This window comes from Ambystoma mexicanum, chromosome 9 (assembly GCF_040938575.1).
Source record: "Ambystoma mexicanum isolate Mex_15411 chromosome 9, UKY_AmexF1_1, whole genome shotgun sequence".
NCBI lineage: Eukaryota > Metazoa > Chordata > Amphibia > Caudata > Ambystomatidae > Ambystoma > Ambystoma mexicanum.
The window spans coordinates 1,157,184,739-1,157,328,917 of record NC_090931.1 but is presented as its reverse complement, the minus strand read 5'-3'; positions in this window follow the sequence as shown (position 1 = coordinate 1,157,328,917).

The following is a 144,179-nucleotide window of genomic DNA, read 5'->3' as shown; positions in this document are numbered from 1 at the left end:
ATTGTTAATAACGAATACCGTGGGAATTCTTTAGTTGTAGTTACCTCATAATTACACGCTCAATATATTGTTTACAGGACAGTACCGCCATCTTTTCCCGGAATACAGGAATTGACCGATAATTCATCATTGACCCATAGAGTGTGACAACTATCACATATTATTTAGGTAAGCAAGAAACTTTTCTGTAATCAGCATATGACTTCTTTAATCTTGTGTGACTACAGGGGGACCCAGCGCTATGCTATGGTGCTTGCTCCCCCTGAGCCACACCATTTATTTCACATGATTGATATTGATTCCAATACATACATTTTTTAGGGATTACCCAATTGTTTTGAAAACAAACATCTGGATTATATTTCAAGTCCAACATTACAGGTTAGTGCTACATAGTACCTAAATGTTCTTTAGTAATTGAATACATTGACATGATTCTCTAAACACTTATGTAGTTTTCTTTATACTTAATTGCAGGTGAAATAGAAAGGACAATCACCCAATATTCAAAACCTGAAGAAGGGCGTTAAACGCCCGAAACGTGTAGTTGAGAAGAGGGCACTACAATCATATTAACATTCAATAACTGGTGTCCAATAGTGGGACTTATTTAGGAACTTTGACAACATTATATGTCTATTGAAAGTGCTGTATACACAAATGTATATGTTGACTATGTATTATGTTTGAAAGAAATTATTTTTGTCATAAGAATTGACCTAATGTGAATAACTAATTGAACTTGTGTATGATGCTCAACAAGACACAGATATGGTTTATTGAAAAATTGAAAGTCTACATTTTTGTGAATCATTGAATAGAACAGAAAAAGTCCTTAAAGTGAAAGAAGTTATTGCAATATATTTGCCTGTTGCTGTGCCCCAGTTTATTCACCGTGTTTGTGCGGTGAATCTTCCCAATACAATACTGGACAATATTGCAGGCCTATGACAGAAGGTCCAGCACCATCCTGAGTGTGCAGTAACCTGGCCTTTGGAAAAAATAAACCCCAACCCCCACCCACTTCTGCCTTTCTTTCTATATTTCTTTAGCTCCCTCCCCTCTTTATTTAAATATAGTTCCTCCGTATTCCCGTTTGTGTTTGTGATTATTTTGCTCTAGTTTACCCCCTTTACTAAATGATTTCCGCTATGCCACAGTATTTTTTCAATCTCCCCATGCCTTCCTCACTCCCCTCTCCTCTTCCCACCCTGTGATTGGCTGCCTCCACCGAGAACTAGTCATCTTTACAGAGGGCCCTAAGGCAGCCTTGCCCGGGCCGCTGGTCAAGGGTGACGCCAAAGGATAATTCTCTTAAAGGATAACTCCCTTTCTGGGCAGGTTCCATTCCTGTTTGCCCCTGTTCGCTCATGGACACCTGACATAACACCCTACAGCAACAAATAAGGTAAGATGGTACGAGCGGTGAGCACAGCCATTACTGTACTCAGGTAAAACCGTGCCACTTCTTCATTACTACCTTCAAATCCTAACAATGTGTAGATTACCTGCTGCACTCCTTGGGCAGCCTCATAGATTTATTTTGGAGGTCAGAAGTTGTGTTGACTTGAGGCATTTTGGGGGCGGGTTGTGGGTTGCACTTACATTTATTTGTGGGGTAGGAAATGTGTTGGACTTCGATGTGTTTTGGTGGCAGGAAATGTGTTGGAATTAGATGCATTTTAGGGGCAGGAAAGGTGTTGCACTTAGATATATTTCTGTGCCAGGAAATGTGTTGGACGTTGACATATTTTTGGGGGCAGGAAATATATTTCAATTAGATACATGTTGATCCAGGAAATGCATTCGACTTAGATATATTTGGGGGGCATTACAGGTTTTGAATGCAGATATATTTGGGGGAAGAAAATGTGTTGCACTTAGATGTATTTTGGAGGCAGGAAATGTGTTGCACTTAGATGTATTTAGGGAAACTGGCCTATCTGTCAGGTTCACCGTCCATGGACTCTCTTTTCCTTTTGGTGACTAGCTTCCCATGGAGTACGATATGCAAGCCTTCCCAAGATGGCTTCCACCAGTACCTATTGGCACTAAAGTGTTTTTAAGTCCTCCATTTTTTCTTCCCGTACTTCCCGTATGTCCGGGATATAGGTCCTGCTCATATTTCCAGCGTGACGTCTCAATGCTAGGAAAAACGGATCCTAGTTCAGCTCTCTGTTTTCTTTTTCCTGGTTATTCTACCAGTCCTTTTTCCTCGCCTTCCTTGATCCCTTCATTTGCCTCCTCCTACTGTTTACCTTCCAGTGACTATTCCTTCCATGTTATCTTACCTTTGGATTTTTGCTGGCTCTGTTGTACTCCTTTTGGATTTGCCTGAATTTACACACGGCCATCCTTCAATGCTTCTGGGCTGCATTATCTATCTTTAAAAAGCAGTTTTTTTCTTCTCTTGCGGAGGGCTCTTTTTCCCTGTCATTGGCAGTCACTCCCTGGGTAATTTTGCTTACTGTTTTAGCCATCAGACGTTCTAGATTTCGGAGAGGCTCTACCATATTTTTGAGACTCCTGGACTCGGAAATCATCTCAGAGTACCTCTACATCAACTACCAGTGTGCACTGCAAGACCCAGGTGAGCAAAACTATTGACGTTTCTGACACTATAAGGCTTAGAAGATAGTGTCAGAAACACTATGACAGCTTGTTCATGACATATTATGGCAATCCAGTTAGTACACCTAGAGGACTCTCTCACACGGACAACCTGATCAAATGGTAGAATAATTAACACAATTCCATATGAGCCTCAAGGCTATGAATGCACCACTTTGGTGAACATCTGCCACAGGCATGGCTACCCACAAGTATGCATCAGAATCTAGCAAGGACCCATGACAAATCTGGTCTAGCTGGTCACATAACGCTTTTGCTTCCTTACACCAGATTAAGTCTCAACACCTCTGCCATCAGAATGCAGTGATGTCCTTCGACATACACTTTATCTAGATGAACATATAAAGAGTATATTGCACTCGCACACTCTACTGACCTCCCTCAGCACCCATCCACATGCCTGATCTCTTGGGCTGCTTGCTGGAGCCTGGCCAGCCCAACTAATTCCCTATCTTTGCCAAATGCACACACACATTCTAATCCCTTTCTGAGAATGTTCCCATACTCTGGACTGTGCTCCCGAGGGTGTTCCCACCACAAACGTGTTGGGGCCATATTAATTAGAAAAGATGCTATATAAATGACTACTACTACTATTAGTAATGCTAGGTTAACCAAGTGGGCACTCTGATGTGGGAAGCCAACACCCAATGAGTTCAACAAGAGATTTATTGTTGATAAACCAAATGTCTACTTCCATGTCCTTGTGTTATACTAGTCTGAGGTTTCCAGTAACCACTTCATTTGTGAATAGACTTGGCAATTTGTGGGTTGAGGAGGGCCACTTTAACATTGGTCGCCTGACTTTATTTTGGCAGTATCTACTGGGGTTAATATTTGAAGGTCTTCAATGGCCATGCACGTGTGGGTGCGTGTGGACATGAGATATCTGATGAGAGAGGCTTGGGAGGCATTTAGAAGGTCCCTTCCTTACTCCATCGTTTACTCAATCTTGCCCACTTCCAGTAAATCTCATCTGCCTATGAAGGGGAAACATAAAGGGAGTATTTTATGTGTGTATCTGTTTGTCTAAGGTCCTTCAGAATGTGTGAGTTCGAAGAACGCATTAGGGACTCCAACCCCATATGAATTTGTATGCACTTCCCTTTAACCCTCAGTTCCATAAATTGATGGGTAGGATAATTGAATCCATGATTGGTGTCTAGAGGAAATTAGGCGGGAATTAGTAATGTGCTAATTTTTGAATTTCTCTTTCCCCATAAAGCTAACTAGAAACTATGCTGAAAAACTGTACTTAATCTCACTAAGCCTTGTGAGGCCACGGAGTCTAGATTGTGATGGAGATCTCTAAGATAGTGCAAACATGTCATTGAGCCACCCTGAGAAGAGAAATAGTGAGATGTGTGTGCATCTGACACAGCAAACATTTGCATATGTTATTATCTCAATGAGCAGCATTGGTGCGTCCCACTGTGTGTCTCCATTGGAGGAGATTGTGCATCCTGCTGATTGAAGCCTGCACCTTTCAGAGGGACGGAATGTGTATGCCACTGTTTTGAGCATGTGCATCACATTAGGGTACAATGTGAAGCTGGCACTGGGCAATTCTGTTTTGCAATGTGAAACTGGCAATTTCAGGGCGCACTCTTCAGGTGGCATGGAACGATTTCATGGGGTTAATGTTAAACCAGCGCACCATTTTCATGGATGAAATCTAAAAGTGCCATTCTGATATTCTCTGGAATCAATGGTATGGCCTTTTCCCAAAGGAAATGTTAGCCATACACAGTAATTGTCTGGGCTAGGTATACACTGTCAAGACATGTGCATGGATGCTAGAAAATGCTAATGGGTCTGTCATAATAATAGTATGGAGGCATTGTGAAACTGACTTGATTATTTTCCGTGCAAGAAGTAGAAAGAGGTATGATCATGTGCTTAACTGTGTCAATATGAGTACGGCATTTTGACATGAAAAATGTGTAGCTGACATGTACAGCTAAAGTGTATCATATTTCATTGAACCAAGGGGTGTTTGTGAAGCACCCTGCCAGATTGGAAAACTGATTATTACATAATTGGGAACACCCTGACATTTCTGATTCAGATACAGAAGCGTTGGAAATAAATCTGCATTTATTTTGTGCATTTATTTTCTGCAGTTTGGTTTATAATTGCAAGTACAATGGTAATGCATATTCTACTATTATGAATGCATTTTCGTAGCCAGCACAGAAAGACAGAAGCGCAATGTATCTTCTAGCACAGTGTTGAAACTGGTGTATGTACAGACCTTCAGACAGTATTTAATTGGATGAAATACGATTTAGATTCTAAAGCACTGCATGAACTCCCATCAGCACTTGCAATACTGGAACCCACTGAAAAATGCAACATCTTCAAAAACTTCTTCACAGACAAGGCAACACAAGATGAAGCAACAGATTGACATCTCCAAACACTGAACAGATGTTCCAATGATACCAGCCTTCAACACATCAACATGAAACACATTAAGGACAATTACAGCATGATAATTAACCAACACTCTGTAGGTGTATCAATCCCACCACCTACAAAGGTGACATCCCCTCCTCCTCCAAGGTGAAGTTTATCAGGTTACATTTATCACAGTTTCAACAGCCACAGCCCTTTTCAATATCATGAGTGCACCCATCACAAAATGAAAATGGTGATGGACAAACCCAATGAAGAAACCCACACACTCAACCCAGATATCATTCGATATTCAGATACATGAAAGAATCTTTCAGCACACTCTACATATTAATATCAATTGCGTTTCTGACCACTATGCAAGGCAGTGATTGCTACCATCCAGGTTATCAATGACACTATGTGCAACATTTACAAAAAGGTCCAATGCTTATGCATCCCACGTGACCTCTATGCTGCCTTTCGATACCATTGACCATGAAGCCCTCCCTAGCATTCACTAAACACACAGGGCCTTTGATGGAACAGTTCCTCATCCAAGCCTGGATGTAAAGTGACTACCTAAAAATAAACCTCTCCTGGAAAAACCCACCAAGAATTACCAATAACAGAATTGGTTGACTGAAATGAAGCTCAATGGGTTCACACCTCAACTCTTATGCACTGCAAAATATTTCAACTTTACTCTCATTAAAATACACATGACCAAGTACAGCCAAGTAACATGCATGGTACCACAGTATGTTCCTCCACAAAAAGTAAAAAATGTCATTCCAAACCGATTTGTTTCTTGTTGGTCTGTCCTTGTGAGCGCCCTGAGACCTTTGGGTGAGTGTTGCACTATATAAAAATCTATTTAGTTAGTAATTCCGCTCTCAATTGTTCGAGCTGTTGTTCAAGGACTGTGCATATTCCATCTGGATGTTGGCAACAATCGACATAGTGGCATTTGTGAAGGCATTTTAGAGTAAGACACAGACAACAGATTCTGAATGAACAATAAAAGTTTATTAACTGAAAAAGCCAGGATGGAAAAACGCCTATCTTGCCCTATTCTATGGTGGGATTTCTCTACAAAATCAAGACTAAGGAAAGCCAAAGTCCAAGAGTTCAATTTAAGAATCTGTGTCCAAAACCTATACTTGCCCTCACAACTAATCTATAAAATGTGAATGGATATCAGCAACCAATAAAACAATGTTCAACATAAAGTTCTGAGATGTGTCCAGCTCACAACTTTCCTTCAGCTCCCTTCCCCAAGTGTAAAGCAGTTTGAATAAAAGTCTCATGATAACCTTCAAATCAAATGTAAAGTTCACAAGAACCTGAGTTTCCCTTCCCCAGGTTTCAAAATATAGTTCCAACCACAAAAGTAAGTTAAACCTCAGAGTTCCCTTCACCAAAATTGTCTTCCAATATGTAAGGGTGTTTTTCAGCTTTCTTAAAGGTCTGTGCCACACTTGCAACCTCTGAATGTGGTTGTTCTTCACAGAAAAATATCTTTGGTAGAAACATATAGTTCATTTATAGAAGTGCATCTTCAAAGTTCCATTCACTTTGAAGCCAAAGTGTAGTTGAATCATTCACATTTATTTTCCTCGTATTGTTTTGCCATTCCCGTAGAGAGGATCTCTCATCCTTTGGTCCTCTACTTCAGGACTTCTTCTTCTGCTCTGATTCACTCTTGGTCCGGCTTCTGACCCCAGGAGAATGAGCAATTAAAACACCACAAAAATGGGGAGCCTCTAGGCACGGCTCCCCTCTTGATGCTCGCCTGGTTCCACAGAGCCCCATCACTCGGGCCGCACTCTTGTGAACCATTAATGTCCTGCATACATGCAACTCCCAGTTACTTTCTTAGGCCTCTTCGCTGCTGCTCTCTCAAAGCCATGGCTTCTCCTGGTTCACCCTCTCCTGCTCCGCCACTTCCCACACCTAGATTGGGCCTTGTATACACCTTCAGCCTTCTAACAGGCTGCAGGTGTGGTTTTACAATTAGCCCTGCCTGACCTTCATTAAAGGGACATGCCTGACCTCCAGTGGTGAAAGCACCTAATCCTTATTGCTCCTAGTCACCTCTCCTTCATCCCAGTACTTCTGACAGTCCTACATGACAAAGTCAGGGGATTGAGTCACAATACCCCATAAAGGCGGGGGAAGAGGTGGGTTTACCAGCAGTAGGAAAAGAGGGATACCATATCTGTCATAAAGGCATCCCACTCCCAGTCCTCACAGACCCTCGACCCAGGTTATCCTCCCTCACTTGTCCAACCCTAGGGTCAGGATTCAAAGGCAATGGTCTTTCCCTGCCCATCTGTGCAGAGGACCCATGAGGAATAGGAGTGAGAATGCCCTCACATTTCACACACATTCCAGATGTCATATTGGTTCTCCGACATCCGACGAGCGTGCTGAAGCACCCCTTATACCAGGGCAAAGACAATCTAACCATCCACCATCATCATCAAGGAGCTGCACTGGCTTTCAACTTAAGCATTCATCATGTTCACGACAACCTGAACTACCAACAAATAAGTCACAAGCAAAGCACATCTCTACATGTCTGATGGAGTCACATTTGTGTTGATAATTTGACCTACACTTTAAAGGACATCTCTCCAAGCAGCAATTACTCCAATCAGCCCTACTTCTCCACCTCTGGAGGTCCCTACTCCCACTATCCATCACCCATGTGTGCTTCCCTAGTCTATATGTATTGCTACTTTACTTACCATGTGGGCATGTGCTTTATACTTCTCAAACATCTATGTTTGCACTCAATTTTAGTATTTACATTTTTTACAGTAAAGCATTGAAATGATATCAGGTGCCATATCTGTGAACCGGAATAAATATGTGCACATTGTGTACCTTGCATTTTTCCTTAAGTAGCACAGAAACACAATTTTATTCATGGGCACATACATGATTTGCTGCTGCAAAGAAACACTCCAGGGCTGGCTTTAAATGCATTGCAATACCACGCACCTTCTCTTTTAGAAATGCCTGAAAATCCTGCTGAGTTTAGGCTACTTATTCTGGCTTTTGAGGGCCACTGTTAAGCAAAACTTTGGATTGGAAAACAGCTAGGGGAGAGATGACATGTGAGGAGAGACTCAGGGTGAGGGTATTTTGTTATCTGTGTTTACATTGACTCACCCTTTGACTGCCCATAGCCATGCTAATCCATATTGCCATTCACACTCACTATATGACCCTTCCTGCCCAAACACATTCTCTTCGGATCACTTTAAGTTAGCTCTGTCAAGCAGTAATATCAAACATAGGCCTGCCTTTGTTATTTCTGTACAGTTTACTGAGACTTATTGGCTTAATTAATTCCCTACTAACATAATATTAATGGTTCCTTGCACCGACGTCCTGTTAAAAGCAAGAACTGACAATACCAAACGTTGTGGTTTGTGTATAGGTATTAGATAGGCATTTGCCCAGCATGGGAATCATATGGCCAGGTAATGAAACCATATTCCACCTGTAGCCATCTTTTGGCCAGGTTATATCATTTTGGCAGTGTCTGGCAAATGTCACCTCAATCCTATGCAAACGCCCGATTTTCACTGCGTCTTTTTAAGTCAATTTCTTTTTTAAACGATGTTATGAATTTCACATTTCTGCCCAATTATTTTAAAACATTTAGTGGTTGGAAGAATGCCAATTCTACTACTGTAGCTTGTTAGCTCCCATGGATGACAGGCATCACACTCTATGGGCCTGACCTACACAATTGTTTTTAATGGAAAAAATCCCATTGAAAATGCTTTGCAAATCAGGCCCTATGCATTTGTAAGTTCTTCTTCCGCACTGCACACTTTTAAAAAGGGTACCAGTAAAGTCTGGCCATTTTTCCTGCCTGCGCGTGGGTGTTCCTGTATTACTGTGCAGTTTATAGAATGGCACTATGCCAGCTGCGATCCATTTTTTTCTTTTCAAGCGCACAGTCTGAGGCTTTGCCAAGTGGGCACTCAAAACCACTGCATCACTGTGCTGTCAGATAATTTATGTAGAATTATGTTTGACATTTCGGTAAAAACCTTAAGTGCAATAAAGCAAATATAGATGACCTGAAGCGCATTAAAACGCTATATTAAAAAAGCAGCAACTGTGCTCACAGTAGCTTCGCTCGTGTGCAGCGCCTCTGCCAAGTGTGTGAGGCAGCATTTAAAATGAGCAACAGCGTTGTTTCCACAAGGGAATACATGCAAGTAACTCGTTTAAGAGGATATAGTAATGCGTTGCTTAACAAAATAGATTAAAAGCTTCATAATAGTACAACATGCACGAAATAATTTCATCGTGGCACACATATTTTGTACAAATGTAAATGTATTTCCTATAACCAGCCCAGAAGAAGACGTTCGAATGAAGAACACTAAGCATAGGTCTTTCATTAAAACGTGCCAAGTCTATTTTCCCATAGTTCAAGGCTTTGGGAATTGGTCTAGTGTAGTCTCTCCGTGTTGTGTCTGTTATAGAGGACAGTTATTATAGCAAAATAAACCCTGTTGTGTAACCGAAAGTGTCTTTCACAGGCAACGCCTGGTCAGGGTTGTAGAATGTACTGGGTTTGCTTTTCTGTATTTTCGGCTGTGCATGTCTCTTTGCAGAGGCACTAATTAGAAATGCGTTTTCCCAAACATAAGACGTACATGATTCGGGAAGACTTTCGGGAGACACTCTGCCTTCAGAAGGGTTCTGTAAAGATCATTTGATTCTGGGATGGTTTTGATCTACCAATTGTCTGATTTGTCTCGTTTGTTGTTTTTTCCAAGCATCCTATTCATGGTGAATCCGGTACTTTCCTACAATTCTCAAAATAGCACTTTCATTCTTGGCGTCACCCTGCATGCTGCACCGTAATTTATTATGCAGTTCCTCTCACCACTTGTGCATTACTTCCATCTATTAATGGCTTTACAGAGCATTTATGAGCCCATTAAGTCGCCGCACGAGAATTTTAGCAGCCTGGGGAATTGTTCAGCAATCACACAATGTGGCCTATACGGGTGAATATCCACTCACACACCCACAAAACACGAATCGGATCATGCAGGATTGTTCGGTTTTCTGCTGTCACTCAAAGTCGTTAAGCCCAGCCTTGAGGCAAAACATTATCTATACATGACTACCAATGTAACGAGCCATGATGCCCGCCACAACAGAAAACACTGGGCCCGATTCATGGAAGCGTTTTATAACGGCGCAATCCCATAGGAAAAAGTTCTGTGAATCAGGCCCACTCACTGCAAGAGCTTGGCAAAGAGAGAAGCGGGCTAACGACCAAATAAGCCACTGGAAGAAAAGGCAAAGCAAGCGAAAAAATATTTAGCACCGTGCTTCATTACGAGTACAACGGTGCGGGAAAAAATGTGATAATGTGGCAGTAATTCTGTGATCTCTGCAATACCACACTACCGTACCATAGGTTTGGTGGCACGGGGAGGATTTTCCTCCAGCAAAATGCTGGAGGAAAATCTTCCACCTTACTGCCAGAAAATGGATAAATGAGCAGAAGTACTGCCACCGGTAATTCCAACGAAATCCCCACGGAGTCCAATGGACTCCAAAAATGGGGATTTAGACCACACTACCACCAACTGTAATTCCACTCTAAATCGACGGGTCCAAGTTTCAGTAATGCTAATCGAGTTTAATGGCATTTGGGTGGATGTATTGATGAAATACCGCCAAACCTGTAATGAGGCCCTCTGTTGGCAAAAACATGGCTATTTACCAATAAAGTCAGAGTCCAAAGGAAGATCTACTTTGCTTAATCACATGCTTGTGGCAGGAATTCATACTGCTGCGTGGTTCTGCAAAGTTAGCAAGTGTCTCTAGGACATAGGAATCCTCTTCCACTGCATCCCATTAAAATACAGATGAGTTGGACAGCCACATATTCCGTAAAAAAGCAGTTAACATATGTGGAGGGGACACTCTGTAACGGTCTATTGAGAACGCATACTCAACACGGGGAGTTCCTTCCCTCCCCACTCAAGTGGTGCCATAACAAACTGTTTCAAATTTCACTTCACAAAATAATTACACTAATGAATAAAAAAGGCTCTTATGTGATGTTGTGTGATTTTGATTTTCCTGCAGGCTTAAAAGGGTAGCAGTAGGATTTTACGATTAGTAAAAATACATAAGGCAATTATAATTTCGCCCACACTGTTGGTTTAAAATAAACACAGGGTGATGTATCGCTTTGTTTTTCAGACCCCCCCATCCCTTGCATTGGTCTATGTTGGGAAGTCAGTTGGAGAAATTGGAATGCTTTGGGGAGTTTTGGATTTCAGACACACCTTACTGAAAGGCCTGTGTTGTGGAAGCTGGATGAAAAGATTGGACTGATTTAAGAACAAAGACACCCCTCTTCCTTAGAGAATTCAGGGTCAGCTGGGCAACAAGGATTAGCCAATTAAATTATGGGCTATAGTTTTCAGCGCACACTGGGAAGTGAGCTTTGTTATTTCAAATTTTAACAAAATTCACCCGGTAGTGTTCTGCCAAATGGGAAATTAATTAAATTAATATGTTTGGTTACATAGGTCAAGGATCTACACAGTTTCCCTCCCACCCACCCACTATAAAAGGAAAGGAATGAAGGCAAGTAGACTCCCCCAAATTCTGGAATCCCAGGGCTCAGTTCTACTTACATACCAAGACTTTGTTTAAGGTTTAGGAAAGCCAGCTGCATCTCAGGAAGCTCTGGGAAGATAGGGAATGTATCTGGTCACTCCACTCTCAAAGATGGCATCCTGCCCTCTGCCATATGACCTAGTCAGCTTTGAGGCCTTCCTCTGGTGTCTCCTTACTGCCTTCCTGATGATCTGTCCCTTCTCTCTGTCCTCCTGGCGTTCTCCTTTTTCTAGCTGTCCCTCTCTGTGTGTTCAGTCCCACTTATGTAGCAGCAATAACACCACCAATTTTACAATCTTAGGGAGGTACCCTGTAATAATTACTGCCACTAGGATTGGACAGTTACCCTTCTCTCTCCTCCCAAACCCAGCCTCTATTTCAGGATTGGTTTAGGGGTCTGGAGAAACATATGGCAATTCCCATTCATCATCATACTTTGTTATCCTTTCAACTTTTTGGAAACAACTAATTATGTATCACAACTTTATAATTTTACTAGCAACTGCCAAACCTGTATCATGTAGCACGGACATGTGGCACCTTTATGCCATTTCCATAAAAAACACAACAGTCATGAATATGTAAGTTATTAAGCATATCCCTAATTTCAGTTTCCCCCCACTCACCAACTCCCATTTGGAACATGTTCTGATCCGCCAGAAACCTAGTTTAACTGGCCCTTACAGTTCCCAGAGTCACAGGTAGATGAATTTTATATCCCCTTAATGGCCTAGAAATTACATGAAAAATGGCACATAGATGAAATCCATCCGCCTTATGATGGCTGATACAAAGGCCTAAATGATAATAGTCCTTTTAAATAAATTGTGAATCTTCATGTGGGACAAACGGTCCTGCTCCTCTTCCAGCCATTTGTTTTAACTGGGTCATGCGGTGCCTTTTTCAGTCTCCTTTGTGTTGGAATCTTGCTCTTTGAAAAGTGTGCCACCATGTTCACAAATATTAGTTGTGCTCCAGCCAAGGGTCACTTTTCTTGAAGTCTATGCTTTCAGAGTCAGCAGGTCTGGAGAACACTGAATTTCAACACCTTTAGCAGGATATTTGTTGTTGGTCATTAGATGTGAGATGTGACATTCAGGCTGGAAGTGGAGTTGTCCTTGTGAAGTTTTGCCCACAGTCTGCAAAAGGGTCTGCCTTGGGCTGATCTTTTCCATGATGAAAAAGTGGCTTTTCAAATGTCACTGGAGATTTGGTAGGTGAAACATAATATACATTGCTATTGATTAACCCGCACATCATATTTTGTTTTCCTGAAATTTTTCTGTGAGCAGTGATATTTTTCTTAATTTTACTTTTTTTAAATCGCTTTTACTTGCACACACATTTGCAGGCTGTTTTTGTTTTCAATGTTTAAAAATCCTGTTTTCCATGTGACAGGGATCTTTGATTCCTCCTTATGTCAATTAAAATGCTGTTTATCCATTGGTAATGAGAGGTAGGTCCCTTTCCATATGGCTCTTTTAATTTTACTTGAAAAACAAAAACTAAGGCCAGGCCGTTTTTGTTTCAGTGTTTAAAATCCTGCCATTCATGTGCAGGGGACTTCTGTTTGGGGCCTTTAAATGCACCCAACATGCCCCCCCATGTTCTTTCATGACTCTTTGTTAGGGAAGAGCAGGGCAGAGTGGGGTTTCAGTAGGTGTAATTTGCTTATTCAGGGAGTGGTCACTCCAGTGTCCCCTTCCATCTCTGGGTTGGCGGTAGGGCATGGCACCCCCTTTCTTCTGTCTTTACAGGTCCCTGGGGTTCTTACCGGACTCCACTCTCACCTCCAGGCTGGAAGTTAAGGAGGTTAGTTCTCTAATAAAAGATAGAAAAAGAGTTTCAGTACTTTTTACACACATTTTCCCCCAAAAACAACAACATACAGTTATAACATGACATTTCCATTTTACTAAACACATTTGATTTACTTTCTTCATTTGTACAATAACACCAAATAAATTACTCTCTGTATGTATATATATATATATATATATACACATATATATATATATATATATATATATATATATCTGCATCCAATATTTCATCCTTCCTTTTCATTCTTCCAATGGTTCCTCTGCCCGACTTTCATTTGACTCATCAATCAGTCATAAAGCATGACTGGGATGCCAGCTTTTCAACTGGTTGATGTGGACCCATTTTTCTTTCTGCTGATCTTGTAAGAAACACGTGATATTTTATCTATAACTCCAAAGGCACCACTCCAAGATGGGAGGAATTTCCACTCCTTGGCCTGATTCCTTTGAAAATTGGTAGTCAAACATTGTCACCTATTGCATACTCTTACTTGGTGGTCTTTAGTTCATAGTAAGTCTTTATTCCTTGAGCCAACTTTTCTAAATTACGCTAAGCATAAGCAAAAGCATGCTGGATGTGCTTCCTTAAATGTTCATTGCACTCATGAGTAGTGGCCACATTTATCAGTATCTGCTCCTGGGTTTTACAGAGCAGATGCTGTGGTAACACCATTTTCTGTCCAGTCATGAGCTCAAATGGATACATATTTGTTGCAGAAGATGGTGTAGACCTAATAGCCATCAGGACAAGCAGCAATCGATGTCCCAACTAGATCCAGAGTCTGCCATGAATGTCTTTAAGATACTCACAATTGTTTTGTTGTATCTATCCACCCCCCACATGAGGCCAGGCGGTAGGCAATGTGGAGTTTTCTTTTTAAACCCAATAATCTCCAACATCTTTGCCTTCACCTCACTGGTAAAATTGCTTCCTCGGTCTGATTCAATCCTTTGTGGGAGTCCAAAACGAGAGAAGATGTGGTTGATCATTAGTGCAGCAGCTGTCTCCGCCTTACAAGTCAGGCTGGAAGACCTTCTACCTACTTTGTGAACAAGCATGTTACAGTAAACTTGTGTTTCCTCTAGAGGAGCGAATCACTGGTCCCATGAAATCGATTTACAAATCTGACCAAGGCAGTGCTATTCCCCTTTTTTGTAGGGGAGCTCTGTGTGTAAGTGAGCTGGATTGGAATTGAGCACACACAAGACACTAAGTGTCAAGGACCTGACCCATGTGTGTGCAGTAGGCAATGTCGCACAAGATGTCCAATGTCGTATGAAACCCCCTATGACCAGCAGTGGCCCGTCATGGGCGTAGTTCAACATCAGGCTTCAGAATGAGGTAGGTAACACCCACTGGTCACAGCCAGATAGGGCTCACCTTACTAATAAACCATCTTGGATCCAGAACATCTTGGAAAACTTCACCAACACCCAGAGATCCTCTTTACCAGCATAATCCGACTCTGTTAGAGGAAAATGTATGTGGTCTCCAATGTGTCGATAACATTTCTCAATGAACGCGTCCTCTTTCTGTGAAGTGATCAAATCTGCATCTGGGGTATCTTTATTCCACTGGGATGTTGAGAATTCACTGTTAGCCCAAGTTTGTGACCTGGTGACAGCTCCCATTTGGATTTCACCCAGCAGGGATTCTGTTTCTATGAAATCCTCCTGCAAAGGTCTGGTTTTAGCCAGCTAATAAGTCAGGCCATTCCCAGTGTTATCTGGCCCCTCTATCTGGAATGACCTCTTATCCTCTTCCAATAGATGGTCATCTCATTGGAGGTAACCAGATCGTCGATTGACTCGATCAGTTTGGCATGCTTTAACCCTTTAAGTGCCATGTGTATTTCTCCCCAGTGCCAGGGCCTTTTTTGGTGATTTCGGTATGTGGCCATTCAATACCTTGTAACTTTTTTTGTTAGATGAGCTATATCGGCCAAATTTGGCTTCTTTTTTTCCCACATGTAGGCGGTTGTAACGTCACCCAGGAATCCTAGGTTGCTGTAGGGGGGGGTGAAAGAAAATAAGCAAAAAGAGCGAACATTTTGGATTTTTCTAAAAAATGCCAATAAAATGATGTACCAAGAAGCCTGTGTTTTTTTCCTTGTAAGAGGTAGGAACAAATGGTTCGCTGTGCTGAGTTCCCCAATTTCCTGGCTTTCAAGAACAGGTTTAGTGGAAACTGTTTTGTGAGAGGTAGGCGATTTTGGCCATTTTTACCAATTGGACATGCATGGACGGAATGGAAGAAAAGTGTAGGAAAGCCGAATTGGAGGACAGAAAGGCATATATTTCTAGAAAGTAGACAAAATTCCAAGTTTAGGAAGGGGTGATTTGCGTAGGTCAGGCAACAACTAGGTAGGGGGAAAATGCCATAGATTGGGAGAAAACCGGGAAAATGACAGAAAAAAAAGGCATGTGTTGGACATGGTTGGCTTGGTACGGCAATGGCTTCTATGAATTTTGAGAAAAGCAATGCTCCGCTACATTTCCCTGACTCTTGCAGTTAGGAAAGCACACATTTTTTGTAGCGTTTTACAAAACAAGCATACCACAAGCCAAACACTGAGCCATGGTACACAGGAGTTTCATGCTCACGGCCTGAACAGACGCACTTAGCATGTGTAAATCGGGAAAACCAATGTGGTGAGGAACGGCAAGCATCCATTTTTTGAAAGAGCACAGGCAGATCTTTTCAAGGGTAGGTGACTTGTGCAGGTTACAAAAGTGTATGGTGCCTAAAGCAGCGACTAAATGTAGGTCACATTTGGGAATTGAAAGGGTTGTGTGACAAAAGGCACCAGCAAATGGGTCAAAACGTTATGAAAACCACACAAACACAACAAATGTTATACCTTCCTGCGTTCCCACAGGTGTCCCGATGAAAATGGTACCTCACATGTGTGGATGCACCTACCTGGGCGCCAAGGGGAAAGCCTAAAACACTGTTTCGACACCTGAATTTGACACTTTCTCCAGACAAGATATGTGCCTCGGGTGTCCAAGCCTCCAAGGAAAACATGCAACCCCATGCATTTCTGAAAAGAGGACACCCGTGGGAATCCGCAGAGGTTTGATTTGCACAAATTGGCCCAGAATGTATTACCCAGAAGCCCTGGAAAATGAAATGTGCCAAAAAAACCCAAATTTTTCACATTGTCGGGGGTTCTGGGTAAAACATTCTGGTCCGCTTCGTGCAAGTTGGACCTCTGTGGATTCCTACTGGTGCCCTCTTTTCAGAAATGCATGGGGTTTCCAGTTTTCCTTGGTGGCTTTGACACCCTATGCCCAAATCTGTAGGTTATCTCCCCAAACCCTTTTGTGGTTACCAGTGGGTTAGCTGTTTCCCTTTGCGGTTAGATTGGTGCAGCCACACATGTGAGGTACCTTTTACGTCGAGACACCTGTACGAACACGAGATGGTATGACATCTGTTGGCGACGTGTTTCGGTGAGTGGACACAGGGAAATGTCTCTGAAATTGCTGGAAATGAAGACAATTCTCAGACATTTCGCTCTGGCAACCCACCGAAACACAACGCCAACAACACATGGCCTACCTTCCCGAGTCCCCACACGTGTCCCGATGAAAACAGTACCTCACATGTGTGGGTGCACCTACCGGGGGCGCAAAAGGAAACTGGTAACCCGCTGGTAACCCCAAGCCTTTCGCCACTGCCCATTTTGTTCATGTGGGCAACCTACAGATTTGGGCCTAGGGTGTCAAAGCCAGCAAGGAAAACAGGGAACCCCATGCATTTCCCAAAAGAGGACACCGTGGGAATCCAAAGAGGTCTGCCTTGCGCAAATTGCCCCAGTTTTTATTAGCTACAATCCCTGACAAAGTGTGATATTTGGTGGGGAAAAAACACAATGTTCACTTTGTCTGGGGTTCTGGGTAATAAATGGCTGCTGCAGTGATTTTACTTTGTTTCACGCCGACGTGCTGTACGCACGCCGACGTGAAACTGAAGGTAATTCAGCCTCCTGGCAGTGAGGGGAGACCTCCCCCTCACATAGCCCGGGGGTTGGATTACAGTTTTGAGCGATCCCTGCTTTTCCCTGGCCTCTTCCCTCACTAAACACCCTTCCCAGGTGCAACTGGGACCTTTCTCCTTCACCACTTCCGGCTCTCTACTTCTGTCATCCCCCAAGGCTCTATCCTATCGCCATGGCTCTTCAATATCTACCTCACCCCTCTTGCTCACCTGATCTCCTCCTTCTCTCATTTCCACTGTTAGGCCGATGACACACAGCATTCATTCAAATTTCCCTTGAATTGCCCTCTTCTTTTTCCTCTCTCATCCCTGACTGTCTGTCCACCACTCTGCTCTTCTGTAACTCTTTCCCTTCCATGCCAATCACCCCAATGCCACTGTGACCGGTGGTCTGCTCCTCATGAATCCCACAGGGTGGCAGGTCTTTCCTCCCAGTCTATACTAGCACTGCCCTTCCGTCCTCCCACCCTTGAGAGTCATCTGCACTAGCACTTAGTCTGAGGTTCTCCTACTTGGCTGCCGTTTGGAAGCCCCCTTCCAGCACTTGCCCACTCCACTGCCCCTCCTTCCATCCCACATCCCCTGCACTTCTACCTCAATACACTTGCACGTCCGAATGCCACACTTTTATATTTATTGTTTCTGCCATTGTTATTATTCCGCCCTGTTCCCTTTACATTTAGCCTTCTTGCGCTTTGAAACACAATTATGTTCTATAAAGCGCCTTACAAATGCTCAACAAAATAAAACAAATAAAATAAAGAAGCTACAGGCAGGAATGCAGATTTTCCTAAAGGTCAATATTTCTCTACAGATTGATTTGTTACCCACAACAATAATTCCATGTCATGAAAACTGGCTCTCATAATTGCATTTTGTTTGTAATCATTTAAGAAGGAGAAAGACATATATTATAAAAATGCATTCCTCATAAACCAGTGGGAAAAGGAGACAGTTCTCACCAAAGTGGGCCATTGCCTCAGACCTGATTTCTTCTTTCAATGCTCCAAGCAATAACACTTCTTAGTTGCTCTTTAAAGTTGCCTTTCCTCCTGTGTTGCATGCTTGGAGACTAAAGGGATAATGTACAATGCTGGATTTCTTTTTGCTCCACCTGAACGTTTGTGTGGGTGTTTATCTACCCATCTATTCTGGGTTCTATTCTTGCCATTTTACCTTCCCTTTCATTTTCTTTGCACAAGTAAGGAGACAGAAGAGCGATGCAGGGCATACGATAAACAGGGCAGTGCAGTGCTGCCGCACAAATCCAAAACAGCAGCACTTGTTCCTGCACCGTTCAGTGTCCTTCCAGAGGCCTCCATTGGTCTATCCCCATGTAGGCAGAAAGTGGGTGGTTTGATCTCACTGACCACCAGCAATAGCAGACAGGGACGTGGCTCAGCGGGAAGTGGTGTGGTTTGAGGGCGTGCACATGAATAGAACACAGAGGACTTAGCTGTTTTGCTTGGGTTTTCGGTATGGGCATGAATGCCACTTGTGTGTGCACTCAATGAGTAAAAGAAGCACACTGCCCGTGCACCATTAGAATCTTCCTTGGCACAGTCCTATGAAAGAGCAATCTCTAAACAATCAGCAGAATGGTTAAGTGACTCTGGGCATTTCTGGTAGCACCTTCTTGTAGATGCAGGCAGAAGACAGGAGTAGCCATTTGCATGTACAGCGGTCATAGTTCTCTTGGGTATCACTGCTATCAAACATAGGAGAGAGGCATTCAAGATCCCAGGATTGGTGTTATCTAAATAGACCACAGAAGTTTAGCTGCAGGGGCTGTTGCCTTTTGACGAGTAGCATAATGATGTATGGGGCTTCAATCCCTTTCACGCCAAGACACCAAAAGTACTAAATGGGACAGAGGTCCTTTACATATTCTGTCAACTGCCTCACCATTCAAGTGAATATCGAACGCAATGACATTGGCATTTTCTCCTCAAAGAAAGAACAGGAACAATCTAACTCTGCATCAGAACGTCTCAGCTAACTGCAGTGTTTCAGAGGAAAAATGGCTTTGACAGCAGAGATTAGCACAGACCGATCTTGCCGCCCTAGTATGCATTGAGCGGCATTGACAATGCATGAAATTCACGCCAGTTTAAATTCATAGTGTCTCAGAAACTGATCAATCCGTAGATCCAGTGTGCCTCCCAGGAAATGCAAACTGTGTCTAAACCGCCAAAAGCAGGAAACACTCCCTGACTAATGCTGCACCCACATAGGGGAATTTTGCTCTCGTTTTTCAAGCTTTGCAGTCTTTTTTAAGGACCATGATTTCTCCCGAGAAAGCCAAAACATCCATGTGAAGCGTGTCCTTATGGAATCCCTCTGCAGACGTTTATGCATCACACCACTTCTTGAGACATTGATAAGAAAGGTATGGAAGCTCATTTCAAGCACAGCTCATATACAAGAATTCTTGCTTTCGTTGACCAACAATATCAAAGACACTAACCCAATACACCAGTATGTGATTTCCCCACTTCTCTTCCAAAGTTTGGAGGGCAAGTGGGACACTAACTGATCAAAATTAAATGAATCATACATATGCATTAGGCACCACTCAGAAGCACCATATGGAATGTTATTGTCGATTTTATCCATGTTCTTTAGATCTATGCATGGTGTTCTCTGAAGCGGACAGAAGAGTGAAGGATTTGGATGAGAAATTGCAATTTGCCAGACTTAACTCATTCCAGGGTGGAGCTTGTGTGAGCAACGTTTTCTTCATCTAAATACAAGAACTAGCTCCACCCATTTATAAACATGTGCCATTTAAATTCTTGAGTGCATTGCACACACACACACATATACACATCCAATTGAAAGTATTATCATACTTTGAAAATCCATGCATCCAGTTGACATTATTCTTAGATGAAGGAACTGCTGAATTGTTTTTAAGTCCAAACATATGAGTTTAGTGGGTTGAAATGATGTGGGTTGGAATGTGGATAAGTCGAAAGGATTACCATTGATGAGAACTGCTTATTTTCCCAATGTTTGTGAAAATGCAGCATGATTTCTTGGTGCCTTTAGCAGAATCAACTAATTCTATTACATTACGTAAGAAAACCTTCATTAAAGTCACAATAATATATATTCGCTTTTTTATGTTTGTTTTCCCCTGGAATTGATATATCTAGAAAATGTGGTTCTATAGACATTTCTTATTCAATTTGTGATGCCACATAAACTGCTATATACATGTAGGATTTGTGAAAAAGCACACACTTGCAACCGTTTTTTTTTTTAATAGCATCCATATCCATAGAAATATTTACATGTCTTCTGATAACAGCCTGCTCACTGTCCTCCAGTAGAAGTGTTCGTATTTTTCTCATGTGTCAAGCTTCAGACAAATCTGCACACTCTCCGTTACTAAGGTCAACACCCTGGGGCTGGGTGACCATATACATTCATATCTAAAAACAATGTTTTCCTTTTAGCCATGTCTTGCATTGCAAAGCTCAAGACATGTATCCTTGTTGCTTGGATTGTTTCTGTTCTCAAGGAGAGAATGCGCATACAGGAGACACGGGTGGGGTGTGCATGTGTTTGTCTGGGAGAGGGGCAGCAAAACATATATTTTGTTCAATCTCAGTAATTTCTTATTAGAAACACTCTACGGGCACAACTAATTTGATATTGATCTGAATGGAGAGAACACAGACATCATATGTATGTTATTTATTGCTATTTCACTGCTAACAACTCTATTTACTGGTGGCACGGAATGGATATGAAACCATGCATTAGAAGGTACAATGAATTTTGAAACTTGACATTTTCAGCTTTCAGTCAAGAAAAAGAAGACACACATACATCCACACGGAATTCCAAGTAATATTATTAAATGTGAAGGGGACATCTTTGTTAGATCAAAAACAAGTTGAAATAAATAATTCCACAAATGTGAGAGAGTTGACAACTACAAATTACATTATGGTCAAATGATATCGATAATAATAATAATAATAATAATAATAATAATAATAATATTGATAATAATAATACTACTTTAAAAACTCAATTATGCTGTCCAATGATTCTGGATAATCACATATGCCAGATAACCAAGTGTTGATTATCTGGGAAGGAGAGAGAGAGAGACAGAAAACAGCTAAATGTTTCCGAGATTCTGCTGTGTGTATTGCCTTTCTGTCATTTGGAACCTCAGTTATTCGACTTCCAAACTTTGTTTTCTAGCACCAGTAATGTTACCAGCAATGGAAGATGGCAGTTAACAGAATATTCTGGTTGATACGGTGCCAGAGAATAAAGATTATTCCATAATAAGATGAAGAACATCAATACTATCATTGTTTTAAATAATGCTAATTGACAGAGTATTCTCATTATAAATGCTCCTAGTGCCCTTTAATCGGTATTTAATTTACAGGTCCTTGCCTGCTCTGATGGATTTCAACCTGTAATTGAGTTGAGCACAAAACACATTGTTGGTTTATTTCGCTCATCCACGAGCCAGGATGTGGTGGTAATGCATTCAAAAAGTGGCATTTTTTAAAAGAAAGGCAGAGGAGGATATAATAAAAATTATTGGCTTCAATCCTCCAGAAACGCACAGATACACTCTGCATATCTCAGTTACTATCAAGGAACGCTTTTCTGATTTTATGAATTCTCAGCAGGATATTCTTAAATTTTATCTCGGTAAATGCCATGCATTTTATTTTTAGGTGATTTTAGCACTAGGATCTTAAAACCACCAGAATATTGGGAAGATTACCTCATGGGCAAGGAGGCATGGGGTCCACAAATTCACCATAATAAATACCTTCAACTCTCTCTTCCTAAATATCTTCCTTCCCGATCCCTTCGCTCATCCGTCTCCAACTCCCTCAGGGTGAGCCGCTTCACGAAGCAAAGAGCTGGGGGTAGATCTCTCTCCGCGGCAGGGGCCTCCCTCTGGAACAGCCTTCCTGCCTCCCTGAAACTTGAGGAGAACCATCTCCGGTTCCGGAAGCACCTCAAAACTTTCCTCTTTGCCTCTGCTTTCTCTCTCCCTCTCCCCTGCTAAATCCTTCACTGAAACTGCACTTAATCTGCAACTGGGCCACTCTCACCGACCTCGGTCTGGGCCCAGCCACTCTCCACCAGCCTCCCTGGCAACCTCTGCACTGCAGGACTGTCTCTGTATCCCTACAGCCCCCCCCCCTTCCCAGCACTTGTCTGCACTTACTTTGCACTTGCCACCAGCTGGCCCTATTTATTTATTTTATTCTACTTACTTGTACTGCACTTCCCCCCCTCCCCTTTCCCCTTGCACTTTTCCCTTCCCCCTACCCCTGCACTTGCGCGATCTGAATGACGCCTGGCCTAGTAGGATCGTTGTCTGTCTTCCCCTTGTTTCCCCCCTCCCTGCCTCGTCGCGCCTTGAAACACTTGTGTATAGGCGCGTTACAAATGCCATATCATATCACATCATATCACATCATAACTCAGATAAGAGTGATTGGAGCCTTTTGGAGCTTCTTGGTGTGTCTAATCTGAGTTTTCGAAATGGCAGAAGCACATTGGACACCTATGAGACACCTATCTTTGTTATTAGGGCAGCATCCTTCCTTTATTGATTATTATAGGGTGGCAATACCTGCCCTCTAGTTAAGGTTAGTGGGAGAAACCCCTTAAAATTCTATTTCTAATAACCTTTGATTCAAGTAATGGATTTGGCAGAAATTTCGAAAGTGTTTAATAGTCTGCACCCCCCCCCCAGACTGCAAAGTTTCATAAAGATCTGTTAAAAAATAAAAATGTTATTAAGCATCAAAAACATTTTTTCCAAAGATGCAGCCTACTACGCATTTATTTTCCCATGGACAAAAAAGGAAAAGGCAAGTTTTTGCCAAAGCGCACAACCCAAACGGCTGGACAGATTGGGACCAGGTCTGAAACAACTTGAGCACAAAGTGTTGACTTGCATGCCATGCATGGTTTGGGGTTATTCCATGCTGTGGTTATATGAAAATTTGAGGGAGAAGTGGCTGCCCTTTCACCAAAAATTATAGTTATATCTCCCATGGTGCATTGCAGGATCATGGTTTTCAGAAATGAATAGACTGCCATCTTGTTTTCTCTCAATGCAAGAGATATTCGAGGCTATAGCCGAGGTTATGGGAAAATGAAAAACAGTAAAAAGCTATTTGCAGTTCAAAAAACATACAAATGCCAGTATGGTAGAGGTGGGGTGATAGTTAGAAAGCACTGAGTGAAATTTGGAAGTTGGAAGGGGTCCAGGGACCAAGTATGCAAAACAAAACTTTCAGTAGCCTCGGCTATACCCGCAGTATGACATTGTGTGCTATGCTTATGTTTGCCAAAATAATTTTTGCAAATAAAAGTTGTTTCTTAGAGACATTGGAAGGTGTGATATTAATGAGGGTGCATAAGAAATCCTAGTGTGAACCAAGCAGTATAACTGTACTCTTGACAACTTTTGTGGCTGTGTGTGTGCTTTGTATTTGGATATTAATCTGTCTTTTGTGACCCTATATTGGTAATTAGTTTTATCATTAAAACAATTATGGTTTCGAGCACAGATTTGTTAGAAGTTTGCAAAGTTAATGGCCAGTTGCACCTCTGTTTCCTTTCAGAGCACATGACAGTCATGACTACCTCTTTAGTGGTGGAGAGAATTTTAGTGGTTTAATGTTTTATATTTGGCATTGCAGGTAGACCAAACGGTTGCTTTCCAAACATCTGTTGTGTCAGGTTATCTATATCCTGTTTTTTTCTAAATCCGTTTTTTTTCTGTTATGACATCTATTGGGTTTTTATACATCACACCTTTTTTTGGATGTGGTGTGATGTTGAATTGTTATGGTATCTAAGAAATGGGTAATGTGTACAAGATGTCAAATTAATGGGGTTGCATAGTGGGTTGGGGGAAAAGTCATATTGATTGTTAAGAACGTTTTCTGGGGCTAGTTAGGACATATGGCCATTGAAACCTTAGTACAGTGGGTATGGACAGTGAAGGGAGGACATAGATGCTGATATATTTTTGTTGTTATTCGTTTGTAGGGAAAACGCAGTATAGTGCATTAGGCTACTGTGTTATGCGGAGATGGGTGGAATCAGGTGAGGTAGTTAATTGTGTATGTTTTTTATTGAGGATGGTTAAGGAGGAGTAATTAAATGGGTGCAACGAGAAGGAAGACTGTGGTAGGCCCTAATATGTTTTGCAAACAAAAAGTTCTTTATACTGAATTTGTTAATGTGGAACATGAGTGCATACTATGGGCATAGAGGTTTTAACCATAAATGTTATCCTAAAGTTTTCTTGTTTAATGTACACTTGCTAATCACAGGCATCTAAGCAGACTATCCTGAAAAATGGATGTCTTTCCATGGCTGGTATTATTGATGGATTGAACTTCTTTGGTGGCTGCCCTCTGAGGTGTCTACTTGAGCATATTTGGTGTTTTTGCTTCTGGTAAGAACATTATTGGAAGCAATGATACATTACTGGTTTTCTGAAATGCAATTGTGTTGTTTTTTTACATGCAGTTATTGCTACTACTGCATGTGTGGCAGCAAAGGTGTAATCATCCAGTACGGCTCTCTTTACCACATATGGTATTAGTATTTACCAGATTGAATTTCTGCAGAGATGTTACCACCATTATGCTTGAGTAAAACACTGAGTACACTGTTTTCACCTCTTCTCATGGTGTCTTGATGTTTTACTCTCTTTGTTCTTCTCCTTACTTGCAGGATCATGTGTTGCATGAATGTTATTATGCCTTTAATCAGTTGGGACAGGTGCACAAGATACAGGAGGAGGGTAACACCAGGTTGTATGGTACTCTGAGTCTTCTCTGAGGTGCAGGTAGGCTTGTTATATCCACAGTGGGTGAAGTGGATGCATCTTTGGTTCCTTTCAGAGAATGTGGCATTCATGCCCACCTTCTTAATGATGGAGGTTATTTTGGTGATTTAATATGCAACATTTATCATTGCAGGTAGAGCAAATGGCTGATTTTCCAGCATCTGTTTTGTCAGGTTATCTACTTACTGTTTTCTAAATACTGTTTTCTCTGTTATGGTATGTATTAGTTTTCGACATATTACACCCTTTTTTCTGAATGCTGTGTGGATGTCAAATTGTTATGGTATGTAAAACATTGCTAATGTGTTGTATAAGATGTCAACATAATGGTGTTGCATAGTGGGTTGGGAAGCAGTACTATTGATGGGGTTTGATAAGAAAGTTTTCTGGAGCTGGTTAGGGCATATGGCTATTGAAACTTTAGAAGAGTGGGGATGGACAGTGAAGGGAGGACTTAGAGGACTTAGATTCTGAAATGATTTTATTGATTAGCAGTAGTACTTACTAGTTGGTAGGCGAAAGGCAGGGTAGTGCATTATGCTATTTTGTTATTATGCTGAAATGGGTGGAATCAGGAGACAGTTAATTGTGCATATTTTTTTTTTAGGGTGGCTAGGAAGAAGTAATTCATTGGGTGCTAGGGGAAGCAAGGGTGTGGTAGGCTAATATACTTATTGCTGTGTACTTGGAGTTGTCGTTTAGCTGTTAAGTAGAGGTTTGTGAGGTGTTTTATGGCGCAACTAGGGGACTTAGCCATTGAAACTGTAGTGATATTGGGGATGGGTAGTGGAAGGAGGGTGGACATGCTGATATGTTCTGTAGAGTAGTAGCAGTCATTTTATTTTAAAGGTTCCTTTTTTAATTACGGTGGCCAATTTGGAACAGTTGTCTGCTGTCATCTGAAAACAAGAGTCTTTTTGATTTAAACCATGGTGGTATATTTTTTTCTGGTGGGAGGTGTATTCACTTTAGTATATATCTTGGCAACAATAAAAAAAGAACATTATTTGCATGAAGGAAAATTCCCAGGGTGCAAATAATTAGTATACTTGTGCTGATGGGCAGAAACAGGCTTTTCTGTTCTGCAGCTTTGAGCGAGTGTCTTGTTTCGCTTGACCTTAGAAAATCCTCAGCTGACGAGCTATAAGAAAGGGGTGTCTGCACAGAAGTAGAGTTAAACAGTGTCATTTAGTGTTTTCAAATCATAGTAGATACAAAACCTGTAGATAATGCAACAATGTCCAGTGTTGAGGATAGTTTTAGAAATGTTGAAGTTGAAATAAGATATATTCCAAAATGAAGTTTTGCTGGAGCCAATAATGTTTTTATTGAAATTAAAAAAAAAGAAAAACATGTTTCAAATGTGTTATCAGCTAGTAAAAAAAATAAAGTATTTTAGAAAAAGAAGGTATTGTGTGTGCTATGAATTTGAAACAGAGGAATAAGCATATTTATAGGAGAATGTATCACTCCTGAGTTTTTACCAATATTTGGAGAAGCGTGAAACCAAAATCTAGATATGAGGTAAAACGTTTTTTGCAAAAGAAAAAAGTAGAAGTAATCATTAACAAAGCTTTTGATATGAAAAGAAAATTGTTAATGTTCATATTAAATAGACTAAAGAAATTGCTTAAGGTGACTACACTGTTCTATACAAATATACACACAGTTTATGTGCTTACTCGTGACAACTTTTGTGACATCTTTGGTGGAGAGTGGAAACACACTTTTCATACGGAAAGTTTTTTTTATTGAGGATAGTTACATTCATGGAATTAATGGTCCCCTATATGGGAGGCCGTTCAAGTCAAAATTACACCTTTGTGAATGTGACATATTGAAGTGAATACAACATGTAGTGAAATGAGTAAGGCATACACTGAGATGACTATAATACGTATCGAAATGAGTATAACATGTATTGAAATGAGTATGACATGTATTGAAATTAATATGACATACACTGAAATTCAATGAATAAGACATGCATTGAAATGAATAGGACACACATTGAAATGAATATGACACCTATTGAAGTGAATATGACACACGTTGAAGTGAATATGACATGCAATGGAATGAATATGGCACCCATTGAAATGAATATGACACGTTGAAATAAATATGACACCCACTGAAGTGAATATGACACGCATTGAAATAAATATGACACACGTTGAAATAAATATGACACCCATTGAAATGAATATGACATGCATTCAAATAAATATGACACGTTGAAATAGATATGACACACGTTGAAATAGATATGATACCCATTGAAATGAATATGACACGCATTGAAATAAATATCACACACGTTGAAATAGATATGACACACGTTGAAATAGATATGATACCCATTGAAATGAATATGACACGCATTGAAATAAATATGACACACGTTGAAATAGATATGACACACGTTGAAATAAATATGACACACGTTGAAATAAATATAACACCCATTGAAATGAATATAAAACACGTTGAAGTGAATAGGACACGCATTGGAATGAATATGACACCCACTGAAATGAATATGACACGTTGAAGTGAATAGGACACGCATTGGAATGAATATGACACCCATTGAAATGAATATGACACGTTGAAGTGAATAGGGCATGTAATGGAATGAACATAACACCCATTGAAATGAATATGACACACATTGAAGTGAATATAACATTCATTGGAATAAATATGACACCCACTGAAATGAATATGACACACATTGAAATGAATAGGACATGCATTGAGATAATTATGAAATCTATTGAAATTAATATGACTCACTTTGAAATGAATAGAACATGCAATGGAATGAATATGACACCCATTGAAATGAATATGACACACAAAGTAAATATAACATGCATTTGAATGAATATACCATGCATTGGAATGAATAAAACATGCGTTAAAATGAATAGGACATGCATTGAAATAAATATGACACCCATTGAAATTAATATGACGCATGTTGAAGGGAATAGGACATGCAATGGAATGAATATGAAACCCATTGAAATGAATATTGCACACATTGAAGTGATTGTAATATGTATTAAAATAAATTTAACATCCATTTGAATGAATAAGTCATTACCTCCATGTCCCCATTCCTATTCCCAGTACTTACCTTTGAGTTTGTTCCGTGCTCACTGGAACTCTTTTCTTTTCAAGCTGCCCGCCTCCAATTGGAAGGAGTCTTCAGGTCTTCTATCTAGTGGAATGATGTTATGGTTCGGAAAGACAACACCTTGGCTCTTGCTTCCATCAACCATCAGGGGGCTACAGGGTCCCGCTCCCTGGAGGATATGGCTTTGTCCATTTGGACCTGGAGCACGGCACACCTGGTCTCCTTGAGAGCGGTCCATATCCGGGGGGTGGACACTGTGACTGTGGACCAGGTCAGCAGGGTGTTTCCGGTCTCAGCAGAGATGTCTCTTTGTCCCAAGGTTTTTCAGGATGTGTGTCAGTGGTTCGGCATCCCTGGATGGACCTCTTTGCCTCCCCCTGCAACTCTCAACTTTCCTGGTTTTGCTTGAGGCTTCTGCCCCCAGGGGTTTGTGGGGGGTGGATGCTCTTCCCTTGACTTGGCCCCTCAGAGCTTCTTTATGCCTTTCCTCCAAATCCCCTGATTCTGCAGGTCATCAGCACAATCAGATCATCTCCACGTGTGTTTATCCTGGTGGTCCCTTACTGGCCTCAGAGGGGGTGGTTCCCGGGCCTTCTGGAGATGCAGTTAGCTTCTCCTTGGGAGTTTCTCAGGTGGCCGTCTGCATTGCGGGTGGTCAATGTCCCCCTTCTCCTCTCTCATCCGTTGTGGGTTCTGGAAACGGAGAGGAGGGATCGCCTGGCGTTAGGCCTTTCAGCTGCAGTGGGCTGGGATGCTTCAGAGGGTGCGTCAGTCCTTTACACTTAAGTTCTGACCGTCATTGGGCTAATTTTCTGGCTTGGTGTCACCTGAAGTGTGTCCTGGCGCTGGAGTGTGGCATCCCAGACATTTTGCAATTTCTTCATGAAGGGGCGGAGAAGGGGTTGGTGGTCTCTACTTTCTGTTCTCAGTGGTCTGCCATTCAGGCTTTCCAGGTCCTCTCCGGTAGGGGGCGAGGCTCTGGTCTCAATGCTCTTGAAAGGGGTAGCAGGTACTCATTCTTTGGGCCCAGTTGGGGTTCCCTGTGGGACCTTCCTTTGGTCATGTCCATATTGCAGAAGCCTCCATTTTAGCCCCAGGAGGAGGTGGAGATGAAATAGTTATTGCTGAAGACTACCTTCCTGATTGCCATTGCTTTGGCTCAGCATTTGGGGGAAATCAGGGGCCTCTTGCATAGGCCACTGTTTCTAGAGGTCGAGGAGGAGGCTTTGGTGCTGGCCTGTGACCCCTCGTTTGTGCCCAAGGTCGCCTCTTGGTTCCATCGGTCTCAGGAAGTGGTTATCTCAGCTTTCTTTCTTGCTCCATCCTCTCCTAGGGGGGAGGCTTGGCATTGTCTGGATGCCAAGCAGGCGGTTTTACATTATCTGTCCCAGAGAGAGTCCTTTTGTCTCACTGATCAGGGGGCAGGGGACTGTGGTTGCCAGGCTTCCATTCCAACGATTAGCCGGTGGACTGATCTTTGATTCTATGAGTCTGTGGGCCTCTGTACTGCAGCTTGGGTCCAGGGTCGGTCCACAAGAGGGGTGACCGTCTCCTGGGCAGGCCTGCAGTGCTACCTTTGTTGGATATTTGCTGAGCTGCCACATGAGCTACACCTAATACATTCATTCTGCATTACCAACTCAACATGGAGGGGCTCCAGTCTACGTCCTTTGGTGTGGGTGTCGGGAGGCTGTGACTGGTTGAGGTGGTGATAGGAGTCATGGTCAGCATGCCTTTGGCTTTTTGCTGTATCTTAAATCAATTAGGGTTGGGTGGGTTTCGCATTACCGTTGGTGTCTGTGTCTTTTGTGATGGGCCTCCTCCTCCTCCTCCTCCTCCTCCTCCTCCTCCTCCTCCTCCTCCTCCTCCTCCTCCTCCTCCTCCTCCTCCTCCTCCTCCTCCTCCTCCTCCTCCTCCTCCTCCTCCTCCTCCTCCTCCTCCTCCTCCTCCTCCTCCTCCTCCTCCTCCTCCTCCTCCTCCTCCTCCTCCTCCTCCTCCTCCTCCTCCTCCTCCTCCTCCTCCTCCTCCTCCTCCTCCTCCTCCTCCTCCTCCTCCTCCTCCTCCTCCTCCTCCTCCTCCTCCTCCTCCTCCTCCTCCTCCTCCTCCTCCTCCTCCTCCTCCTCCTCCTCCTCCTCCTCCTCCTCCTCCTCCTCCTCCTCCTCCTCCTCCTCCTCCTCCTCCTCCTCCTCCTCCTCCTCCTCCTCCTCCTCCTCCTCCTCCTCCTCCTCCTCCTCCTCCTCCTCCTCCTCCTCCTCCTCCTCCTCCTCCTCCTCCTCCTCCTCCTCCTCCTCCTCCTCCTCCTCCTCCTCCTCCTCCTCCTCCTCCTCCTCCTCCTCCTCCTCCTCCTCCTCCTCCTCCTCCTCCTCCTCCTCCTCCTCCTCCTCCTCCTCCTCCTCCTCCTCCTCCTCCTCCTCCTCTCTTCTCTCAATCCCATTACACCTGATGAGGTCACCAGACAAGTCCGATCTATGAAGGCCTCATCCAAACAGGTGGACCCCCGCCCCTCCAAAACCATTAAGTACAACATTGACTCTCTTTCTCCAGCCTTGGCTGATCACTGCAATCTCTCTTTTGCCACTAGAGTTTTCTCATCTTCTCTTAAGCACTCCATTGTGCACCCTCTGCTTAAGAAACCCTCTGCCGACCCCTCCATTCCAGCAAACTACCGCCTATCTCTATCAACCCCTTCCTGGACAAACTCTTAGAGAATCTGGCTATCTCTCAGCTCACCCTCAACACTGAATCTGCTGGTTGCCTCCACGACCATCAGTCTGGCTAGAAAGCATCCAGAGGAATGGAAAACGCTCTTCTGAATACCTGTGAAGACCTGCTCTTAAATCTTGACACTAACACCCCTCTGTCCTCTTTCCTCTTGACCTCTTCTCTGCCTTTGACATGGTAAACCACAACATCCTGATTGCACATCTCTGTGACACCCTGGGAATCACAGGTCTGGCTCTGGCGTGGGTAACCTCATTCTTTTCCGGCCGTCCATCCCAGGTGGAACTTGGTCTTTTCTTTCTACTCTCACTCTTTCAACCTGTGGTGTTTCCCAGGGTTCTAACTTAGCCACCTGGTTCTTCAAGGTCTACATGGCTGCGCTGGCATGTGTGATTGTCACTTTCATCTCTAACTTCCAGTGTTACGCTGATGACATGCAACTCTCCTTCATGCTACCCTGAGCAACCTCTTATATCTTTCTTATATCTGACTGTCTGTCAGCAATTCAGCCATGGTGTGCTGCAAACTACCTCTGCCTCAGTGCCAGTAAGACTGAGAACTTTCACATCAGGACTCCTGCTCCCACATTCCCACTCTCTTTCTGGTCAGCCTCCCTTGGTCCTGCACCTGCACCCACCTGTGAGACAAAACACCTTGGGGTCATCTTTGACTGCACTCTATCCTTCACTCACATTTCGCACATCTCTAAAAAGTCCAACTACCAGCTGCACCTCCTCAGTGATACTTTTCCTTTTCTCACCTTCCCCCAGCGACTCACTGTCTCCATAGCCCTGGTTCTCTCAAGGCTGGACTACTGCAATAGCCTCTTTCTCAACCTCCCTGCCTCTGCTCTACACCCTCTGCAACTCATCCAGAACATAAACGCAAGACTTATCCTTGGCCTCAAGCCCACAGACCGCATCTCTCTGGCACTGAAATTCCTCCACTGGCTCCCTGTGTCTGCAAGGACCAAGACCCTCTGCATTGTCCACAAGGCTTACTGGGGCATGGGACCTACCTATCTGCAATGATGCCTACCTAAATACTGTCCTTCCTGAGCCCTCCACTCATCTACCTCCAACCTTCTGCGAGTGAGCCAGTTCTCCAAGCAGAGATTTGGAGGGAGATCTTTATCCTCAGCAGCGGCCTCCCTATGGAATAGCCTCCCTGCTGCCCTCCGTCTTGAGCCTGATCTCCTTAAGTTCCAGAAACTCCTTAAGACATTCCTCTTCTCCTCTTCCTTCTCTATCCCTCTACCCTGCTAACCTCTTTCTCCGCTCTATCCCTCTCTCCCTCCTTTTCCGCATAGTTTGCTGACTGGCCGCCAGGTGTACCTCAGAGTCTCACAGGTCCTGGGCACCCTCGCCAGTCCTCCCGTACTTGCCTCTGGGCCTTACACTTGCCTTATCGTTACTGCACTTGGTCAATGACCCATGAGAGTGCCATCTCTCAGCACTTAGCTCAGGTTCTTACTGACTGGGTGCACTTGTCCTCCCCCACCCACCTCCCCTATCCTGTACTGTCTTGCACTTGCATGATCTGAATGTACCATGCCTTGAAGATTCATCTATCTATCTTCCCTTGTCCCCCATGTGTTTCAAAGCACTCAAGGAGGGAGGGGACAAGGGGAAAAAGCCACAGTACTTCAGAGATGTTGAATTTCTGAACGATACAAATCTGCACAGGCAGAGTAAATGCATATAATACAATTAACAGTGTAGATGACAGCAAATAGGTCTGACAATGATTCTGCAGTTTTTCCAAGTGCATTGAGGCGCCACCATGCAAGGAGGGGACAAGGGAAGATAGATAGAAGAATTTTCAAGGCATGGTACGTTCAAATCATGCAAGTGCAAGACAGTACAGGAGAGGGGAGGTGGGTGGGGAGGACAAGTGCTGGGGGCAGGGGGAGTCCAAGTGCACCTAGTCAGTAAGAAGCTGAGGTAAGTGCTGAGAGATTGCACTCTCATGGGTCATTGACCAAGTGCAGTAACGAGGAGGCAAGTGTAAGGCCCAGAGGCAAGTGCGAGAGGACTGGCGAGGTTGCCCGGGACCTGTGAGACTCTGAGGTACACCTGGCGGCCAGTCAGCAAACTGTGCGGAAAAGGAGGCAGAGAGGGATAGAGTGGAGAAAGAGGTTAGCAGGGTAGAGGGATAGAGATGGAAGAGGAGAAGAGGAATGTCTTAAGGAGTTTCTGGAACTTAAGGAGATCAGGCTCAAGACGGAGGGCAGCAGGGAGGCTATTCCATAGGGAGGCTGCTGCTGAGGATAAAGATCTCCCTCCAAATCTCTGCTTGGAGAACCGGCTCACTCGCAGAAGGTTGGAGGTAGATGAGCGGAGAGCTCGGGAAGGACAGTAATTAGGTAGGCGTTGTTGCAGATAGGTAGGTCCCATGCTCCAGAAAGCCTTGTGGACAATGCAGAGGGTCTTGAACTTGATCCTTGCAGACACAGGAAGCCAGTGGAGAAATTTCAGCGCTGGAGAGATGCGGTCTGTGGGCTTGAGGCCAAGGATAAGTCTTGCGTTTATGTTCTGGATGAGTTGCAGAGGGCGCAGAGCAAAGGCAGGGAGGTTGAGAAAGAAGCTATTGCAGTAGTCCAGCCTTGAGAGAACCAGGGCTATGGAGACAGTGAGTTGCTGGGGGGACGGTGAGAAAAGGAAAAGTATCACTGAGGAGGTGCAGCTGGTAGTTGGACTTTTTAGAGATGTCCGAAATGTGAGTGAATAAGGAGAGAGTGCAGTCGAAGATGACCCCAAAGTGTTTTGTCTCACAGCTGGGTGCAGGTGCAGGGCCAATGGAGGCTGACCAGAAAGAGAGTGGGAGCAGGAGTCCTGATGTGAAAGTTCTCAGTCTTACTGGCACTGAGGCAGAGGTAGTTTGCAGCACACCATGGCTGAATTGCAGACAGACAGTCAGATATAAGAAAGGTATAAGAGGTTGCTTAGGGTAGCCTGAAGGAGAGTTGCATGTCATCAGCATAACACTGGAAGTTAGAGATGAAACTGACAATCACACATGCCAGCGCAGCCATGTAGACCTTGAAGAACCAGGGGGCTAAGTTAGAACTCTGGGAAACACCACAGGTTGAAAGAGTGAGAGTAGAAAGAAAAGACCCAAGTTCCACCTGGGATGGACGGCCGGAAAAGAATGAGGTTACCCATGCCAGAGCCTGACCTGTGATTCCCAGGGTGTCACGGAGACGTGCAATCAGGATGTTGTGGTTTACCATGTCAAAGGCAGAGAAGAGGTCAAGAGGAATGAGGACAGAGGGGTGTTAGTGTCAAGATTTAAGAGCAGGTCTTCACTGGTATTCAGAAGAGCGTTTTCCGTTCCTCTGGATGCTCGCTAGCCAGACTGATGGTCGTGGAGGCAACCAGCAGATTCAGTGTTGAGGGTGAGCTGAGAGATAGCCAGCTTCTCTAAGTGTTTGTCCAGGAAGGGGTTGATAGAGATAGGGCGGTAGTTTTCTGGAATGGAGGGGTGGGCAGAGGGTTTCTTAAGCAGAGGGTGCACAATGGAGTGCTTAAGAGAAGATGGGAAAACTCTAGTGGCAAAAGAGAGATTGCAGTGATCAGCCAAGGCTGGAGAAAGAGAGTCAATGTTGTACTTAATGGTTTTGGAGAGGCAGGGGTCCACCTGTTTGGATGAGGCCTTCATAGATCGGACTTGTCTGGCGACCTCATCAGGTGTAATGGGATTGAGAGAAGAGAGGAGAAGTGGTAGAGTGGCAAAGGGAGGCTGCAGAAGTGTTGGTGGATGATGTGGTGTGGAAGTGAGAGAGAAAAGTATGTCTTGGGTTTTTTCAGTGAAGTGTGAAGCCAGGGCTGAGCAAAGGTCCTGGGTGGGTGTGACAGAGGAGGAGGAGGAGAAGGGGGAATATTCAAGATTACCAGTAAGTAATCTGAGTATTACCTCCACATCCCTCTTTCTCGTCCAGGTACTTACCTTTGAGTTGTACCAAAGCAGAAACAGGAAGGCCGCCCATGCCCACCACAAAAGACACAGACACCAATGGTAATGCGAAACCCACCCAACCCCAATTTATTCAAGATACAGCAAAAAGCCAAAGGCATGCTGACCATGACTCCTATCATCACCTCAACCAGACACAGCCTCCAGAACACCCACACCAAAGCAAGTAGACTGGAGCCCCTCCATGTTGAGTTGGTAATGCAGAATGAATGTATTAGGTGTAGCTCATGTGGCAGCTCGGCAAATATCCAACAAAGGTAGCCCTCGCAGGCCTGCCCAGGAGACCGTCACCCCTCTTGTGGACCGACCCTGGACCCAAGCTGCAATACAGAGGCCCACAGACTCATAGAATCAAAGATTAGTCCACCGGCTAATCGTTTGAATGGAAGCCTGGCAACCACAGTCCCCGGCCCCCTGATCAGTGAGACAAAAGGACTCTCTCTGGGACAGATTATGTAAGACCGCCTGCTTAGCATCCAGACAATGCCAAGCCTCCCCCTAGGAGAGGACGGAGCAAGAAAGAAAGCCGAGATAACCACTTCCTGAGACCGATGGAACCAAGAGGTGACCTTGGGCACAAACGAGGGGTCACAGCCCAGCACCAAAGCCTCCTCCTCGACCACTAGAAACAGTGGCCGACGCAAGAGGGCCCTGATTTCCCCCAAATGCTGAAGCAAAGTAATGGCAATCAGGAAGGTAGTCTTCAGCAACAACTATTTCATCTCCACCTCCTCCTGGGGCTAAAATGGAGGCTTCTACAATATGGACATGACCAAAGGAAGGTCCCACGGGGAACCCCAACTGGGCCCAAAGGATGAGTACCTGCTACCCCTTTCAAGAGTGTTGAGACCAGAGCCTCGCCCCCTACCGGAGAGGACTAGGAAACCTGGAAAGCCCGAATGGCAGACCACTGAGAACAGAAAGTAGAGACCACCAACCCCTTCTCTGCCCCTTCATGAAGAAATTGCAAAATGTCTGGGATGCCACACTCCAGTGCCAGGACACACTTCAGGTGACACCAAGCCAGAAAATTAGCCCAATGACGGTCAGAACTTAAGTGTAAAGGACTGACGCGCCCTCTGAACCATCCCAGCCACTGCAGCTGAAAGGCTTAATGCCAGGAGATCCCTCCTCTCCGTTTCCAGAACCCACAACGGATGAGAGAGGAGAAGGGGGACATTGACCACCCGCAATGCAGACGGCCACCTGAGCAACACCGAAGGAGAAGTTAACTGCATCCCCAGAAGGCACGGGAACCACCCACTCTGTGGCCAGTAAGGGACCACCAGGATAAACACACGTGGAGATGATCTGATTGTGCTGATGACCTGCAGAATCAGGGGATTTGGAGGAAAGGCATAAAGAAGCTCTGAGGGGCCAAGTCAAGGGAAGAGCGTCCACTCCCCCACAAACCCCTGGGGGCAGAGTCCTCAAGCAAAACCAGGAAAGTTGAGAGTTGCAGGGGGAGGCAAAGAGGTCCATCCAGGGATGCTGCACCACCGACACACATCCTGAAAAACCTTGGGACTAAGAGACATCTCTGCTGAGACCAGAAACCCCCTGCTGAGCCGGTCCACAGTCACATTGTCCACCCCCCGGATATGGACTGCTCTCAAGGAGACCAGGTGTGCCATGCTTCAGGTCCAAATGGACAAAGCCAGATCCTCCAGGGAGCGGGTCTCCGTAGCCCCCTGATGGTTGATGGAAGCAAGAGCCAAGGTGTTGTCTTTCCAAACCATAACATCATTCCACTAGATCGAAGACCTGAAGACCACCAAAGCCCTAGAACACCTGATAACTCCTTCCAATTGGAGGAGGGCAGCTTGAAAATAAAAGATTTCCAGGAGCACGGAACATACTAAAAAGGTAAGCACTGGGAAGAGGAATGGGGACATGGAGGTAATGACTTATTCATTCAAATGGATATTAAATTAATTTTAATACATATTACATTCACTTCAATGTGTGCAATATTCATTTCAATGGGTGTCATATTTATTTCAATGCATGTCCTATTCATTTTAACGCATGTCTTATTCATTCCAATGCATGGTATATTCATTCAAATGCATGTTATATTCATTCAAATGCATGTTATATTCACTTCAACGTGTGTCATATTCATTTCAATGTGTGTCATATTCATTCCATTGCATGTTCTATTCACTTCAAAGTGTGTCATATTCATTTCAATGGGTGTCATACTTATTCCAATGAATGTTATATTCACTTCAACCTGTTTCATATTCTCATTTCAATGGGTGTCATACTTATTCCAATGAATGTTATATTCACTTCAACCTGTTTCATATTCACTTCAATGGGTGTTATGTTCATTCCATTACATGTCCTATTCACTTCAACGTGTGTCATATTCATTCCATTGCATGTCCTATTCACTTCAACATGCGTCATATTCATTTCAATGGGTGTCATATTTATTTCAATGCATGTCCTATTCATTTTAACGCATGTCTTATTCATTCCAATGTATGGTATATTCATTCAAATGCATGTTATATTCACTTCAACGTGCGTCATATTCATTTCAATGGGCGTCATATTCATTCCATTGCATGTTCTATTCACTTCAAAGTGTGTCATATTCATTTCAATGGGTGTCATACTTATTCCAATGAATGTTATATTCACTTCAACCTGTTTCATATTCACTTCAATGGGTGTTATGTTCATTCCATTACATGTCCTATTCACTTCAACGTGTCATATTCATTTCAATGGGTGTCATATTCATTCCATTGCATGTTCTATTCACTTCAAAGTGTGTCATATTCATTTCAATGGATGTCATAATTATCTCAATGCATGTCCTATTCATTTCAATGTGTATCTTATTCATGCCAATACATGTTATATTCACTTCAATGTGTGTCATATTCATTTCAATGGGTATCATATTTATTTCAACGTGTGTCATATCTATTTCAACGTGTGTCATATTCATTCCATTGCATATCCTATTCACTTCAACATGTGTCATATTCATTTCAGTGGGTGTCATTTTCATTCCAATGCGTGTCCTATTCACTTCAACATGTTTTATATTCATTTCAATGGGTGTTATATTTATTTCAACATGTGTCATATTCATTTCAACGGGTGCCATATTCATTTCAACGGGTGCCATATTCATGTCAATGGGTGCCATATTCATTTCAATGGGTGCCATATTCACTTCAACGTGTGTCATATTCACTTCAGTAGGTGTCATATTCATTTCAATGTGTGTCCTTTTCATTTCAATGCATGTCTTATTCATTGAATTTCAATATGTGTCATACTCAATTCAATACATGTTGTACTCATTTCGATACATATTATAGTCATCTCAGTGTATGCCTTACTCATTTCACTGCATGTTGTATTCACTTCAATATGTCACATTCACAAAGGTGTAATTTTGACGTGAACGGCCTCCCATACCCCTAGCCATTGATGAGTGGACATAGCTGTGATGTCCAAAATGGTGTGATTTCTAAAGAAATCATACAGTGTAATAATACGGAAATGGAAACTGTAGGTCAGTCAAACATGAAACGAAAGAAGGATTGTGAGGTATGGACTTGCAATTTTTTGTACATTTTCTTATAAAGTTTTAAAGAGATTTTTGCAAGTATTGCACAAAAATGATAATGTTCAAAGACCAGCCAAGATGCTACAATGAATAGATGACTGAAGTTTGCGAAAAGACAGGACTTTATGGTCACTCTGTAGCTTGTCTTGATAAAAGTAGTCAGTTTCATCATACACGGATGCTGGCTGCACATCATACCAAAATGAGATACCTTCTAGTTAAACTGTATGAGTGCAAAATACCAAGTATGTCTCTTGCCGTTTTTAATCAAATACTTTTGATTGGAACTGTAGAAAGTTTCGTTTCTGCAATGCAAATGATAAACACGATACGTTCAAAAGAGTATGTAGATGTAGATGGAACACTTACAGGAAGTGGAAATGATGATCATATGCTTTTAAAGGATCCGATTTTTTAACAGTATAAAAGACGTATTGCAATGTTTGAGTTGTCTTCTACTTCAAGACCTAACATTGTTTGTGTATCTTGTCAATGTACATTTTATAAGTCTCAAGTCCACATAATATATGTTGAGAACAAAATTAAACACACTGTAGAAGATGTTTGAAAATAACATTATCTGTATTTGTTTGTAGAAAAAACAATTTGACACAAGTGAGGCACTTCATGTTTGTAAACACTGTGTTGGATTTTACAATTTGTATTCTGCCAATAAGTATTTTAAACCATATGAAAGTGCCTGCTGTTCCTCTCGTGCTTCAAAAATTTAACATGTTTGGAGTGATTGCATTGCAAACTTTTCATCATGTTCAAGTTATTGTTAGACTGCAAACACAGATGTCAAATCTGCCTAAGAAGTCATTAGGGCAAAGATGTGTATTTATCCCTGAATTTGGAAGAAAATGTTATTACTCCAGGAATGAAGCGTGACATTGCAGATTGTTTGTTTTAGTAAAAGGTGTTGCCACTAAAGATAAGAGGATTCGGCAACAGCTTATCAATATTGTAAAAGTGAAAAACGCATTGATTTTTCTATTGGAGCACACCGATTTATACAAAGGCAGATTGACTGTACCAGACTTGTCTATACTTGATGTTGAGTCAACAAACAAGAGCAGTGAAGGTCAGTTTCAGTTTGTATCTGTTGCAGTAAGCAATAGTTTGTAGGAACATTACACCATTTATCCACTACATTCACGTGAAGTGATGGTTGACAGTTTAGAATTGTATCAAATGAAAGCAACGAAAGATGCACCAATAAGTATTTGGGAAAATACATTTGAAGCCTGTTTCCCTATGCTTTATTCTACCGGTACTGGAGGGAGATCAGATGATTAGAAGGTGAGAATAACTGCTTCAGAATATTGTTGTAAAAGAATGTTTTCAGAAGATTCACGATTCCACGCCAATGTTGAACATATTTTTCACTTATTGTATGAAAGTGAATTTTCAACATTATGCTATGCTGTTGTTGCTCATACACTTCAGACCAGAACTAGATTTAGAAATCTTTCTGAGATGCTGCAACAGGTGAAGGAAAACAATGTTTTAGAGGGCAAACTTATGAGTATTCTTGCTACAATGAGAGGAACTAAAGAATATTGGTATAGGAGACACTGCAAGGTTCAGAAACTCAGGATCTCCTGGTTTGTAACTATAAGTTGCACTGAGTAATGTTGGGATGATCTTGCAGAGTGGATTCAAAAAGGTAATGCAGAGAAAGACAACATCGAACACATGACACCGGGTAAATTGAGTTCTATGGACCAAGTAAATGTATTGTGTTTAAAATGGTTCACTAGGCCCTGTACATTTCTTTTGGAGGAAAGAGTACCAGGCATGTGGGGCTCAACATATGCTCTTGTGGATTAAATATGCTCCTCAGTTTGGTAAGGAAAGTGATGGCTGTATGATGGAGTTCATTGAAAAATATGTTATTTGCTCTTTTCAAGCTCAGCACATGAATGCTGATCTACGGAACAAGGTGGAAAGGTTTCAAAGGCATTCATGTGGAAAGTACTGTCAAAGAAAATCCAAACGTAATGACAAGTACTACACTCAGTGCAGATTTGGCTTACCAAGGCTTGTGACACCAGTTGCTCGAGTGAATATTTGAATGTCATCTGTTACTGGTAAGTCTCCAAGAAATACCTCTCATTAAAAAAGTTATAAGGAATGCCAATTTATTAATGATTACAATGCTGTCATTTCTCAGCTATGGAATGCAAATACTGATGTACAGTTCATTGCTGATAATTCAACAGCTGCTACTCGTTATGTTACAGCATACATGACAAAAGCTGAAAGGAGCAATGCAGCTGAAGTATGGGCATATTTATCATCAGATAAAAGTCTCAGTCAGAAGCTTGTAAGTTTTGGTTTGAAGATGCTATCCCATAAAGAGTGTGGTAGCTATGAAGCTGCCGATCAGTTAACTAGTTTGTCTCTGTATGGACATAGCATTAATGTAGCTTGGTTAAGTTTTGGACTACCTAGTGACAGGAATCAGGTATTGAAGCCTTGGCTGAAATTGAACAGTTAGCTGAATCAGCACCTGACAGTACAGAGATTTTGAAAACCACCTAGATTGATACATATAATGCAAATTGATCTGAATTGTTGGAGGATCTCTGTTTATATGAAGTAGCACAAAACTACTGATATTGAAATATTGACTCAAACAGTGACAGAGGATGGTTTAAATTACATGGATGGAGTGGTTTTCTAGTGAGACATGAAAAGGCCACATGAAACTGTCTTGCCAAAGTGCAGAGAAAAAAGGAATTATTTTGTTTTGGTATTTTGCAGTTGTTCTTCCCATGGGGTGCAGAGAGTGATTTACTTGGAAGTTTTGAAACTTTTGAAAAATCATGGCTTGCTAAAAAAAAAATGCTTAATTGCATATCCAAAATGTCAGCAGTATATGGACTTACTACAGAAACAACTACACCAAGAAGAACTTTTGGCAGCTAAACTGGCAAAAAAGGCTACTGAGGGCAGTCAAAAATCTGCAGCAGGAAGTCAACATGTTCTTTGTGAGACAATTATTCAAATTGATGTTGAGCTTGATATGGAGGAAGTAGAAATTGCAACAAAACAAAGTAAAGTTGAACATCTGAATTGTAATGAAATTGTTAGTAAACTTAATATAGAACAAAAAGAAGTTTATAATACAATTAAAGATAGGTTTACTGCATGACAAGCGTGAATGCACATGTGTTCAACACAAACCTCTTTTGTTGTATGTTAGTTGACAAGCAGGAACAGGTACATCTTTTTAATTAATTCAATTAGTGCTATGATACAAAATGTAAAATATTCTTCTGTGTCATTTATTGTAACTGCTCCAACAGGTTTAGCAGCATTTAATGTAGGAGGTGTTCCTTTACATCGCCCGTTAATGTTACCAGTGGAGCATGACAACAAACTAGAATATCAGAAACTTGTATAAAGTGCAGCGCAAAAAGTAGGAAAACCTCTTAGAAAATTAAATACCTTGATTGCAGATGAAGTAAGTGTGGTGTCTAAGTTTGTTTGTTTGTTTTATTTATTTGTATAGCGCTCCGGACCCATAGGTAGAAGGGCGCTTGAGGAAGCGGTTACAGGCATGAGATATACATTTACATAGTACAACAATTTACATAAATTACATGGTACAACAATTTACATATAATACAGGCAAGTTGATGCTAGCTTATATTCACTTGCAAATGCAAGAGGTTTTGAAGACTGACTACAACATTTTTTTAGAGGTAAACAAGTTCTTGTTTTTGGAGACTTGTTACAATCAACTCCTGTGAAAGGTCCACCAGATTTTAGAATGCTGCAATCTAAGGATGTTCAAAAAAGTGTAGGAAGTGTTGGTAATTTTACACTTTGTAATTGTTTTGAATTCCAGGAACTTACCATTAATATGAGGCAATCTGGAGATGTATAGTATGCAGAAATGCTTAATAAGATTTGCAAAGGTGTTCTTGAGGAAACATCGAAAGCATTCTTAAAGGTAAGACTGATTCCTAACATGGTTCATGTAGATTGCAGTCTGTCTGATGTCATATTGACTCTTAAGGAAATAATCGTTGTTTGTGTTGCTTTGATGTGCACACTTGCAGAGGGTAACACATTTAACTCTACAATGGTACTGTTAGAGAAGCAAAATATTGTAGAGATAAAATCATGTGATGTTTAATATGGTCATGTTATGCCTTTAGAGTTGGATTAGAGAGCAAAAGCTTGATTAGGTCAACAAGAGTATTACATTTTTAAAACTGTATGTCTTAAAGGGGTTTTAAAACTGTGCATCAATGCACAAGTTATGTTGAAGAGGAATTTGAATGTAGAAATTGTTTTAGTGAATGGAGCAATGGGAAGACTGATTGCATTTCACACTTTTTGTCACTGTATAAGTATTTTGAAGTTAAGTTTGATCATGTTGAAGGAACTCACTGATTTCTTGTAGCGCTGCACATTTCATGCTTTTTAAGGAAACCTTGTTTGAAAAAAAACACATTTTCCATTGTGCTCTTCTTATGCAATAACTATTCATAAATCAAGGGTTGACTTGCACTTATTGACATTGGTCATGCAGTGTTTAAAGAAGGAATGTCATATGTAGCTTTGCCATGTTAAAATGTAGACAGCAAAGTGACAGCTGACATTTCTTGCATTGAAGAATATAATAGATTGCGTGTACTGTATCCTCCTTACCTGAACCTTATATCTGTACCTGTGAAGCAGTCATCCAGGAAATGTAAGGAGTCAGTGAACGCACATTCAAATTAAATCAGCCCTTATAAGAATGAAAAACAATGGAATTTAATTGAGTTGAAGAGTCGTTCAATTGTAACATACTGCCATTGCAGCTTTACTAATGAAACATGAGTTGAATGCTATTGTAATGCAGCTTTGTGTATGTTGATTCAAATGACTCCATTGATACAAGAAATAGCTTCAACAGCAGAGAAGCAGCTATGTGTTGAACTTTCTTTTCTTAAAATCTCTGTAGATGATAATCCACACAGTTTACATCCTGCAATGTCAATCCAAAATGTAAAGTGGAAATTAACAATTTTCTCAAAGTACACAGGAGGATAGTCAACATTTTTTAATGAACGTCTTTGAGATATTAGTGAAAGAAACTATTAATGTAGAGAAGTGTGTTGGAATTGGTCATGAGTGGAAGCATATGTGTCCAAAATGTAAGAAAGGGTATTCTATTCCAGATCTTTGTGAAAGATGTGTATCTGCTTGTGCCTGATCAGAAAAGTGTAACATTTTCTGATCTTGTAACTAAATCAATCCATGACATGCAATGCAGTGACTTTGTAATTTACAATCAACACTGCAAAATCTAGTTTTTAATAAGTATGTATTAATTATGTTTCAAAGACACAATATAGATGGTGGGAAAATTAACATCATGAAGTTGGCTCCACACCAATCTCTTTCATCTTATGGTGCGCGGAAATGAGCCTAGTTGAAAATTATTTCCACTTTAATGGTGAATTATTCCAACAAATACACGGTACGGCTGTGGGAGCTACTCTAGCCCCGAGTGTAGCAAATCTATGTATGGAAGCTTTCGAAATCAGCAAAATTATGCATACATCCAATCCTTTTTACAAATATATACGCATCTGGCGTAGGTATATTGATGATATTCTCATTATATGGCATGGCCTGAAAACAGCTCTTGAAGAGTTCCTTGTCTGGGTTAATTCCAAAGACAGATCCCTGAAATTTACATCGAATTACAGCACCATCAAACTGGAATTTCTAGACATTTCATGCATGGTAGACCCCATGAAGAAATGCATTTTTGTCAAGCCATACAATAAACCGACAGACAGAAACTTGCTGCTACATTATAGCAGCTCACACCCTAAACATGTATGGGATAATCTCCCTTTGGGCCAATTCCTGAGGCTGAAAAGGAACAGCTCCAAGAAAGACGATTTTAATGAAGAATGAGGCAAGATGCAGACCAAACTACTCCAAAGAGGCTACCCGAGAAAGGTAATTAGAAAAGCTCTCAAACGAGCTAACAACAATCGGGAGTCTCTACTGGACTACAAAGAACATTCCAAAACTAAGGAGGATCCTAAAATAATGTTCGTTAATACTTTCAGTAACATGTCAAATGACATCAAGAAAATTATTTTGAAAAACTGGGCAATCTTGGAAAAAGGAGAAACACCAGTGCCCAGACCAGTTGTCGCCTTTAAACGCAGCAAAAATCTAAAAGAACAAGTGACTAGGAATGACGTGATGCTAAGATCTCGTCCTACAAAGAGCCTGACCCAGATATGGGGCCTTCCTAAAATTGTGGGACACCACCCATGTGGACAATGCATATATTGTAAATATACAACTAAGAGCACTGAAGTTGACATGGGTTTGAAATTTAAATGGCAACAAAAACTATATACTAATTGTAACTCTGCCATGGTAATCTATGCAATCTGGTGCCCATGTGGGAAAGTGTATATTGGTAAAACAGATCGTAAAGCGAAACTCCGCATTGGAGAACACAAGATCTGCCTCAAAAATCATACTAAAAATGCTCCTATGGTTGAACATTGGGTGGAACATCAGCACACATTGGAAGATTTAAAATGGACAAAATTGTACAAATTGACACCTAGTTTGGACATCAATAGGGATAGAACGATTCTTTTAAGAAAAGAACAACAATTCATTTTCCTAACCAACAGTTCTAGGACGGGCCTTAATGAGAAATTGGATTGGAATTCTTAACCTTACAATTCCACACGACGTGCAAAACAATATTATAATGCTTCAAATAACAGACTCACTAGCTTTGCGCGCTGACCGTACTTGATTGGTGGTTTCCAGTGAGATTTGTTTTTGAATCACGGTAATGGTGTGGAGGAGCAGGGATAGGAGAAACAAATAAAGTACAATACTTTCCTACGAACAGTCAGCTGACGGTATGTGTGTCCGTTTGATGGACGTTCCAAGTAAAGGTCACGTGCTACGTCCAATCAAACACACAGTACCATTTAAAAGTCAAGTGACTTAGAGTACCTTTCAGCTACGGCACTGTGAGCACAGACAGAGGTTGCAATAGGACACGAACACCACGGTAAGATTCAGCTTCGTTGAGTTAACTGCAATGCCATTACTACAATCCCGAATCGTCTCTCGGATATTTTTTTCTCCACTTCTGGCACAGAATTAGATGAGCCATAATAGCCGATAGATTCCAGTTTGTTTACATGCTGTGACTTTGACGCCGTTTATTTTCGAGCGTTTTTTATTCACACACGTTCCCAGCAGTGCATGTAAACACATAACCTGGTACTTTCCTGTTGGTGCTGGGGACTTTTTTAACTGCATAACATTCCAACGTAGCCGTGTCTTTTATTTTTCACAGGCGTTGAATCAACAATTATATGATTCCTGCAGCCACTTAAAGGCAAAAGAACACCGTGGGGTATTAATCCAGAGTCCGGTCCATTGCTAACTGAATAAGAGGCAAGGACACCAGTACGGCACTAAACAGAAGTGCACTGCTCCATCCACAATGTGTTTTTGAATGCATGAGGAATGGTAAGCAGACCTTTTTTCAATGAATGTCTTTAACCTGAACTACACGAGATATGCTTATAACTAGAGGCATTATGCCGTGTTCCTGCATTTCTGCATTTTCTCTTAGCAGAATGCCCAGTGGTGCTTTGTTCAATGCTGGATGTCAGACACACAGACCTAAAAGCCTGAGCTGTTCGGAAGATTGTATTTCGTTATTCCTCATGAACTCCCTCTAACGACGTAAGTGGCGAATTGTACACTCAGCTGCAATTTACTGTTGCAACCAGGTCTTCCAGCTAGCCTGTCTGCTCTACTCTGACCTTTCTAAGTTAGCATTTTGGGCAGTTTTATTTATCCTGCACAGCCCTATCACCAACGTGACTGTTTGGGCTTTTAGTCTACTCTTTCCCTTTTTCCTTTCTGAATGCAATCACCTTTAAGGAATGTCACCGCTATCTTTCAGTCCACACATAGTGATGTACCAACCAGTAAGGGTAGGTGCATTACTTGCTCGACCGGTATTAGTAAAATAAGGTCGACTTTCAAATGTTTATTCTACTCGATTTGTAAAGGATGAATAAATAGGGTATTCTTGATTTTTACCCTGAGTTGTTCCCTTTTGTAGGTATGGAGTCCCATTCCTGAGGTTGAGTCTCAAACGAATCTTGGACCATTCACAGGACCAGAAAAGTTTTGGACATTCAATCCGCATGTAAATGTGCATGTAGCCTTTGTATTTGCTATTTGGTTCTCCGGCTAATTTTTCTTGTTTCACCTTGCAATAATCAAATTGTGGTGGTTACTAGAAGAACTATACCCTAATCAATATCATTTTTTAGGCTATTACAATCTTTTGGGTTGGTAGACGGCAGACTACGCCTGATGAATTTCTGTTCAATTTACCAATACACACGTCCAGAAAGAAACATGTTGGGAAGGGTGAAGAAAGAATGAATTTGAAGTAGAATGAATGTAGTGCATGATTAAGTTTATTCGGTTACATCCAAACAACGCTACCTCGGAGTGACTCCAATTGTGTTTCACTCCCAGTTTTCACACAATCTGCCATTGTTTGGTATTAGTTGGGAATTGTTTGCGTTTTTCTGTTTTTTCTGTTTACTCTGCTGTTTTACCTCCTAATTTGTAGGGATAAATGCTATTAGCATTTGCACTTTATACCATTTGTTTGGTGAATTAAGTTTTTACTAAATTGTTTTGATATTGATTATTGATTATACTTAAGATGAGATATTAAATAAATAAATGTTATATATTTTTGCAAAATGGTTTGGCATCTGATTTGTAATTGTTGATTGACGCCTATGGTATTGGGACCCCAATTGAAAAGGGAACACAAATAGCCCCTTGGCACTGGTTTGTTTGCTGCTCTAGGCTTCGCCTACAATTATTGAGGATGTGCTAAGTAGAGGGCTAATAATCCTCTTACCTCTCCTAAGTTGTTCTTGGGAAAATTAACATGTCAATAATGGATTTTGTAAATGGTCAATTTTATGTTACTAAGAAAACTTTTCAAATCCATGAAATTATTTTTCATGAGGGGGCATCCATTGAATATGGACATTTCATGACATGGGTACATACATGAGTAGATTGGCTTGTTTGTAATGACTCTATAGTCACACACAAAGCAGGATTGCCAAACAGGTTAAAGAATGCTTAATTAATGTTGTTAGAAGCAGTTTTGAAATATATGTGTCATATTTATTGTGAATATAAATATGCAAAATACAAACTTGAAACAGAAAAATAAGCTAATAAGTGGTTTATGTACAGTAGGACATGTTTTGCTAGTAGGGTGTTTTAAAAAAATACTAAATACATGCAGACATAGTATTGTGAAGATGATATAATTCAAAAGAGAAAATAGCATTCTGCAATCTTCTACTTCTTTTTCATTGTGTAAAACACTGTGTATGTTAATATGTACAAGTGTTCCCTATAAGCGTGAGGTTACATAAATGGTTCCATGTACGTTATTTTGGATGCAAGGGAGTGTAGAAGCTGATGACTGTTTACATATGAAACAAGTAAACAATAGGTTGTAGATAGATAAACAGAGCGTGCAATTGAAATACAAAATTTAAGAAACATACTGAAAAGGTTACTTTGTGAATTGTATAAATATGTTTTATGTGCAGTGTGGAGTTATTAGAAAATTCAGACAGTCTATTCAGTCATTATTTCATTTTGCATGGTAGGTTTAAGATAATTGTGATTAGCTTATAAGGTGTGCAGGTGGCCAGAAAAAGAGCACATACCAAATTTTGAAAGCCATTATGAAGTTGCAATGTAGATATAATTTGTATAATGTAGAAATCATTTCATATAGAAAACATAGCAGCAGTATCAGTGGTAACAGAAGTTTAGGTAATAATATATAGTTTTATGGTTTTTTTTTTTTTAATATGATGTGCATGATATCATATGTCATTATGAACTTCTCGTGTGTGTAGGTGGCCAAACAAAGAATGCACGTATATTTTATAAGAAGTATGGAAATAACATTTGCTATGTTATTAATGTAGTTTTTGATGAGAGTTAATATGTTTATTCACAACATTGTTTATTGTCTACATATTATTTATAGTATAGGTATGACAATAGTCTAAACATATTAATACTCAAAATAATGTTACAGTGTTGGCATGTCTTCTTTTATTTATTTCCAAAACTGAACACATAGTTATGTCATATGTCTTGGTTTCCTGGTGAAGGTTGAATAAAGTCATTTGTAAATTAGTCATCATTTAGCATAAAGTAATATTTGTATATTATTTTAATAACTGTGCATTGTATTGAAATGCATGTATTGGTGTACAAGCTATGGATGTTGTTGGCAATTATTTTTCAAATGTTCTGATGCAAAAGTTAGTTTGTAATAACTTAAATGTGAAGTATTTTAAATAATGGAACAGATGGATTTTTCTCCACTGAGAAGTTTTGTTTCCCTCTATAGCATGATTAATGAACACAACTTGGTAATGGTTATATACTTGAATACAATCAGTATTCCTTTAGTATCATTATAAGAAAAACAAATGTGGCATTAGTGATGTGATTTGTAAGGTCATCAGTGTTCTCATACAACATGTAATTAGTGCTGTCATCGGTGATGTGATCTGCGATTTCATCATTGTGGACATAGGCTGCGCAACAGGTGGTGCAATGTTAAGGTGGCTTTAGCTACATTCCAGGGGTTTTGTTGCATTACGTTCTCACCTTGAATATATTGATAAATATGCAATCATGGTATAGGTTGACCAATTTTCAAGTACTGGTATGGGTCAAAAGTGACCATAGTCCCGTAAGGCCAAACATAAAATTTGCTTTTACAGCAGAATGCATTTCTTTTAAAACTGAAGCAGAATGGGTGGGCCCTATCGAGATATGGGTAATAAGAAATGAATCAAATGGAAGGTGGCCATTCCTACATGTTTGAGTGAGGAAATTATCCAAGCTGCCCTTTCCGAGATTGAGAAAACCCAAAGCCTTGCATCTCATGAGCAAGATGTAATAGATCAATATATGCAATTAATGGAGACACCAGCTAGAAAATGTTCTAATGCACTGTAACCATCTGCTCCCGTTAGTAGGATGGTTTGATAAAGACTGCGTAGTATTCCAAAAATACCTCCTGATGGCACTGAAAAACTCCTGTCAAGCGAAGAAGAACATCATAAAATGATAAGTGAGTCCTACAAAAGAAGGATTGATTCAAAAGAAATCTCTGTTCCAAACGCTAGAATGGAATATCCTCATGAAAGTAGCAGTCACAAGAGGCCAAAATATTTTCTGGAAAGTGTTTGCCTGTTGTGAAGAGGATTTATGTGTGTCTTTGCATCACAGTGGGTAGTTTAATGAAGGCATGGTATTAACAGTAAGACAGACACAAGTGGTCACAGTTCAAGGGTGTTTATTGAACCGCAACAAGGGTGTGATAAATGTCTATCTAATCCTAAATCTACAGATTTACCATCAAATAATAATAATGCAGTCCTAGTGGAGTCTCCTCAAAATAAAAGGGCCTATACTAAAATAATATATTTCCAATCCTTACCGCTAAATACAAATAGTGTAGGGTAGTGTTCATGAAAAAGAAAGAAATGTTCACAAAATGATATGTCAGGACGTCCAGGGCGTTGGCCTCCCTTCTCCACATTTTCAGGATAGGCAAGGCGGTTCACTTGAGCAAAGCACACATTATTCCAATCTTTTAAAAAAGCAGTAACGTTTCTTCAGACTGTTATCAACCAATCTTGTTAATCAACAGTCATGCAAATCTATTCTGTAGTGTGATAGCCAAAAGCATGATGACATGGTCTAAGGCACAGACAATTATCAGCCTATAATGCTCAGAAAACATGGGCAGACATATGCTGGTTCTGAGGGGATGTTTTCTCATTCAAGTATTTGTTTTTGTCGTCACCAAGATAAACACATGCCCTATGTGTTGTGTCTGTCCAATATGTGTAATATCATTTTTCAATTAAAAGGGTTAGATTATGTTCCTAGCAATGTGAGGAATATATAATGATTTTCTTACTCTTTTTGTTGAAATAAGTTGTGCTTTATTTTATTTTCTTCTTCTCAGAAAAATATTTTTGTATACAAAGTGATTCAAGGGATTCATCAGAAATGTGTTTATTAGTTCTACATTTTTAATTCGTAGTTTAGGATAATCCTTATTCAAATATATATCTTAATTTGTGGATAGATATCAGCTCAATTATATCTCTAAGTCAAGGAATTAGTCTCAAATCCTTTCCTCTCAGTTGCTTTCCTCCTCTCAATTACTTTCCTCTATACATGTTTAACAACATTGAAAATACTGAGGATCATCAGGAGGTTTTTAGCTGAATCTAATGTAAACTGAAAAGGAGGAGGGAAGAGAAAAATATAGCTATTTAGAGCTGATATTGTTTTATTTCGTTATCTTTGGTATTTATGAACAATATTTAGTGTGGTTGCTTTCACATAATCACTTACCATAGTTATACAGCTTATATTGCATCAGGTTATTGGCACTTGTATCTCCCATGTTTTCCTGGATTTTGTCAATTAAATTCCATATTTCAATAATGCCTGGAATATGAACAGAAAACGTAAAATGTCTTCATATTATTGTGGCAATTTCAATGTTATGTTTAAAAACTGCACAAAAGAGGCAATAATAGAGGACGTAAAACCCACAAACGAAAGAGAAATACGAGTAACAAGATTGAGAAAGAACAGAGAATGGAACAAAGTAATCTCATTCTAATCTTATCTAATGCAGAGGTGAATCCGCACATAATAACATCATTAAGCAAAGGCCTATTGTAAAGAAGAGGCAAGATTTCTTTAAGTTTAATTAATGCAAGCCCGCCGGCACAACCACCTCTTCTCCCTCTCACTCCAACTGTCACAACTCCCACGTGAACTCCAGTCACAGAATGTTGACATAAGCATGGGTGAGCGTGATAGCACGCGCAACACAGCTCAACAGAACAATGCTAAATCTCTACATATCTTCCCGCTTAGAAAGGAAAAAGAACATATCACATAACAATATTGTACTTAATAGAGAGAATTTTCTGCATAAATAAATATTAAAAGTTTAGAGAAAACATTTTTTTTTCCAAAACATTGAATAACCAGAACCAAAATAAGTTCACGATACATAGTCTTTCAACCAGGTAGGTTAAGTCCTTAACCTACCAGGATTGCCTAACTTATCCTCACTCCTCACTCCTTCCTTTTCACTCCCATTTTTCACATCGTTCTCTGCATTCCCTCCTTTCACATTCGCCCCATGCACTTTCGCAATCCTTCCTTTTGACAACACTTCCCCTCCATCCAATATAACTACAGACCTCTTGAGAGCAGAAATCTTTTTAGGCCCTAAATACTTGCTCTCTAAACATTTATTTACTAGCCTGGGGTTCTTCACATACACCTCCTCTCCCACTTTCCATTCACGTTCCTTCACTTTCTCATGAACATTGAAATTTGCTACATTCTTTTCTTGGCTAGCTTTTAAGAGCTTCATTATGTGAGCTCTATCCACTTGAAGTAACTTAGCTACACCTAACCAACCTGGTCACAATCTGGTTCCCGGTTCCCTCCCTTTGAGGGACACAAACGGAGAAACCTTTGTCACCGAATGTGGTGAAGTAACATAACTCCACGTCATTACATTCAAAACTTCTCTCCAAGGTTGCTTCCCTCTCATTGCCAATTGTAAACCTTCTTTTAACCATCAATTTACCCTCTCAAATAGACCATTCGCTCTGGGATGATACAACGTTGTCTTGATGTGTTTTATGCTGTAACTACTCAAAAATGTCTTCATCGCCTCAGATACAAATTGAACACCATTGTCCGATACCAATTCAGTCGGCACTCCTTCTTTAAGGAATACTTTTTCCAAAAATGTTATTACCTCTCCTGCAGTGACTTCTTTGACCGCTTCCCACTCAACCCATTTAGAATGGTAATCAAAAAGCACAAACAAAAATTTTAGACCTCCTCCCAACCCTTTTATGGGCCCCATGATATCCACTGCTACTTTGGACCAAGGTTGCATTGGAACAGAATTTGGAACTAATGGGGTCTCCCGCACCACCTTGAACTTGTCACAAGCTTGGCATATTACACAATCCTTGACCCATCTCTCAGACATCCTGTCCATTTTTGGCCACCAATAACTTTTCTGCAGTTTCCTTTTCATGGCATTTTCACCCGGGTGGCCCTCATGAGCCAACTCCAGAAGATTGAACCTAATCGACTCAGGGGGAACAAAACATCTGCCTCTCCTCAGTTTATTCTCAAAAATGTTCAATTCGTCTTTAAGCTCCCACCAATCATCAAATTTGCTTTCTAAAGTTTTCTTTTGAGACCATCCCTTCACAGTCCACTCTTTGACCAATTTAAGTTCCAAATCAGAATCTTCTCCCTCTGACCACTTTTCCTCATTAATTGCTCCTAAAACCTTAGCTACAACTGATTCCTCCATTTCACTTTCACTCACGTTAACTGTTTTGTTCTCCATGGGTAACCTGGACAGGCAGTCTGCTACCACATTTTTCTTTCCTGGAAGAAAACTAATTTCAAAATTATATGCATGTAATCCTAGTCCCCACTTGCTTATCCTGGGAGAACCCAAAGCCAACCTTCCACTCTCAAATAATTGCACCAGTGGCTTATGGTCAGATCTCACAACAAAGCGTCTGCCCCACAAAAAGTATTTAAAATGCGTGATGGCCCAGAACATGGCCAACCCCTCCCTTTCAATAACGGAGTATTTACTCTCTGCTCCTCTCAGTGCCCTAGACGCAAAAGCAATCACCCTTTCCTCATTTTCCACATCATATTGCACCAAAGTCGCTCCTAACCCCAACACACTAGCATCCACCGCCAACACCGTTTTATCTGATGAATCGAACTTTCCAATTGGGGGAGCTTTGCTAATGGCATCTTTGATGCTCTCAAATGCTGCACTACACTCTGAGGACCATACAAATTTGGTACCCTTTTTTAGCAACAATCTTAATGGGCTGGAGACCATCGCGAAATCCTTGACGAATTTATGATAATATTCGGCAAGGCCCAAAAAGGACCTCACTTGATCCTTATTAGAAGGTACAGTCGCACTTTTAACTGCCTCCACCAAGCATTTCTTTGGTCTCACCCCACTCTTATCAATTTCATGCCCAAGATATTCCACTCTATCAACCCCTATTTTGCACTTGTCTCTCCTTACTGTCAAACCAACATCAGACAGTCTGCTCAACACTTTTGACAAAACTTCATCATGTTCAGTTACACTGTTTGCATATATAAGTACATCATCTTGAAATTTCACAATGTTCTCTATTCCTTCCAGTATGGTGTCCATCACTCTCTGAAACACTGAAGCTGCCGAAGCCAGCCCAAATGGCATTCTACAATATTTGAAAGTTCCAAAGGGTGTTATAAACGCTGTTAAATGCTGGCAATCTTCTTTCAATGGAATTTGGTGATATGCTTGAGAGAGATCAATCAACAAAAAGACCATAGCTCCTTTAAGTGTTGATAACGTATCCCCAATTATTGGTAGAGGATGCTTGTCTACAAGTATGTTCCTATTTATATCTCTCATGTCCACACAAAGTCTTATTTGTCCATTTGGTTTCATTGCCACTACTATAGGAGATAACCACTCCGAACTCTCGCTTTGTTCTACAATTCCTTCTTGCATCAAGGTCTCTATCGCAACCTTCAATTTTTCTCTCAAGTCATGAGGTACAGGTCTCACCTTGTGCACCCGAGGTACTGCATCAGCCTTCACTCGAATTTCATGCTCAAATCCTTTGGCATCCCCAACCCTGTTTGGAACACCACCGGAAATTTATTTTCCCATTTGTCATTAACTTCTGCAATGGTAATTGGTTCCTCCGCATTCGCTTGTATTCGTATGCCCAGTTTATTTTGTTCACTCCACCCTAACAGGGAGGATCCTTCCTGTGTCACATATACATCCGATTCACATCTTCTTCCTCTGTACTCCACTGTTGCTTGAAATGTTCCCAAAATCTCAATCCTCACGTTGCCATAGGCATATGGTGTGCTGCTCAAGATCATTGATTGAACCTTGTAGACAGTTCTCATAAGTCTTTTTGGATACTAAAGTCCAAGGCGAGCAACTATCCACCTTAAGGGTTACAACTCTACCATTTATCATGAAAACATCTAGTGGAGTTCCCTTTGTTTGACACTTCCGCTATCTCCAAGACATGTTTTGTTTGTAAGTTCTGGAATATACTCTCTCTTTCTTCTTGTTCTGGCATTCTTGTCCCAGGTTCAATATTGTGTACCTGATTTGATCCTCTACAGACTCTTGCAAAATGGCCATTTTTTTTGCATTTTAAACAAGATTTATTCCTCGCAGGACAAAATGCACTAGTGGAGATATGCCTATTGCTACCACACTTGTAGCACTTAGTTTCTCTATTCACATTCGATTTTCTGACTCCTCCTACAGCTGCCACTTCACCTTCTTGCTTTTCACCTTTCATGGTCGTCATGTACTTATGGGTCTGTTCCATACTTCTCGCAGTCTCCACCGCCACTTCCAGAGATGCATCTTTTGTCAACAAACTTTCTTGTATCTTCAAGTTGCTTGTGCACCTTACTAATTGATCTCTTATTAGCGAATCTGTTAATTGACCAAATTCACATGTGTGACTCAAAGATGCAATGAAATTCTCCACTGGTTCACTGGGATCTTGTGTTCTCTGGAAAAACTTGTGTCCCGAAGGTTATGTTTTTCTTCACCTCAAAATGAATTTCCAGTTTTTTCTCAGCTAGGGTGTACTGATCTACTTCTCCTTGTCCTTCATGAGGAGGCTGTGGAAGACCGTCATATACGCTACGACCTTCCGTGCCTAGATTGTGCAGAAGTATTGCTTCTTTTCTCGCTGCAACAAATTTATCCCCTCCAATTGCCACTAAATAAGTGTCCAACTGTTTCTTCTACCTGTCCCACCTTATTGGTGGGACACCCGGTTCCATTAGAAAAGGTGGGGGTTGAGCCATGCTTGCTGCTGCCATTTTTCAAAGACGTGCAATCCTATCTTCTTTTTTTTAGTTTAATATTGTACTGGATTTGCACTTGTACACATAGGAGTAGTAAATGTGTAATATGTTAGCCTCTCCTTACAGTGTCTCCAGTATACTCCACAACTTTGACTTTACAAACTGTTCATGAGTTCACCCTGATTTGTAAACTCTCTATCCCCCATATAAACGTGGAGCGGGAGGAATGTCTATTTACTTTTCCATTCCTTCCAGGCAATAGGGCTTGTTTTTTCAATTCGACAGGGGCAAGGCCTGTGGAGTGCGTAGAAATTAGCAGCGTCGCTATTGAGGCTCACGATCGCAGCTCCTGCACGCTCGATCGCGGCTCCTGCCCGCTCTCCTCCCCGCTCCCCAAGCGCCCCTTCTCACCTTGCAGCCGTCGAAAGACGGGTAGCGGGGACAGAGTTCTTGAAGCTGGTACCACTGGTGAGGGAGCCGTCCGCAGGCTCTGCCGGCACCTCACACTGTGCTCCGTGTCCACTAAGGATACGCAGGAGGTGCCGGAGCTCACCAGCGTGTCTCTCGTCGGGGTTCGTGCTCCTTCACGGGCTCGCCGTGGGGTCTGTTTTCCTCATCGCCAATTGTAAAGAAGAGGCGGAGACGATGAGAGGTAAGATTTCTTTAAGTTTAATTAATGCGAGCTCGCTGGCACAACCACCTCTTCTCCCTCTCACTCCAACTGTCACAACTCCCAGTCACAGAATGTTGACATAAGCATGGGTGCGCGTGATAGCATGCACAACACAGCTCAACAGAACAATGCTAAATCTCTACACCTATCTTTTAGCCCTTCAAATAGCTAGGATTACTTCTAGACCAACATTGATATTTACAAATACTGCAGATGATTAAAACTGTAAAAACAAATTGAATTAACAACTGCGAAAACCATACATGAATTGCCACAATCAACACCATCAAAAATGTCAATAAACCTAACAAGAGGACACTCTTACCCTTCTGCACTTAGAAGGCACAGAGGAAGATTATATTTTACAACAATATATAGCAGTACCAGACTTACATATATATCTATCCAAGGAAAGCAGTCTATAACCCCAATCAAACTTTGTATCTAACTTGCCTGCAGATAATTCCCTTCTCCTTTTCAGTTTACAATGATCAGACTATGCCTGCTTGGATGCCACGAAAAAAAAGGTGTAGCAGGTCAGTTTCTCTCATTACACCTTTCATTTGCAAAATCAAAGAAGCTAAAAAGAAATTCTGCCCTTTTTTATATTTATCCACTGTTAAAATGGATTTCCAAATTCAACCCTGATGAGAATATTTTAGGAGGCCACATTAGTTAAGGTGAAAAGGGATACTCTGAGGGCCCGATTCATGGAATATTTGCCTGGTTTAAAGTGAATTTGCACTGCTGAAAAGTGACATTGCAGTGCTGACACAAACCCTGATTCATGGAACTGTGCAAAGGGTATTTTTACTGTGCAAAGTCCGGGCTAAATCATTTTGAACTGCAAAAGTTACTATGCACAGACTTTCATATTCCATCAATGGGGCTTTGAGAGTTTAGCCAACACTCAAAAAAAAGGGTCTAGGGCCTCAAGGAGTCCACACAGAATAACACACAATAATTCAGCTTAGACAATCAATATATAACAATACAAATATGTATGATGTCTTAAACAACAAACTAAGAAAATGCAACTTATATCCATTGTCACTCAAAACCATGTATCACAAATATATACATACATGTACAATGCATCAATCAATAATTAACCAGGCAAGTCATCAGATGCAGATACAAATATTAGGACCAATAGTATCCCAATTCCTTTTTACTTAAGAGGCCAGTGCTAAAATATATGGGTCTGTTTGCCCAAATGTCACAGGTTCCAGTACCGATTTCTCCAGGGATGGTATTTTAAAAAGGATGCAATGGGCATCTAGTGGTCATTTAAACCAGTTCAAACGGTTTCAAAGTTAAATAAGTATTTGTCCAAAGACAGGTAAGTGCTTCTCTCTATATCAGTCCCAAGGCTAGCCCAGGGGTAAGATACTTGACCTATGTTGGATGACCAAAGGTAAGCACAATTGGAGTTAGGGGACAAGGGACTTTACACCAAATGTTAATCTATGCAGGATGGAGGCGGGCGGCATGAACAATTATGTTTACTTACCCACTGACTCTGATTCTCCCAGTTCACACTGTGGATCTTATGTCCTTTGATTGAGTGAGGGATGCCCAAGTGATGCAGGTTTCAGTTCTTCTTCTAGTCGCTCCAACTTCAAGATGCAAGCCGACAACAATGAACAAAGCAGACTGTGACAGTGAAAACCCCTTCAGAACACTTCACAGAATGAAGGTGACTTATGACACAAGCTGGCGTACACCAAAGACCTGAGATTTACCGCAGAATGGCGATGGCTGCAGTGAGGGAACTCTTCAGTCCACCAGACAGTCCAGGGAACTTCCAAAGGCTCTGGGGGCATGCAACCTCAAGCACAGGTTGAGACTAGTTTGTCTGACTAATCAGATTGATGAAGCACCAACAAGGGTCTTCAGAGATAAGGCAGAGGAGCAGGGCTTCACCTGGGCAAATACTGGCGTGTATGCTGGTTGGCTGCAGAAGTCGCCCTTGGGACATCAGCAGGCTGCTCTTCTTTGTAGGAATCTTGGCTCGAAAGTAGGTCTAAAGAATGGCTGCAAGGGTCCTCTTCGTATCCAAATCTGGAACGGGAAGCAGATTTGAGCCCACCATAGGTAAGGAACTGCACCGCTCAAACAACCAGCAGTTGTCCAATTAGGGACAACTACAGGTTTCACATCTGCCCAGCAGCAGACTTTCTGGCACCAGGGGATGTGGACTTTGACCTGACAGTCCCAGCCACCTCTACTTGGCACTCACTCACTATGGCTCATAAACCTGCTAATTTGGCAGCTTTCCCAGGCAAGTGCATTACCTTCTATGGGATTCCCTGTCCTGGAAGGCCAAGCTACAATATAGCCTAAGAACATATGAAGGGCCTTGTGGCATGGCCATATTTGGGTGCTAGCCACCTTTCTTAACCATTTGAGGTAAACGTGAAAGAAAAATAATACAAGCATTGTAAAAATGTTATTGCTACTACCAGCTTGTCTTAGGCAAATACACAAGTAACCACAAATATCAAAAGCTATTGCATTGCAATGGAAGGTGCTGTGACAAAGTATAGGATTGCAAAAGAGATACATGGAACCTGATTTACAAATCTGTTTTTCGATGAGAAAACACTGTTGAAAAACACTATGTAAATCAGGCCCATAGTTTCTCCGTGCTGACAGTCTTGGGTACTAGTTGGTTTCCCCATAACAATGAGCACAGGTAATGACTGTGAAGCCAAGGGCTTTGTTTCCCTTTCAAGGGTCAGGTCAGGTTAAAAAATAAGCAAAACGAAATGTGACCCATTAAAGCCAATGGAGGGAAATGTGCAAAAGATAGAACCTTTCATAACATTCACAGCCTTTGATCTTGTCAACCAAACTACACTTTGGCAAATCTTAGCTAATTTGAAGATCCTATTATATCTTTTAGCTTGGATTGTTACATGTTTGAAATAATGAGGGTAGTGTGAGGTTCAGCAGAAATAACCAAAATACAAAATCCTTGGACATCGGTAGGGGAGAGTAAGAAAGTGTTTTGTTCCTGCTTCTGTATTTGTTACTCTTTATATAAAAGCAAGATATTTACCCATAAGAATCGTAACACATGGGCTCTCTAAAATTGAGAATCAACCTTCCCCTTTACTCCTCTAAATGAATGACACAGTGATAACGGCAAAAACAGAGATAGCCCTGTTGAAATTGCTTGCTGTATTTGAAACCTTTTGAAAAGCTTTAGATCTGCGAATAAATACCTCCAAATCAAAAGATCACCAGAAGAGAAAAGAAAACAGATGAATTTCCAATAAAATAGCTTAAAATTTGAGAGAGTACAATGCTTTTGATTTTTGGCAGCTCTTTTGCCGACAATAATAAAGAAACAGCTCCTGAAAAAAAGTCCTAAAAATCATGCAAAAAACAACAGGAAGCATATTGAAATTGCTGTGGTTCATCAGTGAGGTCAAGTCCAATGAGGAATCATGGCAAATCTATTTCTTATGTATTATATGGATGAACAGTATGCTGTCTCTCTGGTACAGCTGATTTAACATGGACCAAAACTCTGTTATCCCCACTTTATATTTCACATATTAAAATATTTTGAATCATCTATACTGTAAATGCAATTATTGTACTCCTGTCACATTCATGGAATAATTTATATTTTATACTTGGAAGGTCGATCTGACCAATATGGTGAGCACACTGCACCCTGGGACTCTCTCTCAGTGATTTAAATGTATATAGGAAGCTCAAATTTGTCCAAAATATAATCATGCTAGCCAGAGATCTCGGACTGTCTCACATAAGTCTTAGTGTATTAACATCAGTGGTAGGATGATTAAAAGTGTTCTCTTTGGCACACTAGCCTGACATCTTAAAATAACTCTCCCACTCAGCTGCAGAAACTATGAGATGACTTTTGCAAATCACTTCAAAAACAAAATTGTAAACACCCATTAGGTCATTAACACCATGCCCAAAAACCCAAACAACATCTTTTCCAGAAACCCAACTCCAAATGCAACTACAAGACTAAACTTCTTCAAACAAATTTCGACAGAAGACTTCACTGAAATAGTGAAGGAAAGCAACAAAGCTGGTTTGCCAGCAGATACTTGCCAACCAGACATCTACATGATCATTCTAAGATATACTGGCAGAATTTTCCACAACCTCATTAACCACTCACTGTTAAGAGCAACTGTACCGAGTAGTTTCGAAGTGGCACACATTATACTACTTCTCAAAGACCCTTTTGGAAACAAAGATAACCTGACCAACTACCAGCCTATTTCACACATCTGGTACCCCGCAAAACTCCTAAAAACCTACATGTATGGATACATCTTGGCACATGTAGAAATTACCCATTTACTGGATCAGGAAAAAGTCAGCTTCAGACCCATGACAAGAATGGAATCAGTACTACTCTCTATATGGGGCAACCTAATAATTATCTCTGACTGCAACATTACTTCAGCACGAATGCTACTAAACCTTTCAGTGGCCTTCAAAACTGTCAACCGTCATAAAGAGTATCCACGAAATAGAGAACAGTAAAACTGCACTGCTAGGAATTGTTTCATTCATGGCAGAAAGAACAACAAAAAGATGCTTACTTCCCTTTAGCTCAGCACCACAAGCACCAACTGGTGGGGTTTAACATGGCTCATACCACTCCCAACTACTATTCAACATTTATATGACCCCCTCCCTCACTAAACTCATCAATAGACATGCACTCACTTGCTACAACTATGCAAATGACCTGCACATCATCTATCAAATGAACACAACCGGAGAATTAGAACAAACCCTCACCAACTGCCTTACACACATACATTGATGGATGAGCAAGAACAGCCTAAAACTCAACCCAGACAGAACAGAAATCCTGATCATGCCCAACAACCGCTCGACTCAACAACACACACCATGGCCTACCTAAATGAAAAACAGGCAGGGATCTTCCAAAGTATTTAGACATCTCAGAATATTAATGGACAATGACCTAACACTAGAACCCACAAGTCAATGAAGTTGTGAAGAAACGTTTCTTCCATCAATGCACAATCAATTGGATGTATCACCTTCCCAGACAGAACACCTGCCACCATCTCCCTTGTCATGCCAAAAATAAACTATGTCAAAAGCATCTACCTTGGAATGCTGACTACCTTACTGGAAATCTGCAATGGATACAGAATGCAGCAGCAAGACTACTCCTCAGAAATGTTGAGAGAGAGCATATCACACAAGCATGATGATCCCTACACTGGCTACCAGTCAAAACAATGATTTATTAGAAAACACTCTGCATAACCTACAATGCAATCCATGGCCAAGGTGCAGAATTCCTGAAATAGAAAATCTATATTTGCAGAAAGAAACAAACCCTGAGATCCAGTAATGACATAAATCTTGACCCAAAAAAATACCCCAAAAGACAAATGGGCAGTCAGCCTTCTCATGCAGCTCAACAAAACTCTGAAACTCACTCCCCAAGGAAATACAGAAAATAGAAGAACATCTGACCTCAGGAAATCAGGAAATACCTGGATCTTTAATTTGCCAACCTAAAACACAAATCACAATCTAAGAAAAACATCCAACCTAAAGACAAATAGATAGACTATAAATTATGAAATCATCTTTTGATAACCTGGATCAACAAAACCAAATGGGGCAGGTATAGCAAAAGAAAACAAACTATTGGTAACCACTGCATAAGGAATCCCATTCTACACCAAACAATCTATGCAATATTGGCATGAGGATATCCCCAATCATAGCACTAACTCTACTGAAACTCTCCATTGCCCAGCAAACATACAGCACAAAAAGCAAATAGAAGACCTGCACACAACTACCAAAGCCCCAACTCCAAAGTCATACCGAACGATGCACACCTCCTCCAAGAACCCACTCACTCACAGGAAGCTCAAATTCCATCACTGTGCCACAAGCACACAAATCAACCAATGCAGACTAAAACACAAGAACACACACCAACCCTTACCACCTAGAAGCAAACCCGCCACAAAGTGACCATTTCTTCCAACTGAAATAACCAAAAGAACAGCAAAAACACTCTTCCACATAACAAAACCTCCCTTCCCCTTCTTTCTTTTCAGATCCACTAGAGAACCTAGGTTTCAAAGCAAAAGCCCAATAACTGAAACTGCTTCTACACATGTCCCCAAATGTTCTACATTGCTCATGAATAACACCTCTCCTGTATTAACATTCTTCTTGATCTTTCTGCTGCTTTTAACAGTGTGGATCATCCATCCATCCTTTAAACTCTCTCCTCCCTAGGTTTCAAGGGCACTTTTGGGATAGGTTGTAAGTGATCTCCTCGTTTGTAAGTCCACACATGTTTTTTTCCTACTCCATCTTCATTTTGTAGTTCTCCAAAAATCCTTCTGCCCCAGCTTTCAACAGGGGTACGAATAAAGGTTCAGTCCAGCAACACATTCTCTTCAAATGGTTAAACTTGTGCAATCCTTTGGCTTCCATTGCCACCTTTTTGCCGATAAAACCTACATCTAGTTCTCTTTCTGTTCCTTCTCTCCTGACATTTTCTGCTGCCTATTCCTCAACTTATCTATGATGAAATGAATCCCCCACCTACTCTCTAATGCCAATCCCACTGTCCCATCCCCTCTCTCCTTTCCTACATATGTCATCACTCCATAACTCAGCACTATCAAACTTATGATCTCCCTGACAGTGAACTTCAACTAAAGCACTGCATTACTGCCACTTTTATTGTGTCAAAGAATGAACTTTCCAAAAATCTGCCAGATCCACCATATCTCACCCACTACTTTGCCAATATGCCAAACTCCAGCCTCGTCTTTGGTAAATTGAGTACTGCTAAAGCCTGCTCCTGGGACTCCGCCACTACTCTTCATCTCTCCTCATCAAAGTACTCAAGATTACCCAAGGCATGCTGTAGAACCTACTTAGATCCTCTCTCAATGTATCCTATTGCATTTACGCTGAAGTCTTGCAATGCAAAATCGCTCTCTCTTTAAATTTCTACTTCTTGTCTTTGAATCTGTCAATCATTATTATGCTATTTCATCATATTTACAAGGGTATTTATTCAGCATGGACCTAGATCAGGAAGCAAAAATGTGGTTTACAAGTCAAGGCTTAGGCCCAAAATACCAATCAAAATGGATCTCATTCTACTCTTGGACTTGTGCTCTCTGCTCCTCAACATCCTATTTGCCCTACTGCCCCATTGTGCTGCTTCCTTCTTGGTACTATCCTTTACTGACATGTCACCACTACATGGTTCTCCCTCCTGGCAACAAAGTAATTCATTCAGTGCATCTATTTAAGACCCGGTTTAAGCTCCACCTCTTGCTAGTAAAGGAGTATCCTCTATCCTCTTCATCCTCCCCTCAACCACCATACTCACAATACCCTGATGCTAAGTAACTGCACATTTGTACATTGCAAACATGTAAATATTGCACTATTGCCAAAACGTTCACTATGGTTATGAATGTCTTACTATCACTAAATACCCCCTTCCTTATCTATATAAAATTAATAGCCATCAATTAATTTCCCCTTCTGCGCCGGTCCTTCCTGCACCAAAATAATCATTGAAACTTTATAAAAGCACTCTGACACGGGACTGCTTCCACTATTTGTATGTGTGCTTTCTGTCCAGCACTTCTCGTAGAAGTGTCTGACCAGTCACATAAATTGCTACAAATACATATGTAATCACATTTCTTTTTGTAGTTCTATTTCCATGGGATTGCTGGAGATTTTCTGCAGACCCTTCCAAAGGGAACCCACTTGTCACTGTTGCCATCAATGCAAACAATTTGCCAGCCCTCGGTATTGTAGGGCAGACCTCCAGACAACTGGATGAGAAAAAATGCCAGCAGCGGAATTCAAACCGTACTGACATGGAGTGAACTGGTTAGTTCAAAGCAAACAAGACATTATGAAGGGCAGCAGCATCACTCGTGACACATACAATCTGCAATATCATCTTATCACCCTCATTGGTGGTCCCCTATATACATATTGTCCGCTCCTTAGCGGATACCAAGTGATTGGTTACAGTTCCTTGTGTCAATCTATTTTCACCTGGTCCTCTGAGTTTCTGACACAATTGGTTCATTAGTTGAAAAGGCTCTTCTCCACACATCTCAACCATGTGATGTGCACCTAGTAATTAGACATGAGCTCAGTGAATACTCTCGAGGTCAAGATAGCTCTGTGAAATGCAAGGAGCTTTGATCAAACCCAGACACACTGGCGCCCCTTCTATGCCTCCCCATCGGCCTAAATGTGTTACTCTCACCCTGTGCACCTCGCAGTACAAATCACAGGGCATCTTGCTTGTGCTTCCCCCTTGCCATCTGCCCCCTTCCTGGGCCGCCCCCTGAAAACACACTAATCAATTGAACACTGAGGGATTTAGGGGTTTCAATAGTGGGCATCTGGTAGTTTAAATAGTATGACTGTGGGTGTGGGGGCACTGGTGCTCTAAATTTGGGATGGGTGTTTTGACAGCTCCAGACCTCTGCCCTGCCTCCCACGAGATTGTCCTTCAGCTATAGGCACAACCCTACACTTCGATGTTCACAATCCTTTCAAATAATGTGGGCCTGCAGTGTGAAACAGTGAAGGGCTTGGTCTACTACCTAAGATGAGAACGTTAATGGGAATGTGCACTACTGCTGAGCCCTACATCTATTATTCCCTGTTTCTGGGTCCTGACCATTCTAGGCCAAGCTTCCAAAATATCAGCGTTTCAGTATATTTTGCTGCTCTAAATACCTAACTGGCACAACCTCTACACTTACTACAAGCTCCAATATCCCCACCCCCTGCCACCTCATGTCATCATCTACAAGCGCTCCTAGCGTATGGTTCTCAATTTAAACCGTTTACTGGTACAGGGGAGCTGGGCATGCATCCACACATTATCATCATACATTTTGGAGATGTGGTTGTGGGCCCACACCACCACACTCACTCATTAACATAATCCTGGAAGCAGTTGCAGTTCTGTGCTTGGCATATTTTCGGGAAGTGTTGGATTTTACCAAACCATGTCATTGATTGCAATATCACGCACGTGTATACTCTTTAGAAAAGATCAAAAGAAAATCATAAATACATACACAAATATCCATGTTTTTAGAATGTCTGCATCTTTACATTATGTTGTTTGTTTACGAAATGGCATGTGAAGTGTGATGATTTACCACCCTAGTGGCTTCCTGGTTCAGATGAATAATTAAATAAAAATGCATCTTCCTTCTGGAAACGTGTCAATAGAGTTGATGTACGCATGCACTCTGTTATTGCTCTGCTTACCTTGGGTCGATTCTTCAGTTCTGTTGGTTTTCTTTTCAATAGTTATTGTTGGGCAATACGTGCATTCTGCAAGAGTTGCAAAGTCTCTGATCAGACAGGTGGAGCAGTCCCCGCTCTTTCAAATGTGCGTTTTCATGCCAAAGAACTGAAAGCAAAGGTATTAGCAAGGGACATTTTCTGCGTGCATAACTTTGGGAAACAAAGTCACACACTGATGCATTTTCCGGTGTCAACCTGATCAAAATGGATTAATATGTCAGAACAGACTTCGAGTTTCTGCCCTCTCTGGCTAGTCGGAAGACTGTTCACAAAACAAGAATTATCTGTAGAAAAAATAATTCGTGCCTCTCTCTGTTTTCTCAATTGTACATTACTAATGCTTATCTACTTAATGCGGTAAGGTATCAACAGATATGTAGTAACTCCTAATATATGTATATGCTTTCTGCAGGAACCTAGAGTTTAGTAAGAAGTAAGACATTTCATATAATTAGTTAACATGCTATATTTTTACTTTCTATGTAATTTTTTCCAAATGAAAATAACATCGTGTTACTGGAGTTTTTATGTCATGTGTAAATAAGCATATGTTTCTAGTTAGTAGGCGTTCAATACTTTTCAGAAACAGACCCGTAGTCTCTTATTTTTGACATTTCAATATTTCATGAAGTGCTACATATGTATTAAATAAAGTTTTCATCATACCACACAGTGAAACATCAAATTTAGGTAAGTAATTCCTGAATATATTTATTTGGTCTGATAACAATATCAGGTCATTGGTTCACAGATATACATTTTGCAGAAATACATTAATTCATTTCCAAACGGTTTGCCTTTTCAAGATGATACATTCTAGCTAGGAGAAATTAGTATCCGGATTTTCCTGCACAGCCAAACTGATGACTCTGTTCCTGGGATCTATTGGTACAGTATGGTTGGCTGCTCGATCTCTGACACTTGCAAACTACCTCTGGCTTTCCCCTACTCACTCCCAGGTTTCCACTCCCCTCAATCCTCTCAAACCACCAACCCAATGCCATAATTACCTTTCATTACCCCCAAACCCATGCCACCATGTCATCGTGGTCCGTGGCTGTGTGCACATGGAGAGAGGCATTTCAGGCTTTTGGCGGAGCAAGGGGCAGACCTCTGGAAGAAATTACCAGGAATTCTGCCACCTGCATACATCTCCTGATGAAAGCCTGACAAACATATTTGCTGCCCTGATGGGTGTTTCCTTAATGGATAGATATTCCAGCTGGCCACTGAGCACAGCACCTGAGCAGGTTAGCGTGAGGTTTTTTTGTGGCTCTCCGTCTGCCAGTCAACAAAATACTGAAGTTAAAATGGGTGCCTGGGTTTATCCTATCTCAAGCAGCTCTTCCTCTTCATCAAATGTTCTTTCCCCCATAACACTAAGGTATGTAGTGGAGTTGTCCAGACTGCTCCCCTTCCTCATCTGCCAGTTCTCAGATCTTCGGTGCACATAGGGTACAGTGTATTCATTTGAGAGAGAAAGGTATAGAAAGAGGGAGAGTTTGCAAAAGCAGGAAGTGGGGAGAATATTTGGGGAGAACATTTGTGAGAGAAAGAGATAAAGATAGATAGTGGAAAGTGAAATGGGGCTTGACTGCAAGAGGTCAAGAGGCCAGGGTGCAGTAGGGACATTCGTTTTTTTTTCCTTGCAAATCCCCATTTCACCCCTCTGCCAACTAACTGATTGGCCTCTAGAATCGCCTTCGACCTTACACTTCACACACATTCCGTATAGCCAGCTCCCACAGTTCTAGCAGTTAGTGCATTAAGACAAATCAAGCTATGGCTAAAGTGTCCTTTTTAGTCCTATTATACTAAGCCCCATCAGTGTATTACAAGACCCAAAGTGTGTAACCTATCAGATTATGGATCCTCCCCTTCCTATTACCTGAGCCAAACCCATACATGCAGATTGGCAGATTTAGGACCTGGATAGTTCTGATCTTCAGAAATCAACACCACAGTTTTCAGATCTGTCTCTCATTACAAACCACAAATATATATTGTTTTACAGAGGCAAGTGCATCAAGGCCACCAACATTGTCCAAAAGGCACTATATGTTACCACCTTACGTTGCAATTAGGTTCTGGGCTGTTTGGCATGGCCACCTTTGAAAAGAAAGATTTGGTCATCGCACACATGTCTGCTATGTCCATAGTGGCAATTTTGGTTGGATTTCATTCAGCAAACATGGGTGACAAGTCTGGCCCATGTTTTATACGAAATAGGGCCCTTAGCACTGCAAATGTTGTACAGGAATGCTAATAGCTATAATACAACGTGTGGTGGGTTATACCGGGTTGCAAAGCCTCTTGTTCCCAGTAATGGCCTGAGGGTAGCAGCCGTGGTCTCAGATACCCAGGCCATCAATTTCAAATTGTCTTGGTGTACTGAGGGACCCCCGGCCGACCAATAGAGTCAGGGTTTTTCCATGCAGTACGTTAAGACGAGATAGCTGCACCTCGAGATGGATGGGGTGCAGGGTCTCTTACTCCAACACCAATCAATAAGGACAACTCAATGGTTTGGCAAAGGGGAGTCCGTTTAATGACAAGTACAAAAAACAGGGAAGCATGGACATCAACAGAAGTGTGACAGCCCGTCTCGCTTCAACTCCCTTGAGCTTCACACAAAACACAACCTTTATACTAAAAATGCATTATAATCTGACGTATAACTCTCAAAAGTTATCATGCAATTCTTTTGGTTGGAAAAAGGTAACTTTAATACAGGCGATATATCTGTATATGGTAACGGAGTGAGGGGATTGGGTAAATACTGTTAGGTGGGCATCTAAGCCCTTCCTTCACAAATGACTATTGCAGACGTCACTAAAAGTATGACGTCTCATAGGTTCTACTAACTATAGGACCCCAGATTATTTGGCCATTGTGATTGGGTTGGTATCAACCCCATGCATAAATCTCCACTTTGCTTAGCAGCACGCAGAACGGTCGACCAGTTGCAGGGTGTCCCCCAATTCACCCTGCCATCCTTCAATCAATCATCACTTTATGGGCTATGTGTCAATTAGTTCACTGTGGTTGGCCTCGAAACTGCATCTTCTTGCCTCGAAAAAGTTCTGATATCTCTCTCTGGGCTGGTGCCAGGCATAGGTGTGAAACCGTGTCTCTCCTCGCTCGGCTGGTCACGTCCTAGGACACCATGGATTTGCCTAGTTTCTCTCCATTTGTGCATTTGATTTTCGTTTCACCCTGCCACCTGCATTCACTTTCTTATCTCGGTTCCTTAGAGGTAGGATGTTCTGTTCTTAGCTTTAATTAAAACGTGACTACTGTCTCCGGCTTCTATCTATGTGGCTTTGGCTTTCCTGGCACGGGCTGTCTCTGCCGATTTTCGATTTAGCCTTTTCCTCTTGAAGCTAAAATATGAAGCTTGCATTTGACCTGGAGTAAGCTGGGTTGGTTCTGCTTTTTATGCAAAGTGGGTATACACTTATAATATTGTGCTTTGTTTTGAGGTAGATTATGTACGATGGCGCTTGCCGCTCTATTCTTCTACTAAGTATTGCAAGCCGCACTATTTTCTTCAGCTTCTTGTAGTTCCAAGCATATGTACAGACGTTAGTTGGTTGCATATATTCACCATGCTCTCAGCTTAAGCTCCCATGTGCTTCAACAATGTTCTCTTCCTTTGGGTTCACAATATCCTTATTTATGACGTTTCATGTCTTTGTGTCATCATTGGGTTGCCATATCTTTATCTGTACGTTTGTTTAGGCCTTTGTGACGTCATCATTCGCCCTCCATTAAGGACTTTCTGGTTTCTCCCTGGACAGAACTTAAGCGATCTTCATTTTGTTTCATTTGTTGGTATGGTTTCCTCAATGGTTACCCCACTGCCCATGGTTGTCTGGTTTTTGGTACTTCAACAGGTGTCATCCTTCTAATAGGAACTGGGCAGAGCCCTGCTGCGGCTCTCTGTTGGTTTATTTGCTCATCATATGTCACAAATTTCGGTGTGAACGTTCCTGGTACTTCAAAATGGGAGACTGGAGTGCAGGCTATATTTGGGACCTCCTCTACACTGGCTTCTCAGCAGAGAAGCAGCCCACCACTTTGGCGGTCCAGAATACAACATCTGGGCCAGAGGAGAGTTTTCTCTTGGCCCATAAAAACAGACATTCCCAGTCTAAACGAACCCAAAAACTCGAATTTACATTTGCAGCCTAGGAAACGTATACTTACAATTTCCATATTTTTGCTGACAGGTATTTTCAACTACCACACATGTCCAAAAACATTCATTAATAGTGTCATTTTCCATACAGCGCTGATATCTCCATGTGTCACTTGCCAGTTCTGCGTAGTAATACACATGTCCAATTTGTATAATCACTGCAAAAGTACTCCTTATTTAAATCTTTCGTATATGTATAACTAGCTCCACCTTTGCAATAATAGTACTGATATGCCCAATAACTGAACTGGCAGGTAATATTAATGGGCAGTTACACAGCCACAGTAACAATAGCAGCAGCTTAATGTAACCACTGACATCACCGTGAGGGCGCAATGTCAACAACAGTTGTTGTTAATTCCACATGCCCACTAAATGACGCACTAAGTGATAATATGCCCAGTGTCATTAGTGATAGCTTCACATCCCCCAATGCCATGTATTGACATATTTGACATCTTCATTAACATGCATAGCTGGTTTCACATAGCCAGTGACAAGCTTCTCAACATGCATTCTCAGAATGTAAGCATCCTGCAAAGCAAAGACTCATTCTCACAACATTGCCTCACACTGTCACAACCTCATCACACATTGTAATTATACAGCGTATCTCTGTGTGGGTCTTTCCCTTTCTCTCTCTCTCTCTCTCAGAGAAAAAAAAAACACACACACACACACACACACACACGTGTGGGTGGCCATTAGACACACTCCCTTTCTCACACACATCCGCACAACGGTGGAGGGAGAGACACACCCACACTATTGCTTCCTTCCTCTCTCGCTGCCTTACTCTCATGCGTTTCTCGCCAGGGCTCTGTGTACTGTGCAGCAGTGACAGGGAGAGTCGCCTTAAAGGTAGCTCTTGCCATGTGTGGCAGAAAGGACTTGCCACTTGCAGTACCTGCCATTCACCTTGCTTGGGCCTTTGGATATAAAAGCCGAGACAGAGGTCTCGTGCAAGGAAACCGGTGGCTAAAGATCTCGTGCCAATGAGCAGTTGGGTAGAGGAGGCCTGCACCATGGTGGGAGGGTCGTACAGGAGTGTGGGACTTAAGCGATAGATGTGTTTTGGGGATCCGGAAAGAAGCAGATGATACATGCAACAGGTGGACTCTGAAATAGGGGGTAAGTGCCTGGGAGTTGCCATGTTAGAGGCAGCTTGCATGGGGAGACGGATATTGTATATGTCTGCACACACCAAAGGAATATGGCAAGAACTGCATGCCTGGTGAGCAGTCTTCTAAATGTTGTGAATATGAAAGAAAGAGTGTACTGGTGAGATGAATGCACTCTGCACCTATATTTCCGAAGTCACCAAATCAGTGAGCCTGAAACTTCAGCAGAAGGTTCCTATTTCAAACGGCTGCATGGGAAGTGGCGTGAACCTACATGTAGCATGCATATCCAGTGACACAATATGAGATGCATTTTGATTTGACAATGTGAGCTGTATTTTAGGTTAATTGGAAATGTGAGCAGCTGGGCCATTAAAAATGCAGGTCACATTCTGTCTCTGAGTGTATGCTGCATGTTAATTGGCTGAGCATTAAGCATCTATGCTTAGGTATATCCGCTGAAAGTAGCAGGCAGTTAACAGGGTCGAAGGTACTCTTTCCCTTGTGAAAACGAAATTCACACTATTAACCCCTATTGAGACAGTGCACAGCACTGACCCACCCATGAAAGCAGCTTTCTTTGTTAGTGTTGTTTTTTTAGATGTGTTATAGTTGTCGAGGGCTAGTTCTCTTTAGCCCGGCCTAAACATTGTATGGCTTACAGACATCAAAGTACTTTATTTAAAAAAAAAAAAGATCAACATTTAGCACATGTTTCAATAAAGACAACTCGCATCGAGTGTGGAGGACAGTCTCTGCCAGCAGGTGTAGCTCGATTAACCACAAATAGCCCCTCCTCTGTTTACAATTGCAAGATGTGTAACCAGCCACTGCTCAACCCACATCTAGAAATGTGGGCGGGGTAAGCGAAGTGTCCGAGCAGTCATGAGGCAAGCAGCCGTTGGTGAAGAACTCACTCCATTGAATCAGGCATTAATACAAATGGCCGCTCTCAGCCGTGACCAATTGATGGGAATCAGACAGGATTCTCTGTACCGCCCCTCATCTGCTCCACTCTTTTATATGGTCGAGACACCACTTCATGACTATTCTTTGAATATGTTGCTAAGGCGCTGTGTGCTGCCGTTACCTCGGAGTCGGCCAATCCTGCTAATTTGGTTGGAATTGTGTTTAAAGTTGCTGTCAAAGCTACTGCGTCACATGGCATTTAAATTAAATTGTTCCTTCCCCATCGATCTTCTGGATATATTATGAGTATGCTTGTCTGTTTTAAATATGCAATGTGCTGGCCAAGAATTAAATTAATTTAAAGAACATAATGGTGTTTGGTTGAAAGGGATTGCTATAAGGGTGGATTGGAGTAGTTCAATAGAAACATTATATCAGACTATGAAAAGAGGACACTTGGATATGATGGTAGGAAAATCGGAAGCACATTGAAACAAAAATGCTAGCAGAGAAGTAGCTATAACACATTTAGGCCAAGAATAATGGTAATCAGATTGATTTCATTCTTAATTATTTGAGGATTGTGTAATGAGTTCATTAAGACAATTTAAACCCGGTCACCTTTTAGAATTAATTAAGGGTTGACTGAGTGAAATTGTGGAGTATTGTATTTTATAGTTTGGGTCTAATTTGTACATAATGGCTATATGTTATAGTTACTGCACAAAATATTATAATGTCATGTGCTGTATAGTATCAAACGTTTAATTTTAAACCAACAGACATACTTCAACAAGACAATTCATTAAAACAAATAATCAGAAATACTTGGACAAGATTTAATTTCATGTGGGCGTATGGGCAGTGAGAAAAGTAGTATCCATATTTTTGACATAACAATAGGGGTGTTCAACCTATGTTCCTCTGAGGGAAATCCATTCCCACAACAAGGAACATCACTAACTACCTTAAAAAAACATGTTTTGACTTGTCCGGTCTATGTCACTCTCTAAGCTAGTCGAATGCCAAGATCATGAATTAAATCGAAAAAGAATTAGTAAGAGATCAACAGTCAAGTAATATAACAAATACATGTTAGTACAATTATTACTACCCAAAGCAATTGCTTTAAATTGCAACCAGAGAATAAAAGACGGAAGATTGCTTCAGTGTTTCCATGACATGTATTTGCAGCACACACTAAGGGGGTAATTCATAGAATTCAGCGCACAAGTGGCGCACGTGGCTGGCGCACAGTGTGCGCGTGCGAATCCCTGCGCCAGCCGCGTGCGCCAAAACCCATTTCCGCGCACAGCGTATTCATGGATTCCAGCCACCAAAACCAGCCGTGGCGCACAGTGGCGCAGCGACCTTGCAGCAGCGCCAGTTACGCCCCCAAGAACGCCTTCCGCGCAGGGAAAAGCCATCAAAATCCCCAATCCAGCGCAAAGGGCTGCGCTAATCCTGTACCAGCACGGCAAGCGGGCTACGTGTATCACTGGGGTGCGCGGGAAGTACCTCACGCGATTGGCCCCGTGCGAGCAGGGTACGCGTATTACAGGGGTGCGCGGGAAGTTCCACACGCGATTGGCCTGTGCGCGTGTATTTCAGGGGTGCGCAGGAAGTTCCACACGCGATTGGCCTGTGCGCGTGTATTTCAGGGGTGCGCAGGAAGTTCCACACGCGATTGGCCTGGGCGCGTGTATTTCAGGGGTGCGCGGGAAGTTCCACACGCGATCGGCCTGGGCGCGTGTATTTCAGGGGTGCGTGGGAAGTTCCACACGCGATTGGCCTGGGCGCGTGTATTTCAGGGGTGCGCGGGAAGTTCCACACGCGATTGGCCTGGGCGCGTGTATTTCAGGGGCTCGCGGGTGGTTTCACACGCGATCGGTCCTGGGGGAGCGTGTGCGTGTATTTCAGGGGTGCGTGAGAAGTTCCACACGCGATTGGCCTGGGCGCGTGTATTTCAGGGGTGCGCGGGAAGTTCCACACGCGATTGGCCTGGGCGCATGTATTTCAGGGGTGCATGGGAAGTTCCACACGCGATTGGCCTGGGCGCGTGTATTTCAGGGGTGCGCGGGAAGTTCCACACGCGATTGGCCTGGGCGCGTGTATTCCAGGGGTGCGTGGGAAGTTCCACACGCGATTGGGCTGCGTTTGGGTATATGGGGTGCGCGCAAAGTTTCACACGCGATTGGGCTGCGTGCAGGTATTAGGGGTGCGCGCAAAGTTTTACACGCGATTGGGCTGCGTGCGGGTATTACAGGGGTGCACGCACATTTTCACACGCGATTGGGCTGCGTGCAGGTTTTAAAGGGGTGCGCGCGAAGTTTTACACGCGATTGGGCTGTGTGCGGGTATTACAGGGGTGCGCACGAAGTTTTGCACGCGATTTCAGCAGGGTACGTGTATTTCAGGGGTGCCGGGGAGTCCTACATGTGATTTGCCAGTGTGGGTCCTCCCAGGTGTTCCCTGTACACCCTCCACAGCCCCTGCAGGGAGCCCACACCACAGGGGACTACCCTGCATCCCTGGTCATGTCCCGCAGGCAGCCCACCCAACATGGGCATGCCCCCCAGCAAAGGCACATGTCTCCTTGCACCAATGATCACCAACTCATGTCCCCTTGCACCCCCACCCCCAGCATTGCGGGGCACCTGCCAGCAGGCCCCCACCCATGTCTCCCAGCACCCCCACCCCCCCAGTCACCAGGGGCAGCCTCCACCAGGCCCCCACCCATGTCTCCCAGCACCCCCACCCCCCCCCAGTCACCAGGGGCAGCCTCCACCAGGCCCCCACCCATGTCTCCAACCACCCCCACCCCCCAGCAGTGCAGGGGCACCCACCACCAGGCCCCCACCCATGTCTCCCAGCACCCCCACCCCCCCCAGTCACCAGGGGCAGCCTCCACCAGGCCCCCACCCATGTCTCCCACCACCCCCACCCCCAGCAGTGCAGGGGCACACACCACCAGGCCCCCACCCATGTCTCCCACCACCCCCACCCCCCAGCACTGTGGGGCACCTGCCAGCAGGCCCCTACCCATGTCCAACTCATGTCACCCACCACCCCCACCCCCCAGCACTGTGGGGCACCTGCCAGCAGGCCCCCACCCATGTCCAACTCATGTCTCCCACCACCCCCCAGCACTGTGGGGCACCTGCCAGCAGGCCCCCACCCATGTCCAACTCATGTTCCCCACCACCCCCACCCCCCAGCACTGTGGGGCACCTGCCAGCAGGCCCCCACTCATGTCCCACTCATGTCCCCTTGCACCCCCACCCCCCAGCAGGCCCCCAACCATGTCCCCCTGCCCCCAGGTCCTGACGATACACAATCATGGCAGTAATGGGCAGCATACCCAGCACAAACACCCAGCCAAGGATTGCATCCACCCACATAGCAAATGCAAATACATGATACAACCCCAATGGCAAGTATGTAAATGAACACATGTCCGTCACACACACATACACAATGGGTGCAAGTGAATGTCAAAACCCATATCATGACATGCATGAAACCAATGAGAAAATACTACAAAAGAAAGTTATAAAAACATGTATTCTCGAAGAAAATGAAGTAAACTAATCAAACATACAACAATGGGGATAACAAAATAAATTGTCCATGTCCGATAAGTAATGTAAAAATCCAAAAAACAAAGGAATCCAAAAACTAATGTTGTCCAAAGCAAAATCATGGTGAAAAAAAATAAGGAAAAACCATTGCCTCATGGTGAACACAAATATAAATCAAAAAAATGTATTTTAAAAAATCCAACTATACACAAGAATATTCCAGGGTCCATGAGCCCAACACTATAAAATGAAACCTACTACTACCTAATAAAAAAACTATATACAGAAAAGTGGCCATTGTCCGAGCGGTCCAAAAAAATCTCAAAAAATAAAGGAAACCTAACACTAACTAAAGAACTATATACAATGGCAGCGGGCAAGTCCTGCGGCTCACTCTGATGTTGCCGGCCAGGGCATCATCGAACTCCATGTCGATGTCCTGGAGGCGGGACTCTGTCCTGGCCCCGAGGTCTCGCAGGGATAACCCCATGTTCACCTCAAACTCCCTGCGAGCTTCCTCGAGGCACTCAGCCCGCCTCAACGCCCGACGCATGGAGAACTCGGCCCTGACCATGGTGAGCCGCTCCTCTTTCGCACGCTGCCGCTCCGCACCTATCCGCTGGACCAACTGCTCCCACATGGAAGACACTACCATCCCAGGGTTCTCCTGCCCTCCGCCCGATGCCTGCCCCTATGATCTTGATGGCCCCGAGCCATGATGCCTCCCACGTCGAGCCTGCTGCTGCCTCCGACGCCACTGCCTCTGCCAGCACGACGGCATCCAGGATGATGGAAACCACCGACGCCGTCGTGCACGTGCCCTGCCCGATGATGCCGTCACATCCTCCATCTGCTGGGGTCCAGTTGCTGTGTTGTCCACCCCTGCTGGACCTCTGACTCCCGACTGTGGCAGGGATGGGATCCCCACCGAGCTGGCTGCATTGGTCAGGGCAGGTCCACAGGGGGCCCTGGTGGCATCTGGGCCGGAAGACGGCAAGGAGAACGACTGGCGTATAGTCTCCACAGAGGAGGAGAGGGCCGCCAGATTGGCCGACACATGCAGGAAACCCCCGAACATGGCCGATCCCAATTGGGCCACGTCGGCACGGTGCTCTTCGTGATGACGTGCGTGCTCCTCCTGGGAAGCACGCACGGCATTACGAATCACAGCCGTGCGCATCGCGACCCCAATCAGGACCTTCTCCACACGGCCAGGGGTCCCCTCATCCGCAGGTGGAGGGGAGTCAGATGACATGGACATCCCCTCTACCTGCGGACGGGCCTGGGATGGGGCATCCCTGCTGGTGCAAGGTGGTGCACCCACAGGTTCAGGGACAGCGACATGCACAGGCCCCTCCACAGTGACCTGTGCTGCCTCCTGCCCCTGCCCCTGGACTGCACCACTTGCACCAGCAGGGATGCCCCCACCAGGCCCCATGTGCGCCTCAGTGGCGGCCTCCTCCTCCTCCTCTGTGGAAACCACCAACCTGGATGGCTCCTCGCCATCTACCGCCGTAGCAGGCCCCTGTGGGGGCTCACCCACCCCTTCCGCTGCAGCCGTGGGGGCATCCCCGCCGCCTTGCTCCACAGCGCCGTCTCCGCCCTCTCTTTCACTAGCCGCTGCGTAGAGGGAGACATAGAACACAAGCATCAGGGTACTGTACAATGGTCCCCTAGACAGGAAGCAATAGCAGATGAGTGCCACTGTCAAAGTACACTTCCATCATGTCACACCACAACACATGTGTCAGTCCAGGCAAAACACACACAGTGACAGTCATGGTGCGTGCCATGGACATTTCAATGCATGTTCAATGGACTCTCGAATCATACAAAGTAATGGGACTCACATGCATCATAGACACGCAGGTCAGGCACACAGACATGGATACCACATATGTATCTGGCATCAGCACCCATCCCTCGCCCCCACCCATGTCCAGGAACAGAGACTGCCATGCTCTCATGTGTGCAATCTGCACAGGGCTCCCCATGTCGCATTCAAACACATGCAACAACCGTGCGGTTCACACATCACAGGTCGCACATGCATTCCCATGATGTCCCTGCACACATACATGCGTACATGGCCTATGTCACACATGCAGGCAAGTATCAGACAACCAGCACACTGCAACATGCCCTGTCTCACACAGCAATGCTTGGCCACTTACCGCTCAACTCCAGACGGGTCTCCCTCTCAAGCACCTGGGCGTGGAGCGCTGGGTGTGCGCGTTCCAGGACCCTCAACTGGATGGAACTCATGCGGCCCCGGCCCCCTCCACGAGGCGCCGGGCCTTCATGAGGGTCCTGGACCTCAAGTCCTCCCAGCGCTTCTTGACCTTCTGGATGGTGCGGGTTGCCACCCCCTCCGCGTTGATGGCAACCACACAGTCGGCCCAGATCCTCTCCCGTCCTTCCCTGTTGGCGCGGGACGATCCGAAGAGGGCATCATACTGCCCCAGGACTTGCTCCACCAGGACACCAACTTCGGTGGCAGTGAAGCTGGTGCCCCTCTGCCCCTCTGGCCCGGGGTTGCCACTGGGGTCAGATGTGGATGTGCCCGACATGGCAACCCCAGGGGCAGGAGTGGGTGGGCAACTGGGTCCTGGGGCTGGGCTGTGGAGCGATGTTATTCGAGTCGGGAGTCTTCTGTACCAGCAGGGGTGGACACAGCAACTGGACCCCTGCAGATGGCTGATGTGCAGGCACCAAATGGCAGGGCACGGTGGCAGCAGGCAGGCAGCAGCAGATGGCACGTGGGAGGCTGCTCGGGGCACTGGGGGGCAGTGATTCGGCCTTCTGGGCAGGAGCGTGGTCTTCCGTGTGTTTTCGCGTGGCCAGCTTGATACGGAGTGATTAGGCACGTGAAAATCCTGCACGTCAGCGTGAAAATCGAGGAAAGGCCCTTACAGCGTAAGCGCGTCTGTGACGTTTTGCGCACGGGCGTTGCCCTGGCAGGGCTTGGTGATCCCGCGTGCATTTATGTTCTGTACGTGCTTTTCGTGCGGTGCGTGTGTTTTCCATCCGTTGGGGTTCACACGCTATTACTTCACAGCGGGTGTTGGCTACGCGTTCTTCTACACGCAAGGCAGACGGTGAGTGGTACCCCGCTCCCCCAGGCCCGATCGCGTGAGGAACTTCACGCGAACCCCTGAAATACACGTAGCCCGCTCCCCCAGGCCCGATCGCGTGAGAAACTTCACGCGAACCCCTGAAATACACGTAGCCCGCTCCCCCAGACCCGATCGCGTGAGAAACTTCACGCGAACCCCTGAAATACACGTAGCCCGCTCCCCCAGGCCCGATCGCGTGAGAAACTTCACGCGAACCCCTGAAATACACGTAGCCCGCTCCCCCAGGCCAGATCGCGTGAGAAACTTCACGCGAACCCCTGAAATACACGTAGCCCGCTCCCCCAGGCCCGATCGCGTGAGAAACTTCACGCGAACCCCTGAAATACACGTAGCCCGCTCCCCCAGGCTCAATCGCGTGTGTAACTTCCCGCGCAACCCCGAAATACACGTGCCCCGCTCGCACAATTGCTGCATGTTGCCACTTTTGTAATGCGCAGGGACGCTACCGCCTGCCTTCGTGTGGCGGACGTGTATCGGCTTGTGCGTGTCTTTCGCTGTGCGTGGCTTTGCCCTATTCGATTCCATGAATACGTGTGGTTCGGGTGCGTGTGGGCGTTCCGTCTGCTTCCCTGCAGTACATCCCCAGTTACGCCCTTGTTTTTGCGAGTTGTTCCCCATTCCGCGCGTTACGCCCCGTGTTCCGCCCACTTTCTGGTGTATGCGCTGAGGTTGTGCGCTTTCACTGTGCGCGTCGCGCACGTCTTTTGGAATGTTGCAGTGACGTGTGCACTATGCACAGGTTTGGCGCACATCCCGAGGTAAACACGCGCAGGGACTTCCATGAATCGCACGCGTGCGCCTGTTTTTTTCCGCTTGCGCCTGCTTGCGCGAAGATTTTCGGCGCACGTTTGTTCCATGAATCGGCCCCTAAATTGTTTTGGCAGCATTGCTATCTCTCAGGACACAGAGAAATTGCAGGCCTTAATTAGCAGAGCCATATTGCATAATCCTACCTACCATGCCAATAATAGCACCACTCTCTTTAGCGCGCACACTGATTGTACAGATTTTAGGAACAGGCCTATCCCTGATAAAACACAAGTTGTAGTCTTCATCCTCTGACACCAGACCTTTCCCCCCAGGATTCTGGGCACATCTTACAAGTCAGCCTCTTCTGCAGCAGATCTGCCGGACTGACCAAGGTGGATTTTATCTGAACATAGGTCATGAGCCAAGCATTTGTAATGCCCATTAGAGATGAGCAACACGTGGGCCACCACAACCTTGGGCGGTTTCAGTGCACTTCCCTATCTGGCACTGGCGCATGTTCAAACGATGTTCTACATTGAGCACTGTTGGAAAATACAATACAAGTTAACTTAGTCTTGAGTTACTGATGTGGAGGAGAACAAAGGGAGCATGGGATGCTTTTAGAGTGTTCGGGGGGGGGGCTGCTTTTCAACCCCAAACGTGTCCCAAAATGTGGCTGAATATTTGATTCTGTATGCTGTAACAAATGCGCAGATACATTTGGGGGCGTTCACACTTGCTTAATGTCTACCATACTGGGTCTATTAGAGGAGTAGCTAAGCTTCTAGTAAAACAAGCCCAGTTTTAACAAGTGTACATTTTTACATACACTTGTGTGTCCTCTCCCAATTTACACAAGCCAAATTGAACTCTGCAATCTTGCTCTTATAGCTAATAGAAACGTAGATAAAGCTATTTGAGCCAAGGAGCACGTCACAATGCACCCAATATCCTTCCTTGGAGGGTCACCTCCAGTTAATTTAGGATATGCAAATAATCCCAAATGCAAGTATTTAGCTCCAGAAACTGTCTTTGTTTTACAGGGAAGTGCTATTGTATACATAGCTTCATCAATCCAAAACAGAGAGTTCTCAAGGCTTCAGACAACTGCATACTGGTTTCACCCTTATTAGGGATCGTGAGTGCACTATAGTCTGACAGCTTTGTGGTTGGAGCACTGGGATATATGTAGGATACACCAGCAAAGTTATGTTGGGTTTAAAAAGGCTTGAAAGAAAAACCTTCAACCTGAAGTATGGAGCCATTTCACACATACCCCCCAACACCATCACTGAAGGTTCTCTAGCAGTTTAGAGTCCAGGGGCAATGCATTGTGCAAATGCAAGTCTAACTCCCGAAAATTGTCTTTCTCTTACAGAGCAGTGCTAGAGCCTCATTATGAGCTTGGCAGTGTTGCCAAAAATGGTGTTAATGCAGTGGCAACAGTGTTTCTACTGCATTACTGCCTCATTACCTAACCGCTGAACTATGGGTTCGGAGGTAAGGTGGAAGAAAAAACTCACGTGAAATGCTAAAGGTAATTCTGTCAACTTACCTCCAAAGAAACCAGACATTTTGGCAGAATTAGCACCAGCGGAATTACCGGCAGTGGTAATTCCACCGAAATCCCCATGGAGCCCTATGGACTCCATAAATGGGGACTAGAACCACCATACTGCCACTTGCAATCCAGCAGTAATTTTGCTGGACCACGTGGCAGAAACAGTAAAACTGCTTGGTGGTATCTCGGTGGTTTTACCATAGAGATAGTACCAAACTCATAATGATAGCATCATCATCCAAAGACAGACAGTTCTCAAGTCTGCAGACAACTGTATACTTGTTGAAACTTTATTCGGGATCATGGGTGCAATATATTAAAACAGCCTTGTGGTTGGAGCAGCAAGGCATATGGAGAAAACATCAGCAAAGCTATGGTGGGTATTATAAGGTTTGGAAAAAACCTTCCACCTGAAGTGTGAAAATCATTTTGACACAAAAGGGCCAATAGGATCTGAAGAGCATTTAAAAACATGTGTTTTTTTTTCACTGTGTTGATTAACTACAAAACGGAAGGGGAGGCACAGATCGAGCAAATTGATGAAGCCCAACCTATTGTAGCAAATTAATTAACTAATATGCCAAATGAGTACCCAGCACGCCACAAAAAGAAAGAAATCTTTGCACCGATTGGTGCGTTTCCAAGCCGTACCGGAAGGTATTCCAGATCACATTGTAGTGTGTCCCTTGCATCGGTCTTTGGTTTGTCATATTTTTTCCTAGGCTACCCATGTAGTCCCTTCTCTCTTTCCATGGTGGCATTTGATTTGGTTACATTTTTCATCTACTTCAATGGCCTCTATGGAAAGGGAGAAGGGACCATGTGTAGTCCTGTCTTCCGTTCCATGGCAGCCATTTCCTTTGTTTACTAAAGCCACCACGGAAAGGGAGAACAGAATACATTTCTCAGTCCAAAAAAAACACCATTAGAACCCCGGTCTAATGGGCCACGGTACTAATGGCAATAAGCCCCTCGATGTGGTGGGGTCCTTACTGCATCAGGTAATGCCGCCAGGGCCTTCGTTAACTATCGGCTTTGGTGAATACCTGGCGCTGTAATACCCCCTCAGCAAGGGGCATATTGCATAAGCAACATTTTTGGAACAAATGGAATGAAAATTCATGGGAGTTACATGTGATTCAGAAACGTATGATGTACTTGAGAGGCCAGCTGTATAATGTTCAGCCGAAAATGTCACCACAGAAAATGTATTTATATTCATGTGCTCGCCAGAAAAATGTCCAGTCTATAGAACAATTGGAGTCACGGCAGAAAAATGTGCTAAATCACTAAATCAATGTCCAATAATATATTAATCACCAACACTGATGGACCTGACAAATATAAAGTATATGCTTGTAAACGTTAAAACATTGTTGGATCTTCTCAAAGAGATTTGATTACACCAGTTAAATATACTGTACTAGGAGACATAATATGCACATCATTGTTCTTGTTCAATTACGTTTTTATTTAAATATAGATAGCAATGGTCTAAAACATATGACCCTCTGAGTCATCTGCTAGAATGTTGCCACTACATGCCCATAAGCATCCAAATTATATCCAAGTATTGCCAAATATTACAGTGAAAAATACCATCATGGAATGTATTAAATATATTACACATCCCATGGTAGTGGCTGTCTCTGTGGGATGTTTTAAACTACTTAGGCTCTGCTATGCTGCAGCACTGTATTATGATGGTGCCAAAAACATCAAAAATGGCTGCAAAACCCTTTTGTGCACCAAAACCTCTGAAAATCGCACTTTGCAACACACAAAAAGATGGCTGCCCAATCTGCCATGCATGTTGTCAGTGGTGGAACAGAGATCTCACTCCTGGAATACATCACTGGGCTCCAAAACTAGTAAAAATGGCGTACAGAAGGAAAAAGCAGTGTTGCTAATTGAAACCCCAAAATCTTGCTTTAAATCCTTTTTTCTTTGTTACTGAAACTGCAGAATGCCGGTACAAAACACCCTCAAACATCCAAAATTCTTGCCGGGTGCTACAATTCACTTAGTCTAAGAAATCATTGTGAACTTGCAAGGTCCTGAAAAGCTGAGAGCATAAAGAAAATCCCACAGCAAAAGTGGCCTGTCTGTGGATCTGTCAAAAATCTGGGTGCAGTACCCTGGGCCGCCTGAATGACAGCTGTGAGGAGCCGGTCTGATTAAACTTTAAACATGGATAAACTGAAATCAAATGTTTGCTATCTAAGAGGCCTGTTACTGAGAGTAACCTATTTAATTGTTTTGATCCCATGGTTTTAAATCTTGAATAAGTATTCTAGCTGCCATTTTGAAATTACAAGTTTGTTTTAAGCTACGGAAAAATGAAACAGAGTTAACAATTAAATCAAGCCTGGCTAAAAGCTACCAAACTGGAATATCAGGTTTCTCCACAGAAGGATGACCTTTCCCCCTCAGGAAATCACACCAAAGTGATAATTATAGGGTTTGGAAAGAACCTGGTCTACAGAGGCAAAAGGGAACAATGAACAGCTGCCAATAAGGAAATGCGGGGTGTGAGGACAGTCTTAAATGGCCTCTGCCAAGAGCAAACAGGGATGAGACTGCTTCTGAACTGCAGGGAGACAGAAGGAGGCAGAGACAAACAACCATCTGTGGCTGAACCTTCACAAAGAACACTTTTTAAAAGACTTAGGGCCTCATTACGAGTTTGGAGGCAGCCATGGTGCTATTAGCACCATGGCTGCCTCCAAACCGGGTTCCATCAATGAGGAATAACCGGGTCATTCCAACATTCGAGGACCCGTTAATTCCTCCTTGAAGGAACCATTCCCCATTCCCATTTGAGCCCCCATAAGGCTCAAGGGAATGGGGAGGGAGGTAATAACGGGCACATTACAAATGGCCGGTTATTACCTCCCACTTCCCCTTGCGGGACCTAGAAAGGACGTTTGGTTTTATCAGATGTCTGTTCCGAGTCCCACAAAGGGAACCTCATAATCAGCGCTCCCGTACCTCACCCTTCATTATGGGACCGCGAGGGTCGTAATGAGGCCCTTATAATTTGTCAGTGAAAATTGTGTAAAATATAGCAGTAACAGATATGTGAATCTAAATTTTGGCTGCACGTTTCAAGAAGCGGCAAAATTGTGTGACATGTTCTGGAAAGAAACGGCAGACAATGTGATTTTACACAAAATGCATTGCTGCTATAAGTATGAAACTTTATACACTTATGCCCATGTTAAACGTGCACACTTGTAGAACTTTGCTTATAAATTGGACATTGTATTCCTGATGAAAACAGCAAAAGTCTGTGAAAAGAAGAGAAGATCCCACAACTACAGGGTTTTGAGGGATAGCTGCTATATAAAATATGTAATCGGTATATGTGATTGTTATAGAGGTTGCACATGTGTAAATATGTATGGTGCCAAAAGTAGATTTTGTGTTCAAGGCGCCAGGGGTGGATCCTCAGCCTCATAAAATCACACCATAAAGGTGACACTCTGTTTTTCCCCTCCTATCAAGGCAGAGAGGAGACTCTGACCCAGTCACCTGTCAAAGGGGCGAGCTTAGGATAAACCAGCCCCAACAGGAAACAAGAAGAAACAGATTCACTCACTATCCCGATGCTGGCGGAGCACCCTGCTATTGAACTTTACATCTTCCTTGCTCCAGACTCCAGAAACTTGGCAAAGCAGAAATCCATTGCATAGCTGAACCATTTTCAGCTAGGCCTCAAATTCCAGAACCAGAATCCCACAAACCTAACGGAAAGCATCAAAATACAGCTGGGCTGCGCTGTACTGCTTGCCTGCTAAAAGAATTATCATCAGAACCAAGAAGGGCAGATCCAAACCAGTTCTGTGCCGTGCTGTGACCAGAGCCATTGCAGATCCAGTCCAGTCCTGTGCCGTGCTGTGACCAGAGTGCCTTGCTTGTTGCAGACCCAATCCGATGTGCCAAGGTGTCTGTCCTAGAACCAGATCCCATTCCCTGACCCTAATCTTGACGGACCAGAATCCTGACGGTTCTGTTTAAAAATATATCTAGTGAGTATATATAGAACAAACTGTGTCACTAGCATATGTACATTGCTTAGTTAATCCCTATCTAAAACCATCCTTTTTTGTATTCAGAACTTGTATTGTTAGGAGTATTTTTAAATTGCCTAAACTCTGTCCAATCCCTCCTATCTTCTTCCTGTGCCAGTATTGCTAAAACTATCTCTGCACTGATCTTTTCTCATCTGAACAAGGCGATTTTCCTCTGCAGGCAGTCAGCTTGATTAAGTGGCTGTGTTCCTGTGGGGTATTCATTTTTTCATATTCATCCTCTAGTGTAAGAAATCCATTCCTATTTTCCCTTCTTGCGCCCATCTAAAAAAAAAATAACCTCCACTAAAACGTACATAACTACCTTGATGTTTGTGCTAGAAACAGGATTTCAACTTCTGCTTGTAGCTAACATCCACAGCTTTAAATCGCATCTATAATTGCATCCCAAATGCATATGGTTCTCCCGTTATCGCAATTATCGCACAGTGAAAAGTTTGCCGCAAATTTCATTTTTGGGAAATTCTAACACGTGTAAAACAGCTTTTGATTGCTCCCGACTTGAATTTTTAGATTTTAAATTGTTTCTTTGTATCAAATCATTGCTTGTGTTTGTCAATTCCATCTTTCTCTTGTGTTTGCTGGGGGGAAGTGGAGTTGATATTTGGTCTAAATTCTGCCATTCCGGAATACCATTGCAGATCCAGTCCAGTCCTGTGCCGTGCTGTGACCAGAGGGCCTTGCTGATTGCAGACCCAATCCGATGTGCCAAGGTGTCTGTCCTAGAACCAGATCCCATTCCCTGACCAGAATCTTGACGGACCAGAATCCTGATGGTTCAGTTTAAAAACATAGCTAGTGAGTATCTATAGAAAGAACTGTGTCACTAGCATATGTACCTTGCTTAGTTAATCCCTATTTTAAACCCATCCTTTCTTGTATTCAGAACTTGTATTGTTAGGAGTATTTTTAAATTGTCTGAACTCTCTGTCCAATCCCTCCTATCTTCCTCCTGTGCTAGTATTGCTAAAACTTTCTCTGCGATGATCTTTTCACATCTGTGGCTATGTTCCAGTGGGGTATTCTTTTGTTCATTGTCATCCTCTAGTGTAAGAAATCCTTTTTGTCATTTTAAAAGTGCATTCCTGTTTTCCCTCAACTACAACGTCCATAACTACCTCAATTTCTGTGCTAGAAACAATATTTCAACTTCTGCTTGTAGCTAACATCCACAGATTTAAATCGCATCTAAAACCGCATCCCATATCTATACAGTTCTCCCGTTATCATGATTATCGCGCAGTGAAAAGTTTTCCATGAATTTCGTTTTTGCGAAATTCTGACACATGTAAAACAGCTTTTGATTGCTCCTAACTTGAATTTTAAATTTTCAAATTGTTTCTTGGTATCAAATCAATGCTTGTGTTTGGGTGCAACCAACCAAAGCAGCAAACATAAGAATTTATAGCAATTTCAGCAATTTGGCCATATTAGTATTCTTGCCCATTCCATTCTAAGATAACTTTAAAAGCCATTCTGACTGCTTGACAGTCAATTCTGTCTTTCTCTTGTGTTTGCTGGGGGGAAGCGGGATTGATATTTGGTCTGAATTCTGCCTTTCCTGAATACCTGCTCTCTCCTCCTATCTCTTTACATTGCCTATTGGGGGTTGAGGGGTGTGCAGGGGAAACCTTTAGCCACAGTGCTATCTGATCTGCACACACACCCAATAGTATTATTTCTGTGCTGAATTGTTTGCTCACTATTACTCCTTGGGCCTTACTACAAGGTTGGAGGTAGCCATGGAGCGGCTGCCTCCAAAACCCTACCGACTCCGCCCTGGTGAATGGAGCAATTACCGGTCCATTCCAAGGTTGGCGGGACTGGTAATTCCCCATTCACCAGGGCCCTTCCTCATTCCCATTTGAGCCCCCATAGGGCTCAATGGGAATGGGGAAGGCGCTAATAACGGTACCGCAAATTGTGGTACCGTTATTTGCTCCACAGTCCCTTTGCGGGTCCCGTCCTTAACGCCTGGAAAAACCAGGCGTTAAGGGCGGACCCGCAAAGGGAACTCGTAGTAGGGCGGTAAGGGATTATTGGCACCGGTTCCCTTACCGGTGCCAGTAATCCCTTACCGCCCACCTCGTAATGAGGCCCCTTGTGTATTAAAGAGATTATTCAGTGCTTCATCACCCCATTGGTGATTATTGTGTACCCATTAAAACATAGTGTGATTAAATAGTAAAAACATAAATAAATATTTTAACTTTGCAAACCAGCCTGATTCCTGGTTCAGTGTGACCGGGGGGGGGGGGTTCCAGGAGAGGGGCGTGATATGAGTGGTACATCATTCAGAATAAAGAACTTTCTGACAAAAATAAATATGGATTTTAGTTGTGCATTACACGCTAGGTGTTGACTTGGGTGGGTGCCGGATTTAAATCACTTGCAAGTTGGGGGCTCGTCACGAGATCCTGAATTAGACATACCACTGTGACAGTCTAACAAAGCGTGCTAACTGGCGGGGTACATACACCTTGTTGGGCTACCATACTGTGCTAGACTGTAAAAACACCCGTCAATAGAAATACTCAAAGGAGTTGGGCCTGTTTTGCAAAAATAAAATAACCCCGAGATAAGTCAGAGGGAAATTAATATTTCCAGAATGGTGACCCCACTGGAAATCAATATGGCAAAAGACCACCTACTGCAGAAGTTGTTTGTCAAGGGTGAATGGGTAGAGCAGGATGAGAATGTCTGGCTGCAGGAAATCAAACAAAAAATCACTGCCATAGAATTAGATACATGCCAGGACCAGGGTCAATTACACCAGGCTCTTAGTGAATTGTATATGGCCCCAAGAGTAAAAGAAAAGCAATGTAAAATTCCCAAAATAGCAGCTTTCCTTTACCTCCACACTGGAGTAATACAGGAAAAATATGCTGAAAACCTAGATCTGGCAAAGAGGCAAGTAAATCCCTAGAGAAAACCAAAACTGATTTGGACTCTGCAGAGCAAAGGCTACAAAAGAGCCAAGATTCAGAGAGAGAAACCAGACAGTACCTGACAAAATGAAAGGAAGATCTGGATCTCCTGCAGCAAGAGAAGGTAGAGAAAGATACCAAATTACTGGCACTGCAAGAAGAGTGTCAAGAAAGGTTGGACTCTTTAAAATAGAGCCAACAAAAACTGGAGCAACAATTAACGTTTAACAGAGCCTGTGCAGAACAGCTCCACATTTTACAAGACCAGATAGACCAAGTAAAAGAGGACAATAACAAATTGATTGTCAAAGACCTTGAATCCCAAACAGAGTTTGATGAAGAGCGCCAGAAAGCTGTTCATTTAAAAAAAACAAAGGGACGACCTGGCTGCAAAGAGGGGTACTCTAATTCAGGAAAGGGGAAGCCTTAGGCCAGGAAGTCAGCCATTTAAAAACCAAGGTGAAAGAAAATCACCTGACCCTTCAGGGACTGGGTGAACGCAAAATGGACTATGAAAAGCTGTTAAGAGCACACCAGGAAGGTGGAAGATGCTCTGGCAAAGAGTGATCAGGCCAGTAAGGACAGAACTCAGGAGGTGAGTCTCCTGCAGCAAAAGTTGGCCAAATACTCCCAAAGCAGACAGGAAGTACAGAGAGACAATGAGGCTCTCTGTAAAAAAAAAGTCAGGCTCCATAGACAGACAGCCATGCAGGAACAACTAATAGAGACATGTAAGGCCATAATAGAAGAACAACAGGGTCAGATTCTTACATGCCATCAGGGAGTAGGGGCTGAGAGGGATGAGGTCAGATGAGAGAGGGAAACCCCTGAGCATAACATCAGGAACTCTGTTCTCACTAGAGACTTTAATCCTTTCAATTCTATGGACTCCACCACCCCCATGTCCACTGGCTCACATGAACCAAGGGCCACAGGGATGGTAGACTTCAACCCAATGGGAAATATGGCACCTCCCAGAAATGGATGGGCGGGCATCACTGTACAGGTTCCCAAGTGCTAGGGCCATCTTCTCTGATCAGGGAGACTCCAGTGAGGGGAGAATCAGAGAAATGGATCCTCAAATATAACTTACCAAGAGATCAGGCAGTGAAGTTTGGTGGGGATTTCCATGAGACTAGGCCCACTAAGAGCATACTAAAAACCTCCTCCCAGCTAGGACAGTGGGGGGGGGGGGTACTCAACCAATCCTGGGAGCAAGACTCTTCTGAGCGCCACAGGTCCCTAGAGACTAGGCCCCCACAGAGCTCGAGGATCAGAACCATTCCAGATGGTCCACCTATAGGGCGGTCATCCTGAAACATGTTTCCATTCATAGGAACCATCAAGAGGCTCACAAGGCAGCCTACAACTTACAATGTGGGGAAGACCAGGCCCCAAAAGAATTTGTTCAGGAATTTAAATGTGCCTTTGCGCAGACGTCTAGAAGGGTGCGCACGGACAGTAAGGAATTTGTGAACACCTTCTTTCATGCTCTCCCTAAGTACATTATGACCCAGCTAGTGAGGGACTTTCATGAGAAAAGATCACTAGACTGGGTAATTGAACAAGCAACGCACATCTATGAAGTACAGAAGCCGTTGGAAAATAAAAAATATTAGCAAAAGCCCCAAACCAACCAACACCCCCGCTGCTGCTAAGGTGGCGTAGGTGAAGGTTGCCCCCATTTTAGATTTGGAGATGGGGGGGGCTTAAAACCTTCCTGCACAAAATCCAAGTAAACCCAGAAGGTCCTCTGGCCAATCCCAAATAGGGAGCCAGGAAGGTAACCCCACAAATGGGATCCCTAACTCCCCTGACTACATCAGCCCACGCTACAAGGGAAATAGACCCATCTTGGGCTATGTGTGGACTCCTCCAGCCCAAGGAGGAGATCCAACCAGGCAGCTGCCAACCCAGGGAACTTCCCTCCTCACTTTACCCAGGAGGGCAGTAATTCCCCCAAATGCCAGACCAAATTTCTTTCCCCGGTCCCGCCAAACGTCAACCCCCAAAACGACCCTCCTTTCTTTCCCCACTTTCCTGAGCCCAGACAGCCCAATCCGAGAGAGGGGCGGCCAAGGGTAGAGAGGTTCCCGAACTATCCTAACCAGGGGTATTATGCGAGACGGGATAGTTACCCTTCTCAGGATCAGCCCAGGGTAGACTTGAGGACCCCGTACCAGCCAGAGCGGGTGTCCTGACTAGAGCGCCAGGTCCATAACATGGCACAGGATCTGGGTCGCATGCTGAGGGCTCAACAGAACCCTCAGATGAGCATGGAGGCTCAGAATTCCTCAAATCCAAGGTCTGGTGCTCCAGAACAATGACAGGGGAAGAACCCCGACAACCCCCTTGTTCCCAGGGAGGAGGCACAAGTGGAATGGGGGTGTAAAGCCTTAGCGGAAGCTTCCTTCCTGACTTGTGAAAAGACCCTGGAAACCCAGGAACATGAACCCAAATCTCCTGCCCCCGAAAGGCTGCAACCCAAGGAGCAAAGGGTGGGGAGGAGAAATAAAGAGCCTAAAAAGGCCCATATTGTGGAGGAGGTGCAAATCTTCCAGTTGGAAGGAGGGGGTTCTCAGACTCCTCCCAAAGAAAAATGGGTCCCAAAGGATTCAAATCCAGACTGTGTATATGTGGGGACAGAGTTAAAACTGCCCATCATCAAACCCCAGAATGACCAGCACGAAAACCCCCTGGTTCAAACCCATCCTGGGGAGTGCCTCCAAAAAGGGGAGGCAGCCCAGAATCATAACCAGGGGAACCCAAAACTTCCCCCATATCTAGCTGTCACCTTTTTCTTACAGGTTCCCAAGATCCCAAATAGAATCCTGCCCAAATCACCTCTCTGGGAGTATCCAAAGCAAAGAAATTGACCCACCAAAAAGCCAAAAATGTGCATTAACTTTGCCCCCTTGAGGAAAAGGAGGGAAGATTTTATGCCCCGGTCCAAATTCAGGGGCATTGTACCATTTTGACACTGGTGGACAATGGATCCCAAGCTACCCTTCTGTGAAAAAAAGGCCTTTGATCAGCTGAATTCGGGAAGGGGGTAGAAATACCAAATTTCTCTCACCCCTCTTCCTGGACAACTTCTGAACTTCGATGGGAAGGAAATTCCTGTCGAGGGGACTTCGGATTTGGACATTAAAATTAGGCGACACAAGGTGAAGCACCCGGTCATAGTTGTGACTCCAGAGGGCACACCTCGTTTACTAGAGAATGACATCCTGCGTAGACTGTCTCCCCTCATAGATTGTGTAAACAAGGTCCTCTGGACCCAGACTAACCGACCAATAAAACTGAAACAGAGTGTCAACCATGTTAGTTTAAATGGCACATGCCACTTGGTTGAACAAAAACCTGACCACATTGAATTTCACTTCCAGAATAATGAAATCCCAGACGTGACAGTAATTGCAATAGGACAACAAACTTTTGATGGGGAGTCCTCTCTATTTCTGAAAATCAACCTTCCTTCCAGTCTAAGGTGGCATTCCACACTGGAAGGAAACACTCTGAAATTCTATACAAATTCACAATCAGAAAATCCCATTCCTATGGTCCAAAAAGACGAGAAATCAGCTCAAAGCTTGGCTGATATTCAGAAAATTGGAGAGCAGTTGTTCATCCCTATTCAGTTAAATGAGGGGAAGACTCTGTTCTCACCCAAGTATGTGTGAACAACGGAAAGAGCTTCATCAGCGAGGCCATGTTCAGCAAACTCCCAAAAGATCCAGCCATTCCCACATTTAAATTAATAGACAAATGGTGTATGCTCAAAATGTCCATAGGCAACAAGAGCATAGTCCATAATAGTTGGGTCGTGCGAGATGTCCCTCCTGCATTTTACTTAGGCAGTGACATTCTCAATCGCTTTGCCATTAGTTTGGACTAATAAACTTCAAAGCTTGGTCCCGATTAGCGGGTAATCCCATGGACTTTGATGACCCAGAGAAAGCATTTCGGTCAGCTCAACCACTGCCACATGCAGTTGAAATTCAGATTGGAGGGGAAGTCACCATCCCAGAACGGACTCGACAATTTTAACTGGAAGTAAAATTTAAAAGAGGACAGAAATTGAAAAATCCTGACGCCTATGTCCATCTTAATGCTCATTTCTAACAGCAAGGGTTGGGGGTAAACCCAACACAACTAGTCAACATAGAACACAACACCATTCCAATAGATGTGGATAACAGCGACCTAAAGAGTATCACTCTTGCTGCAGGCACCATTATTGGAATGGTGGTTGATGACCGACATTTTTCCATAGATTTAGGTAATGAACTGTTAGGACCAATCCCCAAGGACGGTTTTGATGGTGATAGTGACAATGACACAACACCAGACAGGATCTTCATCCGGCATGGGGGGAATTTCCTGGTGTACTCTTCCTGCCCTTAATGGAAGGAAGATGTGACTTGTGACCTCAGGAGGGATGAGGTGATCTTTCAAGTCCACATGGACTGCCTTCCCCACCTGAAGCCATCAGTCCAAATCAGCAATTTGACCAGGGACTTCTCCACCCAGCAGGAGGAGGCCACTGAGATAGCCAAACCGAAGTCTTTCCAGGCTTCAGGCAGATGATTGAAGAGAGAGTCAACCTAGCTGATGCCTGTGAGACTCTGGAGCAAAGGCAAACATTGAAACAAGTTTTCTTAGATTTTCAAGATCTCTTTGCGATGGACTCATGACTGTGGTCGCACCGACATCCACACAACAACAATTCCCATGGACCCTGGCATGACTCCAGTGTTTGTGAAGCTATATCGCTTGCCTCTCGCATCAATGGTGTCCCTTACTGAAATAATGAAGAACCTTGAGTCCCGTGGGATAATTTGTCCAGTCCACAGCACCTTCAATAAACCGGTGCTGGGGATTTTGAAACCCAACGGCCAGTGGAGACTCTGTACCGACCTAAGGGAGCTCAACAAACAGGTCTATACTTCCTGATGGCCTCTTCCCTACATTGATCAAGGGCTGTCCCAGATCCAGGGGTCAAAGGTATTCACTGCAATTGACCTGACCAATGGGTACTGGACTGTACCTGTCAGTAGGGAGGACCAATACAAGCTGGCCTTTACCTTCGTGGGCAGCAGTACACTTGGACCCGGACTCCCTTCAGAAACATCAACTCCGGCAATGAATTCAACATCTTTCTACATAAGGCCATGCCCGACCTGGGTGAAAAGGGTAACCTGGCCTCTTTAGACGATGTTCTAGTCAAAAGATCAACTGTGGAGGAACACATAGCAGAGATCTGTTATTTACGGACACAGTTGAGGGCTGCTGGAGCAAAACTCGCCTTTCAAAAGGCACAGTGGTGCAGAACCCGTGTCAATTTCTTGGGGCCTGAGATAACTCCTCAGGGTCTCTGTCCCCAGGAAAAGAAAGTAGAAGACCTCCAGAAAATAAAAGACCCCACCACTCTGCAGGAACTAAGGCGCCTCCTTGGACTAACTAATTACAGCAGAAAGTTCATTGAGGATTACGCAGAGATCACAAGACCCCTGATCCATCTTTTGAGGGGGGGTCAAGTGGGAGTGGGGTCCAGAACAAGCTGAGGCAGTAAAACAACTCAAAAGACGCCTCTCACAAGCGCCTTGACTAGCTTACCATGTCAAAAACATGGAGTTCTTCTTGGAGACAGGGTTCTCAAATACATGCTTGACTACAGTATTATATCAAAAGCATGACAAGGTCAATAAAGTAATCTCCTATGCGAGTAAGAATTTATCCTCTGTGGAAGAAAAATTCAACGATTGTGAGAGGGCACTCCTGGCAACGGTGTGGGCATTGAAGAATTAGCACCCGTTTATCCAGGGGGAACACATCATAGTGGAGACTCCAAACCAAACTTTGCAATATCTTCAAAGCGACAGAATCCGGCCCGGAAATGTGAATAATTCCCGAATTACTTTTTGCATTCTGTCAATGCAAGGCTTTCCTGTGGAGGTCGGATATGGCCAAAACAAGAAGAGTCCCTTCACGCAAGGTCTAGCTGACTTGCATGATTGTGCCAGAGAAAACTGTCTTGAGGACGAAAGTCTTAAGGACAAAATGGAAGCCTACCTTAATTCCCCACACAAAGTCTATGAAGAAGACCAGTGTGAGGGAATGCCCACTGTCTATGTGGATGGGTGCTCCTACCATGTTGACAACAACGGGGAAACGGAACTGGTGGCTGGCGTAGGGAATGCATGGGTGAATGATGCCCCAGAACCCTCCGCTGGGTACAAAATCGGTCCCCAAAGTAGTCAAGTGGCAGAGTTGATGGCTTTGCATCAAGCCATCCTCACTGCTGTCCAACACCAACTCCATGAACTGGTCATAATCACTGATTCAGATTATGTATGCAACGGGTTCGTGGAGCGCCTGGTTAACTGGAAAACCAGAGGCATGCTATGTGCTAATAACAAACCATTGAAACATGGTAAATTAATACAAAATATTGATGATCTGGTCACCTCGAATGGGATGACCATCTACTGGAAAAAGATCAAGGGTCATTCTAAAGTAGAGGGACCAGACAAAACTGGAAATTACCTAGCTGATAGGCTGGCCAAAACCAGAGCCATCCAAGAGGATCTACTTGAGATTGAGTCCTTGTTGGGGGAAATCCAGGTCACTGCTATCACTAGGTCCCAGACAAATGCTCACAATGAACTCTCAACTGCACAATGGAGTAAGAAGACCCCAGATGCTGATTTGATTACGGCTCAAAAAGGGGATCCAATAATTGGTATGTTTTATCAACACATTGAGGACCCTGAGAAATTTCCGCTGACGAATACCGATTAGATTGGGAAAGAGGAACTCAAGAGTGTTGATGAAATATCCAAAAATGTTCCGAATCCAAGATGGTTTACTGGTAAGGAGATCCATAGCTGGCCATGACCAGTGGGTGGTCCCTACCTCATTCTGAAGCCTGATGCTAAGTCACGCCCATGATGTGGCTACAGCCAGTCATCTGGGGTTTCATATGACACTATAAATCTTACGAGAGGTTGGATACTGGCCACACATGGGGTAGGACCTTGACCAATACTTGAAGGGGGGGTCTCTTGTGTGTACAATTTCAGCAAACATCGCTCACACACCGTTCTCTCCTCCAAAAGAGGGTGATGACACTGCCTTGGTCATATTTACAAGTCGATTTTATCGGGCTTGTGATTTGCTCCTATAGGGGGAACAAGTACATGATGACCGTAACATGCTTGTTCACTAAATCTGTGGAATGTCTCCCGGCTCCAAATTGCAAGGCAGAAACAGCAGCTGCCCTGATGATCAATCACATCTTCTTGTGTTTTGGACTACCCCAAAGGATTGCGTCAGACCGAAGTAGCCACTTCACTAGCAAAATGATGACAAAGATGTGGGAGATACTTGGGATCAAAAGGAAACTATACATTGCCTACTGGCCATCCTCAAGTGGTGGAGTTGAGAGATACAACAAAACTATTGTGCGCATATTAAAAAAAGTTTGTGGCAGATTCTGGGCCAAGTTGGGACATTCGATTACCCCTTGTCCTGATGGCCATCAGATCTACCCCTTCTTCAGGAACAAAAATGTCTCCATTTGAGCTGATGACTGGACGAAGGATGGTGCTTCCCCAGTATCTGCTCTAAAGAACCCAAGAGCAGACCTTGATAAATTCCTCCACAACTCATGAGTATGTTGGGAATCTGACAAAACACCTTCAACATGCTTTTGCCTATGATCAGCGGAATCTAGAAAGATCTTCAGACAGTATGAAGACCCACTGTGATCTTAAGACAACTAAAAAAAGAATACCAAGTAGGAGACCGGGTCTACTTGTACAATTTCCAAAGGAACTAAGCCAAGCAGTGCAAATTCCTCCCAACGTGGCAGGGTCCTTTTGAAATTGTATACAGAATCTCACCAGTTGCCTAAAAAATCTGCATCCCCAAGGGCAGTTTGGCAGAAGGGGAAGACAAGTGGGTCCACATAAATTAGCTGAAGAGTTGCCATCCCAGGCATACTTTGCGGCAGATAGAGGAGCCAACCAGAAACCCAGAGGGGGACATTACAGCAACCTAGAACAATCCACCTGTTAAATCCAGTAGTAAATACAGGCGGAGAATATTGTAAATTGTATGTCAATGTAGGCATTTGCCCCACTACATGAATAGTAGTGGGGAAATTTCCATAACCATGCCCTGTTCTGTCTCATAGCACTGGAACCAAGAATTTCTAATTACCAAGGAGGACCACTCGGGGACCGGGAGGAAAATCCCAAGGAGCCCGGAGTATCGCTCCATACTCCCATCCAGAACCGGCAGAGAGAGCATGTCAATCCAGCATTGATGGGAGAAGCAGATGACTTTTTCCACCTGGACCAAAGAAAGAAGGAATGTCCTAATCTCCTGACTTCCCCTTGATGGGCGGTCAAACTCAAGTCATGAGTGGGGATCTCTGGGATGTTTTAACCCACTTAGGCTCTGCTATGCTGCAGCACTGTGTTATGATGGTGCCAGAAACATCAAAAATGGCTGCACAACTCTTGTGTGCACCAAAACCTCTGAAAATTGCGCTTTACAACACACAAAAAGATGGCTGCCCAATCTGCCATGCGTGTTGTCAGTGGTGGAACAGAGGTCTCACTCCTGGAATATGTCACTGGGCTCCACAACAAGTAAAAATGGAGTACAGAAGGAAAAAGAAGTGTTGCTAAATGAAACCCCAAAATCGTGCTTTAAATTATTTTTTCTTTGTTACTGAACCTGCAGAATGTCAGTACACAACAACCTCAAACATCCAAAATTATTGCTGGGTGCTAAAATTTACTTAGTCTAAGAAATCATTGTGAACTTGCAAGGTCCTGAAAAGCTGAGAGCATAAAGAAAATCCCGCAGCAAAAGTGGCCTGTCTGTGGATCTGTCAAAAATCTGGGTGCAGTACCCTGGGCCGCCTGAATGACAGCTGTCAGGAGCCGGCCTGATTGAACTTTAAATATGGATAAACTGAAATGAAATGTTTGCAATCTAAGAGGCCTGTTACTGAGAGTAGCCTATGTAATTGTTTTGATCCCATGGTTTAAAATCATGAATAAGTATTCTAGCTGCTATTTTGAAATCACAAGTTTGTTTTAAGCTGAGGAACAAATGCAACAGAATTAACAATTAAATAAAGCCTGGCTAAAAGCTACCAACCTGGAATATCAGGTTTCTCCACAGAAGGATGGCCTTTCCCCCCACCAGGAAATCACACCAAAGTGATAATTATAGGGTTTGGAAAGAACCTGGTCTACGGAGGCAAAAGGGAACAGCTGCCACTAAGGAAATGCAGGGTGTAAGGACAGTCGTAAATGGCTTCTGCCAAGAGCAAACAGGGAGGAGAGTGCTTCTGAACTGCAGGGAGACAGAAGGAGGCAGAGACAAACACAAATCTGTGGCTGAACCTTCACAAAGAACAATTTTTAAAAGACTTATAATTTGTCAGTGAAATATGAGTAAAATATAGCAGTAACAGATTTGTGAATGTAAATTTTGGCTGCACGTTTCAAGAGGCGGCAAAATCGTTTGACATGTTTTCGAAAGAAACAGCAGAAAATGTGATTTTACACAAAATCTATTGCTGCTAGAAGTATGAAACTTTATACAATTATGCCCATGTTAAACGTGCAGACTTGTAGAAATGTGCTTATAAATTGGACATTGCGTTCCTGATGAAAAGGGCAAAATTCTGTGAAATGAAGAGACAAGATCCCACAACTACAGGGTTTTGAGGGATAGCTGCTATATAAAATATGTAATCGGTCTATGTGATTGCTATAGAGGTTGCACATGTGTAAATATGTATGGTGTCAAAACTAGATTTTGTGTTCAAGGGCCAGGGGTGGATCCTCAGCCTCATAAAATCACACCATAAAGGTACACCCTGCTTTTCTCCTCCTATCAAGGCAGAGAGGAGACTCTGACCCAATCACCTGTCAAAGGGGCGAGCTTAGGATAAACCAGCCCACTCACCCCTTTATCATAGCATAAAAAGAGACAGATTATCTCACTAACCCAATGCTGGCGGAGGACCCTGCTAATGAACTTTACATCTTCCTTGCTCCGGACTCCAGAAACTTTGCAAAGCAGAAATCCATTGCATAGCTGAACCATTTTCTGCTAGGCCTCGAATTCCAGAACCAGAATCCCACAAACCTAAGGGGAAGCATCAAAATACAGCCGGGCTTCCCTGTACTGCTTGCCTGCTAAAAGAATTATCATCAGAACCAAGAAGGGCAGATCCAAACCAGTTCTGGGCCGTGTTGTGACCAGAGCCATTGCAGATCCAGTCCAGTCCTGTGCCGTGCCGTGACCAGAGTGCCTTGCTTGTTGCAGACCCAATCCGATGTGCCAAGGTGTCTGCCCTAGAACCAGATCCCATTCCCTGACCATAATCTTGACGGACCAGAATCCTGACGGTTCTGTTTAAAAATATATCTAGTGAGTATATATAGAACAAACTGTGTCACTAGCATATGTACCTTGCTTAGTTAATCCCTATCTAAAACCATCCTTTTTTGTAATCAGAACTTGTATTGTTAGGAGTATTTTTAAATTGCCTGAACTCTGTCCAATCCCTCCTATCTTCTTCCAGTGCCAGTATTGCTAAAACTATCTCTGCACTGATCTTTTCTCATCTGAACAAGGCGATTTTCCTCTGCAGGCAATCAGCTTGATTAAGTGGCTGTGTTCCTGTGGGGTATTCATTTTTTCATATTCATCCTCTAGTGTAAGAAATCCTTTTTGTCATTTTAAAAGTGCATTCCTATTTTCTCTTCTTGCACCCATCTAAAAAAAAAAATGACCTCCACTAAAATGAACATTACTACCTTGATGTTTGTGCTAGAAACAGGATTTCAACTTCTGCTTGTAGCTAACATCCACAGCTTTAAATCGCATCTAAAATTGCATCCCAAATGCATATGGTTCTCCCGTTATCGCAATTATCGCACAGTGAAAAGTTTGCTGCAAATTTCATTTTTGGGAAATTCTAACACGTGTAAAACAGCTTTTGATTGCTCCCGACTTGAATTTATAGATTTTAAATTGTTTCTTTGTATCAAATCATTGCTTGTGTTTGTCAATTCCTTCTTTCTCTTGTGTTTGCTGGGGGGAAGTGGAGTTGATATTTGGTCTGAATTCTGCCATTCCTGAATACCTGCTCTCTCCTCCTATCTCTTTACATTGCCTATTGGGGTTGTGGCGTGTGCAGGGGGAACCTTTAACCACAGTGCTATCTGATCTGCACACACACACAAAAGTATTATTTCTGTGCTGAATTGTTTGCTCACTATTACTCCTTTTTGTGTATTAAAGAGATTATTCAGTGCTACATCACCCCATTGGTGATTATTGTGTACCCATTAAAATGTAGTGTGATTAAATTGTAAATGCATAAATAAATATTTTAACTTTGCAAACCACCCTGATTCTTGGTTCAGTGAGACTGGGGGGTTCCAGTAGAGGGAAGTGATATGAGTGGTACATCGTTCAGAATAAAGAACTTTTAGACAAAAATAAATAAGGATTTCAGTTGTGCATTAAATGCTAGGCGTTGACTTGGGTGTGTGACGGATTGAAATCACTTACATGTAGTTATGGTTAAGTTGCTAATCCCATAGGAAGAGCACTTTTTGGGCGGCTTATAACTTTGCTCCCTCTAGATGAATCCTCACCAAACAACCAAACATTGGACAATAGACATTCCTGTATTTTTGACCCTCATATTTAGTACTTTACGAGTACTATAGTTCAAACCAGTGTACTGTGTAATTTGCTCGATGTTTGTGTTTGTTTTGTAAATCATTGGGTTGGGTGGTAAGGGGTCCGGCACCGGTCTTGTTCAATGGGGATGTACGGGTGCATTCCGACCATGGAGGGAGCGGTAAATCCCCATTGAACAAACCATTCCCCATTCCCATTTGAGCACCCATAGGGCTCAATGGGTATGGGGAGGGCGCTAAAAACAGGCTCACGACTAGCAAGCCTGTTATTAGCACCCGGTCCCTTAGCGAGACCCGTAAGGGACATGTGGTCAGACCACACATTCCTTACGGTTCCCGCTAAGGGACCTCATAATTGGGCGGTAAGGGATTACCAGCACTGGTCTCTTTACCGGTGCCGGTAATCCCTTACCACCCAACTCATAATGACCCCCTTAGCCATACTATATTGTCAAATCTTCCATTCCATACACCGCAGTACCAGTAAAATGGTCTGCAGCTTCATAGCAGCCACTTTCTCTATGAGGGAGCATTTGTATGCCTAAACTGTACAATTTCTGTGATAGTGTTTTGTCAGATGATAGGTCATCCCAGAGGTCCTGAAGCTCTGTTTTCTCTGCTTTGGTAAAGCTGGCTGTGACATATTGTGCAACTGTAGTGGAATTGTCTGAACTGTACTGCACATCTATGTTTGCATTCCATGGGAGGGCAATGATTGCACTGTAATCATTGATGTATTTTGAATCATTCTTCTGTTCTTTTTATGTAATATGTGTTCTTAGGTGATTTACCTTTGACACTATGTCTGACTGAAGACATAAAGTTGTTTACTTGACCTGTTGCTGAAACTGGTCTAGGGAAACCATAGCAGCATTTGGTGTAGTATTTCTCTTCCCTATTCTTTTCTCCAAAAGAAGTGTTGAACTTCTCAGATGGGAGGAACAGTCTTATTACAAATAAAGTGTAGCATAGCAACAAAGCAATGATGGAAATATCTTGATACATTTACAGGATCTAGAGAGCAGAGTTCTCCTGGTGTTTTTAAATCTATGTTTGTTTTATTTTTGTTTGCTATGCATAGGAAATCATGTAAATCTTCTCATGCATTTTCTGCACAACTTAATGTAACAAACCAAGTGGGTGGGCCAAGGTTTTTTATCATACAGCGTACATCTCTGTGACGTCGGAACCAGTATTCTTTTGTACCACTCATGTTTGCTAAAAGATTTGTAATACTTGACTGTAAAACCTCATCTTTTTCTTGCACTTTTTGTAATAATTGTGCAGCTGAGACATTTTGAAAATGGGTACCTTATTTCAATGTGTATGCAACTCCGTAGAATAGAGTTGCTAGTTCACTTTAAAAGAGAAGGTTGAATATGTATTCCACGTTTTTGTCTGAATCTGGAGTTATCAGAATACATTCGTAGAGAGCGATATTCTGATGCTGTTATCTGTGTGGGTCTATCATCGTACCGTCCTCCTTTTGCAGTAGGAAAGAGTAGAGGAAAGGCCTGTGCTTATTTCTTTTTTCCCATATGCTGATTGGAGATACTTTGGCTTGTCACATTCGGTATGTTTCCAGTGCATCATCTATAGTGTCTTTAAAGTATAAAGGATGAATTGTATAATGGTCTAAAATATTGGATTCTCTAGCAGGATTTAGAAGTTCAAATTGACCAGTTTCTGGTGACTCTTGAATTATTTCAATGGTTTCTCTCAGGTTTTCTACAATATTAACTTCTTTGTAGTATTCATTGTTGTTTTTTAGATATTGCAGGGCTTGTCTAGGTATGCCATTTACTAAGACAATTAACAATTGATCTATTGGCCATTGCACTCCTAGAGTGTGTACATTTTCTTTGAGATCTAATGGTAAATAAACTACTTTGCCATGAATGCCTTTGACTAATTCAGAGGGAGGTAATGTTGCTGTTTTTGGTTGGAGGCGTATTTTTGCTTAAAATGGGTGCACTGTTTGAATTATGATGCTCTGATATCAATGTAGTTGTTGTAGGGGGAATAATTCCAAGTTATATGTGATAGCACGTGAAGGTGTTTGCAATTACTGCACTGCAAAACTTGACAACAACCAAAGTATGAAGGGGTCAGTAATGTCGTATTTGTTTTCTGCTATAAGGTAGAGAGCTAATTGGAACCATTTGGAATCTTCATTGTCTTCTATTTTGTGCGTTATGTCTGCAGTCTTTATGGTACTTTTATAAGATGTCCTACGGCAGCACACACATGGTTTGGTACTTTAGCGGAGGTACCTTTAAACTTTAGTGTTTTTCTTTTGCATGTGTTTAATAGAAGGTTGCTATTTGTGCAATAGTTGCTAGTTTGTTGTACATCTATTTCATTTTCTAAGTGGCTTTCAATTTCAAAATATTTTCTCTGGATATGCTCTATTTCTTTGATTAGCAGCTTGGCTGTACCATGTAGAAGATTGTTATTTAAATTGGCTAGTGCTAAAAGCAGGACTTTTAGCATAGTAGAGTTTTTGGACCAGATTTCTTATAGTTGAATGATGTGTTGATATCATTTTGATATGATGGAAGGTGCTTTTGCAAATAGGTCCTGAAATGCAGGCTAATGACTGTCCTTGTAGTCCTGTGTATTTGTGCACTGGACAGGCATCCATATTTTGTAGTAGTTTCATTTTGATTTTGTCTTTGCTTTTTACATACTGATTGAGGAACTGCCGTAAAGAGTTGAAAGATTTTTTGGCAATGTTACACATTGATGTGCACAGCCATTTGCAGACTGGACGTTTTGGTTGAGTAGAATGGGTGATAATGAGTTTTCTAGGGATATTTTTGTGAGCAAAGTTTCTTTTTCCATAATGGTGTTATTAAGTTTTTCATACCCTCGTCCATTGCTTTGTATGGCAATTGGGTTTGTTTGCTTTTGTTTATATGCTTCTTAATTTAAATATGTTTCTGTGGTCGTCGTGTGACTCCATTCACCTACACAGATGTTTAAGAAGCTATTTTTGTTGATATTCCATTTATTGAGAAGTCTTTTTTGCAGTTTAGTAGTTAGTTTTGTTAGTGGTTTCATCCTGTTTTAAAACTAAAATAAATAACTTCCTTTTGAGAAGGATTGCACTGTGTACGAGAGCTTCTAGGATTAATTTTCTACAGTAGGTTTTAAGGGTTGTGCATGATTTCTCTCTTGTTTTTTAAAGGTTCGGAAGATTTTTTGTAAACATTTTTTTGGGTATAATTACTTGCCACTACATCAAGATTTATAGGTGCAGGATTAGCAGTAGTGGTAGCTGAAGTCTTGTTAATCACTTTCTGTTTGGTTTTACATTTTGATAGATGAGGGAAAGTTTCTGTACTGGAAGCTTGTTTTGTTTTGCTTAATAACTGTATAAGCTGTTTTGTTTGAACTTTTTGTACAAAATCTGCTAGAGATGGATGCTTATTTTGGACACTTTTATTTTGATTTGCTCTATTTCTGCGTTGCTTTGTACTGAGTTGGTTTTTGGTAGGCATTCTTTGGGGTCTGTTGGAGAAAGAAAGTGTGGGTTCGGCTGTTGTACAGTGTATGTGTGCTTTGTGCTTGTGTGTCTGAGTATGATGGTAAGTATGATTGTGGATGTATGTGATTGTGCAATGGGCACTAGAGTGGTCTTCACTGAAATTGTAATAGGAAGAAGTTAGTGAATATGTGTGTTTATAGCACTTTTGTTAATGTAGACGTTGTTTTACACTTTCCTTTGCCAATGTGCATCCTGTATATTTTATTTAGAATCTGTTAGTTGAATATATTTTTCAAATGAGCATAACAGTAAATGTATAGAGCACACTTGTTTTTTTTTATGTTAATAGATGTTAAGAGATAGAAGAAATAATCGTATGCATGTATTGCTATTTTTACAGGGTAATTGGCAGAGATTGTACATAAAAGCATTCAATGTTTGGCTTTGTGAAGGTGTGGGAAATAAAGCAGAAGGATTTCATATAGAGGCAGTGGTGTTGTTTGATCTGGGAGCAATTCTAATGATATTGTATGTGTATGTGCTTGAATGCAGATGTATGTACTCATCCTGGCTGCGTGTAATTTTATAATGCACTGGACAGACATTTTCATAGTTATACTATTATTTTTCCCATCTTATAATATGAAACAATATTTTTTTAGATAGGCGTGTGTGTAAACAAACATTTGGAGAGCTGAAAGGTTTGCAATTGACACTTCATCATAGCAGATGGGAGAAATTAAAGTAAGTTCATTTTACAGTTTATACAGGGTAAGTGGCAATTACTCTGTTCATATTTTTATTTAATTTTACATTTTTAAAGCGCTTACACAGGAATTGTTTGTTTTTTAGTTGCGTAATTATTTTGTCATAGTTGCGTATTCGTAACACGCTTAAACACCAGAGGTTTCTAAGTGCGGAGCCGGGGATCGGATCTGTGTTGCTTCTTGTCATTTTGCTTTCAAGGCATACACGTTGCCGCTGAGCTATGCTCCAGGGATGTATTGTATTACTAGAAGAGGTGTACATGTACTGTGTAGAAAATATTCATACCTGTAGTCTGTGTTTATACATGTGGGTGTGCATGAATCTGCAAGTAGAAATTGTGGGGAGTTTTAGAGTAGTTGTTGCTGTAGGTCCTTTGCAGTCACAGCCAAGTTGTACTGAGAGTGATCATTAGTACATCTAAAGTGCTGATCTGTTGTAAGTGACTTCAATGCAGCACTCCAACTAAGTCAGTGGGCCTCATTATGACCCAGGCACTAAGTGTTTAACGGCGCAGTAAAAGGCTGTGGCGCCGTTAAACACCTAGCGCCTAATTACGAGGTCCCTTTGCGGGACCCGACCTTAACGGCTGGTTTTACCAGCCGTTAAAGTAGGGACCCGCAAAGGGACCTTGGTGCTCATTACGGTACCACAATTTGCGGTACCATAATTAGCGCCTTCCCCATTCCCATTGAGCCCTATGGGGCAAAAATGGGGAAGGGCAATGGCGGCATGGGGAATTACCACCCCACCAACCTCGGTATAGGGTGGTAATTCTCCAGTCCGCCATGGCGGACTCCGGCATGGACCATGGTGCTATTAGCACCATGGTTTAGCGCCGGAGTCCTAATGAGGCCCAATGCTTAGTCTGGGATGCCCAATGGAAGCCCTTATTGATATATTTTTTATGTCAAAGTTCTTCAAATCTGGATGATGAACCCTTATATAACGCCCCTCTCTTTGAATCCCCCTGACCTCACTGAGCCAAGAAGTAGGTTTGTTTTGCAAATTAAAACATTTATTTGAAGTATTAAAAACAATATATATATATATCACACTTTTATGAACCAAATAATATTCGAATAGCACACTTATGAATATGGACGGTAATCAACAATGGATAATATTACAAAAGTAACCTTCTCTTTAATCACTTAAGGAGTATGGATATGAAGGATACTGTAGCAGAGAATACGTTAAGTCATTCAAGGAAATGCAATAATGGGAAAAAATGCAACACAGGTATAAACTTGATATGATTTCAACAAAAGATAATAGGATTACTTTTTCCCCTGTGACTACTCGCTCCCCCCTATGCAATATGAAGAGATGGAAATGAGGGCACACAGGTTTCAGGAATACAATCAAGAATGCAGTTCAATTCGTTTCCCCAGCAAGCTTAGAGAGACACAGGAATTAAAACACAGGTCAAAATGTTTTTGAATGTAAATGCAATGGATGGGAAAATATGCTAAAATGATTTTAATTCACCAAAGGATATTTAGGATAAGTGATAGTTACTTTAGATTGGTTCAGGTCAACACCAGCAATGATTCATGAATGATTATCAGATTGAAAACGAAACCCAGCAGTGGAAAGCAAGAGACAGCTATTTTGACAGGAAATGAAATTTAGCCAATTTGCGGCAATTTTTCCGTGTGCGTAAATCGCGATTACGGAAAAACTATAATGAATGCAATGTTGTTTTCAGTTTGATCGAAAGCTTAGGATTTTAGCTTTAAAATGACAGTTAAATGTTGCTTCTAGGGCGTGCGATTCAAAAGATATGGATGTTTATGTGAAGGTAGATTTTCAGAAATAAAGTCAAGATTTCAGAAATGACAGATGCGCCTTAGAGATGTCCCAACAACAGGATGGACACAAGATTCTATAATGCAGTTCTGGACAGGTTAAAATGGTTGGAATATGATTACTTTAAACTAAGAGATTGGTTCTGTACAGTTTTAGACTAGATACTCACTCCTAGTTTTGGAATGGAATGGAAATGGGCCCCGTCAAGATCTGGTCAAGGGATTGGGCTGCGGTTCTCTCACCACCGGACAGGTCAGGCACCCTGGTAGGCGATCAGCACTGCACGGCAGTCTGCACGACCTCTTAGACTGGATCAAGCGGGTCCTGGATACAGCTCTGCTTTCTCTGGATCTTGGTTCTAGCACAGAGTTCTTGGCTAGAAGCAAACAGCACAGCCCGGCTGTTGAGAATCAGGTTGCAAAAGATTCTGAGGCCTGCTGAAGAGGATTCAGCTTGTGGATTAGGCCTCTCTGCTTCAAGGTTGTATATGTCACGACTCGCTCCCTTCCCCGCCACTTGGGGGCATGTTTTGGGGTTTATTCCCCACTGGACATTTCCTCCGAACCTAATGCTACAGTGCTGTGATGAATTGGGAGCGCTAAAACCTTATTTTCCAAGTTACTTCCCTTCCGGATCCATTCCAGGTTTTTGGCAGCCAGCATGCTACTTTACTCAAATGACTATGCTTCCCAGAATGCCTGGCTCACTGCTTCACCTTCTCCCTTGCAGGACAAGGTTGGGTGGAGGATAGGCAACACCTGTGGCTGCAGGTGCAGCAGGCGGCACACCAGAGGGGTGTGCTCGTTAAGCAGCTTTAAAAGCCTCAGTTTACTTCAGTCCAGCGCTGGTCATCGTTGCAGTGTTCCTGTTGTGACTAGTCCCTTGTTCCTAGCTTTTGTGCCTAGTTCCTGTTTCTTGTTCCTCCGCCCTGGATTTTGGATTCATGTGCTAAATTGATTTCTGCTTTCTGGATTTCCCTTTCTGTCTTCCTCTGTCTGCAGGCAGCCTTTCTCTGTGCTTTACTCTTTGATGCAGCCCAATTTGCCTGTGTTTTCTGTTTCTTTGATGCTGTCCTTTGCTACCGAAAAACTTGATGCATTAGTCTTTCCTTTTTTAGATTTAGCTTCCTGCCTTTTCTCCTTGGATGGGTGGGGAAGGTTTCCTTTTGTGATATCATTTTCCCTGCCCCTGATCCTTACTTTCTATTGGGATCCATTCCATGTTTTCCATTTCACTTCTGCATTTATGTCCCATTTGATTATTTAGGTGTGGGGTGCTGTTGTAACTAGTCCCTGTGTGAATGCCTTTTGTTTTCCTCACTATTTCTTTAATCACAATTCCTACTTGCTCCTTAACTTAGGTCTTAGGTATTTAGTTATCTTCCACCCATTGCTGTTATAGCCTTCTGGGTCCCTGTTTGATCAACTGGGTTTGTGGGTTTACTGACATCCAAGTGGTCTTTCCGGTTCTCATGAGTACTGTTTCTAAGTTCCTTATTCAGTATCATCCAGAGTGTCAGCACACAGATCCTGTCCTTGCTTGCCCTCTACGTGGGCTTAGCGCTGTCAGTATCTCTAATAGCATATTGGGTAAGGAGTTTGCCGACTTTCCTTTCAGTCATAAGGAGGTTCTAAGTGCTTACCCCACATCCCTTTTCATATATTGGTATTTTTGTTTTACTCTATCTGCACTCCTGGGTTTTAGTATATATGAGTCGTGGTTCTTGTGTGCACATTGTTTGATTCAAGGTTATTCACTGTGTGAATTTGTGCACATTTTCCTTGCCATATTCGCTGCCTTTGTACTCACCTGATTAATCCTGACAGTATAGTTTGGTTCTAGATTTGGTTCTAGATTTGGAGTCTGGATTCTAAGTTCTGGTCTCTAGAGTCTTTCGGCAGAGTGCTGCGCAGGAATCAGTTGAGTAGTGGAAAGGTGTGTCCCCCATCTGTCCTATGCAGTCTCTATTATCTGTTTCCAAAGTGGGTGTGAAGGCTGACTTTCTATGCCCAACCCCCTAAAGATTTGATAGGTCAGAGAATCTCCTGTCCCCTGAAAATCTCTTTTTCATAACAAACACATTTCCAAGGTGCACAACTTGTTCATAATACATACACACATCACAGATTACTTAAGGTACATTCTTGTCCAATTTTGGTTCTGCACCAAATTTGATACAGTAATATGCCCAGGGTGGATCTGCATGCATGTAAGTTCTTATGTTCATAGCGAAATCACTACAGCTGCAGTATAAATAAATCCCGGAGTTTGGTCTCAGACATCGCACAACGTCCAGCTTAGTCTTAAATTGTGAGTGAATTTTTCATATTAACCGTCTCAAAGTTTGACATTTTGGTCAGCTTGGTACAATATTTTAGAACCATTTTCCTTAAACCTATATTTGGTGCAATGTTAAATCCGCAATGTACACAAAAGAGATAGGGGAATTAGACTGTGAGACCAAAAGAGCCCCCTAACTTTAGGAACACCTAAATAATAAAAACTAAAGAATTGGTCCACAGTATAGTGTCTTCGGGTCACGTGTCGGACCTCACGAATCAAGAGGCAGAAATAGAGATAGAGAAGAGATAGATTCTCATCTCGCTAATCATTTATATTTTGATATTGAACACTACACAGTAGAGAGTAGATGCAAACAACAATGCATTTAACAAAAAGTTTGATTATCAATTTTATTTAACCTTCAATGGTCTATATACATAATATAAATGCCAACATGGCATAGTTCATTATTAAATACACATCTTTAGCACGGTCCGTAAAGGCCCTTTTTTTTAAAACCGTAAAATATTTTTACATAAAAAAGGGGGGGGGGGACAACGAAAGGGGGAGGGGAAAAAGGGAAAACCCAAGAACAGAAAATGTTATTTATTTTACATTTATAAAGCGCTCACACAGCCCGCAGGCATCGAGGCGCTGTTACAGGAATTGTTAGTTTTTCTTAGTTGTGTAATTGTGTTTTTTCTTTGTCTTAGTTACGTATTTATAATGCGCTTAAACACTCAGAGGTTTCTAAACGCGGACCCGGGAATCGAACCTGTTGTTGCTTTGTGTCGTCTTGCTTCCAAGACGCGCACGCTGCCGCTGTGCTATCCTCCCGGGACAAAATGACAACGACCAAACCCACAAATGACAAATTAAGTACACCAGGAAAGAAAAGTGTGCGGGTAAACCTAAAGAGCACAAATTCGAGGGTTATAACAATAATTTCTAAATCAACTTGTTACCACAAAAATCAGATTTGAAGAAAAAATACAAAATACCACAACTGGATTAGCTAATAAATTCCACACTAATTCACTCCCATACAACCCAACATGTTTCATTCCTCACTCATTCCATACATACACAGTCATGGGAAATTCATCAGGGGTATATATTTAAAAGCAAAATGTGTCATAAATGGTTGTATAGAGGGGCGGAGCTATAATCACCGCCTCATAACCTAATTGAGACTCGATAAGCATTTATTATTCACACTTCATAAGCCGACAGCCATATTGGAAACTTCGTGGAAATTGACATAAAAAGGGCAGGTGTGGCAAGAACGATTTACAATTAGTATGAAGTTGCCTAATGCTGAATCCCATACAATAGCAGCTGTTCTCCTGTTGTTGTGGTATACTTCGAAAAACCCTCCCACGAGGGACAGACACGTGACACCTGTAGAAAGACACAGAGATAAAAAGACTAATCAGTATAGTCCCTCTCTCAACAGACTGTTATATTACAATGTCTGTGGAGCTATTCAATACTCCAAACTTATCTACTTATAGGGCTGTTCAAACGAGACCGGAACTCATAGTGATTAGGTATAACCAGACTTCTTCTATAAGGAAACCCCCTTATTAAGAAAGCCCAATTTCCCAGAGGGCAACACATAATATATTCAGTGTTGAAATTGCCCTAAATAGTGCAGAAAGAAAACAAGAAAAGAAAACAACACAAACACACGGAGGTCGCTGGGCGAGTGCTGTTATTAATTTAAATCAAAGTAACAAATCGCTTACCTTACGGTAGCTAATACGATGGGTCAACTCAACCAAATTAATGCTGAGTCTCTTAATTTCTGAAGCCCACTGTCGGATTTCAAAAGGAGTTCCACTAAAGTGCACTTCCAAGTGTCTGTTAGAAAGTGGAGGAGCAAAAGAGATGAAGAGCACTATTAACCGGGATATAGCATCTAATTGCACTAAGGGCGGTTATGAAGTCAAGAAAGTCACAAACCATTACCTTGAGTTGATACCATTAGGTATTCCACCAGAACACTGCTGCACTAAATGTGAGTGCTGCCATAGTACGCCACCCGATTGAGTGTTTCTACACGGCCAAGAGAAAAATGTATGTATCAATCAACAGGTTCTAGTTTATTATCAGGTCTCGTACATATTATTTAAAGTGTCGCTTACACAGCGGCCCTGTATACATATTGAAAAACTGAGCTAACGTCAGTATGACAGTTCGAGTAGAAAATCCATTTAGTGCTCAACCTAAAAAGGTGTCGTATAGAAACGCCACTGGTTTTATATTTAAACAGCCTAGTAACGCCTAACATGTAAGCTATTACTCGCCATAGGTAATTATCAGTCAGGCCAGGGGCAAAGCCATTCTCACTGGCTAAAAAGGTTAAATAGCACGTTTCTATTACCCGCAATTAGCAAGCCACCTGTAATTACTGATAGTGTCAGGATTTACACCGGCAAAGCCCACTGTAATCATGCTGCGCTATTTATAAGCCCGAGATATAGCTGGTGAAAACGGCAACCTCGAGGCACAAGCAGCTACAATCCTTACCGCTGGGAAGTTCACACACCGCCGATGCAGCCCGTAGAGTTAAGGCGTGTCGTGGAGCGGAACGCAGTCCAATTCAAGTGTGTCTCCTGGCTGCTGCACACCGAAGAGTAGCAGGACAATGCGCACTCTTTTATTTACATCGGCCAGTCTGCAATGGCCTGCGTAGCTACCTTAATAACATGCAGCTGGTACGACAGCAGTTACCAAGGGGTAGCTACAAAGCAGAGTGTAATGGGACATGTAGTCCTAGTTCCGAGCTGGATATTACCCCGTACGCAGAGCCACGACAAACGGATGGAAGCATAAATCATTGTATAGTGCATAGTGTACAGGTCGTATCAGTAGGTTAATACGTATATCGTCTGGAAAAAGGAGTAATAACCCACAAAGGGCACAAGCTATAGCAAACGAATACAGGAACTATCCTGCACTGAATAATGTGTCATCGCTGCCAACATACAGAGATTACACATGTGTGCCTGCACGGGTTACGAACTCTGATGGAAAAAATCCCGCATTGAGAAATTATGAGCACAATCCCACTAAAAACATTGTGCTTTCAGCGGTAATACAGTATTTTAGTTTCTGTCCATGGGGATATATTGTTATCTACAATCTCAGGCAGGGAATCAGCAGTTACATCAGCAAGTTTATCCCAAAATGGGTGGATGATTTAAATGCTGCACTGACAAGCATGCAGATAATTACAAAATACTGAGCATGTGTCTTATTAACTGCATGAGCAGCCGGCCCTACTCCAAACTCCCATACCGTGGAAAGAAAAACACCTTATGTACCCCCAAGGGAAGTACTGTGGTTTTCCACGGGGATGCACTGTTATTGTACTCAACCAAAAAAGTTATGTTGGATTCAGCGTTCTTAGAAGGGAACGCAAGGTGGTTCAACAAAATCGCCCCCAAAAAGTGGATGATTTGAGCACTTGTATAAATGTTCATGGCATAAACCATTCAGCAAGTCCTTTAGCAGATTGTCGCGAATTCTATCCACAGGTCGGACACTGAGTCATTATATTAAGTAGGGTTCTCATACCCCGTGTCCTCATGCTCAGATTGCAATATCAACCTAGACAGAGTATTACTTGTCTACAGCAAAACTCCCAACCTGCAATAGATTTTCTATTCGCCAAGTTGTGTGTCCTCCTAGGTTAACCATTCAAGTCTGTCATTGAGGCCTGTTTCAGAGCTCTTTGTGAGGAAAATCATACGTTGTTCCTTCTGTAATAATCTTATTTTGTCATAATTCGTATCACCAGAGGAATTGATTTTCCAAAGGACACTCCAATGTAGGTCCTCTATTTTATGTATGAACTCTACCCAGTGATCTAACAATGGGGCATTTTGAGTTCTGTTCCTGATGCAGCTCTTGTGTTCCCCTATTCGTGTTTTTATTTTCCTTTCTGTTTTCCCAATATACAATCGGTTACAGGGACATCAGATTGCGTAAATGAGCTGAATGACCAACTAGTTTAGGGAAACCCCATTTTTCAGAGATAGTGCTTTGTTTAGAGGTTCTCAAACTCACGTCATTACGTGTTATTAATTCCTTTAGATTTCGGCTTCATTTGAACGCGACTATTGGTCTCTCCAAGGGTTTATCACCGGACTCCAAGACATTCCAATTCTTCAATAAAATCTTTTTGATCTGATTAGACAGATGGCTGAATGTGTTCACAAATATTAATTTCTCGTCGTCCCTTTTCTTGGCATCGTTCTTATATTCCAAGAGAGCTAGGCTGTTATTGTTGAAGGCTCGCTTCTTAGCCAAGTGTGTCAATTTAGCTGGATAGCCTCTTGCATGTAGTCTTTTGCTAAGGCCCTCTGCTTCTTCTTTGTAATTAGATACAGAGGAGCTGTTCCTTTTCAAACGTAGAAACTGACCTAATGGCAAATTGTCTTTAACATGTTTTGGATGAAAGCTCTCATAGTGTAGGAGAGAATTTTTATCGGTATTTTTATGGAAGGGTTTAACGCTCAGCAACTTAGTATTAACATTAGATGTTATCGTAATATCTAGGAAATTCAATTCCTCATTGCTCTGGCTCACCGTGAACTTCAAAAACCGATCTTGTACGTTAAGCCAACTGAAAAATTCATTCAGTTCTTCTACAGTCCCATGCCATATGACGAAAATGTCATCTATGTACCTTTTCCAGGTTCTAATCTTTTGTCTGAAGATATTGGCGGGGATAAGATTTTATGGATTTCAAATTGCTCCATATAAAGATTCGCCACACTCGGGGCTAAAGCCGCCCCCATTGCTGTGCCCTGTATCTGCCTAAAGTATTCACCATTGAAATGGAAATAGCTCTTGGTGAGGGCCATTTCAACACACCATAATACAAATGACATGGGTACTGCAGATTCCGGGTATTCAGACAGTAGGCGTTCTTCCAGCATTTCTAATTACGCTCGTTGAGGTATGCTCGTATACAGGGCTACAACATCGAACCCCACTAATAGTTCACAACTTGGGTCGAAAGCTAGGTTTTCCACTTCGTTAATCATTTGTATCGTATCTTGTACGTACAATTGCATTTTACGTACAAGGGGTTGGAGGAAAAAAATCAGTGAACCTCGAGAGAGGTTCTAAAACTGAGTTTACCCCCGATACAATCGGTCTTCCTGGAGGGGGTGAAATATTTTGTGAATCTTAGGCAGTGTATAGAATTGTGGAGTCTGAGGTTTCATAACACTCAAAAAGTCTGCCTCTCTCGTAGTGATCCACCCACGTTCTTTGGCCTTAGTAACTTTCAAAAGTATAAGTTGTTGTCCCAGTGACATCCTAGTCTGGTCCGCCCCCAGAGCTGGCTTGACTCAGAGGTCACATGTCCTGTCTCTCACAGAGCAGTTGTTGACAAGTCACACCCAAATACGCATATTCTATTCATTTGAAAGACTCTATTGTCTGCAACTAATGTCTACAAATTGTTTTTTCTTACAATATAACCCACATTTTTCCTCATCGTGGGGCGAGGGCAGGAGCCCCCCCAGCACCCCCAGCCCAGCAGAGGAACCACGTGACAGCGGGGAACAGGACAGGGCCTGCCTGACCCTGTCCCCACACGGCGCCTGACTCGCCCATGCCGGGCGCAGCGCGGGCTGAAACCGAGGCTGAGCCTCATTTTCATCAGCGGTAACCGCCGGCAGGCGGATCACGCCGGCGGCCAGCTCCAAGGCCACTCTAAGGCCTGTTGAGAGCCTGTTACCCCCTCACTCCACTCTTCCTCATCGTGGGGCGAGGGCAGGAGCCCCCCCAGCACCCCCAGCCCAGCAGAGGAACCACGCGACAGCGGGGAACAGGACAGGGCCTGCCTGACCCTGTCCCCACACGGCGCCTGACTCGCCCATGCCGGGCGCAGCGCGGGCTGAAACCGAGGCTGAGCCTCATTTTCATCAGCGGTAACCGCCGGCAGGCGGATCACGCCGGCGGCCAGCTCCAAGGCCACTCTAAGGCCTGTTGAGAGCCTGTTACCCCCTCACTCCACTCTTCCTCATCGTGGGGCGAGGGCAGGAGCCCCCCCAGCACCCCCAGCCCAGCAGAGGAACCACGCGACAGCGGGGAACAGGACAGGGCCTGCCTGACCCTGTCCCCACACGGCGCCTGACTCGCCCATGCCGGGCGCAGCGCGGGCTGAAACCGAGGCTGAGCCTCATTTTCATCAGCGGTAACCGCCGGCAGGCGGATCACGCCGGCGGCCAGCTCCAAGGCCACTCTAAGGCCTGTTGAGAGCCTGTTTGGAGCATCAGGAGCCAGGGGCCGCGGACCTTTATTCTTTTGTGAGTAGTGGGAATACCCTCAGTCTATACTATTGTGCTTTCTGGTATGCCCTCTGCTACTCCGCACCCATAAACATTTGAACTCGGTTTCTTTAACTGTTTGCTACATATGCTCATGCTTCCAACGCCGCCGCCTCTATGCATTACTGCTGCCACCTCTTTAATAGTACAGGCATCCTTAGCCCTTAGTGCTCCATGCCTCATGACTGCCATTTGGCCGTGCCCTATGGTCGCTAACGTACCACCGCAACTGTGTTGTGCCCTATGGTCGCCTAGACCCCTCTTGCATTGTGTTGTGCCCTATGGTCGCCCAGACCCCACTTGCATTGTGTTGTGCCCTATGGTCGCCCAGACCCCACTTGCATTGTGTTGTGCCCTATGGTCGCCCAGACCCCACTTGCATTGTGTTGTGCCCTATGGTCGCCTAGACCCCACTTACATTGTGTTGTGCCCTATGGTCGCCCAGACCCCACTTGCATTGTGTTGTGCCCTATGGTCGCCCAGACCCCACTTGCATTGTGTTGTGCCCTATGGTCGCCCTGACCCCACTTGCATTGTGTCGTGCCCCATGGTCGCCTAGACCCCACTTGCATTGTGTTGTGCCCTATGGTCGCCTAGACCCCACCTGCACTGTGCTGTGCCCTATGGTCGCCTAGACATCATTCGCATTGTGTTGTGCCCTATGGTCGCCTAGACCCCACTTGCACTGTGTTGTGCCCTATGGTCGCCTAGACCCCACTTGCATTGTGCTGTGCCCTATGGTCGCCCTGACCTCATTCGCATTGTGTTGTGCCCTACCTATAACGCCTATGCCCCCTTCACGCCACTCCCCTGTATATTACCTTAGCCCCAGCATGCTACTCTGCCTGACTGCGATCATGTTCCCTTTCTGTGTCATGCAAAGTAACATACCCTGCACTGGCAACAGTTACCTAGCCTATAATAATGGTTTAGTCAGACCCGCCTGCCCAAGACACCACCCGATCACCTGCCCTACACCATTCCTGCCCACCACACCAGCCTTCCCCCCGGATACCAAGTCCGCCCTTCCCACCCATAAACATGCACACGTTCCGCATGTCGCAGCTAACACACACCTAGCTGTCTATAAGCAGAACCCCATCAACACGAGAGCATCTTGCCCTACCATTGACTACAACACCTCTACATTAGCTAACCCAACCAACTCCCGTAACACTACCCTCATCCCCTCCGATCGGAATTCTAGACTTGGCGCCAGAACCCACCACAGACCTAGCAAAGGCCCTACCAAATCACTCAATAAGATCAACCCTCACACTGTAACACCCATCAACACTATCCATCCCAGTCTCAAAGGAGCTCTCCTAAATGTCAGATCATTAATCGCCCATGCCTCAGAAGTCGCTGACATTATTCTAACAAACAACCTGGACTTCCTTGCGGTAACCGAAACATGGCTGCACGATGCTGCAGGTCCATCTCTTACCCTAGCCATACCTGATAACTACACCATCCTTAGAGCAGATAGACCGAACGCTCGAGGTGGCGGCGTAGCTTTCATCTTTAAGTCCACGTTTGACATCAGACTATCCTCTGCTCCCCCACTCAAATCCTGTGAACACATTACAGTCAAATTTCAAACTTCCCCTAAAAGTACTATTACGCTGCACTTAATTTACCGACCCCCGGGCCCTCCTGGCTCATTTGAGGAAGACATCACTTCACTAGTTGCTGAAAGTTCCAAACCATCAGCACAATTGATTATACTCGGAGACTTTAACCTTGGGTTTAACGACCCCCTAGACACCCCAGCCACTGCCCTGGCCATGGCATTAGAGGAGCATGGCCTCCAACAACTTTGCTCCAAACCTACCCACTCGAAAGGCAGAATCCTTGACTGGATAACTACCCTTAACTGCAACATTACTACGAAAGATCCCACACAACTTATCTGGACTGACCACCACCTCCTCCAGTTTGACATTCTTACCAGCAACTCAGCACATAAAAGGCCTATCATGGCACCTGCCTGCCCTACTAGGAAAAAGAGCAATATCACAGCGGAAGCCCTAATACCTCTGGTGATCCCTACTTTAAACGCACTACCCGCCACAACGGACTTGAACCAACTGGTCAACGCCTACAATGAGTCCATGGCCAAAGCCATTGACATCATTGCCCCACTGAAACTGCGCAAAGGAATACCCAAAGCGCACCTGAACACATGGTTCACCCCGGAGCTCAAAACCCTGCGTCAACAAAAAAACAAACTTGAAGCACTCTGGAAATTAGTGCCTTCTATAAATAACAGAACCAATCTCACCAACATCTCCACCCTCTACAAAAATGAGATTATACGGGCCAAGAAAGAATCTCTCAACACTAGGATCTCCCAGGCAAGCTCCAGTACTAAGGAGCTCTTTAACATACTAAAGGAATTAGAAAACCCCATTACCCCCACTGACTCTTGCACTAAGAATAAACCCTGGTGCACAGGGATCCAGAATGCCCTAGCTAACAAAATCTCAGGGCTCCAAACTAAAATCAACAACAAACGACAACAACTCACTCTCGATCCCACCTCCTTCCCCACGCCCCCTCCACCTACTGCCACCAATTCAGGCTTCACCTTCAAAAAGGTATCCATATTGGAGGTTCAGAAAATTATAGCATCCCTTAAACCATCGAATTGCAAGGGGGACAGCTGCCCCGCACAGATCATAAAAGATGCAGCTAGGGATCTCTCCCCATTTATCACCAAATTAATAAACCTGTCCTTCGCCAACAACATGGTCCCCAGCAATCTGAAACAGTCCTGGGTCCTACCGCTACTAAAAAAAACTACTCTCAACCCTGACATCCCCACGAATTACAGACCCATTACCACCGTCCCATTCCTACTAAAAATCTTGGATAGAGTGGCTTATTTACAAATCCAGGACTACCTTGAGGCCAATCACCTACTAGGAACTCGCCAATCTGGCTTTCGACCTCAACACGGGACAGAAACGGCCCTTGTTGATCTCAAATGCCAGATAGACGAACTCAAAGACAAAAACAAGGCTGCCATCCTTCTACTCCTTGACCTCTCCGCTGCCTTTGACCTGGTCGACCATAAAATCCTGTGCAACCATTTATCTCTGGCAGCACACTTCTCCCACTCTGCAGTCACATGGATCCAATCTTTCCTGGACAACAGAACCATGCGGGTCTTCTCCCCCCTAGCAGCGGCTGACCCCATCCCCATCACCTGCGGTGTCCCACAAGGATCCTGTGTCTCACCTACCCTTTACAATATTTTCACTAAGCCCTTATTCGACAAGCTGGACAATCTGGGTGTCACCTATACTAACTACGCAGATGACACCCAGATACTCCTCACCTTATCAGGCAACTACAACAAGGACGCCAAATGGATCAATGAAGTCTTTTCCATCATTCAGGCATGGATGGCCACACATGGCCTATGCCTGAATGATGACAAGACTGAATTGCTTCTTGTCGGCTCACCAAACACTATCAGTAAACTCTGTCCCGGCTACACTAGCTTCACTATTGACGGTAATACCATACCCATTGCCAAGAGCGTAAAAACCCTCGGTTTCTACCTAGACACGAACATCAACCTAACTAAACAAATCAACATGACCGCCTCAGCCACTGCCTACACCGGTAAACTCATCAGGGCCTGCAGACCACTGATCTCCCCTAGCAACTGTCTCATCCTAGCCAGAGCACTCATTCAATCTAAACTGGATTACTGTAATAGCCTCTATGTAGGTGCCAACAAAACAGTAATCAATAAATTGCAAGTTTTACAAAATAACGCACTCCGTGCCGCCCTCAATATTCCTAGAAGGGAACACATCTCCGCCACCAGAACTGCCTGCAAATGGTTGTCCATCCAACAGAAAATTGATTTGAAAACCATATGCCTTACTTACAAAGCCCTCAATCATCTTGCCCCACCCTACCTCTCGAACAAATTTACACTAAGACAGAACACTAGAACCACCAGATCGTCCAACTCATTACAACTAACAGTTCCCAAATACTCCCTCAAAAGAGCTGGAGGATCCAGCTTCCCAACCTTGGCATCACAACTCTGGAATTCCATCCCACTGGATATTAAATCCACACCTACTTTCCAACCCTTCAGAACCAAGGTCATTTCCTGGTTAACCAACAAATAACTGTCCTACCACATATGTATGCACTCCGAATGTCCAATTTTATGTATACTGTTTGAATACTATTATCTATGCCCTATCAATACTGTACTATTGTCTTTTACCTGTAACCTGATGTTCAAAGCGCATATATACCCCCGGGTCAAGAGCGCTATATAAATAAATAAACAAACATTTTTAATACATACATGAAACAATTGCTTCCTTCAAGCCTTTTCAGAATATAGTTTCAAATTGTCTCTACCCCTTAGGCTTCTGATAGCCAGTAATTCTTTGGCATAGTTTGGGGTTCCATATTTAACTTTGCAAAACTGGTTTTAAAATGCCAGCTTCTTGGTAGAGGCGAGTAATGGTACTGCACCCATTTTTGACAGCTGTCTTTCCATCAGTATCTTTAAAAGGGGATTTTACTTGATAGCATATGATTCTTGCTGACATTGTATTGATGTAGATTCTTGCAGCAGAGTAATGTGGAACACCCAACAAAGAGGTTGGATCTTTTAGGTGATTTTGTGAGCCATGATTTTAGCATTTTTTTACAATCAAGAAAAGATATTCCCAAACAGCTCTGTGTTGCTTTTGGCAATCAGCATTGCTTTTTTCAAGTGGTTTCAGGTTGCTTTGTGGATGGCCCAATGGTGCTTTTAGGCAGTGATCTCCTGTGCTCCCTAAAATAGGCTGCCATCCACCGTTGCCTATCTTTCAGATTTTTACTGCACATTTTTGGCTGGTTTTGAGCGAGCAGCATGCTTTCCAGTGGCCATTCTGATGTTTCTGCTGCCAGCAATGCACAGTACTGTTGCAGGGCTTGGATGAGTGGGTTGATGCATCCCACACTGTGATGACAGAGTTAGATGTAGAGTTCTTGGATGTGATTGTTGGATGATTGTGTGACTGCTTAACATTAGCCAATGAGGAAGTGGTGCAGAGAGTGCAGTGGAAAGGGTAGAAGGGCTGCCCCAGTGTTACTTATGCACTCCACGGACAGCGCAGTTGTTCGCAGACAGGACATTCCACATCCGGGGGTTTGAGCATGAAGTGAGAGTGTATTTTGAGGATTAGCCAATCAGATGTTGAGGTTCTGCTTTGTATCGAGAGGGGTTGTGTGTAGTGAAGATGGTGGAGGTGCAGAATGTCAGGGTGTTGGTGGTTGGAGATACATTTGTGAATGGTTTGGAGCAGTGTGTTAAATCTTGGAATGTGGCTAACCATTTTGACACAAAAGGAGTGGATCTGGTGTGGAGCACTGCGCCTGATTTGAATTTGCAGGCAATTCTAGTAGTTTGTCAGGATATGGCTAGGTTTCCTAGTCCACATGTAGTTGTCCTACACTATGGTGCTGTTCTTTTGGGCTATGTCTGTGCCCCTACTTCGTTGCAAGATCTGCAAAACTTGGTTCAGGTAATCATGAAAGTCCTTCCAAATGCCAAGGTTATTTTTTCTGCTTTGTTACCTAGAGCAGTATGGGACAATAGTTGTGTTTTTTGTCCTCAGCAAAATATTGATAGGAGTGCAATCAACCGAGGCATGTTTGCTTTCATGCTTAGAGCTGGTATGTTCTTTTGTAATAATGAGAACATTGATTCTGGTAATGTTGTTTGTTTAAAGAAGATGGCATTTCTTTATCTTTTATGGGAAATGTCATGCTGTTTTGGAATATAAGGTTGCTTTGGAGAAGCTAATGTGAAGATATTTGGAGGAAAATAAGAAAAGAAAACAAAACAAAATACAAAATAAGGTGTTTCTGAAGCATCTGCAAAATAAAAAACAAGCCTTTTTTCAGAGCCAACCTCAAAGGGGAAATGGGGCCCACTATTTAAATGTTCATCCCCCCCATTCTCCGATTTTTCGATTTGTCCAGGGACAGCATGGTTGTCCTCGGACAGCGCCTATTACATATGTAGATTTTGGGGTTGAGAGGCAGGCAAATGAGACTGAGCAGAGCAAGAGATTGGTCAATAAGGTTTACTTGGTGTGTTGTGTAAGGAGAGAGTTTGTCAGTAGGTCTTTTTCCTGAGAGAAGAGTGGATAGCTATGGCTGTGTGTTTCAGAAAGCAGATTGTTTAGATTTCAGGAGATTTGTGGATAAATTGGTTGGAGGTGCATGCAGATCGCTGTGGAGTGGATGCACATCTTGGATTCCCTCATGTGGAAGTGCACTGGCATGGAGTGCGTGGAATGAAGTGGGTGGATTTGGTACCTCTCTGTGCTTCTTTGGTGACACAGCGTCATCCAGACATTATTATTATTCATTGTGGAGGGAACAGTTTAGGACATGTGTCTGGAATCTCTTTGCAATTTGCAATGAAAGAAGGACTTGGGAAAGTCATGGACATGTATCCAAACTTCAGAGTAATTTTTTCCCGTATTGCGCAGGGACAAATGTGGCTGTGCTCTTTTTCTTGGTCCACAAATGGAGAAAGCAAGTCGCAATGTTAACAAGGCAGTTTGTGCCTTTTTGAGAGATGTTGATATGTCCTCTTTTCAGAATGAAAACATTATGTTTTGTAGCACACACATTTTTCGCAGAGATGGAGTACATCTTACTTTATGCTGGCAATCAGATTTTTCTGCGAAATATACAAAATGCATTGCAACCTTTTTTGGAATTACAGCAATCCATTTTACAGTAGGTGTTGACCATTTGAGGTTTTTGAAACGCAAAACAACACCACAAAAAGGCTCTTTTAAGAGCCACCAGTTCCTCCCATAGAAAAGTGCAATGGTTCTGATAGGGCAGCATTCACAAAAAATAAATGTCCGCGGTCTTCTGAAAAATGCACAGGGCCCTGCACTATTTATTTGTCACTTCTATTTTTAAATTGTGAAAGGCGGCTCTGAAAAGAGCCTTTGTTTTTTTTTTGGGGTTTTATATTTTATGTTTTTTTTTAAACAGGACACACAAGGAAAGGAGGGGAAAGGAGGGTAAGGAAGGGACACCAACCACAGGGATATGAAAGGGCAGGTGGAGAGAGGAAGATGTAGGGTGGGCCTTATTCAGGTAGGTCGCAGACCTTCTCATGCTCCTTGACCGCAGTCTCGAAAACAGTCTGAAGGTTCTCCCCCTTCAGAGTACTGCATCACAGTACATGCACAATATTGTGACCATCGAAAGGTAATGGTCAACAGCATCATGAATGGCCTGTGAGGCAGCTGGAGGGATGCATGTCCCACAGGAGTGTCTTTTGTGGTGACAGGAGCGGAAACAGAGGATGCTGCAGAGGAACTCAACCTGCTACGTTTATTGCAAGGTACAACCTTACGAATAGCCCCACCGTGGAATGACTTAAGGTCTTGCTTCATTGATGCAGTACCAAAGCTATATGAACCAGGCTTGCCACGACTCAGCACCATGTGGCACTGAGTGCAGATCACCTTGTTCGTATTAGCTTTTGACTTTCCATCAACGGTGGTAAATAAGTGCCACACCCAAGACTCACGATGAGTGCTAGTAGTAGGGACTTCAACGACCTCATCCTCTTCAGCCGCTTCCTCCATCTCCTCTGCATCCTCACACCTGTTCCCCTCTGCAGGCCCTTGGGGACGTGGTTGTGTTGGATGGGGTAGGTGTGCTGATGCGGAGGCAGTAGCAGCAGCAATTTGGGATGCCATCTGGAAGGTTAATAACCAGGAACTAGGAACCAGGAACCAAGAACAGCAACCTGCACAATTGTCCTGTTGTAAATCTTTGAAATCCAAAAGCAGAATGAGTATCAGCTCTGGGTGTGGCCTTTTTTATGGGTGCTCAGGCACACTTTGCGGACACCCGCACCGTCCGCGAACACATCGAAAACCAAGAATGTGTGCAATGGTGAACTTTTACTGTAAAATACCTTGGATTGTTGAAAAAAAGCACTTTTTAAATGTTTGGGGGTGGGTCAGTGTCTGCAAATAAGGACACACGCTCAGGTTGGGTGCTGTCACATGATGACGTCACGGACACGTTCACAAATGGGACGGCTGTCCGGAGGACACCAAATGCGCAGTGACGGTTGTGTACATGCGCACGGGTGTTCTACGGACAGAGTGCAGGCCCCTGAACTAATTAAAAGTGCGACACACATGCGGCGGACAGTTGCAGAGAGGCACAATGTTTGTAGGACCCAAGTGTGTGATGCGTATGTGCACGGGTGTTCTACAAACAATGTTGAAGTCCCCAAATAAAATAATTGTGCGTCAAAGCTTGTTAGTTTGTGATGTCATCTTTGATATCCTGGGTGTTAGTCTTAGCAGTGCACGGTGGTAGCGCGTGTTATGGTTTCTTAGCTTACCTTAACTGGTGAATTTCAAGGGTTTTTTACTTGGAACATAGCATCCCTTTAACAAAGTTTTTTTCACTGAATATATATATATATATAAATATATCAAAATTACATATGTTACATTGCTCCATGTGTTTCTCTCATGTCAATATGTTTTGCCATCAATATTCCCCATCTCATCAATGTGGTTCCAGAATTTCCCCAAGATACGATACAATACTAGAGAAACCTGAAATGTTATGTGACATAAGAGTGCTGGCCATGCTGCACATGATGTTTGTTACTGCTTTTAAACTATCTATCCCATATCACATTGTCCCAATGTACAGAACATCACTTTCTTTATACCAAAACGGAACCATGTAATAGCCCAAGAACTGCCTGAAGCCTGTACCACATTTCCTGCTACATCTGCTGCTTGACAATGTCACCATGCACACAGAAACTTGCTACAATTCATGCTTCATTGTGAGGAATTGTCATCTGGTGAGTGTGTGAAAGCTGCCATATTACATAAAATAAATTGGATGCCTAATTCCATCTCGGAAAATGTGGTCTGCTCATCAGAGCCTCCTTTCAGAAAGCTCAATGCAAAACATAATTGTGAACACATGTGACCTGCTGTATTAGTCGCCTGATCTGCAGTTTCTGCTCTTCAGTGGCACAGAGGAGGTTCAAAGTTTGAATGTGCCCTGTTTGACATATGCTGTCACAGTAAAAACACACAGAGGTTGGATTTGAATCTGCACCTCAGATTTTAAACCCTACTCATTTTGCAGAACTATCCATCTGGTGGCAGAGTAAGCTCTTATAATAACCCATACCTATATATCGATACTTTTATAGAACCTTGATTGGACATTCCATTATTCTGGACTGTTGTACTAATGCTGATTACAGCAGGTTGCTTCTGTTATTAAATTCACAGCCCTCTTAAGATTATAGCCTGTGTTCGGCCCATGTTGACACAAAAGGGGAAGGAGGCATATCACTTAACTATGCCCGTTCACCTTCAAGATTGGGAACACTGTTTTTTGTAGTAGTGGGATGGCTAAGTAGGCTGTACAAGGAAGAGTAGCCCTACAAAGCAGCATTAATTTTGCCACACTGAGACATATTTTTACTAGATTTACCTTTAACACTACACATTGCTCCAGAACTCCCTGCACCGCAGAAATGTGTCCATACTAGCTCACACACACAAATACACACATGCACACCTGAATTTGCACACACAAAACAATTTCACTTCAATATGCTTCTCCTACTCCAACTACTGGTGCAAATGGAGAATATTTTAAAGAATCAGAAAGATGAAAGAATAATTCTTCTTTCTACTCTTCTATACGATTAATATATGGTTTCCTGCCAATTCTGGTGTTATGCCTACACATATAGGTGGCCTCACAGAATATAAATGTATTTGCATATTAAATTTGGCTTCACTGCCTGCATATTTCTACTCCGTGTCTGGCTCCATCTTCTGTATTGCTGGTTTATGCACTGATAATGCATCAGAAGCAACATTATATTGCCTGAAGGCCTTGGCAGGTGCCCATAGAATAATGCCTGTGCTGCTCACTGCATTATCTCTATTAATAGATGTGTGTTATGTACTAGGAATGTGCACATGTGTATTATGCACACTCTGTGAAGAGATGGTCATAACTTTGCCACTTTATGTAGTATTAAAGTTGTTTACAGACACTATCCATACCCCCACATTGTTTTTGCAGATATTAATGTACTGAAATGAAGACACATGCCAGGAGCTAGAGGACAGACTGTGATGAATTTAGGGGCCAGACTACAACCCAGTCTGCGATGCACGATTCATGAGAAGGTATATGGGAATCCCCTGGATGCCCACTGCATTCCTTCCCCTGTGTGTAGGACCCGTGGTACTGAAATCTTGTTGGCTTCCAGGTACACCTACAAATATTGGTTCAAACAAAGAGATTTTCAAAGGATAAAACAACAGTCTTAGCCCGCCTTTGAGCCTCATAGTACAGTTAGAGAAACCTCTTGTGGTTTCGAGTGCTAGAGATTTGCAATCAGTGCTTGTGGGAAAAACCAACAAACTTTCTTGTACTTATTTTTTGAGGACCCGAGCTAGGAATTGCACCTTACAAGACGGTCAGAGAGAAAGCTGTTTTAATCACTCACCTGCCAGTTCTCTCTGTCGCACAAAGAATCCATCACCTTCCACATTATATACAGATTACCTCACAGGAGTGAATCTTTCATTTCAGATACCCCCAACTGGATCACCTCTTTCAAATTATCACATTCTAATAATGTCTTTGTCAGTGATTTTAATGTCCCAGAGTCCTAGGCTTACAATCACACCCAAAGCATGCTTTTCACATGGCCCACTTCCAAGTACCTTAAGTAAATTGTGCTCTCAACCACGTACAACAAAGGCAACACCCTAAACTTAGTCTTCACATCATCCTCCTGTATCACCTGTGCAGACCCTATCCCACTTGATTGTTCTGACCACTCTGCCATCCGATTATCACTCACCCACCTGACTACGGCCCAAAAAGATCAGGCTAAATGCCCCCTCACTCAATGCCGCTCATTCAAAACTTTCTTGGTCAATTAGCTAGAAGAACAATGTGCAGACTTCACCACAGGGAACGCATTGGGCCGTCTGGAATTATTTAGCAACTCTGCTATGAATATTGTGGAGACTCAAGCCCACCTAAAATCCAGTGGGCCGAGTCCAAACCATATGCCCATGGTACACCCACAAGCTAGACTCCAACAAACATTCAATCAGAGCCATGGAGAAACAATGGCACAAAAACCATAACCCAGGAAACCACACCAAACCTAAATTCTCTCTGTGCAAACTGTAGAATTCTGATTAGCAAGGCAAAAGCTGTTTACTACTGCACCACCATTGTGGCAGCCTCAATTAGAAGCAAAGCAACTCAAGAAAAATGTGACAACAAATGTGTTATCGAAAAAATAGACAAAATCAGAGATACCATCAAATCAATGTCTCACATCTGTGGAGAATCTGAAGGGATCCTCCCCAGAAACCTAGTCTGGCAACTTCCTCATGTGGCAAGGGGAAGGCAAGCGTGCTCTGATCCCGACCCTGTGGTTGGTGTACTGCAGGAGGTTCACCAGGGGGGGGGGCGGAATCAGACCAGGAAGAATAGGAGGAACCCCTTTAACTTCCCCCATAATCCCTCCCTTTTCATGGCTTTTTGCCATATTAAAGAAGCAGGAAAATCTAACTTTCCTAATTTGAACTATAAGTCCCAGAAAACCATGGGGACTGAGATGAAGATGAGGTCTGAGGAACGCTTTAGAAGTGAAGGTCAACCAATTGATAGTAATGGCCTGCACCTGAAATCAGTTACCCCACCTAAGAGGCATAAAAGGCTGCTGCAGGAGGGAGAAAAGAGAAGGAGCTGGAGAAGGAGTTGGGAATGGTACTGATGCAGGAGCTGGAAGGTTGGCAGTAGTAGCAGAAGAGCATAAGGCTTCCAATTCATGAGGAAGTGTGATCACTTAAGGGATGCAGAGACATGAGGAAAGCAGATTGCATCTGCAAGTTCTTACAGGGTCCTGTGTTCACAAACCCTGCCTTCCCATGGCTGCACTGAGAGGGACGTGCTGAGAGTGTATGTCTTCCCAGGTGTGCCTAGTGGTTGTAATTACAGAGCCATGATTGTGCTGCAACCCAAAACCCATGTACAGAAGCAAGCCGAGGGACAGAGGAGTGAAGGAGACTCCGTGTTGATAAGGCCGGACCAGAGACACCCATTCTGCAGAGGGTTGTGGGTCCCAAGTGCGCCTAAAGTTGTAGAAGTAGAAGAAGTCAGAAAGTGGAAGCAGCCCACAACTGCAGTGTTCCTGGAACCAGTGAGCGAGGCTCAGCATTCAAGGTCACTTGAAAACCCTTGCTGGTAACTGTTACCAGCTCTAACGAGGCTTGCCTAACAGTAGCAGCAAGTATGAACTGTTTGTTGTTGTGAAAGCTTTTCTTTTCAAAAGTCATGTATCACACGCACTACTGGTAAAAGGTATAGTGCTTGCGTACAAAGAGGAGCATTTAATTTCCATTGTTCAAGTCCTAATGTTTCTGGAGTGGTCACGTGTTTCTAATAAAAGACAGAACACCTTTTAAATTACTCCAAAAACCCTAACACAGATGTTCACAATTGTTACAAGATCTTAATGCATCAAAGGAAGGTTGCGTGTGACCAATTGTGATTCCCGGTCAGAGTATGGAAGTGTCTCCATGTTCAGACGTGGGAATATAAACACTTACAGACATTTAAGGTTAAAGATCACCTAGTGGCCTAACCATCCTGAACTTGAACATTGAAGCAGAAATACCACAAGTGTGGTTCTCTTTCGTACTGTCAGTGGATGTTTCATTGAAGTTAGTTGAAATCGTGGCATACTGTGAAACTACAGACTCAGTGGTCACAGCAGCAGTAATAGAAGGATGGTTTTTAAGAGGAAAGCAACAACCCAAGGAGAAGCATCCTGACAATTATGCAAAATGTACTGCAGAGGTTACAGACAGTTGTAGAATTGGAGAAGGAGAAGTTGATTAGCTATTCTTTTCAACTGTGGTAAAACAATCATCCAGGATTACCATTGGTGCTATTTTCTTTGCTGGAATTGGAAGGGGCACTTTTCAAATGAAAGCTGAAGAACAGTTACCAGTGGATTTTTGTTTGGTGAACTTGTGTTTCATTTGCAATTTACAAGAACTGGTTCAAGACCATACTTTATTTTTTGAACATTTGGGGAAATTGACTTTGGATAATCCTGGGAATGGATTTACCCAGGACAGGTGAATATCATTCGAATTGCTGGTTGTATGGTATTCACTAATATATGTTGTTTATGAGTTACTTTGAATGTTTTTGTTGTTTAGTGTGAGGGGCAGTTTTGTTTATGTTAGACGTGATCACCTTAGCTCTTAGACTAGGTAGGGAATTCCCTTAAAGAGTAGGTTTAGCAGGGATTTATTTACACTTTTTATCTTTAATAAAGGATCATTCTCAGATTATCTCAAGAATGGTCTCATACAAACTCTTTAAAAAAAAAACAACCTTTCATCCACAAGACCTGACCAACTGTAAGCCCATTATGAACCTCCCCTTTATTGGCAAAATCCTGGAAAAAGTAGTTGCTTCACCAGAATCCATCAACTCCACCTCCTAAATGACTGTCAGGGTTCTGCTCCAAGAGTAGCATTGAGATAGCCAGCATCCAGGTGGTGAATGATGCCCTCCAAAACATGCATAAGGGCGATGCATGCCTTCTTGTCATCCTGCACCTCTCAGCTGCATTTGTCACTGTCGAACACTGCAACCTTCTCTCACTCCTTGCCGACAGGATGGGATTCTCTGACAATGTCCTGAATTGGGTTACCTCCTACATATCAGGCAGACACCAGGCTGTCCCGATGAAATTGATGCATTCGAACTGACTCCAGGTCTCATGCAGAGTCTCCATGATTTCACCAATACTTTTTAACCTACATGGAGCCTCTCTGCTCAAAGATCCCAATATAGCCATCCACAAATACTCAGACGATACTTAGTTGTACATCAGCATAAACAGCACACAGGACATAACTTGTCTCTGTGATTACCTAGCCGTCATACAGACCCGGATGTCCATAGCCTACATCAAACTAATCCCATCCAACACTGATCAGTCTGTCCGCAAAAAAATGACTTTCCCCAACAATGACTCAATGACATGCGTCTCAAAGGATGTGATCCACAACTCTCAGTCTCACCAAAATCCTTACGTTTCACCATTGACAGCAGCCTGCCCTTCCAGAAACACATAGCCAAGAAGGCCCACATATCCTGGCTCTGAATCTCTAGCATTTGAAAAATCAAACTTCATCCCGTCGCAAGGCTCGCAGACAGTAGAGCAGGCCCTGCTGATCTCAAACATTGATGGGGGAAATGCTCTTCTGACAAGGCACCCAGCTGTTCATTTGGTTCCCCTAAAAACAGTCCACCAGAATTCAGTACATATTACTACAGGAGCATGGAAATGTGAGGACCTGCAAACAATCATTTTCTTGTCATGCACCCACCCTCTGGAACTCTATCCAGATGTTGGCTCAGAATGCCCACACAATTCTCCAATTTTGCAAATCTCTCAACACAACGCTTTCAACAACACCTGAACATGGACTAATTCCAATTGGTGCACATATTGACTCACAAACCTCACAGTATTGTCCTACTGTTAAACGATTCTAGTCCAAATGCTGGCTACCCACACTTTGTACAGCTCTCTGCTCCTCTCGAGATCCACACTTTAAACAAAAACATTTTAAAAAGTAAAGAAGCGGCTGTGGCATTGAAGAATTGTGAGCCTTTGACAAGATGATTCTAAGATGCAGATACATGTTTTGCAACCTCAGATGGCAGGGTGGGGCTGATGGGGAAGTTTTTTGCACAGACCATTGCCAATGGCTGAACATACTAACAAATATCAAACAGTTGATCACAGTCAGACAGCTGCACAACCCATCTACAAGATTACTGATTTTTGGAAATGGGAGGTAGAAAAGTTTGGGATTTAGTATTTGGAGGGTAGAAATGCAGGTGTAAAATAGATCATGGTTGTTTTACAATGAAGAGTTGGAGAAGAGAGAGGGGGACAGAGGTGGTTGAGAAGAGAAAAAGAGAGGGGTTTGAGAGTAGAGCAAGAATAGTGCAGAATGTTCAGAGGGGATGGATAGAGGCTGAAGTGGAGAGTGGAGAGATGACCAATGAGGCAGAGATGAGAATGAGATTAGTGGAGAGGCGGGGAGAAGGGATGCAGTGCAACAATGGAGGACAGTGGCAGGCAGTGAAGTGGTGGGAGAAATCATAGGAGAGAAGGCTCAGGTGACAAGGAGAAAATAGAGGAAAGAGGTGAATGAAAAAAAGAGAAAGAACGGCAGAGAAGAAGATCCAATTCAATCCTTCTGACCCTGCCTGCTGAAAACGGAAGCAGTCTGGGTCGACAAACTCCTCCAGGAAAGAATTGATAGACTGAAAGCAAAATGTTCTGCAACTAGAAAGTTGGTGCATATGTCTCGTACATGTCCAGAAAAAACAAAGCTAGAAACCATGGACACAAGTTAATTTTACCCAAAACAGCCACACGTCAAGTTGGGAGATTGGTATAAAATGTATCCGGGAAAGAGCTAGACAGGAGCAGGAGGCAAGGATTAATATGATTCAACCAGCTGCCAAGTAGCTAGTCACGCAGATTGCACACTTCCCAAAAAGAATAATTCTATCCAAGTTGTTCCCATACATTACATCCCAGGGGATGAGGACATCTACATAAGAGTGCAAGATGATTTCATGTTATATTTTGAATATATCCCAGTAGAGGCTAAAGTGATACTTTGGGTACCCAAGAAAATAATCCCAGGCAAATATCTCACTTTCTTTCTGCAGTGGATAGACCAAGCAAGGAGGAAAGGACAAACCACCACATGTGTTCCCACAATGTCTGAACCAGACAGAACTCCTCTCAGGGCAGACTAAAATCACAGGTCAGTGGGCAGAGGCAGGATTTCTGAGAATGGCTCCAGGATTGAATTGCAGCAACCCAAGAAGTGCCCTATTTAATATTCCAACTGGGAATACAAATACCCCCCCCCTAAGACATCAGATCCCAACAGGGAGCTCATCAGAAGGGAACGTTTGTGACAAAGTCACATGCTGGAGGCGATGGGAAGAGACTGGGTTAACCCTGTGGAGAAAGGGCCACCAGCATTGCCATATTCCAGTCCAAGGGGGTGTATATTATACAGGGGTCTCATTCTTTGTCTCTACTGAGGTTTTCAACTACAACTCCCATCATCCCAGCGAACATAGTCAACAGTGAGAGGGAATAATACTCAAAGTACTAAAAATTTGGAGAGCCACAGGATGAAGCCCCTTGATTAAGCCTGGGAGAATGTATTCATTTGAACTTAGAACCACCCACATTTTAGGTGCTTTAAAAGTTCAAACCGAGGTTGAACTTTTGAAAAGTGTCTTTAGGTGATCAAACCAATTTTAGCCAAAGCCTAACCTTCAGAATTAACAGAAGTTTTAAAAGTTTGAAGATGGCTAGAATTACCTCTCAATCATATTACTAATGAATGTTGGGAGGATAGGGAAATTCCTCTTTACTCCTCCCCCTCCTTTGAAATACATGACACAGAAGTTGCCAGGAAACATCACAACCACTCATTCTATTCCAGATGAATTCCCAACGGACCTATGGTTGACAAATATGTTTAGAGGTACTGCCTCAGCCAGCCCTACAGGCTAGGCGCGGCACAAATCTACCCCAGAGTGGACGAGGAGGCCCAGGCTGCAACCAAAGACACCTCAATCAACAGTATTGATTAAAGCGTCAAGAAGCCATGCTGCCGACGTCATTAGAGACACCACGACTTAGCAGAGGTAGACATGAAGCACACGTGCCATCCGTACTTTGGGACACAAACACGCACTCGAGTACACGAAGACCACAAGCGTACAGTTCCATAGATAGAGGACAGATACATATACATACTGGCATTGCTTTTATTATTTTGCCATTAGCTAAATGCAGCAAAGCAGAAACCGCAAGAAACAAGAGATCCTGAGCAGAGCTTGTAGATGCTTGCATATGAATAACATTATGGAACTGCGGGAGCACCTATGGGACCTGACAGAACCAAGTGTGACTAACCTATGGAGAATATAGAATAGCAAGAACACTGTAAATGCCGCATTATGGTTTAGGAGAACTACAGTAGGCCACAGGCCTCTCAGCAAGAGCTGAGCTGAGATGAATTCAGGCTGAACAGAGAGCACAAAGTGTGAGACTGGGCCAACTACCAAGACCACAAGATACGGTTGGCATTCCATTCCCTGAGGGACAGTAGCATCAGCTGCAGTACATGTGAATAATTCCTCATAATTCAGAGTTGTACAACTCCAGATCATGGTGTCCGAACATGTGACCCGGCCGACGCAGACAATGGACAGTGACTGGCACTGGGAAAGGGAGCTGATCTCCTGCTACCAGACAGGGGACCACAACAAAGATGTTACAATGTGAAACAAGCGCTGCACAGTGCAAACAAGCACTCTCATAGCCTAAGGTGGTACACACAAGTTGCAATGCAGACACATAGTAATTATTATTACATTGAAAAGGTACACCAAGAGCTGAGACTTTTGCAAATCCCAGGCCTGGGGATGTCAGCTGTAGCCAATCACAGTTTAGTATTCATGGGGTGGTTAGCAATGGGCAAGAACCAATGGTAAGACCATCATACTGCACCATTTTTATAGATAGTGACTTGGAGATGTACCAGGCTGGCTAGCCACCTGACATGGGAGAGCCAGTAGAATAACATATAAAGGCAACCATATAGGTTATTAGGCTTCTGACGGCCATCCCCAGATGTTGATAGGTTTTTGGAGAAAGGCCCAGATAGTGACGGTGCAGTGATGTCATTTTACATCAAAACTGGCCTGCGATCCAGGCGAAGTTGAGATGTCCATGGATTTCTTCTGTCCCTATGCTGATACCTGTTTGTTTGGTCTGTAATAAACCACAGTTTGAACTTGCCGTTGACTGAGTCCTCCATTTGTCCTGTGGAAGGTATTGGGCCTGTGACAGTCCACAAACTCCTAGGGGCCCTCTGACATACCTGGGAGTTAGTCCCAACAACGGACACATGTATAATTATTTCCTTTAGGAATAATAGTGGTTTGAAATGGTTTGAAGGTGGCTAGACCAACTTCTCTATTGTAATTCTAATGATTTTGGGGAGTTTAAGTGAAGCTATGCTATAGGGCCTACACAGCCTGCCTGGATCATTTTATTTGCAAACACAGCATAAAGAGGCAGGAGATTGACTTAATCCATAACAATTGTTTATTTCATGCGATATACAATTTAAACATTGTACTTATTTTTGTGGTTGAATCTTTTTTTACTTTCAGAAAATAGTTTTATTTTGGTTTAGAAATACTGGAAAAAGAAAGCATAGCATGGTGTACTTAATCTTTTCAGAGCAGGTTGCAGCATTAAGCAGATTATTTCCTTTCTAAAATATGTGAGAATATCGGGAAGAGCATAAAACCGTTTAGTGCAGGTTCTGCTGTTGTATTAAGAGGAGACAGTGAAGTGACAATTGGGGTGTAGACAATTACAGAGAAGCAGGAGATAACCAGCGACTGTCCATCTGTCTTGACTGAGTGAACTCCACAGGAGTCCCTGGCTAACACTCGGTTATAGGAAAGACGATTATATAATCCCTTAGTGCAGCTTGTGCTGAGACTGTTATAGAGAGGCAAGAGATAACCAACAGTGACTGTCCGTCCCGTCTCTTGAATGAGTGGTTGAACTGTGCAGGTGGAGACAATATGTCTGGAGTACAGAAACCATCTAAGGGCAAGTGTAGACATGCTGCTCATGGTCTCTTTACACAAGCAGCAGCACTTACAATGTGCACTGATAATGCCAGAATATCACATGGTCAATTGGAAGTTAACACATATTCTACCCCCACCTCCCATGCATATCTGAGGTGCATGCAGTACAGGTACATGCACAGGAATTGGTGTGCAGTGTTTTTGCACCCAGACATCATGGGAGGTTGTACTTTCAATACCATACACTATTGCAGGGGGTGAACAGGATGAATTTAAAAGTGTTAGGCCTTTGTCTACTCAACTCCCATCCACTAAGTAGGAGTCTGACAAAAATGTAGATGTGAATGGCGTAAATGATGAACTTGATCAAAATTATGATCAGAGTCTGCACAGGTCTGTGCATTGCTAATGGAAAGCAGAAACACTATTGATGATGAGTAGACGCACAATGTGACCACAGACACAGAGGAAAAATAAATACAAACACTCCCTCAACCAGTGTACAGTCTCTTTAAAAAAACAGGTTTCTGGTCACAGGTCTAATAGTGCACCATATCATGATCCACCTAAAAGAACACCACCACCAGCACCACCATCCCCACCACAACCTGTAATGTGTTCAGAAGAACCCAGCTTGTGTCCTGCTAACCCACAAAGAAATTCAAAACATGACTTAACTTTACACAAAATAATGTGCATACCAATGTGGCAACTTGCAAACTATTCCTTAAATCTATGCGCTGAGGAAACACTGGGAGCAACTTGGCAACCATTCCTTTGCAGGCACATTTAATTCAGCACGATTGACAGACATGTGAAGAATCCCAAACACCTGAAGGGCATACTTCCCCTTATGTAATGGCAAGCAGCATATCAATGCCTGTGCACACAATTACCCCTGAAAATACCACCACTGTTGCTTTACTAGGAGGGAAACAAAGCCATACACACCCTTGTACCCCCAGCACTCCAGCAACACAACCATTGTGTCACACTGTCAAAAGAGAAATCTTATCGTGCCTCCTATTGCAATAAATATATGAATATTGGCCTACGCCGAGCTGCTCGAAAGTCACTTGCGAAAGAATCCGTGTTGCAAGGTCCTGACCTTAAATCAATGTAAGCCGCCATTTTAGGTCAATCGGCCATTTTAGGATTCGCTTTGTAAAAGTCACCCTGTGAGTTGAAATGGTGGACGATGTCATTCCAGAATATAACATGGCCGTCTTGACCTCTGTACATAGCTAATATGTAACTTTCCTGCAGGCCACTTGTTGAGGTCGTGAACTGAGACCTTGTCCTTCGTTGACCTGTGTGTAAAAGGATTACTTGTGCAATTAAACTAATCCACGAGCATATGTTGAAACAATGTATTCAAATACTGAACGTAGAACATCTGTTTAACTACATTGTATTAATGTTTGAGAAGGCCTGCATGGAAAGTCTTAGAATACACAGTTATTGCATAGGCTTGTTGATACATTCATTAAAGGCAAACCAGTTATATGCGATTGTTCGAGACTTGGCACGAACCCTAGATCAGTCATGTATTAAATGGAATATTAACCCGAAGTGGGGCTGGACATCGTGCCCACCAAGTGTATAAAAAGCGAATGCATTCTAATGTACAAAGTCTCTCACTGAACACACTGAACCACGCTGGAGTTCTTTATGTTGTACTGAGGGCCGATAGCTATCTGATTTTGCTCTGTTTTTGTAACTGGATTCAGTATAAAATAAAGTACTTTGTAGGTTCCTTTGTAACCCGTGTTCGGTGTATTTCCTTGTGGTGTACTCAGCCTCGATATTTTGATTTCACAACACCAGTGTAGTGGAAGAATTTCAGTGTGGTAAAAGGTACCACAGTTCTCATAATTGACACCTGCTAAATGGAAATCTTGCTTATGTTGGTAACAGACCTCTTGTCCTACTCTTTTGTAGAGAAACCTGTATTCTGTTGGCATTTGGGAATAGCGGATTGCTTCTCAGAAATGTCCATGCATGGCTGTACCTAAATTGTAGTTTATTATGGACATGTGGACCAGTGGTCAGAGCATTGACTACATGGCCATCGCAACACACTGGGTACTCTTTCCATTCTCTACCAGGAAAGAGGTGTCCCATGATAATGTAAAAGAGCAATAGATGTTTGTCAGACACAAGGCAACATATTGTATGCAAGCACTTCAAGGCAGAAGACACAGGAGAGTTGAGTTATGGGAGAAGATGAAAGAGGTTGAAGCAAAGTGGGTAGGACCTTGTAATTTGCAGTTGGGTTTCTCATGGCAAACAATGGGTTGAATTGGCAATACAGTGCACATCCCATGCTTTGCACAAATACCATACCTGGTCATCAGGCGATGTGTGAAAGACTGACAGCCTGAAATGCACTTTGCAAATTACAGACATGCAACAAGTTGGCACAGTACAACTTAAAGACCTCTGTGGCCATTCATTGGAACGCCACTTTGCACATGCTGGAGATACTGTGGGAGCAGTTCCGTGCCATCTCAAACTATTGCAACATACAACACAATGCACTAGATGGGGTTTTCTTAAATCCAAGCCAGTGGCAGTTGCTGTCCATTGTCTGCTCTGCGACCATTCGAGGAGGCTTCTAACAGGATAAGCTGTTACAGTGCGTCACTCAGAGATGATCTCCCTCTGGTATTCCTCCTGAAACTGAACCTCTCCAACAAGTCCAAGGCTGTGATTTGGCAGGTGGTGATAAGGTGACAATTCGTAAGTGATTTGTTTGCAAACTTGCATAGCGATCCATGGGTTGTCGGAATGAAAAGTAACATTGAATAACTGCTTGCTTTGTTTTTAGACCAATATTTCAAGGTTAAAGTGGCTGCTTTTAGACATCCGTCATCAGGGGAAGAGGATGTTCAACAGCTATCAAAAGAAGGAGGCACTTTGAAAGCATGCAAGGATGCATTGCTGCACCGTTTGAAACAAACAGAGACCGGAAGAAATATTCAGGTATCAGGAAGAGGTGCATGCACCACTAGGTTTGCCATCAATACTAGGAATGTACAGATTGATGGCACCAATGGCCGCAACATCAGGGCTGCCATATGAACGATTCATGACTAGAGCAGGCCTAGCCCATGGAGAGGAAATTATGTGGGACACCCTTCTCACAGGCTCCGGCATCTCGAATACTGATAACATATCAACAAGACAGCAGACCATCAGCTACACAGACACTTGTGGCATATCTACTGGGCACTTCACCCCTGGCAAGCAATGATGGCCTAGTACAATATTGGCACTGCAACAGGTCAGTGTGGCCAGCAGCACTTGAGAGAGTTGCACTGGGAATGCATATGTGCATGCATGTGTGCAGTCAGAATGTTTTCAATGCGACCAGGACTACTGTCTAGGAATGCAGGAGAAGCCATCAATGCCAAATGTCCAAAAATTCACTTATTTATTAATGAATCAGCACTTTATTGTGACAAGACTATGGGAAGCTGTCCACCCACGGGTGACACAGCAACTTAGATGACAATGAGTTGTTGCCGCTACTTGACACCAAAAAGTGTGGCTAGCTTGTTTCATAGTTCATGTGGCAGGGAAACGGATAGCCCTAGTATTGACTAGTGACTGGAAGGTCTTTATCCAGTGCTGACATCATCATGATGAGGACATACCATTTTGTTTTGAGCCTGTAAATTGTTACCGTCTTGGTTGTCACAACAGTCCAAAAGCATTTACTTCTGCTTCCCAATCTTTGATTTCAACTCACATCCACTTTTTTTTTTTTTAAAGTGTAGCATATTTGTGTAGTTGAATCATTTTCCTTTCAGAGAACAGATTTATTTTTGTTCAATTTGGTTTAGAAAGTGTGGATTAAGTAATTAATGTGTGCCTTACTGTCAGAGGCACTATTTACAGCGCATTTCTGCCCCCTTATGCATCAGTCTTTTTCTTTCTATAATATTCAAAGTTATAAAAGGGAAATCAGAGCATCTACAAGTCAGTGTGTGAGCTTTTAGAAGGTTGTTCTGTTCGCAGCGACAATAATTTCCTTCTACAAAATCTGAAATTCAACTTTCTTTTGTTTATTTTGTTGTTTTTGTCAGCATAATTTTTGGGTTTGGTTTATGTTTTTAGTTAACTAATATTTCATATCTTTCACAATACGTCATAATGGAATTTGTGTGTATGTTTCCACCTTTACTTAGAAGTATATTGATGTGGCCCAAACAAAAATCAGGTGTTCTGCCTGCCCATTTATGTGGTCTCTCGGAAAAAGAATGTATATTCAGCTTCCCTTTGGCTTCACTGTGATGAATGCATGGTTGCCAGCCAGAAACAAAATGTAGGTTTTCTGCCTGCACACCTGTGTGTAATCTCAGAAAAAGAATATAATTGCATCTTCACTGGGATGAAAGTATGGTTCCGAACGTGCGGGAATGTGGTTCAAATTTCAGCAAGTGCCAAGGGCAGCTCTGGAGGGTCCTGGTGATTTGATCTGGGTCGAACATGCCTGAATCATGGCTTGCAGCGCTTTAACAGTTGTCGGGTGTCCTGACCCACGTTTGAGCTATCATGCTGCAACATTTGGTGCTGTGGGCTTAGAAAATCCAAGATGGCCAAAAAGCCCACAAGTGCGCCAGAATCCAGGAGAACCACGCAGTTTGTGCGCACACCAAAATGGTTACCTCACTTGCCACCCACCAGTGTAAAGAAAGATCTTTGTTAACAAAATCCACTGTTATTGATGTCAAAAAGTTGCTGAAATCGTGGCTCACCGGACCACTTTAAAGATTCAACCCTTTTGTGGGGTTCCACATAACCATTTTACTGTAAGGAGCCCCATCAAAACAATGTTAAGCAAGGATTTACTACCATGTAAGAGCCATTCCTGTTTGGAATGCATTAATCCAAGAAAAATCCCAAAAATGGTTGCATTACCAGTACCACTATCAGAAAGCCGGCATTTTAAAACAACACCAGACATTTGTGTAAAACTGAATAAATGAACCCAAAGCAGGCCAAAGAAAGACTTACTAAGAGGTGGATACAATGTAAAGTTATATTCTGAAGTGACTTGAAGGTTTATAACAAGACTGGCTGAGCTCTGCAGGTCTGCAGCGGCTTAAACTGAAACTGGATTTAAAATTACCAAAAATCGAAATGTGTAAATAAACTGAGGGACAGACTTGTGACTGCCACATAGTTTGTCACTGTTAAAATGTCATAGTTTTGAACTTAGAATCAGCATTCTAGCTGCATATGTAAAAATTGGCTTGACTTAAACTGGGGAACAAAAACAAAAAGTGACATTTTATCTGAAACCTGGCTTAATGAAACTGAATTCTGCCCACCAGCTACCCCCGACAGGAGTTGAGACTTGCACAACAGCTGTGTTCCCAGGCCTGGCTGCCTTTTGCTGCTCCCACCAAAAGGGATATGACACTTCTCTGATTGCATTACCTGGGCTCTGCAGGAAATTGAACAAAGCCCTGTCCTGACTCAGGCAAGTGTTTTATTGGGGGTGTCATAAAAATGTCTTCCTCTTGGCAGAAACTGGGAGGGAGAGAAACTGGAGACAGAGGCTGAGCTTGAAGAAAGTGGAAAGACTGGTTTCTGTACCATGTGACCTGAAAAGACACACCCCTGTAGCCAGAATATGGTTTTAGAAAAAGATGAATAACTCATAGTACGGACTTGTCATAATTATTTAAATGATACCATAATTCTTGTGATTTTTCTGCCCACATTATAAGAGGTTTTTAGAACCGGTGGCATGATCTGGGGGCAAACTAGCAGTTAAGAGGGTATTACTTAAAATGTCTGCATGTGAAAAGTCTGATACTTCATCAATTAATGCCTGCATGCCTTGCACACATTTGGGTAAATTTGAGTAAGAATCTGATATTGGTAACCCGACCAAAAGCGCAAAAAGTTGCCATTTCTCAATGCAAGCTCTCAGGAAGAGCAGATTTGGGACAGAGACTACCTCATGTGATAGGTAATATGTACATGCAATGACAAACCACTATGTATTTGAGAAATGTGCATTTTGAATCAAATATAGATTTGTGGGCAAACTGACCAGGGGAGGATCCTCTGACCCATAAAACCTACAGCATCACTCTGACTCACAGTTCCTTCCCCAATCATGGGAGAGGGGAGAATTGGGCCAATGACAAGTTGAAAGAGGGGCTGGCTAGTGATGCTGCACACACACCCACTTTCAAAACACATAAAAGCAGACAGTCAGGACAGATAGGGACATTCAATTCCATTTGCTGCAACGCGCTCTGCCGGACCACACAACATCCAGAAGATACTAGATTCAACACTTAGACTTTAAAACTCCAAAGAACTTGATTCAGAACTCAAAGCAAGGGCCTAAACCCACAAACTGAGAACTCTTCTCAGTGGGCCTCAGCATCCAGCAAACCTAACAGCAATAGCAGTATCCAGGAGCCGTGCAGATCAGCGCTGGGTCCAGAGAAAGCTGTGCAGAAAGATCCAGAAGCAGTGCTGTACCCAGAGAAAGCAGAGCAGTATCCAGAACCAGAGGCAGAGCAGGGCTGACCAAGACCGCTGTTAGCAGAACCAGAGAGCTGACCCAGATCACTGTGAAGAGACCCAGACCAGACCGGAGTCCAGTCCAAAACCTGACCAGATCAGTGGCGAGGCCTATTTCTAAATATATTGTGAGTACCTAGCAGAACTGTGCAGAACCAATCTCTTAGTTAAAATAATATAATCCAAACTATTTTAATCTAAGTAGAACTGCCTCCTAGTTGTCACCTGTCATTTGCAAAGCTGTCACCTGTCATTTCTAGTTGCTAGCTGTAACTTGTCACTTTGAACTTTTAAAATTTCAAATCTGAAAAACGACCTTTACCATATCGCTCATATCTCCGTGACCGTTTGTCTTAGAGACTTGCAGTAACTTTCCTCTGAAAGCTGGGAATCTTGGCTTTTCAACGAACCTAGAACCGCATTCCTATTCCGCACTTGCGAATTTTACTGCGATTTGCAAATTTCTCCACGTGTGAAAACAGCAGCTTCCTTGCTTTCATTTGCCAAAAATTCGTTTAACCTGCCAATCATTCCTAGAACATTGCTAAAGTAAGCCTGAACTTATTTAAACCAACTAATCCTCAACCTGAACCTCCAAAGGGAATTAAAATCATTTTAGCACATTTTCCAATATATTGCTATCACATTTTAAAGCATTTTGAGCCTGTGTAAAACTCATATCTATTCTCCTCTAAGCTTGCTGGGAAACTGGAACTCTGTATTACATTGTGATTGTATACCTGAACCGTGTGCTCTTCCTTCCATCTCCTTACATTGTATAGGGGGGGTGAATTGCCACAAAGGGAAAGTGATTACCTTGTCTTTTGTGAAACCATATCAGTTTATTTTCTATACTGCATTTCGTTCATTCAACCTTGCATTTCCTTGAACCCTATAAAGCATTCTCTACCACATTATTCTTCTGTCCCTATTTACCAGTGTGCTACCTTATCCATTTCATGTCAACTCCTTAGTGATTATAAAGAAGTGGGCTAGTGCCAGATTCTCCGTTGTTAATCTTTATCATATCAGATTAAGTGTGATATTCAATTATTAATTTATTATAAAGTGTGATATATATATATATATATATATTGTTTAAATTCTCAAATAAACCTTTTAACTTGCAAAACAGAACTACTTCTTGGCTCAGTGGGCTCAGGGGGGTTCCAAGAGAGGGGTGTTATATAGGGGTAGTCATCCAGAACGCATGAACTGGACATAAAGATATATCAATAAGGGTTTCCATTCAGTATCCCAGACTAGGCATTGACTTAGCTGTAGTGTTGAATTGAATCCTCTTACTCAGTGAAATAGCAGAATTCACAGCTGGCTTGACTTTCTCGATATTAGTCCCACACCAGTGTCTCAGGGACATGATGGGTTCTTTTCTCTGGCTCTCAAACATGGGGGAACTGACACATACCGTCTAGGGGCCCTTCCACATGGTGGGGTCATGAGCAGCAGTGTAGCTGGGATGCAACAGGGTCCAACAAAATCTTCAGAAGGTTTGAAGTCCGGAGGCGATTCAAAAGAGTTGCGGGAGAACCCTTGTTTTAAAGATAAAATCCACCAGGTGATTGGACTAAAGCTACCCTTATTTAGGGGTCCGACCCCTGTTGTAGTAAAAAGTGGACTTTGCATTCTGACATCACACCCAAAGTGTTTTGTGCTACAGGAAGTGGAGGAGACTGAAGGCAAGAGAGAGGCCGGGAGAAAGAAGTTTGTGGAACCTTCCTCTAGATGTAAAGAACTCCCTCTGTCTGCACTAATCCCACCCCTTTCCCTTCTCAATAGAATCACAGGCCTTTAGATACAAGTACCGTGGTGTGAGGCCTAGCCTATTGTGAATGGGTGTGCCCTTTGATTCCTGCTCCTAGTCCAGCTTCCTGAGAAGTGGCTGCCTCTCTTGGGAGGGGTTACCTGCTCTCACAAAGGAGCAAAAGGAGGCAATCCCCAAGGCTACAGTCCTGTCAGCAGTGGCAGGGACAGCCTTGCCTGAAAAGAGTACACATTCCTTTCATAAGTGAGCTGGGCTCACAGGGCTGACACGTGTGTGATATGAAATTGATGTGCTTTGGATACCTATGAGAGGTGCTTGCCAACATTCTGTAACTCAGTTATGGCTTACATTTATAGTTTACCTTGCCAGCAGGATGCCAGTCTTTTAGTTACGTTGTTTATGGAACAAGGGTTCATGTCTTAAATGCCGCCCAGGCACTGCAGTGACTTGGCTGTCACTGCAGCTATCAAGAGAGCACCTGTGACCGCTGAATTTGCTCTGTGCCTCAGGAGAGCAGGCACCTCAGATCAGGATACTGAGGCAGCTGGTCACATGCTTTTAAAATGGAGCTTTAGGACAGTGGAATCTGATCAGCATATTTACCTTCCTGAGAGGAATTACCCAAATAAAAATAAAAATAATCTAGGGGTTCGGCCTCCTTGCCAGATGGCAATTCCTCAGAATGTGTGCCTTTTTTCTGACCTTTCCTTTTTGGGCTTGAGCTATGGTTACCGTCCTGAAATGAAGCTCAAGTATTCTGGGCCACACAACTTTGGTGTCAATGGGATACATGGATGGTTTTCTTCCTGAAACAAAATTCAGGTGTTCTGCATGCACATCTATGTGGCCTCTCAGAAAAAGAATGCATGTCCATCTTCACATTTCTTCACTGGGATGAATGTATGGTTTCTCTGAATTAAACAAAATTCAGATAGTCTACCTGCAAATCTATGTGGTCTCTCGGAAAATAATGGATGTGCAGGTTTCTGCTTCTACTTCACTGCGGACAATGTGTGGTTCCCTAAATTCTGGCATGCACATTTGAGTGGTGTCGAAGAAAAAAAAGTTATTGTGTGTGTGTTGTCGGACCGTTCCTGGCACACATGAAGATGTATTGACATATATTATCACCATTGTGCATGACTGGATTAGGGTGTCTTGGATTTCCTCCAGATAGAAAATACGGAGACCCTTTTCTGTCTCAAAGTTCATCATCCCTCCCTTCTTTCGGATGTTTACATTCTTATTGATATTTTCTTAATCCCATTCAACATTAATTCTTATTTATTTTACTGCTCGACATAAATCGTTCAGCGCTTTGGCAAAAGTGCTATATACATTTAGTCCCGTTTTTCATTGGAATTCTGATCATTGTAGTTTTCCTATATTTTGAACGGGGAAGAAAACAAACTACACTTCTCACAATCCAAAGGGAAAGAAACAGGAATGGCTACGGGAAACTTGAGAGCTCTGGAAGGGATGGCTAAGGAAAACATCCAGGGTATTAGGAGCTCCCCATGGTGTATTTTACCCAGCTGCATATTAGTGCTCGTTACTGGTCAGTTACAACTGAAGAGGCATAGAGGAACACCACAGATATTTGTGTTTTCAAGCGACGATTGTTAACTATTGGATTGGAAGCTATACATTTCTTTCTAAAGGCCATCGAGTCAGACTCAGACAGATCGACACCTATTTGTTACTTTTCTTTTTTTTGTGTGGATTTCATTGATCAAATTATTTGATCATGAGTAATTAAGCATGCTCCCTTTATATGTATGGTAATGTCTTGTTTGCTGGTTATGTGCTCATTGAGTTTGCTGGACATGTGCTCACTGATTTGGTAAGAGTTATGTTAGAGAAGAGTTAGAGCAGTTGTTTTGTTTAGAAAATAACTCGGTCTAAAAGCAACTGTTTCGCAATTGAAAATATTTTGAAACAGGGTAACTGTTTTTAAGGGTGCAGAGTAATCCGCCAGTTTCATTGATTTATTTTATGGATGAGCTGATTGTAGAAAGAGTCTCATTTTATCCACAGCAACATTAAATCGTTTGCATTCACTGCAATACAGAAGCTACATGATAAATGTTGAAATGTAGCACTTTAACGGCGTTTCAAAATATGCGTGGTTAGGTGAACTGATCATTTAGGTTCTTGTTAACGGTTTTTGTCATTTGCATCCTGCGGTGTTTCATTTAACTGGACAAAGTGATATATAAATGATCCCTCTCTCAGGTGAGGGGCACATGGGAACACACCATTGAATTGCAGTTCTTTTCTGGGAACAGATGGCCCGAGTCCCGTTGCTAGGATG